This window comes from Sus scrofa, chromosome 2 (genome assembly GCF_054392235.1).
Source record: "Sus scrofa isolate SSC_HxYL_T2T_F1_AM1 chromosome 2, Sscrofa_HxYL_maternal_Yorkshire_Landrace_v2.0, whole genome shotgun sequence".
Taxonomy (NCBI): domain Eukaryota; kingdom Metazoa; phylum Chordata; class Mammalia; order Artiodactyla; family Suidae; genus Sus; species Sus scrofa.
In genome coordinates, this window is record NC_139384.1 from 153,032,603 (window position 1) to 153,176,781 (window position 144,179).

The 144,179-nt window shown below is 41.5% G+C and overlaps 1 protein-coding gene and 1 pseudogene across 7 annotated transcripts; both read left to right on the plus strand.

The window, feature by feature from the left end:
* The first annotated feature begins 7,291 nt into the window (after nt 1–7,291).
* On the plus strand, nt 7,292–116,534 carry LOC100621701 (protocadherin alpha-C2). 7 transcript variants are annotated; one of them, XM_085014793.1, is made up of 5 exons: nt 7,292–12,352; nt 82,727–82,785; nt 86,364–86,452; nt 114,585–114,686; nt 115,125–116,534. In XM_085014793.1, the coding sequence occupies exons 1-5, from the start codon at nt 9,920–9,922 to the stop codon at nt 115,193–115,195; spliced, it is 2,754 nt and encodes a 917-aa protein (XP_084870919.1). In that variant the 5' UTR covers nt 7,292–9,919; the 3' UTR covers nt 115,196–116,534. The 7 variants fall into 7 exon arrangements, 6 of the variants coding, with proteins under 6 accessions (XP_084870919.1, XP_020940556.2, XP_020940557.1 ...); XM_021084898.2 differs by lacking the exon at nt 7,292–12,352 and adding an exon at nt 70,409–73,420; XM_085014791.1 differs by lacking the exon at nt 7,292–12,352 and adding an exon at nt 70,604–73,495.
* LOC146405794 (small nucleolar RNA SNORA70) lies at nt 103,953–104,077 on the plus strand (annotated as a pseudogene).
* Nucleotides 116,535–144,179: the final 27,645 nt, after the last annotated feature.

Below are 144,179 nucleotides of genomic sequence, written 5' to 3' on the forward strand. Positions count from 1 at the left end.
TGCTTATCTATTTTATACATAGTGGCGTATATCTGTTAATTCCATATTCCTAATTTATCCCTTCTCCTCCCTTTCCCTTTGGTAATCATAAATTTGTTTTCTGTGTTTGTGAGTCTCTTTCTGTTTTGGGACTAGGCTCATTTGAATTATTTTTTAGATTCCGTGTATAAGTGATATCATATAATATTTTTCTCTCTCTGCCTGATTTACCTCACTTGGTATGATAATCTCTAGGTCCATTCATGTTGTTGCAAGTGGCAAAATTTTATTCTTTTTTATGGCTGAGTATAATGTTCCATTGAGTGCATGTACGTGCATGTATATATGTTTATAATTAGAATTTATCACTCCTTTCCTTGTACTAACAAGAGAAGCTGGCCACATGACTTCTCCCGAACCTGTAAATATATTGGGCACATCTTTATCCATTAATCTGTTGACGGTCACTTAGGTTGCTTCCATATGTTGGCTGTTGTAAATAGAGCATCGGGGTGTATTGCATTTGTTCTTAATGGAGAAGGAAGAAGGTCTCGTGCAAGAGGAGTGCTTGTAGGCAAACTGGCCTGCGGTGGCCTCTTGGAGGGACTCACCGCCATCCACTGTTGAAGCTGATCTTGCTGTGTCTCTTCTGCATATAAGTAAAGTTTTCCATCCAGTGCTTGACTGCATTGTCTTCTTCTTGATGACTTCAACGCCAAGATGCAATGGCAAAAAGACAAAAAAAAAAAAAAATATTAGTAGAAATAAAGAGGGACTTTTTTTTTGGTCTTTTTTTTTTTGCCATTTCTTGGGCCACTCCTGCGGCATATGCAGGTTCCCAGGCTAGGGCTCGAACCGGCCTACACCACAGCCACAGCAACGCAGGATCCGAGCTGCATCTGCGACCTACACCACAGCTCATGGCAACGCCGGATCCTTAACCCACTGAGCAAGGCCAGGAATTGAACCCGTAACCTCATGGCTCCTAGTCGGATTCGTTAACCACTGAGCCACGACGGGAACTCCAAATTTTTTTTTTTTTTTTTATCTTTTCTAGGGTCACATCCATGGCATATGGAAGTTCCCAGGCTAGGGGTCTAATCGAAGTTGTAGCTGCCAGCCTACACCACAGCCACTGCAACGTGGGATCTGAACCACGTCTGTGACCTACACCACAGCTCCCGGCAACGCTGGATCTTTAACCCACTGAGCAAGGCCAGGGATGGAACCGCAACGTCGTGGTTCCTAGTTGGATTCGTTAACCATTGAGCCATGATGGAAACTCCTATTTCTACTAATATTTTTATGATAATAGTATAGCCACTCCAGTTCTCTTATGGTTACTATTTTCATAATACATGTTTTTCATTTCTTTTACTTTCAAACTGTTTGTATCTTTGAATCTAACCTGTAGAGAATGTACAGTTGGATCTCGTTATTTTTAAATCTAATCTTATAATTATGTCTTTTGATTGGATTATTTAATTCATTAACATTTAATGTTATTATTTATATAGTTGGAGTCATGTCTGCCATTTTACTTTTTGTTTCCTTTATGTCTTAATCTTGTTTTTCTATTCCTCCTGTACTGATTTATTTTTATTAAGTAAATATTTTTGAATATAACAATTCCTTCAGTGAGTTATAAACTGTATCTTTGATTTATTTTCTCAGTGGTTTCTCTAGAGTTTACTATATGCATTTTCACTTATTAGTAACTTCACATTTAAATTAACTTAATTCTATTGAGATATTTTATTATATAAATAATAGTCCTATATAGCTCATTTTATTTCTCCCTTTTTGTCCTATTATTTTTATACATATTACATCTTGTAGTGGGTTGAATTGAGGCCTCCAAAAGGATACGTTGACATCCGAACCCCGGACCTATGAATGTGACCTATTTGGAAAAAAAGGACTTTGAAAATGTAGTTAAGATCTTGAGATGAGTTCATCCTAGATTTTCCAGGTTGGCATTAATTCCAATGACAGGTGTTTTATAAGAGATAGAACAAGGAGATACACAGACACAGAGGAGAGGAGAGATGCATGTGAGGATAGAGGCAGAGGTTGGAGTAATGCCAATAGCCACCAAAAGCTGGATGAGACAAGGAATGGCCTCTCCACTGGGGCCTCCAGAGGGAGTACAGCTGCCAACACCTTGAGCTTGGACTTCTTGCCCCTAGAACTGTGAGAAGAATTGTCTTAAGCCACCCAGTGTGTGGTAATTTTTTACAGCAGGTGCAGGAAATCAATACACTTCTCTATGTATTACAAACTCAACATTACATTGTTATAATTATTACATTATGTAATTTTTATATCATTTTTTTTTTTGCCTTTTCTAGGGCTGCTCCCGCTGTATATGGAGGTTCCCAGGCTAGGGGTCTCATTGGAAATGTAGCCTCTGGCCTACACCAGAGCCACAGCAACTTGAGATCCAAGCCGCCTCTGTGACCTACACCACAGCTCATGGCAATGCCGGATCCTTAACCCACTGAGCAAGGCCAGGGATCAAACCCGCAACCTCATGGTTTCTAGTTGGATTCATTAACCACTGCATCATGACGGGAACTCCCAATAATTTTTATATCTTTTAAAGAGATTGGGAGAAAAGAGGAAAGCAATGCTATATTCATAGTGTTTCCTTTAAAAAATTTTTTATTATTATTTTTTAATTTCCCCAGTACATTATTTTTTTCTCTTGTACAGCATGGCAACCCAGTTACACATACATGTATATGTTATTTTTTCTCACATTATCATGCTCCATCATAAGTGACCAGACATAGTTCCCAGTGCTACATAGCAGGATCACATTGCTAATCCATTCCAAAGGCAATAATTTGCATCTATGAACCCCAAGCTCCATCCCACTCCCTCCCCCTTGGCAACCACAAGTCTATTCTCCAAGTCCATGATTTTCTTTTCTGTGGAAAGATTCCTTTGTGCCTTATATTAGATTCCAGATATAAGTGATATCATGTGGTATTTGTCTTTTTCTTTCTGACATACTTCACTCAGGATGAGAGTCTCTGGTTCGATCCATGTTGCTGCAAATGGTATTATTTTGTTCTTTTTTATGGCTGAGTAGTATTCCATTGTGTATATATACCACCTCTTCCTAATCCAATCATTTCTTGATGGACATTTGGGTTGTTTCCATGTCTTGGCTATTGTGAATAGTGCTGCAATGAACATGCGGGTGCATGTGTCTTTTTTAAGGAGAGTTTTGTCCGGATATATGCCCAAGAGTGGGATGGCTGGGTCATATGGTAGTTCTCTGTGTAGATTTCTAAGGTACCTCCATACTGTTCTCCATAGGGGTTGTACCAGCTTACATTCCCACCACCAGTGCAGGAGGGTTCCCTTTTCTCCACACCCCCTCCAGCATTTGTTATTTGTGGACTTATGAATGATGGCCATTCTGACTGGTGTGAGGTGGTATCTCATGGTAGTTTTGCTTTGCATTTCTCTAATAACAGGGATGTTGAGCATTTTTTCATGTGCTTGTTGGCCATCTGTACATCTTCCTTGGAGAAGTGTCTATTCAGGTCTTTTGCCCATTTTTCAGTTGGGTTGTTGGCTTTTTTGCTGTTGAGTTGTATAAGTTGCTTGTATATTTTAGAGATTAAGCCCTTGTCAGTTGCATCATTTGAAACTATTTTCTCCCATTTTGTGAGCTGTCTTTTTGTTTTCCTTTTGGTTTCCTTTGCTGTGCAAAAGCTTGTCAGTTTGATTAGGTCCCATTGGTTTATTTTTGCTTTTATTTCTGTTGCTTTGCGTATTTATAGTGTTTCTTATTTGCCATGTCTGGTTCTGTTCATTTGTTGCTGTGGATCATTTCCTTATCCGATACAGCCGTCCTCCCATCCATCTCCTTTGTACTGTAATTGGCAAAGCTGTTTCCTTTCTATATATTATAGCCCAATAGTACATATTGTTGCACAAATTTGCTTTTTTTTTTTTTCCTTTTTAGGGCTGCATCTGCATCATACAGAGGTTCCCAGGCTAGGGGTCACATTGGAGCTGCAGCTGCTGGCCCACCCCACAGCCACAGCAATGCGGGATCTGAGCCATGTCTGCTACCTATGCAACACTGGATCCTTAACCCACTGAGGGAAGCCAGGGATTGAACCTGCATCCTCATGGATACTAGTTGGGTGTGTAACCCACTGAGCCACAATGGAAACTCCCATATTTACCTTTTTTTGGTCTTTTTTTGGGGTTGCACCCACGGCCTATGGAGGTTCCCAGGCTAGGGGTCGAATCAGAGCTACACCTGCCAGCCTACATCACAGCCACAGCAACACGGGATTCGAGCTGCGTCTGCGATCTACACTGCAGGTCGCGGCAATGCCAGATCCTTAACCCACTGAGTGAGGCCAGGGATCACACCCGCAACCTCGTGGTTCCTAGCTGTAGTTGCTTCTGCTGCACGACAACAGAAACTGCTCCCATATTTACTTTTTTTAAGAAGAGAAAAGAGAAGCCTCAGGGCCAGTCTCAGAAGGGTTACTCCTCACTCCCTGCTGGAGCCACCAGGGGGTCTTTCTTGGGTGTTCACTTTAAGAACCTAGGGGGATTCCTTGAAAGTAAAGCCTATAAGAGTGGGCACGAGGGGCCCATGACTATGACCTTGAGGAGTTTCTCATCCTCAAGATGGTCCACAACCAGCCTCCAGATATTTGCCTGTCAGTTTCTGGCTCTAGTGGTTTTTTTGTTTTGTTTTGTTTTTGCTTTTTTTTTTTTTTTTTTTTTTTTAGGGCCGCACCTGTGGCACATGGAGGTTCCCAGGCTGGGTGTCTACACCTGTCGGCTTATACCACAGCTACAGCAACACCAGATCCTTGACGCACTGAGTGAGGCCAGGGATCGAACCTGCCACCTCACGGTTCCTAGTCAGATTCGTTTCCGCTGGGCCACAATGGGAACTCTTCTAGTAGCTTTTGCTCCACAAGCACACCTTGGCTGTGCCTCTCTGGATTTGCTTGTCTTTCCAGATTTCAGGGTGGAGACTGTAAACTCAGTTCTCTGATGGGTTCAGAAAGTCGGCTATCCAGGTTTTCTTCTTGTTATTGTAAGGAAAGGAGTGATACATTCTAAGCCCTTTATAAGTTGGAGCTGAAGCTGGAAGTGTGTGTTTTCTGTTTATTTTTCTCAGGCTTTTCAAGTGTTCTTCTTGTTCTTGACTGTGTATCAAGCAGAGCCTGTTCACTTTTTTATTATTCCCAGTGTGGCTTTAATTTATTTCATTACATTCTGTTATTTCTGATTGCATTTCTCTTTTATTTCATGAATCACCTCAGCTCAGTTTTCATGGTGTTTTGTGGTCTTTTCATTTTCCCCTTGAAATTCTGTATTTCTGTTTTGAGTTCTTGGTCTCTGAGACCCTTTAACATTGTTTGGTGAATCTTTTGACCAGAGACTTCTAGTCAAAAATTGTATGTTTTGGAGTTCCTGTCATGGCTCAGCGGTAATGAACCTGACTAATATCCATGAGGACATGGGTTCGATCTCTGGCCTCACTCAGAGGGTTAAGGATCTCGAGTTGCCACGAGCTCTGGTATAGGTTGCAGACCTGGCTCAGATCCTTCCTTGCTATGGCTGTGGTGTAGGCTGGCAGCTGTAGCTCTGATTCGACCCCTAGCCTTGGAACTTCCACATGCCATGGGTGCTGCTCTAAAAAGGCCAAAAAAAAAAAAAATCATATCTGTTTGGTAGTAAAAATTTTCAGGTGTGTATTCTTAAGTGTTATTTTTCATATTTATTGTCTTATTCCTTCTTGTAATATTTATGTAGATCCTATGTTGGGTCCTTAAAAGTTTTTTTTTTAAATTTTATGGCCACACCCATGGCGTTTGGATTTTTCCGGGCCAGGAATTGAATCCATGCCTCCACCAGTTGGATTCTTAACCCACTGCACCACAGCTGGAACTCCTGTGTTGGCCCTTTTTGGATTACTGCTTATCCTGGCGAGGAGTTCCTTTAGGGCCAGCTATCTGCAGATGGAGTGTAAATGGATGGGCCAGCGGTGCTGGGGACGGAGGGAACAGTTCCTTGTTTACTGTTTGTTAGAGTGGTTCGTGTGTGCCTTCGCTTTTACGTATCTCCTGGCAGCTACAGGGCAATTTGTCACCCAGGTTTTCTCTTAACCTTACCACATCCTCTTTTTTTTTTTTTTTTTTTTTGGTCTTTAAAAAATAGATATATAGGTGATTTACAATGCTATGCCAATTTCCTCCTTTCCAATACACCCAGACACTTCCTTATCTTGTGTGGTCTAGAATCTCCAAGTCAGTATTGAATAGTAACAATGACATGAAGTGTGCTGTTATGCCCACAGTTTTTCATGGGGATAATTCTGGCATTTTTACTGTTTAAATTGAAGAGTTCCCATCGTGGCTCAATGGTAATGAACCGGACTAGTGTCCATGAAGATGTGGATTTGATCCCTGGCCTTGCTCAGTGAGTTAAGGATCCGGCGTCGCCGTGAGCTGTGGTGTAGGTTGCAGATTTGGCTTGGATCTGGCGTTGCTGTGGCTGTGGCGTAGGCCAGCACATAGCACGGGAACCTCCCTATGCTGCAAGTGCAGCCCTAAAATTAAAAAAAAAAAAAGAAAAGAAAATGAAGATGGCCAATTTTTTGTGATAGCTGTCAAATTTTTATCACCTTTGCTTTAAATATATATCATAATGATCTGGTAATGTTTTGTTCTGAAACTATCATGTCATGTGACATTTGTATGGATTCTTCTTTGGAGCATATCGATAGTATCCTTGTCAGATCTTCATTTTAGCTTAGGCACTCCTAACAAACGGATGTCAGCGGTACGGTGGCTGGTCGTGGTTGCAGACCTTCCTTTTCAGCCACACTTGATGAAAATTTCCAGTTCAGAGGAAGATCTGGTGTGACTACTTGCCACATATGTAGGAATATGATTTTTTTTTTTTTTTTGTCTTTGTGCCTTTTCTAGGGCCGCTCCTGCGGCATATGGAGGTTCCCAGGCTAGGGATCCATTCGGAGCTGTAGCCACCGGCCTACGCCAGAGCCACAGCAACGCGGGATCCGAGCCGCATCTTCGACCTACACCACAGCTCACGGCAACACCAGATCCTTAGCCCACTGAGCAGGCCAGAGATCGAGCCCGCAACCTCATGGTTCTTTGTCGGATTCGTTAACCACTGAGCCATGATGGGAACTCCAGGAATATGAAATTTGATATGGGTAAAATATGTAATTGAACCAGATTGGCTAGCTCTTAACCCAATGACATTCAGCAAATTTGAGGGGTTTTTTTTTAAATTAAGTATAAAAAATCAAGTATAAAAGTCTAGGATTTTTTGACTTCTGTGGCTTAATGACATCTAGAAAAAAAGAAGTGAATTTTAGTTTTTAGCATCATAAAAAGTTATGTGGGAGTTTCTGCTGTGATGCAGTGAGTTGGGAATTCAACTGTAGTGGCTCGAGTTGCTGTGGAGGTTTGGGTTCAATTCCCAGCCTGGGCACTGTGGGTTAAGGGATCCGGTGTTGCTGCAGCATAAAAAAGTTATGTGATGCAGCTGTTAAAGAATCAGATGCAATTTTAGATTCTCTTGCTTGATATGTAGTATTTGGAATGGAAGGGCTAGATCTCTTCTTGGATATGATTTAACCAGTCTGGAGTATGACTTTAAGTTCCGAGTGCTACACTTTGAAGATGAAATTGAATCAGATTTTATAAAAAGGTAATTTTAAGAGCTCACGGCGTTGCTGTGAGCTGTGGTGTAGGTCGCAGACGCGGCTCAGATCTGGCGTTGCTGTGGCTCTGGCGTGGGCTGGCAGCAACAGCTCAGATTAGACCTCTAGCCTGGATACCTCCATATGCCGCAGGTGCGGTCCTATTCAGACAAAAGAAAAAAAAAAATTCCTAGTCTCTCACACAGAAGTAGATAAGCAGTTTTGGTTCTGAAATTTGGTGAGGAATAATTTTAATTTTTATGAGTTATTTCACCTCCTAATGAGGACTCCCCAGGGATGGCTACACTTATGGCATTACCTAACAACCCTGAATGGGCTGACGGGTTTCTTGCCTTAATTTTAATCCAAGACAGTATCATTTTTTGGGTTCCCTAATTCGCAAAAACAAACTAAGTCTCGTTCCTTTGCCTTATATGGCAGCCTGCCCTGCTTCTTTGGAAGAAGTAAGGGATGGGTTTGTGTGATGTTCGGAGGACGTGACTGGTTCTTAGTGGCACACCCAAGTTACCAATTTCACTTTTAGTCCTAACACCAGAAAGCTGGAGCCGTCTCCCTAGCCCTGCCCCCACCTCCATTTTAACTGCCAGTCAAAAAAGTATGAGAGAAATATTCAAGCATACATGAAGGTTGAGAGAAGTGTAATTAACCCCACGTATCCAGTACTCAGCTTTAATAATCACCAGTACTTTTAGGCAATTTTCCGACCAGAATGTATAATGCCCTGAAAGCGTCAATTCTTGATCTGTATTCAGCTTTTGTCTTTCAGATTTTGGTTTTGGGGGTTTTGGGCACTGCAATTATATTAAAAGCAGGAATTTAGGGTTAAATGGTAATTTGAGTCAGTCTCTTTCTCAGCTCTCCTTACTCTCGGGAAACGTCACTAGGTGTAGGGTGTTAGGCGGGATTTGGAGGTGTTTTTTGTGGCTAAGAGGTGTTTTTCACAGAACCGATCGTTCTCGCAATTTCTGTGCAGAAGACCGGCGAAAAACAAAGTGCGGCCATCGAGCCTGTTCTTACCCCATCTCATTGCTGTTTTCCAAATATTTACAGAGCAAATTTACAGAATAGTTTCCTGGTCACTCTCTGGAGAGTATCTCAGTGCTTTCTCTCCCCTTCACCTTGCACCTCCTGTTTGGGGATGAGCTGTCAATCTTCCTAAGTTTCTGGCAGCTGAGACCGATTTCTAACCTTATCTCTCGCCCAGAGCGTCAAGGGCCGCTTGCAACGCACTCCCAGTAGGACTTTCTGGGGAAAGGGCAACTTCTGACCCGCAAAAAGCGGAACTTAGAACCGGAGTGGCACTCGCCCACTTTGGTGCCCCGGGAAGCTGGAGGAGGATCCTTCTTCCCAGTCTGCCCCTCGCTGGTCCCCTCTGTTGAAATCTTGGAGGCTCCTGGGTTAGAAGGTGCATGAGAGGCTTTAACCCGCCGCAGAGAGACTGAGTATGCAGCAGGGCACGCATCACAGCACTAGGTTTGGGGGGCTCCTGTTTCCTTAAGCCTCGAAGGCGTGGTAGTTCACAGACGCGGTTCCGCCTTCAGCGCCTCCCCCTCCCCACCCCCATCCCCACCCCCACCCCGCGGATCCTTTCGAAGTTCCACCCTCTCCGCGGGCGGTGCAGGGAGTCTGAGGGTCCAAGCGCCTGGCACCCACGCTCCGCTCTCAGACAGCCGCCGAGCGATGCCCAGGCGAGCTCAGCCCCAGTTAGAAGCCGTCTTCAGGCAGCAGCAGTTGTAGGCGTTAAGGCCACGGTGGTCTCAGGGCGTTGTCCCGGGAAAGGCCGTTTAGAGGAAGGTGTGTTCGTTTCTCGCCGCATCTTCCCTGCCCCTCCCCGCTCTGGGTGCCGGGCCTCCGGGGGGCGAACCCTGCGGGCGGAGAAGCGAGAGCGCACGTCCCCGAGCCGGCCGTTTACCTCGTCTCTGCTCCCCTAGGCGGCGCTGCGCTCCTCCGCACGGTCCGGCTCCGCTTTCCCAGACGGCGGCCAAGCCTCCAGTGGAGCCAGCCTTGCTCCCAGCCGGCCGGCCCGGGGCAGTACCGGCTTTCAGAAGGCGAACGTCGGCGGGTCTCTGCACCTCCCGCCGGCAGCGGCGGCCGGCCGGCCCTCGCTCTGTACCACGGCCCGTGCTCCCCGGGAGTCCAGAGCATGGTCCTGGGTCGTCACTGTTGGTGCAGCGAGGACGCCGAGAGGGAGGGAGGATGGTGGGCTGGAGGGTGGCGCTTCTATGTTTGTGGGTCTTCTGCGGCTCGGCAGCGGGACAGCTCGACTACTCAGTGTCAGAGGAGACCGAGCGGGGCGTAGTCGTAGGCAATGTTGCTCAGGACCTGAAGCTGAAAGCGGCCGCTCTGTCCTTGCGGAACTTTCGCTTCCTTTCTAGCCACAGCGAGCCCTACTTCGGGGTTGATCTGGCCAGCGGTAGCTTGGTGGTCCGAGAGCCCCCGGACCGCGAACGGCTGTGCGGGGCCAAAGCTGCCTGCGTCCTCACCTACGAGCTGGTGCTCCAGGACCCGCTGGAGCTGCACAAGATGCGCGTTCACATCCTAGACACCAATGACAACTCTCCTCACTTCCCTGCTGGGGATGTGCAGCTGCACATTCCAGAGTTCCTGATGCCCGGAGCCCGCTTTACTCTCCCTAATGCCCAAGATGCCGACGAGGGAAGCAACGCGATGCTAAGCTACAGCCTGAGCCCCAGCCAGCACTTTCGCCTGGACATGGGCTCGAGGGTGGACGGCAGCGAATACCCGGAACTGGTTTTGGAGAGGGCCTTGGATCGGGAACGGCGTGCCACCCACCTGCTAGTGCTCACCGCTAGGGACGGCGGGCTGCCCGCGCGCTCTGGAGACGCACAAGTTACCATCACCGTGGTGGACAGTAACGACAATGCGCCTGTATTCGAGCGCACAGTATACCGCACCAGAGTGTCAGAGACGGCACCCAATGGGACTGTGTTATTCCGAGTTCAAGCCTCGGACCCAGATGAAGGCTCCAATGGGAAAATCCGGTACTCCTTAAGCAATAGCACGCAAGGCAAGCTGCGACGCCACTTTCACGTGCATCCCAGAAGTGGGGAGGTGCGGGTAGCTGCCTCCCTGGGTCCGCCTGAAACGGTATTGGAGGCATACGTCGAGGCGAGGGATGAAGGCGCCTTCAGTCTAGCCAGCACCGCCAAACTGCTGGTGGAAGTGGCTGATGTGAACGATCACGCCCCCGAGGTGAACCTCCTCACTCTCTCCAGTCCCGTGTCTGAGGACGCTGCCGCTGGCACAGTGATTGCTCTCCTTAGCGTAAGGGATGCGGACCTGGGTCCCAATGGCAAAGTCGTTTGTAGCATGTCCAGTGGAGGCCCCTTTAAGCTGAAGGCTTCCTTTGACAACTACTACAGCTTGTTGACTGATGGGCCACTGGACCGGGAGCAGGTCAGTGAATACCAGGTCCTGATCACCGCCTCAGATGGTGGCTCGCCCCCACTTAGCACCCTCAGGACCCTGGCTGTGTCGGTGGCTGATGTGAATGACAATACACCAAGCTTCTCTCAATCGAAACAGGAACTTTTTGTGGCTGAAAACAATGGCCCAGGGGCCTCTCTAGGACGTGTGTTTGCCCAGGACCCAGACCTGGGGGAGAATGGCCTTGTCGTCTATGAGCTGTTGGATGTTATCGCTGAAGGGCAGGCCACCTCTGGCTTGGTGGCAGTAGATGCATCCAGTGGAGCTATCACTGCCAGAATTTCCTTTGACTACGAGCAGCTCAGGGGGTTTCACTTCCAAGTGGAAGCCCGGGATGGTGGCATTCCTCCCAGAAGTGCAACAGTGACCGTGAACTTGTCTGTGGTAGATAGGAATGACAATGCTCCAGTCATCTTATTCCCCTTGCCTCGAGATGGCTCTGTCCCCGTGGAAATTGTGCCCCGCTCTGCCAGAACAGGACACTTGGTCACAAAAGTGGTAGCAGAGGATGCAGACAGTGGCTCCAATGCTTGGCTGTCTTACCACATCTCGCAGGCTTCTGACTCCAGCCTGTTTAGAATCTCAGCCAATATGGGAGCGCTTCGGACCGCTCGCTTAGTTCTTCCCACTGATGCAGTTAAACAGAGGGTGGTGATAGTGGTTCGGGACCATGGGGACCCATCACTCTCTACTTCTGTCACACTGGGGGTGCTGTTGAGCAACTCTGCCCCTCAGGTCCTTCCAGACTTTGAAGATGGCTGGGAAACGGGAGGGCACCTTTCTGCCCTGAACCTGTGTTTAGTCGTTGCCCTCGCCTGTATCTCCTTTTTATTTCTGGCGTGCTTGTTTTTCTTTGTGTGCAGCAAGTGGAGCCAGAGCCTTGGTCGGTGCTCTCAGAGCTGTGGTCGCTCTCCACAGGAGTTGAGGTGTGGAAGCAAGAGGGCTTCGAATCCCTGCGTGATGTCAACCACAATAGATGTCACTACAATCGAGAGACGTTCTCAGACCTACCTCTATCGGGCGTCTCTGGGTCTTGGTTCTGATAACAGCAGTTTGCTCTTGCGTGGGGAGTTCAGTGCTGCTGACCTGAGAAATCTGGCCTCTGGGGTAGGACTGAATGTGCCAATATCCTGTATTCAGATTCGGAATAGGAAAGGGGATCATGCCAGTGTCAATGCCATGGTAAGCACCTTTTATTGGAATTGATTCCCGTGACCAGGAAGTGGCCACTAGCCATTTTCTGAAATGTGTCTTAGATGAGCTCTTGGCAGCATTTAATCCATTGACTCGAACACTCCTGCTTAGCATCCCCTGGGCTAAGAATTCTGGGAGTCTACACGTATTTTTTTAAAAAAAGACTATCCTTGGCTTCAAAGAGATTATAGTTTATTTTTGAGAAACCAAGGTAAGAAATGCAAATCTCATACAGAACAGTTAAAGTAATACAGCATAAAGGTCTAAAGTTAAAAATAATAAAGTGCCAGGTTTTTTGGTACAGATAATAAATGACCTGGGGTGTCTACATAATTCCTTGTAGGGGGAGTTCCCTTCGTGGCTCAGTGGTTAAGGAGTCCGACTAGAAACCATGAGGTTGTGGGTTCGATCCCTGGCCTTGCTCAGTGGGTTAGGGATCCGGCATTGCCATGAGCTGTGGTGTAGGTTCCAGACGCGGCTCGGATCCCATGTTGCTGTGGCTGTGGTGTAGGCCAGCGGCTGCAGCTCTGACTCAACACCTAGCCTGGGAACCTCCATATGCTGCGGCAGCGGCCCAAGAAATGGAAAAAAAAAATTCCTTGTAGGAAATTCTTTAAGGAATAACTTAGAGCACGTATCCCTCCATTAGGAAAAATATTTTGAGCAACAGATATGTGTGAGGCATTCTGATATCTGAGGTGAGGATGAAAATTATGTAAGAGTCTTTGCATAGCACAAACTCAGTGTCCTGGATGATGAGACATTTACTCACAGCATTACAATACATAATTTCCAGGTGATAATAACCTAAAACATTTAGAAATAAATTGCAGGGGATGTTCAAAGAAGGGAGGGAGACCATGTAGACAGGGAGGAGGAAATCAGAGCAGGCTTGGTGGTAGAGATGGCATTTGAATTGGCTCTTGAATGCTATACCATTTAATAAAACACAGCGTATTCTCTAGGCTCTACTCTGTAATGAACACCGTTTTGACAAAGTAGTCTTTTTTGAGAATGATACTCCAAAACATAGCTAATAGTTCCACACACTGTTTGTAAGTACAGAGAAATTATAGGCATGTCTCAAAACACCTATTTGTACTGACAGAAGGAAGGTAGCATGCTCGGGTATAGGACTTGACAGCCTTTTATTTTGTGTTCATAATTGATTTATTTCACAAAGAAGGCAGATGAGTAATTGTTATGTCAGAAACACTTGTGTGGTCAAAGGTGCCTTTACCATTCTAAGTTCATTCACCCTGGATGTAATGTTATTGTTCCAGAAGCTGGTATGCTTGGAAATAAGTAAATACCATATTTGAGAGTAATGCATCTAATAAAAATTAAATTATTCAAATACTCCACTTTATCTGTGGTGGTCCTTGGCGTTTCAAACCCTTCTGAGTGGAGCAGAAGTTGGGTTAACCATTTTGCAATATTGCTTTCTGACTTCTCCCAGAGATCACAGATGTAAGGTGCAGAAATTAGGGAAGGGGATGAAGGGAATGTTTTGTTTTTCCAAGCAATAAGGGGGAACATTGGGTTATCCGTTATTCTCTTTCAAATGATGATGTTAACTGCAAATAAAATAGATTTGCATACATTGTAATTTTATATAGTTAGTATTCATACATGATACAATAGAATTCAGTATATGCTCTATGGTTAGTAAGTACTTGATGAATGGGGGCATACATTTGTGAATATGCTAATTGAACAGTCACATTGTTCAACAGGGAAAAACTTTAATTTACTTTTCTACTGTATGTGCCTTGTACAGTCTAAAAGCAATTTTTTTTTTGGTCTTTTTAGGGCCGTACCCGCGGCACATGGAGGTTCCCAGGCTAGGGGTCCAATTGGAGCTGCAGCTGCCAGCCTACACCACAGCCACAGCAACACCAGATCCGAGCCGTGCCTGTGACCTACACCACAGCTCATGGCAACGCTGGATCCTTAACCCACTGAACGAGGCCAGGGATTGAACCTGCAACCTCGTGGTTCCTAGTTAGATTTGTTTCCGCTGTGCCACGACGGGAACTCCCTAAAGGCCATTTTTAAATATACTATTTCATTGATTATTTTCTTCCTATTGCTATATAATCCTGAAACAACACAGCAGGGATTTTGGGTTCCTATAGCTAGCATGAAAACCCTGATGCTGTACGCTGGGCTAAATACGAGTCTGGTTCGTGTCAGCGCAGAGTGGTTAGAAGGGACGTATGTCTTCACATTGTGAAATGTGCAGTGAGTGAAATTAAAATGCAGCTAATCTTAAGGGAGAAAATTGGTGCACAAAATATCAACATTTCGGGTATCCAAACACAATGTGTAAACTCATTAAGAAAATGAACTCTTTCTTTTATTTCATTGCTTTCAGTAACATGGAGAGATAAGAACACGAGTAACGTGTATGAAGTTTGGGAGTCAGGAATTGTCTAAGAGACACATGCAACATATGGAAGTTTCCAGGCTAGAGGTTGAACTGTAGCTGCAGCTGAGGCAGCATGCGATCCGAGCGGCATCTGCTACCTATACTGCAGCTTGCGGCAACGCAGGATCCTTAACCCACTGAGCAGGGCCAGGGATCGAACCCACATCTTCATGGAGACTACATTGGGTCCTTAACCCGCTGAGCCACAATGGGAACTCCAGAGAGACATGCTTTGACTAGACTACAAAGGAAATGTAAGTGACAGGAAGAGGAGTGGATCTGAAGGTTAGAAGGAAAATTACCCATTTAAAAGGAAAAAATATCATAACAGAGGAAAATGTCCCCTGCCACAGAATTTTTAAACTTATCTGTGAGTGGTAAAGGAACAGAGATGTGCTGTTCTGATATGCAGGATTATTGTGCCATCTCATTCATCCAGTTGAGGAATCTTTCCCCATCATCGCTGATATTTCACTTTGTAGGTAGCTCATTATCTGTTAATTTTTGTGGGCTGTATATTTCCCAGAAATATAAAGAAAATTTGATGTATAAAAACATGGATAAAGGAATTCCTGTTGTGGCTTATTGGGTTAAGAACTTGGAGTTCCCGTCGTGGCACAGTGGTTAACGAATCTGATTAGGAACAATGAGGTTGTGGGTTCAATCCCTGGCCTTGCTCGGTGGGTTGAGGATCCGGCGTTGCCATGAGCTGTGGTGTAGGTCACAGATGCGGCTCAGATCCTGTGTTGCTGTGGCTCTGGTGTAGGCCGGCGGCTACAGCTCTGACTCGACACCTAGCCTGGGAACCTCCATATGTCACGGGAGAGGCCCTAGAAATGGCAAAAAGACAAACAAAAAACAAAACTTGACATAGTGTCCATTAGTGTCCATGAGGAAGTGGGGTTGATCCCTGGCCTTGCTCAACAGGTTAAGAATCCAGCATTGCCACAAGCTGGGGTGTAGGTCACAGATGCAGCTTTGATTTGGTGTTGCTGTGGCTGTGGCATAGGCCTGTAGCTGCAGTTCCGATTTGATCTCTAACCCAGGAACTTCCATATGCCACAGGTGTGGCCCTAAAAAGAAAAAAAAATGGTTAAAATAACTTCTATAAAGCTGGACTATTTGTAATTCAGCACAGAGATTTATTATTTTCTTGTTCCTATCCAAGCGCGTGCTGATCCAGTCTTGATTGTTTAGAAAGGATGCTTGTCATGGTGTTCATTTTTATGCTTTAAGAACAACCGCAAAATTCTAGAAATAAGGTGTTTGTTGCTTCAGTTTTATAAAACACATATCCTTTGAAAAACTTGCCATTTCTTAATTTTAACACTCTGCCCAAGTCACATAGAACCATGTTGATGCATATATGTTTGTATTTTGTTCACATTTCAAGCTCTTATGTCTTAGTTTACGGTGTAGGTGAGCATAGTTTATAGTACTAAAAATAATCACCTTAAGAAATTCAGGAAAATATTTTATTTATGTCTCTTCTTTGATAGTATTTAACAGATATAAACAAAATTTGTCCACTATGCAGCAAGTAGACAACCTGAGTCTTATGCCAGTTTTTTTTCCGTTAAGATTCTTGATGGACAATTTAACTTTTTAGATTATCCGAGATGGCACCTCTGAGACGTAAACTTCTACTTACTGTTTTTCTTTCACTCTTTTTAAATTTTATTTTGTATTTTTAAAATTGAAGTATAGTTGATTTATAATGTTTTGTTAGTTTCAGGTGTACAACAAAGTGACTCGGTGTGTGTGTGTGTGTGTGTGTGTAATTTAATATATATGTAATTTTTCAGATTCTTTTTCCATATAGCTTATTACAAAATGTTAAGTATAGGTCCTTGTTGTTTATTTTATATGTAGTAGTGTGTATATGTTACTTCCAGATTCCTAATTTATCCTTCCCTTGAACCTTTCCCCTTTGGTAAACAAGTTTGTTTTCTATGTCTGTCAATCTGCTTCTGTTTTGTAAATAAGTTCATTTTAGATTCCATATATAAGTGATATCATTCCATATATAAGGGATATTTGCTTTTCTCTGTCTGACTTACTTCACACAGTATGATAATCTCTGGGTCCATCCATGTTGCTACAAGTGGCATGATTTCATTCTTTTTTTATGGCTGAGTAATATTCCATTGTATATATGTACCATATCTTCTTTATCCTTTCATCTGTTGATGGACATGTAGGTTTCCAAGTTGGCTATTGTGAATAGTGCTGCTGTGAACCTAGGGGTGTGTGTATCTTTTCAAATTTGTTTTGTTCTGATCTAATTACTAGTTAAAATTATTTGCCCTGGCAATTTTTAAAATAATAAGTGTTAATGTAGCAAAATGCACAACAGCATGCAACTGAATTCATTAAAAATTCCACATAAAATTACAGTTTGAGCATATTAATGTAATATTAGTGTATTTTCCTTCTGGGATTAAGACAGTTTCTCTTTGGCCGGTATATATAGGGTAGAAGATATTTTCCCTTTGCAGTGTCATTTGTTAACAGAATGGTAGAATGTTTTTGGCATTCTAGGTGTTTTTATTTTCTAACATATATTCCCTAAGTAGACTTTCCCATAGGTTAATTGGTGCTTTCTTAAGTCTATTTTGACTTCGAAGCTGATAATCACATTTTGAAAAACTTTAGAGTGCAGTGAGTAAGGAAGCATGCATTGCATATGAAATATATTCAGATTTAAAAACATGTAGACAGGACAGTAGTATTTATTCCATAATACAGAAACTTCAAGCCAGTGATAAGGAAAGAAAAAGAGTGGAGTTCCTATTGTGGCTCAGCGGTTATCGAATCTGACTAGCAAACATGAGGATGTGGGTTTGATCTCTGGCTTCTCTCAATGGGTTAGGGATCCAGCATTGCAGTGAGCTGTAGTGTCATCATCACAGATGTGGCTTGGATCCTGTGTTGTGGGCTCTGGCTCAGGCCAGTGGCTACAGCTCCAATTGCACCCCTTGCCTGGGAACCTGCATATGCTGCAGGTGTGGCCCTAAAAAGAGAGAAAAAAAAAGCATAAGAAGTTGAGTAGAAAAGAGAAAATCAATGCTTTTGGGAAATGTATGAATGGGAAAGTTTTGACAACATGTCTGCTGATATTAATGACCTATTGATTTTTCTTGCCTTCAATATTTGCAGTTAGAGGGAAACAATAATATTCCAGAAACTAAACACACTTAGCTGGGGTGGGATGAAAGTAATCGCAATTGCTAAGAGGTTTTTATATTACTCAAATGCATGTAATGTGAATATCAGAAATAGCATTTGGCAGAACATCAAGTGAATATAGATCACAATCTAGGATTCTAACTAAAGTATGGAAAGTAAGGAATTTATTAGTAAGGATTACTCTTTAAAACCAAAACTAAAGGTAGTTACTCACCTTGTTCCCAATTTTAATTGATGAGATGAGGATGGTTCAGGATATGAATAAATTTCATGTCTCTTTTGTACTTCATTTATGAAAAAGAATTAGGACAAGAATTTCCTCCTCAAGCTATAAAAACACAGAAGGTCATTATATATTCCTCTGGAACTTGTCTTGGAATTTAGAAATGAATATGCAATCACATAGTCTCCTATGCTGCAGAGAAAGAAAAACCTTTCGGTCCCAACCCGAATTGTTGGCTGTTCTTAGAGCCATCTGGTTGTCGTGTACACATACACTATTTTCATAGCTGAGCTCTGTTGACATACCTCAAAAATGTGCTCTCTGCATAAAGGCATATTATGCTCATTCTTTAGAATTTTTAAGCAAAGATTACAGGTCTTTAGAATCAAAATGATTTTTATACAAAATGAAAATAATTAAGACATCTTAATAGTGGGTTTTTGCATCTATGTTCATCGCTTGAGATTGGCATGTCATTTTCCTTTTTTTTTATAAGGGTTTGGATTCAAGTTATGCCTGTATAACCAAAGTATAAGTGTTTTTTGTTTTAAAACAAAGTGTGGGGTTTTTTTGTTTGTTTTAAAACAAAGTATAAGTGTATCAAGGTTATGCTTGTATAACCAAAGTATAAGTGGGTTTTTTTTTGTTATAAAACGAAGTATAAGTGGTTTTTTCCCTCTTCTTTTTTCTATTCTCTGGTTGTGTCTGTTAAGATTGGTGATATTTTGGAGTTCCCATTATGGCAGCAAATGAACCCGACTAGTATCCATGAGACCTTGGCTTTGATCTCTGGCCTCGCTCATTGGGTTAAGGATCTGGCATTGACATGAGCTGTGGTGGAGGTCACAGACACATCTTGGATCTGGCGTTGCTGTGGCTGTGGCATAGGCCAGCAGCCATAGCTCTGAGTCAACCCTTAGCCTGGGAACTTCCATATGCTACAGGTGTGGCCTTAAAAAAAAAAAGGAAAGAAAAGATTGGTGATGTTTTTCCTAAATATTCACTACTAAATCCACTAGGATGTCATCTCTTCCTTAAGTTTTCTTCGTAGGAAAATTTTTAAATCATGAGATCACCTTTCCTCATTAGTAATGGGAGTACTCATTTTTGTTCTTATTTTATTTCTAGAAATTCTTCTTCTAGAAATACATTAATTTCTACTAAATTTTCAAATATTTTGGCATAATGCAAATATTTGGCATTTGTGAACTGTAGTGGTGTTCCTCTTTCCAATCCTGATGTTATTGTCAGTTCTTGTTTTTCCTGATTATACTTGGAAGTAGCTTATTAAATTAGTCTTTGGAATGACCAACTCCTGGCTTTGGGGATTCTCTTTCTTGTATATTTGCTTTCTATATCATTGATTTTTGCTCTTAACATTATTTACTTCCTCATAGATTTTTGGTATTCAATTTATTATTTGATTTCAGGTTTTCTTGTTTCTAATGTATGGCTTTAAAGCTGAAAAATTTCCACTAAGTATGGTACTGGCTGCTCCACACAGATCTCATTTTTTAAAATTTTAACTGAAGTATGACATACATGAAAGTTCATATATTATACACACACAGCTTGATGAATAATCCAAAGCCCACACATGAAATCACCACAGAGGTAAGGAATTAGAAAGCCCGCTATCATTACACAGTTCTGAAATATAACCCTTATCTTGAGCTCCAGCATCGTAAAAGTAGAATCATATAGTATGATTATGTTTTTTGTCTGGCTAATTTCACTCAGTGTTATGCATGTGACATTCATCTGGTCAGCTGTAGATAGTGATAATCCATCCATTATATTGCTATGCATCCCATTGTATTAATATACTATAATTTATTTATCCATTTTTCTCTTGATGGACTTTTTCAAGTTTATTTATTGCTATTATGAACAATTCTGCCAGAAACATTTTTCTCATGTCATTTGGTGCACATGTATTTGCATTTCTGTTGATTTTGTACCTAGTAGTAGGAACTGCTTGGTTATGAGGTATGTAGGTGCAGCTTTAATAGATACTGCCAACAGTTTCTGAAATTAGTTGTTCCAATTTAGTCTGCCACCATCAGCACTTGAGAGTTCCAGTCACTCTACATCCTTGAATAATTAGCTTTACCAGCCTTTGAAATTTTCGTCATTATAGTGGTGTGTACTAGTATTTAATTTTAAACATTTAAATTCTAGCTTTGTGGGTTTTTTCATGTAATAATTGAATATTGGACAGTCTACAAAGGGACTATTAAAATGCTTAGGCAATTCATCCCTCCCGTCCATTATATACTTTTTTAAAGTCAGGTTTATTTGTTGTTTTGAAAATACTGGATCACTGAGCTAGACAGATCTTCCAAATGTGAGCACATTTTATGATAACAGAAAAAGTCACATCTGTCAATATAAGCACTGATCTCATCAGACAGGCTTTTATTTTTTCTCAATGAATTTTATTACACTTACCGTTGTACAATGATCATCATAACCCAATTTTATAGCATTTACATTCCAAGTCCCCAGCCCATCCCGCACCCCCCAACCTGTTTCCTTTGGAAACCGTAAGTTTTTCTAAGTCTGTGAGTCAGTATCTATTCTGCAAAGAAGTTCATTGTGTCCTTTTTTTTAGATTCCACATGTAAATGATAGCATACGATGTTGGTGTCTCACTGTCTGACTAACTTCACTTAGCATGATAATTTCCAGGTCCATCCATGTTGCTGCAAATGCCATTGTTTATTTCTTTTTAATGGCTAAGTAATATTCCGTCATGTAGATGTACCACAGCTTCTTTATCGACTCCTCTGTCGATGGACATTTAGGTTGTTTTCATGTCTTGGGTATTGTAAATAGTGCTGCAATGAACACTGGAGTACATGTCAAGTCATGGTTTTCTCTGGATAGATGTCCAGGAGTGAAATTGCTGGATCAAATGGTAATTCTATTTTTAGTTTTCTTAGGAAATGCCATACTGTTTTCCACAGTGGTTGCACCAGTTTACATTCCCACCAACAGTATAATAGGGTTCCCTTTTCTCCATATCCTTTCCAGCATTTATTGTTTATAGACTTTTTGTTGATGGCCATTCTGTCCAGTGTAAGGTGGTACCTCATAGTAGTTTTGATTTGCATTTCTCTAATAGTTATTGACATTGAGCATCTTTTCATGTGTTTTTTGGCCGTTTGTGTGTCTTCTTTCAAGAATTGTCTGTTTAGATCTTCTGACCATTTTTCAATGGGTTCATTTTTTTTTTGGTATTGAGCTGCAGGAGGTGTTTATAAATTTTGGAGATTAATCCCTTGTCAGTCACTTCATTTGCAAATATTTTCTCCCACTCCATGGTTGTCTTTTCATTTCATGTAGGGTTTCCTTTGCTGTGTAGAAACTTTTAAGTTAAATTAGATCCCATTTGTTTATTTTTGTTTTCATTTTCATTACTCTAGGAGGTGTTTCTGAGGAGATACTGCTGTGGTTTATGTTGGAGAGAGTTTGGCCTATGTTTATGTTTTCCTCTAAGAGTTTTATAGTATATAGTCTTATGTTTAGGTCTTTAATTCATTTTGAGTTTATTTTTGTGTATTGTGTTAGGAAGTGTTCTAATTTTATCCTTTTACATGAGGCTGTCCAGTTTTCCCAGCACCACTTATTGAAGGGACTGTCTTTTCTCCATTGTATATTCTTGCCTCCTTTGTCATAGATCAGTTGACTGTAGGTGCATGAGTTTAATTCTGGGCTTTCTATCCTGTTCCACTGATCTATATTTCTGTCTTTATGCCAGTACAATACAGATTTAATTACTATAGCTTTGTAGTATAGTCTGAAGTCAGGGAGCCTGATTCTTCCAGCTCCATTTTTCTTTTTCAGCATGGCTTTGACTATTCTGGGTCCTTTGTGCTTCCAAACAAACTTTAAAATATTCTGTTCTAGTTCTGTGAAAAATGTCCTTGGCAATTTGATAGGGATTGCATTGATTCTGTAGATTGCCTTAGGTAGTACAGTCACTTCGATAATATTGATTCTTCCAATCCAAGAGCATGGTATGTCTTTCCATCTGTTTGTGTCATCTTTGATTTCTTTCATCAGTATCTTATAGTTTTCAGAGTACAGGTCTTTTGTCTCTTCAGGTAGGTTTATTCCCAAGTATTTTATTCTTTTTGATGCAATGGTAAATGGAATTGTTTCCCTAATTTCTCTTTCTGATCTTTTGTTGTTAGTATATAGAGTGCAGTTGATTTCTTTGTATTAATTTTGCATCCTGCAACTTTGCCAAATTCATTGATGAACTCTAATAGTTTTCTGGTAGCATCTTTAGGATTTTCTAGGTATAGTATCATGTCGTCTGCAAACAGTGATAATTTTACTTCTTCCTTTCCAATTTGGATTCCTCTTATTTCTTTTTCTTCTCTGATTGCCATGGCTAGGACTTCCCAAGCCATGTTGAATAGTAGTGGTGAGAGCAGATATCCTTGTCTTGTTCCTCATCTCAGTGGGAATTCTTTCAGCTTTTCACCATTGAGAATAATGTTAGCTGTGGTTTTGTCATACATAGCGGGTTCCTTTTGTGCCCACTTTCTGAAGGTTTTTTTTTTATCAGAAATGGGTGTCAGATTTTGCTAAAGGCTTTTTCTGCATCTATTGAGAGAATCATTTGGTTTTTATTCTTCCATTTGTTAATGTGGTGTATCACACTGATTGATTTGTGGATATTGAAGACTCCTCGCATCCCTGGGATAAGTCCCACTTGATCATGAAGTACAGTCCTTTTAATGTATTGTTGGATTTGGTTTGCTAATGTTTTGGTGAAGATTTTTGCTTCTATGTTCATCAGGGATATTGGCCTGTAATTTTCTTTTTTGTGTGGCATCTTTGGTTTTAGTATGAGGGTGATGATGGCCTCATAGAGTGAGTTTGGGAGTATTCTTCCTTTGCAGTTTTTTGGAATATTTTCAGAAGGATAGGTGTTAGCAGTTCTATAAATGTTTGATAGAATTCTCCTGTGAAGCCATCTGGTCCTGGAGTTTTGTTTGTTGGAAGTTTTTTAATCACAGTTTCAATTTCAGTATTTGTAACTGGTTTGTTCATCTTTTCTATTTCATCCTGGTTTGATCTTGGAAGATTGTACTTTTCTAAGAATTTGTCCATTTCTTCTAGGTTGTCCATTTTATTGGCATGTAGTTGCATGTAATAGTCTCTTATGATCCTTTGTATTTCTGTGATGCCCATTGTAACTTCTCCTTTTTCATTTCTAATTTTATTAATTTGAGTCCTCTCTTTTTTTCTTGATAAGTCTGACTAAGGGTTTATCAATTTTGTTGATCTTTCCAAAGACCCAGCTTTTAGTTTCATTGATCTTTTATATGGTTTTATTCATTTCTATTTCATTGATTTCTGCTCTGATCTTTTTGATTTCTTTCCTTTTACTAACTTTAGGTCTTATCTGTTCTCTCTCTGGCTGCCTTAGATGTAAAGTTAGGTTGTTTATTTGAGATTTTTCTTGTTTCCTGACGTAGGCTTGTATTACTCTAAACTTCCCTCATCCCATAGGTTTTGGAGTGTTTTTGCTGCATCCCATAGGTTTTGGAGTATCATATCTTTGTTGTCATTTTCTTCTAGGTAGTTTTTAATTTCCTCTTTGATTTCTTCAGTGATACGTTGGTTGTTTAGTAGCATGTTGTTTAGTTTCCATGTGTTTGTGTTTTTTCACAGTTTTTTCTTGTTATTGATTTCTAGTTATATAGCGTTGTGTTTGGAAAAGATGCTTGATATGATTTCCATTTTCTTAAAGTTACTGAGGCTTGATTTGTGGCCAGCCTGTGATCAATCCTAGAGAATGTTCTGTGTGCCCTTGAGAAGAATGTGTATTCTGCTGCTCTTGGATGGAATGTCCTATAAATATCTATTAAGTCCATCTGGTTTGATGCTTCATTCAGGGCCTGTGTTTCCTTGTTGATTTTCTGTATGGATAATCTGTCTATTGCTGTAAGTGGGGTGTTAAAGTACCCTGCTGTTATTGTGTTATTGTCAATTTCTTCTTTTAAGGTTGTTAGCAGTTGCCTTATGCATTGAGGTGATCCTATGTTGGGTACATATATAATTGTTATATCTTCTTCTTGGATTGAGCCTGTGATCATTTTGTAACATCCTTCTTTGTCTCTTATAATATTCTTTATTTTAAGGTCCATTTTGTGATATGAATATTGCTACTTCAGCTTTCTTTTGATTTCTGTTTGCATGGAATACTTTCTTCCATCCTCTCACTTTCATTTGTTTGTGTCCCTAGAAGTGAAGTGGGTTCCTTGAAGATAACATATATATGGGTCTTGTTTCTGTATCCATTCAGCCAGTCTATGTCTTTTGGCTAGGGCATTTAAGTCTATTAACATTTAAGGTAATTATGGATATGTATGTTCTTATTGCAATTTTATTAACTGTTGCGGATTGGTTTTATTGGTCTTTTTTATTCCCTTCTCTTGTTCTCTCCTCTGTGGTTTGACGACTATCTTTATTTATTTTTATTTTTTTGGTCTTTTTGCCATTTCTTGGGCTGCTCCTGCAGCATATGGAGGTTCCCAGGCTAGGGGTTGAATCAGAGCTGCAGCCACTGGCCTATGCCAGAGCCACAGCAATGCAGGATCTGAGCTGCATCTGCAACCCACACCACAGCTCACGGCAATGCCAGATCCTCAACCCACTGAGCAAGGCCAGGGACCGAACCCACAACCCCATGTTTCCTAGTCAGACTTGCTAACGACTGCACCACGACGGGAACTCCTGATGACTGTCTTTAGTGTTGGATTTGAGTAGATTTTTCTTATTTGTGTGTATATCTATTGTAGATTTTTGGCTTACAGTTACCCTGAAATTTTGATATAGGAGTCTCTCTCTCTCTCTCTCTCTATATATATATATATATATACACAAGATTGTTTTAAGTTGTTGGTTCCTTAATTACAAGTGCATCTCCAATGTCCTGCATTGGTACCCTCCTCTTCTCATGGGTGTTCTGATTTTGGTAGCATATTTGTGTGTGGATGATTTTCTACCTTTGCTGTATATATGCCTTTATGGGTGATCTTTGTCATTTGTAGTATTTTTGTTTCTAGTTGTGGCTTTTCTTTTCTGCCTAGAGAAGTTCTTTTAGTATTTGTTGTAAAGCTGGTTTAGTGTTGCTGAATTCTCTTAGCTTTTGCTTATCTGTAAAGCTTTTGATTTCTCCTTCAAATCTGAATGAGAGCCTTTCTGGGTAGAGTAATCTTGGTTGGAAGTTTTTTCCTTTCATCACGTTAAGTATATCATGCCACTCCCTTCTGGCCTGCAGGGTTTCTGCTGAAAAATCTGCCAGTAACCTTATTGGGGTTTTCTTGTATGTTATTTGTTTCTTTTCCCTAGCTGCTTTCAATATTTTCTCTTTGTCTTTAATTTTGGTCAGTTTGATTAATGTGTGTCTTGGAGTGTTCCTCCTTGGTACTCATTGTGCTTCCTGGATTTGAGTGAGTGATTCCTTTCATATGTTGGGGAAATTTTCAGCTATTATCTCTTCAAATATTTTTTTTCTGTCCCTTTCTCTCGCTCTTCTCCTTCTGGCACCCCCATAATATGGATATTGGCGCATTTAACATTGTCTCAGAGTTCTGTTAGACTGTCTTCATTTCTTTTCGATCTTTTTTCTCTTTTCTGTTCTGCATCAGTGATTTCCACTAGCCTGTCCTCCACCTCGTTTATTTGTTCTTCTGCCTCCTGTATTCTGCTGTTTGTTGCTTCTAATGAACTTTATAAAATTTCAGTTATTGTATTTTGCATCTCTGCATGCTTTTTTTTTTTTTTTTTTTTTGCTTTTTAGGGCCATATTCATGGTATATGGAGGTTCCCAAGCTAGGGGTCCAATTGCAGCTATAGCTGCCGGCCTATGCCACAGCAATGCCAGATCTGAACTGCGTCTGTGACCTACACCACAGCTCATGGCAACACCAGATCCTTAACCCACTGAGCGAGGCCAGGGATCAAACCTGCAACCTCATGGTTCCTAGTAGGATTTGTTCCCACTGCACCATGATGGGAACTCCCTTTGTATGCTTAAGTTTTAAATCTTGTATTTCTTTGCTCGATGTTTGCTGTAAATTATCAGTCTTTGCCTTCAGTTTATTTCCAATGTCTTGCATCATCTTCAGTATCATCAGTCTAAAGTCTTTTTCCTGGAGGTTGATAATCTCTGGATCACTTAGCTATTTTTCTGGGGTTTTTTTATTTCTCCCTTACCTAAGTTATAGTTCTCTGCCTTTTCATTTTTATGTTTTTGGTGTGGTATCCATTTTGCAGACAAAAGAGTTGTAGCCTCTCTTACTCTTACTTCTGTCCCCCTTGTGGTTGAAGTTGGTAGGGGGCTTGCTGTAGGCTTCCTGATGGGAGGGACTGGTGCCTGCCCACTGGTAGGTGGGCCTGATTCTTATCCCTCTGGTGGGTGAGATTAGAGGTGGTTGAGTGCCTGGAGGTCTTTAGGCAGGCTGTTTACTGATGGGTGGGGCTGTGATCCCACCTGGATTATTGTTTTGCCTGGGGCTTCTCAGTGCTGATGGGTGGGGCCAGATTTTCCCAAAATAGCCACCTCCAGAAGAGCACATGCTGATGAATATTCCAGAGATCTTTGCCTCCAATGTCATTCCCCCGCAATAAGACACAATCACCCTGTTTTCATAGAAGATCCTCCAAGGACTGCAGTCAAGTCTGACCCAGATTCCTTTGGAGTCTCTGCTTTGCCCTGGGACCCAGCACACATGAAAGCCTGTGTGTGCCTTTCAAGAATGGAGTCTCTGTTTCCCCCAGTCCCATGGAGCTCCTGTGCACAAGCCCCACTGGCCTTCAATGCCAGATGCTCTGAGGGCTCTTTCTTCCAGTGCCAGATCCCCAGGTGTGGGGATCTGACATGGGTCTCAGAACTCTCACTCCTGTAGGTGAGTCTCTGTGATATACTTACTTTTCAGGCTGCGGGCTACCCACTGGGCTGGTATGGGGTTACTCATATTGCATAATTGCCCCTCCTACCATCTTGATGTGGCTTCCTCTTTGTCTCCTGGAGTAGGATATCTTTTTGGAAAGTTTCCAGTCCATTTGGTTGAAGGTTGTTCAATATTTGGTTGTAATTTTGTTGGTTTTTGTGGGAGACGTTATTTTAGAAATACAGCCTAAACAACAGATGTGCATATTCCCACAGGTTGAGTTGGTATTTCTAGGTGTTTTCAGTTACTAAATTAAGCGGTATGCATTTTTTAAAGGTAAAATACATCACAAGTTCATGCTCATCTTTGCAATTTAAGTTCAGCACTATAAGGTTTTTACTTAATTTAATCAATTTTACATTTATATCTCCTTTCTCCCGCAACAGAAACCTCAGTGTTCATTTATATCAACATAATTACTAACTAATTATCTCATACTACTCAAAGAACAGACTTTGAAAACAATACCAGCACTACACCAACAGTATGATTACAGTAACAGTTTAGTATTTTTGCTATTCTTTTCATTTGCTGGGTATATTTTACTAGGCTTGTACAAATTACTGTGTTTTAAAGTATTTTGGAATAGTTCATCTCTATGTAGTTAAATTAGCAACTTAACATAGAGTTAGGTTCATTTGTTTCGAGTTGATTTCAAAATTAGGTCTTGTGTTTTAAACTTTAATGTTTTTTAAACCACCTTCATCTAATTCTCCCTCTCCCCCATCCCCACCTCTGGTAATCATAACCCTATGTCCTTTTCTATGAGTTCGTTTTGAAGTATAAATTGACCTACAACACTGTGTTAGTTCCTGATATACAACATAGCGATTTGATATTCCTATATATTACAAAATGATCACTACAATAAGTCTAGTTGCTCTTTGCCATCATACAAAGATATTACATTATTATTGACCATATTCCCACTATACCTCTCATTTTGTGACTCATTTATTCTGTAACTGGAAGTCTGTACCTCTTAACTTCCCTCATCTAGTTCATTCATCCCCCATCCCCACCCTCTGGCAGGAGTTTTGTTCTCTGTATATATGACTCTGTTTTTGTTTGTTATGTTTGTCCATTTTTCTTTCTTTCTTTCTTTCTTTTTCCTTTTAGGGCCACACATGGCATATAGAAGTTCCCAGGCTAGGGGTTGATACACAGCAACAGCAAAACATATCCTAGCTGTGTCTGCAGTCTACACCATGGCTCATGGCAATGCTGGGTACTTAACCCACTGAGCAAGGCCAGGGTTCGAACCTGCATCGTCATGGATACTAGTCAGGTTTGTTTCTGCTGAGCCACAACGAGAACTCCCATTTGTCTTTTAGATTACATATATAAGTGAAATCATACAGTATTTGTATTTGTCTGGCTTGTTACACTTAGCCTAATACCCTCAGTGTCCATCCATGGTGTCACAAATGGCAAGATTTCATTCTTTTTTTATGACTGAGTAATATCCCATTATAAATATGTAGGTATGTGTATATGTATCTATATATCATATCTTCTTATTCATTTATTTATTGGTGGGCACTTAGGTTGCTTCCATATCTTGGCTATTAATAGTGCTTAATTCTGCAATGAACATAGGGGTGCATATATATTTTCAAATTAGTGTTTTCATTTCATTTGGAAAAATACCTAGAAATGGAATTGTTTGTATAGTAATTCTATTTTTAATTTTTTGAGGAAACTTCATATTGTTTTCCGTAGTAATTATACCAACTTACATTCCTACAAATAGTGCACAAAGGTTATTTTTCTCCACATCCTTACCAGCAATTATTTGTTGTCTTTTTGATTATAGCCATTCTGACAGATGTGAGGTGATGTCTTATTTTTTTTCCCCCACACCTGTGGCATATGGAAGTTCCTGAGTCAGGGATCGAATCTGAGCCATAGCTGCAAATAAGGCTGCAGCTGTGGCAATGCCAGATCTTAAACCCCTGCACTGGGGCCAGGGATCAAACCAGAGCTGCCACAGAGGACAACACTGGATCCTTATCCTGTGTCACAGCCGGAACTCCGTCGTGGTTTTGATTTGCATTTCCTTGATGATTACAGATGTTGAACATCTTTTCATGTGTGTGTTGGCCATCTGTGTGTCTTCTTTCGAAAATGTCTATTCAGATTTTTTGCCCATCTTTTAATTAGGTTGGTTTTTTTGATGTTGAGTTATATTTTGTATAATTTTCGTGTTAACCCCTTATCAGATATAGCATTTGAAAATAAATATCTTCTACTCAGTAGGTAGCTTTTTCATTTTGTTGTTAGGTTTCTTTGCTGTGTAAGACTTCTTTAGTTTGATGTAGTCTCGTTTGTTTATTTTTACTTTACCCATTTCTTCTAGATTGTCCATTTTATTTGTATATGATTGTTTAGAGTAATCGCTTATGTTTCTTTGTATTTCTGTGGTGTCAGTTATAATTTCTACTTTTCACTTCTGATTTTATTTATTTGGGTCCTCTCTCTTTTTTTATTGATGAGTCTGACTAAAGTTTTTTCAGTTTTTGTTTATTTTTTTCAAAGAACCAGCCCTTGTTTTCCTTGATCTTTTCTATTTTGTGAGTCTCTATTTCATTTATTTCTTCTCTGATCTTTATGATTTCTTTCCTTCTGCTAACTCTGAATTTTGTTTGTTAATTCATTTTCTAGTTCATTACGTGTACGATTAGGTTGTTTACTTGAGATTTTTCCTTTTTCCCGAAGTAGGCTTGTATTGTTGTAAACTTCCTTTTTAGACTTGCTTTTGCTCTATTCCATAGATTTTGGATTGTTGTGTTTTCTATTTTTATTTTGTCAGATAAAAATATTGTTACTTCAGCTTTCTGTTGCCATTTACATGGAATAGCTTTTTCTACCCTCTCACTTTCAGTCAGTGCACAACTTTCATTAGATTTTTGATATTTTTATGCTATTCTAAATGATACTTAAAATTTTTCATTTTGTAGTTTTTATTGCAACTGTATAAATATAAAACTGATTTTTATATTAATTGTGTTTTCAGTATCCTTGCTAAATTTATTTAAAAACCTTATGTTTTATATTATTTTATATTTTCTACATATATTGTCATGCTGTCTAAAATAAATTAATTTTACTTATTTATTTTTATTATCTAATCATATAATTTTCTTGTTTCATGGCATTGTTGAGTTGAAGTGATGAAAATAGATAGTCTGGTTTTATACTTGATCTCAGAAAATTTTAAAATATTTAATGTGAATTATGTTGTTTGACTTTTTCAGAGACTTTTTTTTATCAGGTTAATATTCTTTCCCTTTCTAAATTACTGAGAGGTTGTTTTTTTCTTTTTTAAATTGTGCGTGGATGTTAAATTTATCACTTATTTTTTGATTTATCGTGGTGATCATATGATTTTCATCCTTTGTCATATTCAAATCATGAATGATATTTGTTGATTTAATAGTAGTAAACCAATCTTGCATTCTTAGAATAAATCTGGGTTCACTGTAGTGTATTATTATATTATTTGCTTTTTAGGGCCACACTCACAGCATATGGAAGTTCCCAGGCTAGAAGTCAAATTGGAGCTACAGCTGCAGGCCTGTACTACAGCTACACCAATGCCAGATCCAAGCCCCATCTGTGACCTACATCTCAGCTCATGGCAATGCTGGATCCTTAATGCACTGAGTGAGGCCAGGGATCAAACCCATGTCCTCATAGATACTAGTTGGATTCATTTCCACTGCACCACAGTGGGAACTCCCTATTATCCTTCTTTATATCAAGGATTTAGTTTCTTACCATTTCACTTAGAATTTTAAAAATCTGTGCTTATTATAGAAATTGACTTGTAGTTTTCCATTTTCATGATGTTTTTGTCAGGGTTTTGTATCAAGACTATGCTGGCCTCCTATGGTAAATTTAGAAGTATTACCTATTTTTTAATTTTTTGGAAAGCTTGTATAAATAAATGTTTTTTCTCTCTATAAACATTTGAAAGAATTCATAATGAAGCCTTATTTGACTAGAGTTCTCCTCGTGAAAACACTTTTAATTATACATCAGTGTCTATAATTGACATAGAACTAGGCAGATCTTCTGATTCGAGTCATAGTTGGTTAATTGTGTTTTCCAATAAATTTGTGCATTTAATCTAAATTTTATAATTATGGGCTTAAAGGTGTTCATAATATTTCTTCTTATTATTTTAATGTTGTAGGAACATTTAATGTTTTTCTTTTTGCATCCCTTGTGTTGATATTTTTATTTCTCTATTTTTGATAAGTTTTCCCATAGATTTATTGCTTTTACTAGTTTTTTCAATGAGCTATCTTTTGACTGACAGAAAATAAAACATGTATTACCTTTAAATGAGCAATAGGAAGACTGACAACTGTGATCTGAAGAAAAAAAATGGAAAACAGAAAACAATGAAGTGATATCTTCAGGACTTAAAGAAAACTTCTGAGAACTTAGAATTTTATACCCAGCAAAAATATGCTTAAAAAAGAAATATTTTCAGAGTTCCCACTGTGGTGCAGTGAGTTAAGAATCTGACTGCACAGGTATGAGTTCAGTCCCTGGTGCAGTGCAGTGGGCTAAGGGATCCAGTGTTGACACAGATGCAGACATAGAAAGTTTTTTTTTTGCCTTTTTATGGCCACATGGATGTCCCCAGGCTAGGGGTCGAATTGGAGCTGTAGCCACTGGCCACAGCCACAGCCACAGCAACACTAGATCCAAGCCACGTCTGAGACCTACACCACAGCCCGTGGCAATGCTGGATCCTTAACCCACTGAATGAGGCCAGGGATCAAACCTCTGACCTCATGAATGCTAGTCAGATCCATTTCTTCTGAGCCAAGACAGGAATTCCAAGACATAAAAGTTTTTAATAATTTTTTTTTCAAAAAAAATTGAGGAAATACATCCCAATCAGATCTTCCCTGAGGGAAATAGTAAGTGATTTCTTTAGTTATATGGAAAATATTCCCAAGTAGAAACATGAAAATATAGGAAGGAAGGGAAAAAGGAAGAGGCAGAGGAAGTAAATATTCACTGAGTAAAACAACAACAATAATGCATAGTAGAATTTAAAATACAAAAAATGAAATATGTGGGGACAATAACAAAAATATGTAGAGAGGTAAACAGAGTTAAAAGGTTCTCAGGCCAGGAGTTCCCACTGTGGCTCAGTGGGTTAAGAACTTGACATAGTGTCCATAAGGATGCGGGTTTGAACCCTAGCCTCACTTAGTGGGTTAAGGATCTGGCATTGCTGCAAGCTGCAGCATAGGTCACAGATCTGGATCCGGTGCTGCAGTGGCTGTGGTGTAGGCCTCAATTGTAGCTCGGACTTCACCACCACCCTGGGAACTTCCAGATGCCATAAGTGCAGCTGTTAAAAAAAAGGAAATTAAAATATAACTAGTAAGTTAATAATGGGAAGAAAATAGGATAAAAATATACTTAATTCATCTAAAAGAAGGCAAGAAAGGGAAAAAGTGGCAAGTTAGAAGATAAGTGAGTATAAATAGTAAGTGAATATTTTAAAATCCAAGTATGTTAGTAGTTACATCAAATGTAAACAGACTAAACACTCCAATTAACAAAAATGGTCAGACTGGCTAGAAATTAAATACCCATATGTTAATTATTAGAGGCACACCTTTATTAAAAGGATAAAGACATGTTGGAAGTAAAAGGATGAAAAGGAACATACCATGTAAACACTTATCAAAGGGAACCTGTATAGCTAGCTGTGCAAATATCACTTATAGTAGACCTTAAGGAAAGAAGTCTTATTGATATAAAAAGGGACATTACACAATTATATAAAGGTGAATCCACTAGGAAGATAAAGCAGTCATAAATATTAATGCATTAATAATGTCATCTTTAAGTACTTTAAGCAAAAATGGTTAAACTCCAAGAAGAAAATAGAGAAATCCATAAGCAGGATGGGAAATTTTAATGTACTTTGTGCAGAAACAGAATAAGGAGACAAAGGAAAATCAATAGGATATAAAGAATTGAATAACAGGAATAACAGATGTGTGTGTGTGTGTTTGTGTGTGTGCATGCATGAATAAAATCACCCAACAACTGCAGAATGAAAAAAGTTTAAAACCTTTAAAATGCACATGAGCACATGGTGTATTTACCAAAATTAAACATAGTCTGGGCCATAAAGGAAATCTCAATAAATCCATGACAAGCTTTCATATATAATATTTGTTATCAAATATTTGATGTACTTCTAAGTTTCTTCGTGATTTCTTCTTTGACCTGTATTTAGAAGTACTTTTTCACTCTCCAAACACATAGAGATAATCTATTATCTTTTGATTATAGATTTCTAGTTATGTCTCACTGTCGTCAAATCACATCCAGTGTGATTTTAATTATTTGATATTTGTTGAAGTTTGCTTTGCAGCCCATTATATGTCAATTTTTGAAAACCTTTTTGTTTGTTGAAATATGGCATAAATATATGAAAGTGCGCATTCATAAATGTACAGCTTGTGAGTTCCCTTTTGGCGCAGGAGGTTAAGGATCCCACATTGTCACTGAAGCAGCTTGAGTTGCTGCTGTGGCACAGGTTTGATCCCTAGCCCAGGAATTTTCATATGCAGTGGGCACAGTCAAAGAAAAATGTGCAGCTGGATAAATGTACACAAACTCATCTATGTAACTAGCACACAGATCTAGATGCAAAACGTTGTCAGCTCCAATCACAACTCCCCTAGGGTAACTACTGTTCTAACTTCTAATAACTTTGATTTGTTTTGCTGTTTTATATTTATATAGATGAATGCACATAGCATATACTCTTTTGTCTTACCATCTTTGGCTAAATATGGTTATCTGTGAGATTCATCCATCTTGTTCTACATAGCTGCATATTATTAATTCTCATTGTGTGGTATTTCAGTGTGTGAATGGTTATTTTTTGTAAATGTTCTTGAACGTGCGTGTTAATGGAGAGGTAGTATTCTGAAATTGCCTATGGTAGCGTTCTGTATGTCTGTTATTTGCTAATTGTGTTCAAATATTCTGTATTCTTTTTTATTTTCTTTCTTTTATTTTAAGTGACTAAGGAAGTTATGTTAAAGTGTGCCACTGTGAATGATGAATTTTTAAAATTCTCCTTGGATTTTTGTCTTTTTTTTTTTTTCTTTTTGGCTGCCCTTTGGCTTAGGGAGTTCTTAGGCAGGGATCAGATCCAAGTCGCAGTTTCCACCTATGCCACAGCTGTGGCAGTGCTGGATTCTTTAACCCACAGCACCAGGCTGGAGATGGAGCCTGCGTGCTGGCGCTGTAGAGACACTGCTGATCCCATTGTGCCAAGAATTCCTGTCAGTGTTTTGCTTGATATATGTTGAGGCTCTTTATTTCACTTAGATACTTAACTAAATTCAGCTTGTAATATTTTCCTGTTAAATTGAAACTTTTAACATCATGAAATAACTCTATCTCTCCTTCTGCTGGTGATGAACTTTTAGTTGTTTGCTTATAATGTCATTCCTTCCCCCACCCCCACCTGCAGAAATTTCCCCCAGCCAGGGATCAAACTTGCTGTGTCACAAGGGAACTTCCTGTAATGTCATTCTTCCTAGATATTTTCCACTGGGTGTAGAATTCTAGGTTGGCATTTATTTCATTTTGGCACATTGCAGTTAGCGCCTATTTTGAGAGTTTTGCCATTGTCTCATTGTGCTATTTTATGAGTAATTTCATGTTACCTTTTTCAGTTTTACTAATTTTGTCTTCTTGTGTGTCTGATATGCTGTTAGAAATGTCCCTTGGGATTTTTTATATTGGTTATTATGCTTTTCATTTAAAAATTCAAATTATTATTGTTCAAATTTGCTAGGAGATTTTATATTTATTTTTGTTCTCTGAAAATATTTTCGAGCTTGTTTTTTATTTCTTTAAATACATTTAATCTTTGATAATTCTAGAGTCTGAAGTCTGAAAATATGTTTCTGCTGGGTGCTGTTTCAGCTGGTTTTTGATCACAGCTCTAAATTTCCATGTGTGCCAGATTTTCTCTGACTTATAATGGTCATTACCCTGAAAGTAATATTTGTCAGCCTATCCTGAGATCTTGGATGAAAGTACCTTCAAGATACATTTTTATTTACATCTGCCAGTGTCTGAATACTGCTAGTTGTAAACTACTTTAATCTAAGTTCAAGACTTAAGAGTCTTGGAAGACAGAATATGTATACCCTGCTAAAAATCTACAGGATGTCCAATATCCAACCACGACTTCCTTTTTTTTTAGGGCCCTCACGGCATATGGAAGTTCCCAGGCTAGGGGGTCGAACTGGAGCTGGAGCTGCTGGCCTGCACCACAGCCACAGCAATGCTGGATGCTTAACCCACTGAGTGAGGCTGGGGATCGAAACTACATCCTCATGGATACCATTCAGGTACGTTACTGCTGAGCCACAACAGGAACTCTGCCAATCACAACTTTATAAGACTTTTTTTCCTTTTCTGTTTTCCTTCTGTTCTGGAAAGTCAGACTCCCCAGCAATTCTCTGGACTGGAGGGTGGGTAGGTTTAGTTTTGTTACACCATCACTTGGAGAGTATAGTCCTTGGGGTTCCAGGTTACTGAATTTTGGAGATCCTATGACTTCTCATCTTAGGTACATTCTGGTCCTTAATTTCTGCCTTCCTCACCCCACAAGTTATCTGAATTTATGTTCAAGTTTGTGTTGGCACATGCTTCCAGAACAAAAAGCAAGTTCAAAATTCTGCTCACCTCTCTGGGTTTAAGTTTGCTCTAGAATTTGTCTTAACACTTCCCCATTATCTTGTCAGATTTTCAGTGTTTTTAAGATAGTTGTTTTAATATTTTATCCAGAATATTTACCTGATTTCTGTATAAGATAGCTGCTCTGAATAATTTAGGCTGCTATTTCCTGAGATTCCCTACTGTACAGTTTTATTACCTGCAGCCTAGCATCTAAGTAGTATTAAAATGCTTTATAGAGGGATTTAAATCTTCTATTATTAATTTTGCAAAGAAAGTAATTCAGATGTTAGTCCTACTATGAAATACTTAGTAACTGAACCAAGAGAGCCTACGGTTTCACTTAAAGCATTCCGATAATTGAACTTTATTAAAGGTGCTAACAATGTCTATATTTCTTTATTCTAGTCATTCCATTCAATATATGTTTTTGAGCATTAGACACTCAAAATGTGGAGACAGATAATTTATAATCTGTAACCTTAAAAGATATCTTAACAAAAATAGATAAAAACTGTCAATTATAATACACATTCACACTACAGTGAAACAAATACATGGTATCTAGGAAGCAGAGAGAGAAAGCAATTAACTCAGTGTGGTATTTGATAGAGGGTAGAGGCAGGCAGAGAAATCTTCCCGTGTAGGGGAAGATGTCTCTATAGCAGAAGATTAATGGATGGTTTGGGAAGCAAGTAGGTAGAGTGGAGAATGAGTATTTCAGGCAGAGCAAAAACCATAAAGGCCTGGAGGAATGAGAAACCTTAAGAGAGCTGAAAATAGTTTGATTTGACCAGAGTATACTGTATATGTATAAGCAAGGAAGAAGTTGAATCTAGAAAGGTAAGAATCAGATTAACATCTTTCAATGCAGTGTTTAGAATTTTAGATTTTATCATGAGGAAGTAGGTAGGCAGCAAGGATAAATAAGATTTAAAATAATTTTTCCATTAAGTAGTACCACACGGCTGTTGCAGATGTTTCGGAAAAAGAAATCAGATATAGTTCCCAAACCTAAGTACAGACACAATTATATGTGTTTATAGCTCACTTTGAAAAACATGTTCCATGCATATTTTTAAAAGCTGGTTGAAATTTGGGTGTGTCCATTGTGGCTCAGTGGTCATGAACCTGACTAGTATCTATGACCATGTGGGTTAAGGATCAAGTGTTGCCACGAGCTGCAGTATAGGTTGCAGACACAGTTTGGATCTGGCATTGCTGTGGCATAGGCCAGCAGCTGCGGCTCCAAATTGGTCTCTAGCCTGGGAGCTTCTGTATGTCACAGGTATGGCCCTTTAGAAAAGAAATAAATAAATTACGTATAAATATATGATGTTTTATTATATGACTAATTTATTATAGAATTATCTTTGTTATAGTGAGATATAGGAAGGTATATACATTTTTATTATTTTTTATTGAGGTACAGTTGATGTACAATATTATGTAAGTTTCAGGTATGCAGTAGTGATTCACAATTTTTAAAGGTTGTATTTCCTTTATAGTTATACAATATTGGCTATGTTCCCTGTGTTGTACATATCCTTGTAGCTTATCTATTTTATACATGTAATTTGTACCTCTTAATCCCTACCATATCTTCCCCTACCCCCTTCCCTCTTCACACTGGTGACTACTAGTTTGTTCTCTATACCTGTGAATCTGCTTCGTTTTTGTCATAGAGGGTATTATTTTAGATGGCAGTATAATAGCTCATCACAGATAGAGATTCTTCTGTGCCGAACGTTTGATTCTAGTGTTTATCATAAATATCACATCAATGAACAAGTTTGTACATTGATCTTTGCTTGAGTTTCAGATAAATTCCTTAGGGAAGATGCTTAGAAGACATCTTGCTACTAGCTTGTGTTTTTTAAACTTTAAAATTTTTCTTTATTATCATTTATTATCTTAGGTTTTACAACATAATCCTTGACTTCTCAAAGCCTAATTACTGATTGGTACTTTGAGCTCTTCTTTGATAAAACAAGGAAAGTATATGCATTTTTAGTTCTCGCTCTTTCCTTAGTTAATAATGTTATATAAGGCCTTAGGTTATTATAAACTATCAGAATAATTTCAATGACTATATATATTCTACTAACAGTATTATTATAATTTGGGTTATTTCCAGATTTTAAAAACATGACTGTATAAATTACATTTACACTAATCTTTCTGTGCATTAAGAATGAAAAAATGTGTACTTAGGAAACCAAAGTACGTTGATTGAAAAAAAATTATTTGAATTATCTTGCCTCAAATCATATAAAGGTACCTAGGTAGATTATGCACCTCCAAATAATTATAATGTTTATATTTATCAGTAATAAAAAATAGACTATCAAAGATCTCATTCAGAAGAGCAATAAATGTAAACTAGAAATGACTTTAGTGAGAAATGTGAAGGGAAAGTGTGAAATTTTGTTGAAAAATATTTTAAAATTTGATATAAATGCAGTGGTATAATTAATGTATTCTTAGAATATTAGAAAAGTGTGTTTCCCCCAATTTAGTTGTCTTTGGCCATATGTCAATAAAAATTCTAATGGGATTATTATTTTATTTTAACATAGCAAAATTTTTTCTAAAATTAAGAAAAGCATGCAGCAAAAATATTTTTAAAAATTAAAAAAGTTTAAGATGTAAAAGTTCCATTATCAAAAATATCCAGGTTGGCCAAAAAAACACATAAAAAGATGTTCAACATCACTCATTATTAGAGAAATGCAAATCAAAACCACTCTGAGGTACCACCTTACACCAGCTAGAATGGCCATCATCAAAAAATCTACAAACAATAAGTGCTAGAGAGGGTGTGGAGAAAAAGGAACCCTATTACACTGTTGGTGGGAATGTAAATTGGTGCTACCACTGTGGAAAGCAATATGGAGAGTCCTCAGAAAACTAAAAGTAGAACTAGCATTTCATCTAGCAATTCTACTCCTGGGCATCTATCCAGAGAAAACCATGACTTGAAAAGACACATATACTCCAATGTTCATTGCAGCACTATGTGCAATAGCCAAGACATGGAAACAACCTAAATGTCCATAGACAGAGGAGTGGATAAAGAAGATGTGGTACATGTACACAATGGAATATTACTTAGCCATTAAAAAGAAAGAAATAATGGCATTTGTAGCAACATGGATGGACCTAGAAATTGTCATGGTAAGTGAAATCGGTTAGACAGTGAAACTCCAACATCAAATGCTATCTCTTACACGTGGAATCTTAAGAAAAGGACAGTGAACTTCTTTGCAGAACAGATACTGACTCACAGACTTAGAAAAACTTATGGTTTCCAAATGAGACAGGTTGAGGTGTGAGGGGATGCACTGAGGGTCTGGGATGGAAATGCTGTAAAATTTGATTGTGATGATTGTTGTACACCTATAAATGTAATAAAATTCATTAATAAAAAAATCCAGGGAAGAAATTATGAAGATTTAAATAGAGGAAATTAATTTAATATCTTAAGGGTAGACTTGATAGGACTTATTAATGCATGTTAGAAATACAGTAAAATAATAGATAATATCAAAGTTCATGGAAATGAGTGCGGTTTGGAAATGTCATTTAGGTAGAGGCAGACAGTAGTAAGTTGAATTTGTTTATCTGTGAGAGGTCTGAATTCTAAATATAAACTTTTAGTCATCTGCATAAAGGTGATCATTGAAGCCTAGAGTGTGGATGAAATTATCTATGGAAAGTATACAAAGTGGAGGGAGAAAAATAGGGACAAGGTCAAACTCTGTGGATCACATTTATAGGTCTTAGAGAATTGCAGTCTCTTAGTGACTTTATTCGGAAGGCCAGAAGATGGGGCAGATGGTGGACTAGTGTCCCAAAGCGCCATCTTACCCAATTTAGAATCAGGCTTATTTCCTACTAAAGGGGGAGAGGATGTGGCTGGTAGTTGCATGTTTCTTGGTGCAGGAATCCTTTGTTCTTGCAGCTGTCCATATATATCTGGTCACGATGTTCCTATAAACCTTCAACAGTTGTTATTTTCTTTTCTGCAACTTTTTTTAAAATTGTTATTTCCCCAATACAGTTTTTTTTCTACTGTACAGCATGGTGACCCAGTTACACATACATGTACACATTCTATTCTCTCACATTATCATGCTCCATCATAAGTGACTAGACATAGTTCCAAGCACTACACAGCAGGATCTTATTGCTAATCCATTCCAAAGGCAATAGTTTGCATCTATTAACCCCAAGCTCCCAATCCACCCCACTTCCTCTCCCTCCCCCTTGGCAGCCACAAGTCTATTCTCCAAGTCCATGATTTTCTTTTCTGTGGAAATGTTCATTTGTGCCATATATTAGATTCCAGATATAAATGATATCATATGGTATTTGTCTTTCTCTTTCTGACTTACTTCACTCAGTGTGAGAGTCTCTAGTTCCATCCATGTTCGGCAACTTTTTATTTCTATGTGAATGGAAAAGTATTTTATCTTTAAAGTCAGAGAATTGAGAATGTAGTATCATGTATATTCCAGGCTATAGGCAACATTCTTTTACAAAGATGAAGAACCAGCTTGGCTAAGTACTGCCACAGAGCACTAGGGGTAGAGCTAAAGGAACAAATCCAATATGGAATCAGGTTTGTTCTTCTCTGTTACAAGTCCACTATCTGATGGAGAAGAACCAGTAGGAGATGTAGAGGGCAGAAATGGCAAGAGATGCTTTACCCAAATCAAAACAGGAAAAATTCAAGAAAAAAAGCCTGGTTGCAGTAATTGTCAGAGGTCACAGGAAAGTCAAGATGAGGTTGTTAAACTGTTTGTTGGTCTGGTCATTATGATGTCATTGAACACTTTGGGAGAAGTAGTTTCAGAAGTGTGATTCTTTTAAAGGAGAAGCAGTGAATTAAAGAATGAAGGGAGTTAAGAAAACAGAGATGGGAGTTCCCATTGTGGCTCAGTGGTTAACAAATCCGACTAGGAACCATGACGTTGCGGGTTCAATTCCTGGCCTTGCTCAGTGGGTTAGGGATCTGGCATTGCTGTGGCTGTGGTGTAGGCTGGTGGCTACAGCTCTGATTAGACCTCTAGCCTGGGAACCTCCATATGCCGCGGGAGCGGACCTAGAAAAGGCAAAAAGACAAAAAAAAAAAAAAAAAAAAAAAAAAAAAAGACAACAGAGATGGAACTCTTGAGTTCCCTTAAAAGCAATTACCTTCAAAAGAGAGGATATCAGATTGTGATATAGAAGGACTTAGAAGGACTTCTTGTTAAAGGTGAAGAAGGTCACGAGAGACAAAGAAGGGCATTACATAATGGTCAAAGGATCAATACAAGAACAAGAAATAACAATTTTAAATATATATGCCCCCAACATAGGAAGAGCACAATATATAGTGCAAGTACTAACAGCCATAAAAGGGTAAATTGACAGTAACACAATAATAGTGGAGGACTTTAGCAGCTCACGTACCACAACGGACAGATCATCCAGACAGAAAATCAGGAAACACAGGTCTTAAATAATACACTAGACCAAATAGACTTAACTGATATCTATAGAACTTTTCACCCCAAAGCAGCAGAATATACTTTCTTTTCAAGTGCACGCAGAACATTCTCCAGGATAGGTCACATCTTGGGCCACAGATCAAGCCTTGATAAATTTTAAAAAATTGAAATTATTTCAAGCATTTTCTCCAATCACAATGCTATGAGACTAGAAATAAACTACAAGAAAAAAAAACCCAGCAAAAAACCACACACTCTTGGAAGCTAAACAATATGCTACTAATCAATCAGTGGATTATTGAAGAAATCAAAGAGGAAATTAAAAGATACATAGAGACAAATGACAATGAAGATACAACAATCCAAAACCTATGGGACACAGCAAAAGCAGTTCTGAGAGGGAAGTTTATAGCAATACAGTCTTTTCTGAGGAAAGAAGAAAAAATGCAAATAAACAACCTAACCTTACCCCTTAAACATCTAGAGAAGGAAGAACAGACAAAGCCCAAAATTAGTAGGAGGAAAGAAATCATGAAGATTGGAGCAGAAATTAATAACATAGAGACAAAAAAGCAATTGAGAAGATCAATGAAACCAAAAGTTGGTTCTTTGAAAAGATCAACAAAATTGATAAATGTTCAACCAGACTCATCAAGAAAAAAAGGGAGAGGGTTCAAATCAATAAAATTAGAAATGAAAAAGAAGTTATAGCTGACACTGCAGAAATGCAAAGGATCATGGGAGACTACTATTAGCAACTGTATGCCAATAAAATGGGCAACCTAGAAGATTCTAAATGGAAAGATTCTTACAAAGGTACAACCTACCAAGACTGAACCAGGAAGAAACAGAAAATAGAACTAGACCAATCATAAGTGCTAAAATTGAAAATGTGGTTTAAAAACTTCAAAAAAACAAAAATCCAGGACCAGATGGCTTCACAGCTGAGTTCTACCAAACATTCAGAGAAGAGCTAACACCTATCCTTCTGAAACTATTCCAGAAAATGGCAGAGGAAGCAACACCCCAAAGCTCATTCTATGAAGCCACTATTACCATGTTACCAAAACCAAAGATACCACACACACACAAAAGAAAATTACAGGCCAATATCCCTGATGAACATAGATGCAAAAATCCTCAACAAAATATTAGCAAATCTCATACAAATATATGTTAAAAATATCATACACCAGGAGTTCCCATCATGGTTCAATGGTTAACGAACCCTACTAGTATCCATGAGGATGTGGGTTTGATCCCTGGCCTTGCTCAGTGTGTTAAAGATCTCACATTGCCATGGAGCTGTGGGTAGGTTGCAGACATGGCTCAGATCCTGAGTTGCTGTGGCTGTGGTGTAGGCCGGCACCTACAGCTCTGATTTGACTCCCAGCCTGGGAATCTTCATATGCCTCAGGTGCAACTCTAAAAACACAAAAGACAAAAAAACAAAAAACAAAAAACAAAACCAATGTATAACATGCACCATGATCAAATAGGACTTATCCTAGGGATGCAAAGATTCTTTAGTATCCACAAATCTATCAATATGATACACCACACCCACAAACTGAAAAATAAAAACCGTATGATCATCTCAATAGATGCACAAAAAGCTTTTGACAAAATTCCACATCCATTCCTGATAAAAAAAAAAAAACAACAACAACTCTCCAGAGAGTGAGCATAGAGTGGAATTACCTCAATATAATAAAAGCCATTTATGACAAACCCACAGCTAACATCATTCTCAATGGTGAAAAACTGAAAGCATTTCCACCAAGATCAGGAACAAGACAAGGATGTCCCCTTTCACCAATGTTATTCAACATCATCTTGGAAGTCCTAGACATGGCAATCAGAGAAGAAAAAGAAATAAAAGGAATCCAAATTAAAAAAGAAGTAAAACTATCACTGTTTGCAGATAACATGATTCTATACCTAGAGAATCCTAACAACACTACCAAAAAACTAATAGAGCTCATCAATGAATTTGGTAAAGTCACAGGATACATAAAATCATATGCAGAAATCAGTTGCATTTCTGTACTAACAATGAAAGATGAGAAAGAGAAATTAGGGAAACAACCCCATTTACAGATGAACCTTTCCACAGAAAAGAAAATCATGGACTTGGAGAATAGACTTGTGGTTGCCAAGGGGGAGGGGGAGGGAGTGGGATGGATGGGGTGCTTGGGGTTAATAGATGCAAACTATTGCCTTTGGAATGGATGAGCAGTGAGGCCCTGCTGTGTAGCCCTGGGAACTATGTCTAGTCACTTGTGATGGAGCATGATAATGTGAGAAAAAAGAATGCATACATGTATGTGTAACTGGGTCACCATGCTGTACAGTAGAAAATTGACAGAACACTGTAAACCAGCTATGATGGAAAAAATAAAAATCATTATATATATGAAAAAATCCCATTTACCATTTGCATCAAAAAGAATAAATACGTAGGAATAAACCTACCTAAAGAGACAAAAGACTTGTTCTGTGAAAACCATAAGACACTGATGAAAGAAATCAAAGAAGACACAAATAGATGGAAAAATATACCATGTTCTTGGATTGGAAGAATCAATATAGTCAAAATGACAATACTGACATTCCCATCATGGCTCAGTGATTAATGAACGCAACTAGTGTCCATGAGGATGTGGGTTTGATCCCTGGCCTTGCTCAGGGGTTAAGGATTTGGCATTGCCTTGAGCTGTGGTGTAGGTTGCAGAGGTGGCTTGGATCCCACATTACTGTGACTATGCTGTAGGCCAGCAGCTGCAGCTCTGATTAGATCCCTAGCCTGGGGACCTCCATTTGCTGTGGGCGCAGCCCCAATAATACAAAAAGACAAAAAAAAATGACAGTACTACCTAAGGCATCTACAGATTCAATGCAGTCCCTATCAAATTACCAATGACATTGTTTACAGAACTACAACAAAATATATTTTAAAATTTGTATGGAAACACAAAAGACCTTGAATAACCAAAGCAATATTGAAAAGAAAAAATGGAACTGGGGGAATGAGACTCCCTGACTTCAGACTCTACTACAAAGCTACAGTCATCTAGATGGTATGGTACTGGCACAAAATAGAAATATAGATCAATGGAATAGGATAGAAATTCCAGAAATAAGCCCAAACACCAATGATCAATTAATCTATGACAAAGGAAGCGAGAACATGCAGTGGAGGAAAGAGAGTCTCTTCAATAAATGGTGCTGGGAAAACTGGACAACTGCATGTAAGAGAATGAAATTAGAACATTTTCTAATGCCATACACAAAAATAAACTCAAACTGGATTAAAGACCTAAATGTAAGTCCAGACACTATAAAACTCCTAGAGGAAAACAGGCAGAACACTCTTTGACATAAATCACAGCAACATCTTGTTTGATCCACCTCCTAGAATAAAGACAAGGAAGACACAGATAAACCCCTGGGACCTAATTAAACTCAAAAGCTTCTGCACAGCAAAGGAAACCATTAAAAATAACCAAAAAGACAACCTATAGAATGGGAGAAAAATTTTGCAAATGACTCAACTGACAAAACTTTAATCTCCAAAATATACAAACAACTCATACAACTCAACAACAACAACAAAACAAACAACCTAATTGAAAAATGGGCAGAAGATGTAAATAGACATTTCACCAAAGAAGACATACAGATGCCCAGCAGGCACATGATAAAATGCTCAACATCACTAATTGTTAGATAAATGCAAATCAAAACTACAATGAAGTACCACCTCACACCAGTAGAATGGCCATCATTAACAAGCCAACAAATAAATGCTGGAGAGGATGTGGAGAAAAGGGAACCCTCCTACACTGTTGGTGGGAATGTAAGTTGGTACAACCACTATGGAAAACAATATGGAGGAGTTCCTGTCATGGCTCAGTGGTTAATGAATCCAACTAGCAACTATGAGGATGTGGGTTCAATCCCTGGTCTCACTAAGTGGGTTAAGGATCCAGTATTGCCGTGAGCTGTGGTGTAGGTTGCAGACATGGCTTGGATCCTGCATTGCTATGGCTGTGGAGTAGGCTGGTGGCTATGGCTCTGATTGGACCCCTAGCTTGGGAACCTCCATATGCCATGGGTGTGGCCCTAAAAGACAAAAGACAAAAAAAAAAAAAAAAAGAGAGAAAACAATATGGAAATACCTCAGAAAAATAGGCATAGAACTACCATATATCCAGCAATCCCACTCCTGGGCATACATCCACACACAACTTTTACTGAGAAGGATACATCCACCGCTATGTTTATCGCAGCACTATTCACAATAGTCAAGACATGGAAACAACCTAAATGCCAATCAACAGATGAATGGATTAGGAAAATGTGGTAGATACATACAATGGAATACTATTCCACCATAAAAAAGGACAAAATGATGCCATTTGCAGCAACATGGATGGAACTAGAGACTCTCATACTGCCTAAGTAAATCAGAAAGAGAAAGACAGCGTATGATATCACACATGTGTGGAGTATAAAATAGGGCACAAATGATCTATCTGCAAAACAGAAAAGATCATGGACCTGTAGGACAGACTCATGTTTGCCAGGGGGGAGGGGGAGGGAGTGGGAAGGATTGGGAATCTGGGTTAGTAGATGAAAACTTGCATTTGGAGTGTACAGGCAATGAAATCCTGCTGTACAGCACAGGGAAAGGGACTATATAACTAATCACTTGTAATGGAACATGATGGAGGATAATGTGAGAAAAAGAATACACACACACACACACACATATATGACTGGGTCACTTTGCTGTACAACAGATATTGACAGAACATTGTAAATCAATCACAATAAGAAATTTTTTAGAAATTAAAAAAAAAGTAGACGAGTGAGTTTATATGTAGTAGACAGAGGGCCAATAGAGAAGAAAAGGTCAAAGGTTAGAAGAGTGCCTAATTGAGGGACTGATGTTGCTTAGGTGGTGGGAAGGAACAAATTTAAATTATTTAAATTATTCAATCAATTGTTTGGATATTTCTGTAGATGTTACTTCAGAATTTTCCTAGGTACTTCGGGTGTGGCAGAAGTGCTGTGTTGTAATTAAGCATTGCTTTGGGGTCCATCGGATTTGAGGACTGAGCATGAATTTGATGCCCATCCTCCTTACTTATATGTTCTGTATATTCTAACAGTAATTATCAAATTTTGTTGCCTTAGACCACCTGAGTAAGTTGAGCAAAGGAAAAATGCCAGTTTTCTCTCCAAGTATTTTTTTGTTTTTGTAAGTGTATCAAGGCTCTGTAGTGTCCTTTGCCTGTTTCCTCGTAGTTGTGAAATGATTCATTAGAACTGTCTCTTATTTCTCTTAACCATCTACTCTATTAACCATAGGTCCTACCACTCCGGAAACTTCTCTCTGTGCTCTCCGCTTCTAACATTGGCTGATTCCTTTTGTAGGCGATTATGATTAAGAGTTATTATCTCAATCTCTCTCTGCTGGATCTACTTTTGAACTAGTTAGGGATCATGAATTGTTCTTACTCAGACATAACTATTTTTGGTCCCTATTTCTAGCTACATTTGGGACTATTTTGGACAATACTATTCAATAAGGTCCAGTAATTAATTACAAGTTAATTAATTGAGCCAGATTGTCTCTAGTCCCCAACTTAGTACCCAGAAGTAGCATAAACAAGCAGGATGTTGATAACATAACTAGCTTCCCATTCCTGATCTTTTGACTTGGAGAATGTTGTGTAATAGATAAAAGGCTTTATATTTGGCTGCTTCTCTTAAAAAGAAGGGTGTATTCTATATCTGCATCAAAGCCTTGAAAGGATATCTTCCTCATGTTAATGATAGCCTGAGCAAGACAGTCCATTATTATTGCGTTTAAGATTAAATGCACCGCCAGCCCCTGTCTTCTACCATGAAGGATTATTTTAAAGACTGGGAAGGTTATAGCCATGCTGTATGCATTCCGGTTCACTGCGAACCACGATTGGTGACTTTTAATACCTCCCCAGCCTTCATTCAACTGAAAATCAAATAGGTCTGAATTGTCATGGTGCTCTTTGTAGATCTGTGGAGCACAAAGAGCCTTATAGTTTTGATTGTATGAGCATTAGCATTTGCTTCTTTTATGGTGTCCTTTATCACGTATGATCCTTAGGCTCACATTTTGTTCATATATGAGATTTTAGCACCAAGCAAGATTTACCTAAGTCTGTATAATAAGTGAGGAGTTGAAAGTATTTCATGCTAATATTTGATAAGCAGAGGAATAAATTGTGACAATTTAATCTGCGGTTTAGGCATATTTCAGTGGTCATCTGCCTCTCCTCTCAAGTCCACTGTTTATTCCTTCTGTGATTTATTTACAAATTAATACTTTATAGTTCTCTTAAAATGCCCTATTGAAGGTTATATCCTAGAGTGGTTTGATGGAATTTACCTTAATAGCAGTATGATGGCTATTTTATTTAACAGCTTATTTGGGGTTTTTTGGAAATCCAAGACTAGAAGAAACTTAAATCACTTTTTGTGTTTGAAGATTTTATTAGTTGTTTATAGCATCAGTAGAGTTGGTTTTATAGCTAAAACAATATAAAATATTACATCGAAACTCAAAATCACCAGAATTCCCCGATATTAAATAATCAAAATTTATATAAGCAAGTATATGTAATTAAGGAAAGGTAGTAATTTCCTTTTTTTTGTTTAACCATTGTGTTGCCAAAGTTATCAGCTGCCTCTGTACACCTATATCAAATAGAAACATGGAGGCAGAGTTGGAGGAAACAGAAAAAGTAGCTCTAATTGCCACACAGAGGGAAACACAGAAGGCTGGTGCCTCAAGGACTGCGCCCCCCTTGGAGGGGATACTGAGGAGTCTTAAAGTGTTCCAGGAGCAGGGCGTGATCAGCTTGGGGACATTTTCCTGACTGGTTGGTGGTGGGGTAATTGGGAGTCAGCGTCATCAACTTCCTGCTTCCGGTGTGGCCCGGACGGAACACAGTTGACGTCTTCCACCTGTGGGGACGTCAGCAGCTGCAAAACAGCTCCAAGGACACGGCTCTTTAGTCCTTGAGGAAGATGAAGATCCTTGACTTTGTTGAATGGCTAAACTATTGTTATTCTGTCTTGCTTGACTCTGTTTCCTTTTCTCTGTACTTTCTCACGTCTCTGATTAAATCGATTCTTTGACTACAGTTTTTCTATAGATAAAAGGTGGAGGGTATGAGTGGGGTCCACTCTGGGAAGACCTCACAGGATCCTGCTCGGTTACACTTGTCATCAAGTACTTCCAGATAGTTCGGTCAGGATAAAACAAACAGAAGGCCAGTTTCCACATTGGTTTAAGAGTCTTAAATTATTATAGAGATATTCATAGTGTGTCTTTTATCAATGTATATAGTTAACCTAATAGAGATTACATCCATTTAAAGTATTTGATTCAATGAATTTTTTTTTACTAAAAAATCTTTATTATAGTTGACTTACAAGGTTCTGTTGATTTCTGCTGTACAGCAGAGTAACCCATTCACACACATACACATATACACACACACACATATACACAATCTTCTTTTCACATTATCTTCATCATGTTCTATCACAAGTGATTGGATGTAGTTTCCTGTTCTGTACAGAGGACCTCATTGCTTCTATTTTAAATGTAATAGTATGCTCCCCCCCACCCACGGCAATCACAGGTTTGCTCTCCATGTCCGTGAGTCTGTTTCTGTTCTATAGATAGGTTCATCTGATTCAATGAATTTTTTAAATTGAGGTACAGTAGAGGTATAATGTATAATACATATGCAATACAATATAGTGATTTTAAAGGTTATATTCTATTTATAATTATAAAATATTGGCTATATTCTCTGTGTTGTGGTATATATCCTTGTAGCTTATTTGTTTTATACATAGTCATTTCTATCTCTTAGTCCTCTCCCCCACCCTCCTTCTTCTCTCCACTGGTTACTACTAGTTTGTTTTCTATATCTGTGCGTCTGTTTCTTTTTGTTATAGTCACTCTTTTATATTATTTTTTAATGAGTTTTGATGATTGTGGTCACTCTTGAAATCACCACTACCCTGAAGATGCAGATTTCCATCACTCCTAAAAGTTTTCTGTTGTCCTTTTGCCGTCATTCTTCCCTCCATCCCAGGCCTCAGAGAACCGCTGCTCTGCTTTCTGTCACTATAGATTAATTGCATTTTCTAGAATGATATATAAATGGAATTGTTCAATATGAACTTTTTGTGTCTCCCTTCTTTAAGTCAGCATAATGACTTTGAGATTCATTTATATTGTTGTGTATATTCAGTAGTTTACTCCTTTTCATTCCTGAGTAGTATTCCATTGTGCGGCTCTATCACATTTTTATTATCCGATCACCTGTTGATGGACCTTTGTTTCCAATTTCTAGCTACTGTGAATAAGACTTTTGTGTACATTCATGTGTGAGTTCTTATTGGGATATATGTTATTTCTCCTGTTTCTCTAATACACACGAGTAGACCCTTGGTTTCTACAGTGAGTGGGTGTATGTTTTAAGAGCTGACACACTGTTTCTCAAAGTGAGCACCCTTTCATACTTTGCACCATTTCACATGTTCTTTAGGAACGTATGGTAGTTTCAGTTGCTTGCTCCACATCCTCACAGACATTTGGTATTGTCATTCTTTCTTTTAAAAAGATCCATTATTACAACCATTTTAATAGGTGTGAACTGTTATCCCATTGTGGTTTTAATTTGCACGTCCCTGATGACTAATTATGTTGAGCCTTTTTAAAAAATGTGCTTCCATTTGTATGTTATCTTTTGTGGAGTGTGGTAAAGTTGTTTGCCCTTTTTTATTCATTTGCATGTCTCATTATTGTGAGTTGTAAAAATCTGTGTACCTGTCCTGTATCAGGTATATGTATTACAGGTATTTTCTCCTGTTTTGTGGCTTGCCCATTCATTTTAATAGTGTCTTTTGAACCACAGTTTTAAATTTTGATGAGGGTAAATTACTTTTGTTTTATAATTTACGTCTTTTGTGTTCTACCTGAGAAAGTTTTGCTTATCAAGTTGTCAAAGAATTTTCTCTATGTTTTCTTCTAGAAGTCTTATAGTTTCAGCTTCTAGATTTAGCTCTGTGATCCATTCAAGCTGATTTTTGTGAATGACATGAGGTAGCGTAGGTTTACTTTTCTTTAGTCAAAGACCATTTATTGAGAAGACCTTGGCATCTTTATCAAAAATCAGTGGACCATGTATGTGTGGACCTTATTCTGGACTATGTTTCATCATTTTGATGTATATGTTTATCCTTTTCCCAGTGGTAAGTTGTTTTGACACTGTATCTATATGTTTGAAAATTGGCCAAGATTCCTTAGGATTTTCTATGTAAACCTCATTTTGTTTGGAAATAGAGACTCTACTTCTTTCTTCCAGTTTTTATACTTAATATTTCTTTTTATTGCTTAATTGTAGTGGCTAGGACCTTTAGTGCGATATTGAATAGAAGTGATGAGAGGAGTTCCCTGCTGGCTCAGTGGGTTAAAGATCTGGCATTGTCACTGCTGTGGTTTGGTTACTGCTGTGGTGTGGGTTTGATCCCTGGCCCAGGAACTTCTACATGTCTCAGCCTGGGCCAAAAATAGCTAACTAACTATATAACTACCTAAATAAATACGAGTTCCCATTGTGGCTCAGCGGCAATGAACCAGACTAGTAGCCATGAGGATGCAGGTTTGATTCCTGGCCTTGCTCAGTGGGTTAAGGATCCAGTGTTCCTGTGAGCTGTGGTGCAGGTTGAAGATGCAGCTTGGCTCTTGAGTTGCTGTGGCTGTAGTGTAGGCCAGCAGCTACAGCTCTGATTTGACCCCTAGCCTGAGAACCTCTATATGCCATGGGTACAGACCTGAAAAGACTAAAATAAATAAATAAATAAATAAATAAGTGGTGAGAGCAGACATCCTTGCCTTATTTCCAATTTAGGTAACAAGTGTTCAGTATTTCACCATTAAATATTAAGGTAGCCGTAGATTTTTCATAAATGCTTTATCAATTTGAGGAGATTCCTTTCTCTTTCTTGTTTGCTCAGAATTTTATCATGCATAGTTGTTGATTTTTGTCAATGCTTTTTTTTCACCAGTTGAAATGAAAATAGTTTTCTTCTTTATCCTACTAATATAGTAAATTACATTGATTTTTTTGAATATTGAAACAGCCTTTCATTCCTGGAATAAACCCCACATAGACATCATTATTGTCTTTTTATATACCGTTGGATTAGATTTGTTAATATTTTGTCATTTTACCATCTGTGTTCATACAAGGTAGGTGTATGTAATTTTCTCCTGTTTTTTCTTTCTTTTCCTTTTTTGTAATATTTTTGTCAGGCTTTGGTATTATCTGATCCAATAAAATGTGTTAGGAGGTCTTCTTTCCTCTATTTTTTGAAAGGTTGTATAATACTGATGTTATTTCTTTCCTAAATGAAACCTTCTGTAGTTTCTTGTGTTTTTGTTTTTGCTTTTTGACAGGTTTTTGATAATGAATTTACTCTCTTTAATAGATTTTTATTTATTTTTATTTTGTTTTTTCTCTTTTTGCCATTTCTTGGGCCACTCCCGTGGCATATGGAGGTTCTCAGGCTAGGGGTCTAATCAGAGCTATTGCTGCTGGCCTATGCCAGAGCCACAGCAATGGGGGATCCGAGCTGCGTCTGCGACCTAAACCCAGCTCAGGGCAACGCTGGATCCTTAACCCACTGAGCAAGGCCAGGGATCAAACCCACAACCTCATGGTTCCCAGTTGGATTCTTTAACCACTGAGCCATGACGGGAACTCCTTTAGTAGATTTTTAAATTAAAAATGGAAACAATTCATATTTTTCCTTCTTCTTGTGTCAATCTTAAGTTGTATTTTTCAAAGAATTTTTTCATTTCAGAGTTCCCTTTGTGGCTCAGTGGTTAATGAACTTGGCTCCATGAGGATGCAGGTTCGATCCCTGGCCCTGCTCAGTGGGTTAAGGATCCAGTGTTGCCATGAGCTATGGTACAGGTCACAGGTGTGGCTTGGATCACATGTTCTACAGCCTACACACAGCCTACATGGTGTGATGTAGGCTGGCAGCTGCAGCTCCTATTCGACCCCTAGCCTGGGAACTTCCATATGCCACGGGTGTGGCCCTAAAAGGACAAAAAAAAAAAAAAAAAAAGAATTTGTCCATTTCTTCCAATTTGTCATATTTGTTGCTACCAAATTGTTTTCCCAGGGCATGTGGAAGTTCCTGTGCCAGGGTTTGAACCTGCGCCACAGCAGTGACTCAGGCCACTGCAGTGACTGCTCAGAATCCTTAACCTGCTGTGCTACAGGAGGTCTCTCATCTTGTAATATCTGTGTAACCTAGAGTGAAAACATCTCTTTCATTCCTTTTTGGTGATTTGTGTTCTACTTTTCTTGATTAGTCTGTCTAGGAATTTATCAATTTTGTTTATCTTTTCAAAGATTCATCTTTTGACTTTGTTGGTAGATTTTCTATAGTTTTTCTGTCCTAGTTCATTGATTTCTGCTGTTATCTTCATTATTTGTATTCTTCTATGACTTTGGGTTTGCTTTGCTCTTTTTTATATTTGTCAGTGCTTTTTTACACTCTTTAGGTGTATTATTATATAACTAATTTTAAATGTTTTTTCTAATATTAAAAAAGCTATAAATTCCCCTCTAAAAACTGTCTATCTGGATTTCCTGCTGTGGCACAGTGGGTCAATGATCCAGCTTGTCTCTGTGGCATTGTGTCAGTCAGATCCCTGGCCCCACACAGTAGGGAAAGGATCCAGCACTGCTGCAGCTGTAGCTGTGGTGTAGATCACAGCTCTGGCTCAGATTCAATCTGGGGCCCAGGAACTTGCTAATGTCATAGGAGCGCCAAAAAAGAAATATAAATAAAAGAATAAGTTTAAAAAAACTGTCTGTCTGCATTCAACAATTTTTAAAAATTTTTATTTCCCTAATACAATTTTTTTCCTACTGTATAGCATGGTGACCCAGTTACATATACATGTATGCATTCTTTTTTCTCACATTATCATGCTCCATCATAAGTGACTAGACATAGTTCCCAGTGCTACACAGCAGGATCTCATTACCAATCCATTCCAAAGGCAATGTCTGCATCTATTAACCCCAAGTTCCCAGTCCATTCCACTCCCTCCCCGTCTCCCTTGGCAACCACAAGTGTATTCTCCAAGTCCATGATTTTCTTTTCTGTGGAAAGGTTCATTTGTGCCTTATATTAGATTCCAGATATAAGTGATATCATATGGTATTTGTCTTTCTCTTTCTGACTTCCTTCACTCAGGATGAGAGTCTCTGGTTCCATCCATGTTGCTGCAAATGGCATTATTTCGTTCTTTTTTATGGCTGAGTAGTATTCCATTGTGTGTATATACCACATCTTCCTAATCCAATGATCTGTTGATGGACATTTGGGTTGTTTCCATGTCTTGGCTATTGTGAATAGAGCTGCAATGAACATGCGAGTGCATGTGTCTTTTTCAAGGCAAGTTTTGTCTGGATATATGCCCAAGAGTGGGATGGCTGGGTCATATGGTAGTTCTAGGTAGAGATTTCTAAGGTACCTCCATACTGTTCTCCATAGGGGTTGTACCAGCTTACATTCCCACCACCAGCGCAGGAGGGTTCCCTTTTCTCCACACCCCCTCCAGCATTTGTTATTTGTGGACTTATGAATGATGGCCATTCTGACTGGTGTGAGGTGGTATCTCATGGTAGTTTTGCTTTGCATCTCTCTAATAATCAAGGATGTTGAGCATTTTTTCATGTGCTTGTTGGCCATCTGTACATCTTCCTTGGAGAAATGTCTATTCAGGTCTTTTGCCCATTTTTCAGTTGGGTTGTTGGCTTTTTTGCTGTTGAGTTGTATAAATTGCTTGTATATTTTAGAGATTAAGTCCTTGTCAATTGCATCATTTGAAACTATTTTCTCCCATTTTGTAAGTTGTCTTTTTGTTTTCCTTTTGGTTTCCTTTGCTGTGCAAAAGCTTGTCAGTTTGATTAGGTCCCATTGGTTTCTCAGGTCAGTCTCCCAAAGCAACAGAAATAAAAGCATTCAACAAATGTTAATATGTTGCATTATTATTTTTTTCATTTAAAGTATGTTCTAATATCCCTGATTTATTCTTTGGCCCATTGACTCCTTAGGAATGTGTTTCAATTTATAAACATTTGCGGTTTTCCTAGCTATCTTTTTGCTTTTGATTTCTGTTTAATTCTTTTTTAGTCAGAGAGAATACCTGATTTCAACCCTTTCAATTTTATTGAGATTTGTTTTATGGCTCAGCCTACAGTCTCTCTTGATGAATGTACCAAGTGCACTTGAAAAGAATACCGTATTCTGCAGTTGTCAGGCGTAGTGATATATAAGTGATTATTCATATCATCTATGGCTTTGCTTATTTTTTGGTCTAGTTGTATCAGTTGCTCAGAGAGCAGTTTTAAACTATTATTTTTATTCTATTTCTCCCTTTAATTGTGTCCATTTTGCTTCATGCATTTCGAGGCTCTACTCCTAGGCATGCACACACACTTATGATTATTACCATCTTCCTGATTTAGTCAACCTTCTTTTATTATGAAATACTTCATAATACCCTTTTTTGTGAAGTATATTTTATCTGATAATAAAGTGACCACTCTGGTTTCATGTTTACTGTTTGCATGGCATATCTCTTTTCATCTGTTTACTTTGTTTCCAAGTGCACCCTTGTACAAAGAATACTTTTGGATCTTGTTCTTTTATCCCTTTTGATAATTGCTGTCTTTTAATTGAAGTTAATTCATGTGATTCTTTTTTTTTTAATTTTTTTATTTTCCCACTGTACAGCAAGGGGGTCAGATTATCCTTACATGTATACATTATAATTACATTTTTCCCCCCACCCTTTGTTCTGTTGCAACATGAGTATCTAGACAAAGTTCTCAATGCTATTCAGCAGAATCTCCTTGTATATTTATTCTAAGTTGTGTCTGATAAATCCAAGCTCTCAATCCCTCCCACTCCCTCCCCCTCCCATCAGGCAGCCACAAGTCTTTTCTCCAAGTCCATGATTTTCTTTTCTGAGGAGATGTTCATTTGTGCTGGATATTAGATTCCAGTTATAAGTGATATCATATGGTATTTGTCTTTGTCTTTCTGGCTCATTTCACTCAGGATGAGATTCTCTAGTTCCATCCATGTTGCTACAAATGGCATGATGTCATTCTTTTTTATGGCTGAGTAGTATTCCATTGTGTATATATACCACCTCTTCTGAATCCAATCATCTGTCGATGGACATTTGGGTTGTTTCCACGTCCTGGCTATTGTGAATAGTGCTGCAATGAACATGCGGGTGCATGTGTCTCTTTTAAGTAGAGTTTCGTCCGGATAGATGCCCAAGAGTGGGATTGCGGGGTCATATGGAAGTTCTATGTATAGATTTCTAAGGTATCTCCAAACTGTTCTCCATAGTGGCTGTACCAGTTTACATTCCCACCACCAGCGCAGGAGGGTTCCCTTTTCTCCACAGCCCCTCCAGCACTTGTTATTGGTGGACTTATGAATGATGGCCATTCTGACTGGTGTGAGGTGGTATCTCATAATTCATGTGATCCTTGATGTGTTTGAATTTGTGTCCTCCAGCGTATTACCTTCTCATCGTCCCCTCTGAATTTTTCTCCTGGTCCCCTTTATCATGTGTCTTTGTATTACTTGAATATTCTCCAGGCTTCTTTTTAATTTTTGGATTATATCTGTTTTTAGATATAGCTATTTGCATTTTTTGATGGTCGCTCTAAAAAGTATAGTACATATCTTAACTTTTATTGGTCTATATAAAGTTACTTGTGTAACACTTCCATAAAACGGAGTAACCTTGCAACCACAAAGAACCATTTAGCTCCTCTTATACCAATGCTTACACTACTCATTTATATTAAATTTCATACAATATTAACCCCAGAAGATAAGGCTATAATTTTTGTTTAAATAGTCATTGTTTACTTTAGAGAAGTTAAGAAGGAAAAAAGCCATTTCTTGCATCCAGACATTTACCATTTTCAGTGCTATGAATCTGTTCCTAAAGTATTGAATTTTCCTGTAGAGCCTTTTTATTTCAGCCTGAGCAACTATATTTAGTACATCTTTTAATGCATATCTACTGCAGTGATTTCTCTTAGTTTTACTTTATCAGAAAATCTATTTATTTCTGTTGTATTTTTAACTGACTTTGAATTCTGGATTGATGTAATTTTTTTTCTTTCAGTATTTTAAAGTTTTTATTCAACTGTCTCTTAATCTCTGTGCTTTCTGATGAGAAGTCTACAGTTATTTGAATCATTGTTCCCTTTCTGTTGTATGGTTGTTTTTGTTGCTCTTTTTTTTAAGGAGAGGGACACTGGTTTAAAGATTTTCTACTGATATTTGGTTCAGAATTTTGAGTTGATGTGTTTCTTTGTGGGGTTTTTTTCATATTTATCCTGCTTGAGATTGGCTGAGTTTATTGAATCTGTAAAATTATGCCTTTTACCAAACTTGGAAAAATTTTAGTCTTTATGTCCTCAAATATTTTTTGGTTCTATTCTCTCTTTATTTCCTCTCTTTCTGGACTCTCCTACTGCATATGAAACTTTTGAATATTTTCTGGTTTTATCAGAGTAGCATTGACGTTTGGACTTTTAAGAATAGTCGTATATATACATATCTCCTTCATTCTATTCTGTAATATTCCCACCTTGTCCCATAGGTCTGTGGAGCTCTGTTTATTTGATTTCAGTTCGTTTTCTCTCTCTTCTTTAGAGTTGATCATTTCTTTTGCTCTAATTTCAAGTTCACTGTCTTTTGCTTCTGTCTCCCCTCTTCTATTAAGCTTACTCTGTGAATTTTTATTTCAGATATTATATTTTTTAGTACGAGTATTACTGTTTGGCTCTTTTTCGTTTTTTCTGTTTCTATGCTCGGATTTTCTTTATTTTCATTCAGTACCAACATGCTTTCCTTTTTGTTAGTACATGTTATAGTGGCTATTTTATCTTATTTTTATTTATTATTATTATTTTTTTTTTGCTTTTTAGGGCCTCACCCGAGGCATATGGAGTTTCCCAGGCTAGGGGTCAAATCGGAGCTGTAGCTGCCGGCCTACACCACAGCCACAGCAACACAGCATCTGAGCCGCATCTGCGACCTACACCACAGCTCACGGCAATGCCGGATCCTTAACCCACTGAGCAAGGCCAGGGATCAAACCCAAAACTTCATGGTTCTTAGTCGGGTTTGTTAACCACGGAGCCACAATGGAACTCCCATAGTAGCTATTTTGAAGACATTGTCTTCTAATTCCAGCACCTGCATCATCTTGATGGTCTTTACCCTTGAGGATGCATCACATTTTCCTGGCCCCTTACATGCTAAGTGACAATGAATTGTAATCCTGGATATTATAAATGTTATGTTGTGGAGACTCTGTGCTGTGTTATATGCCTCTAAAGTGTGTTTTTGTTTTGGTAGAGAATAAACTTGATTAGACTAAAAATGCAAACCCTTTCTGGCTTGTGATGGGCAATATTTCAAATTTAATTTAGTTCTTTTAGCTCTAGCCTTAGCTTTCTAGATGTTATTCAGGGGTCTGCAGAGATGGGGGAAGAATTTGAATACAGCATTTAGAGATAACTTGCCCTGGCTCTCTTCGTTCATGCAGCTCCCTCTCCCTCAGTAGTTGTAGTTGCTGCTGGCTCCTCCTCTTGTTCCTCATGTCTAAGAAACTGAGGCCTACCTGTCAGAGCTTTAGCTTTCTGGTGTTGTACCACAAGCATGGCCTGTCCTCAGGGCAGAGCAGCACTTGCCAGAAAACTCACTCTGTGCTAATCCCTTTCTCCAACTTTTGGCTCTTCCCCCTACCCACCCCAGATCTGCCTGCTTTTGTTTACTCTTAAAAACACTCAGAAAGTTGCTTTATGCATTTTTTTTTTTTTTTTGGTCTGCAGTTACTACCTCTGGAAAGACCTGTTATGAGCTTACTTAGATATACTGGATTCAGCTTCAGACCTTTTGGTTAAAATTTTTGCTTAAATGTCACTTTTGGTAATTTATTTATCTCTGGCTAAAGATTTGAATGAATGCTTGGAGAGTTAGATATCAAGAAATGTATATCTTGGGAGTTCCCACTGTGGCTCAGTGAGTTACAAACCTGACTAGTCTTCATGAGGATGTGGGTTTGATTCCTGGCCTCTCAGTGGATTAAGGATCTGGTGTTGCCCTAAGCTGTGGTGTAGGTCACAGACACTGCTCGGATCTGATATTGCTGTGGCTGTAGCGTAGGCCGGCAGCTGTAGCTCGATTCAACCCCTAGCCTGGGAACTTCCATGTGCCACAGGTGCAGCCCTAAAAAAGCAAAAAAGAAAAGAAAGAAATGTATTTTTTTTTTTTTTGTCTTTTTGCTATTTCTTGGGCCGCTCCCGCGGCATATGGAGATTCCCAGGCTAGGGGTCCAATCGGAGCTGTAGCCACTAGCCTACACCACAGCTACAGCAACGCAGGATCCAAGCCGCATCTGCGACCTACACCACAGCTCACGGCAACGCCGGATCGTTAACCCACTGAGCAAGGGCAGGGACCGAACCCGAAACCTTATGGTTCTTAGTTGGATTCGTTAACCACTGCGCCACGACGGAAACTCCAGAAATGTATATTCTTAAAGGAACAAACTTTAACCCTGCCAGTAATCAGGTAAATATAATATAAAAGCACTGTGATGAAGCCACTCCATTTAAGTAAAATAAATTCAAAGAAGTGGGCTGACTTGCTCAGTGAGAATTTACGTATTTATAGGAGTAATGTGAAATAATTGAGACCTTTTTATTAAGGAAGACAAAATATTGCTGTGAACAGGATTCTGTGTTTCTTCACTACATTATGAACTAAGACTTTTAAAGACAAATCAGAAGTAAATGAATTGGCTCATTTACCGTTGATTGAGAGTATAAATTGGCACAAAAATTTGGGGAAGCACTTTGGCATGTATTTAAAATTTAAATGTGCATACTTTTAACCTCTTCGAATAAACACATAGGCACATACATGCACATGTTTTCAGAAATGCACCTAGATATTCAATCACAGAGTAAAAATAAATTACAAAGTATCTATATAACGAATACCCTACAGCTATTACTAAGAATAAAACAGAGTTAAGTTCCTGTATGGTGCAACAGGTTAAGGATCCAGTGTTACCACAGCTGTGGCTCAGGTTGCAGCTGTGGTGCAAGTTTGATTCCTGGCCAGGGAACTTCCACATTCAACAAGCGTGGCCAAAAAACCCCCTAAAAACCCAATGGGATTATATGTAGTGACGTAGAGGGATGCTGATTATATATGCTAAGTAAAAATAAAGCAAAATTGCAGAATAATGTGTAGATTGTGGTTATATTTTGGTAAAATAGATCCATGTACATAGTTATGTATGCATAAGTAAAATTCTGAAGGGATATACTGCTAATGGTATGGTCCACAGGAAAAAAGCATTTGATAGGACTTTCACTTTTGTAGCTTTTTCTGGATCAAATTTTGCACAAGCAGCATATATATCTCTAATGTTACTGAACCTAAATAAAATAAATAGAAGACCAAGAAAAAAATAAATCATGCATGACGTATATCCAAGATTTATATCTTTTAAAAGCCTGAAATATATGGACATGCTGTATTCACTTTTTTACAAAGCACATATGTGCACAATAAAGGCTTTTTACAGCAGTGTAAACATATATACTCTTCCTAGCTAACAGTCCTCAGATGTTTTTTCCTTCATTAGCTACTTGTAATATAATTCTTTTGTAATATATAAATTAAAACGATGTGTAGGAGGTACCGGGAAATTGCTACAGAGGTTTAGTGTTCTTGTCACAAAGCAAATATTCAGTCAGTGTTGAATGAATGAAAAGTTTCCCAGCATCAGAAAGTGGATTTGTTTTCCTTTCAGCAAGAATGAGTGAGATTGTTTGGTTCTGACTTATCTTTGCAAATAAGAGTCTGACACTGTCATGTAAGGCAGTATTTTTTTCTGTATGAATTCTGATATTTAAAAGTAAAAATGGCATAAAGTAAAAGTAAATGAATACATACATTACAATGCAATCATATATTACTCCAGGGCTAGACTCCAAAGTAAATGTGTGTGGCGAATATTAAGTTTAAACAATATTAAGCTTGAAAATCACATCCACCTTTCCAAGTACAGTTTTCCTAGTTGTATTGGTCCTGCCTTAAAGAGACAGTCTCATGTACACTAAAGCTTAAGAACCACTAACTCTTCTTAATCAGGGGACAAAAGACTTTTCTATACCTGGATGTTCAAACGTTTCTCCTTTAAGATAAATGATGAGTAAGGAATTATTGGAGGATTATGAAGTGCTCCCTCCTGAATCCATTCACTTTTAATGTTGACTCAATAACCTTGAGGCATATTCAAATATTTCTTTAATGAGAATTAAATTTGATAGTACATGTGAAAGCTCTCAGCTCTGTGGCTGGTATATACTAGATACTCAGTGAATTTGAATTTAAACCTTGCCCTGTTGTCCAACATACAAGAGTTAAAATAGTTATGGAGAAGAATGTGATTGCCTGCGTCTTGTATTCCAAGTTGGCATTTTGGGGTTGTAACACCGTCGAATCTCTCCATGATTTTTTTCAAAATAAACTGGGGACAAACTAAGAATAGGGAACAGTTCATAATAATTTAACTTCCTGTGCCTATCCCCAAAGTAAAATTGCCATGTTCTCAGAATCTTTTTTTCATCCGCGGATGCAGTATTCATTCTCGTACCCAGAAAACTCAGTCTGACTTTTTTAGGGTTGCTGCTATTTTCTTAACACAACACTGTTGACACTCGGAAGGAAAGACTTCTTCTTTATTCTTTTCTTTTTTTTTTTTTTTTTTTTTTTTTTTTTGGTCTTTTTAGGGCTGCAACTGCGGCATATGGAGGTTCCCAGTCTAGGAGTCAAATTGGAGCTGTAGCTGCCGGTCTACACCACAGCCACAGCAACGCCAAATCAGAGCCGTGTCTGCGACCTGCACCACCGCTCACAGTGAGGCCAGGGATCAAAGCTGTGTCCTCATGGATACTAGTCAGATTTGTTTCCACTGAGCCATGGCAGGAACTCCAAGACTTTTTGTAATTTGAAAATCCCCTTTATTCTTCAATTCCTGCTAGCTTAAGGAGCCCTAAATCCGCATATCTTAGGAGTCAGAGCTGTCCAGTATATCCTATGTATATACTGATTTATGAACCAATAAATGTTTCATATACAGTTGAGATTTTAAATGAGCTTATGATAATTGGATCAGAGGAATACTAGTCTAGCTTGAGAGTAGGCAGAACACCCATCATGGGAGGCTATGATGAAATTTTAATTATAAAGGATATTGAATATCCAAAGGTGACAACTCTGTTATAATAGATGTAACACTGAACTGGAAAGAGGGAAAGTTGGGGGTGGTTTTTTTTTTCTTTTACCCAGTTCTGCTTGAAATCAACTCTGTATTTCTAGTACATTATTGAACTATTCTGTACTTCTGTTTTATATCTCATTAAAGTGACCGCCCCATTTTGGTTCACTGGGTTTATTGGAAAATTCCTAGTAGATTCAGATAAAGAAATGTCTCAAGTTAAAATGTTGATTGATTGAGTTGTTTTTGTGTATATATATTTTCCTATTTAGGCCTGAAAAGCTGAAGTTGGCATAACCAACTTCAAGTTGTAGATGCATAAGTTAAATGATATTAAGATCTTTGAGACCCGAAGTGCAGAGATGCTGTGTAAATAGGACCTGTACTAGATTTTTCTTCTCATTTCTGTTGACTGTGCCAAAAAAGAATGCAGAAATTTTGGTTTTCTCTTTCTTTTGACTCATCCCTCCTTCTCCTTGGGTTATTTGGATAACTTTATGAAACTTATATCCTCATACTGCACCCCTCTTGTTTCTGGCTAATAATCACTGAGGACTTATAAAATGAAACTTTTGCATGTTTCATCTCAATAAATGTCTAGCAGCAATGGTTTGTAGTAAGTACTATTTTTTTCTTATTTTACCAAGCTGAAATTGAAAGGAAAAACAACTTTCCTAAGGACACAATAAACAGTAGAGTCAGATCTTGAACCTTAGAGTCTGCTTTTACAACCAGTGAAACTATTATTATTATTTTTAACTGTGCCTACAGCATGCAGTAATTCCCAGACCAGGGATGGAACAAACCTATGCCACAGCAGTGACCTGGACTACTGTAGTTATAATGCTGGATCTGTAACCCGCTGCACCACAAGGGAACTCCTCAAGCAAGATTACTATTAAGAGGGTCCGTAGCTCCAGGGTGGCTCAGTGGGTTAAGGATCTGGTTTTGTAATTGCTGTGGTGCGGGTTCAACCCCTGGCCTAGGAACTTCTGTATGCCATGGGCATACAGCGGCAAACAAACAAACAAACAAACAAACAAAAAACAAAAAAAAGAAAAACAAAACAAACCCCCCCCAAAAACCCTAACTAGGTGCTTGATCTATAATTGCTAGTAGAATTTAATCCTGGATTTTACTACCTAAAAGATGCTTTGTAAAAAGTTCTGAGGATATCAGAAAATTGAAGAAACTATAATAAGTCTTCTCTAACTTTAATAAAAGGAGTTTTGATAGAGGTTTTAGATAGCATTAATTCTTCATCAAAATGCCCTAAAGGAACTTTTACTATCACAGAAAATATAGTAGATCTTAACTTGGCTAATTTAGAGAATTTATATCTCACCTACCTTCTGATGTGTTTTACACATAACTGCTAAGGGATTTATATAACAAAATCTATCACAAGGAATACTTTTCTAATATGAATGAAATTTATATTAGAAAAGTCCAATTCATTAATAAAACCTCATTTTTTAGGCAGAATGTTGTAGGTGGGAAGATGGTACTAAAAGAAGAGGCTGGGATATGAAATACAAATGTGATTTGTATCATAGTTTTGCTAAGGCCGGTCATTTTAGATGGTAGGATGGTGCAGTGGGTTAAGAATCCCGCATTATCACTGCAGGGGCTTGGGTTGCTGCGCTCTGGTGTGGGTTGGATCTCTGTCCTGGAAACTTCTACATGCCTGTGAGTGTTGCCAACATGTATATATATATATATATATATATATATATATATTCCAACTGCAGTCTCTAAAAGACAAAAAAAAATTGTAGTTGTGAAAACAATTGAATAGTATCTCATAAAATACTTGGAAATTGCTTGAGGCCAATAGCATGATTCTTAATTAGGATATTAAGATAATAGCATATGTAGTGGTCAGATGTCGTATGACTATCTCAAGAAACAGGGGCGTGGAAAAAGAGCCTCCTGAAGATTCTGATAAATTCCGTCAACTTTTGGGGATCCAGTTTCCTCATCAGTACCAATCTCATTGGGCTCTGGTGAGGATTAAATGAGGTAACATGAATAGGAATAATATTTAAACAGTCCTAAAGCATCAGCATGAGAAGAATGACTCAAAAAGTCAACAATTACTGGATACTCTGAATATATGAACAGATACTTTGGAGAATTGACCCTTTCGAGGTAGAGGTGTAAGCTTGCTTTTTTTTTTTTTTTTTTTTCCTCCAAGCAGCAAACACAGTAGATACAGAAAAGAGAAACTATGGCCTTCGTTTGGACTAAGCTTAGCTCATATTCTGGAAAACAGTTCAGATTCGAGGTACCGTAATAACACATGCTTTTTTTGAAATTGAAAAAAAAGGTATACAAATCAATGAATGCTTTGGCTAAAACCCACTTGGGACAAGGATGTTCTTTGGTGCCAAATCACCATCTTTTATTCTATGGCTAAAATCCCAAGAATTGCAGAGGAGAAACAGAGCCAAACAAGTTTTTCTATTAAAATAAAAGAGCTCAAGTGATGAATGGAAACTTGGAACAGGTTTTAATGGCGATACCAGAAGCCAGAAATTCACTTAAATACAAACTCACCAACTTCTGGCATGTATTGTGCCTCAAACAGAGTACTGGTACTAATTTTAGTGAATTAGAAACACGGCTTAGCCTAGGCAGCTCTCCTTCCAGAGAGCTCGACTTGCTGCTGAATTGGCCTGGACACCTGATATTTCCTTGTCTTGAGTCATGCATACATACATACATACACACATACATACATACATACATACAAGAAATCCAGCTGAAGTCTCTAAAAGACAAAGAAAAATTGTAGTTGTGAAAACAATGGAATAGGATCCTATGTAAAATACTTGGGTAGGACCAATGGTGAATCTCTGCCTTCACCCCCTAGAATTCTCCTTCCAGGCTGGAGCATTCCACTAATAAACACTTTTTGGCCTTGTTATTCCAACAGTTGTGCAACTATACTGTCTTGCAGCCTTTCTTTCTTCCTTTTTGTCATCTTATGGGGAGACTTTGTTTAATGTCTCCGTATATTCCAGCTGGACTCTGCCTATAGAATTTCCCTTATCAACGATTCTAGCAATTGAAAATCTAAAATGCCCATGTGAAATTTTTTTCAAGTCTTTGTGGTCAGTTTGATGTTCCCAGTTTTCAGTGAAGCCCAAATAATCCCTAGTATGAATGCCTTCATTTCTAAGTACTCACAAACAATTACTTTAGTAATAGTAGAGTTTTGAAGGAATTTATATCGAGCTCAGTGGCACTTTTTTAGAAATAGGAAATTTGATTCTCTAGTCACATCTGTAAGTTCTTCCAGGACTCTGGAAGATCATTTATCTTGTCACGGATGCTTGGCTTAATTGCAACATTTTTATGCCTCCTATCTCCTCACTGATCTTGAGCTTCGAGTTCCACTTAAACATTTTGCTCAATGAAAAATAAAGAATTTGGGTGAGGTATTTTCTAAATATCTCTCAACCTTTAATGTTCTATGATTCTCAGTAGGCCGCTTCAGCTGAAAATACAGATAGAGAAGCAAAGCCCTCAAATAATTACTAGTTTGATTTTATCTGTTAACATTACACAATCTGCCCCAAGCCTTTAATGGTTCTCCCTTTTTATTATTCCTTGTCCAAAGATAGTTTGAGTTCCTTTGTTTATTCTAAGCAATTTTTCAGATGCCTCAATCAAGAATCAACAGTATATTAATTTCTCAGAACGGAAAACTTAGAGGATCTTTTTTCCTCAAAGCTAATTTTTGCAGGGATTGGAAAAAAATTCAGCCATCATGTCATATGAAAAACCTTTTTTTAAAAAATCTCTTCATCCACTGGATGCTGTACCTGTAAAAAAAATGCTGAAACCATATTGGTAAGCACTTTTCTTCTGAAGATGCATAAAGATCAGAGGTGCCGTTCATTTATGACAAGATGAAATTTTCAAACTATTTTGGACCACACTAAACATTGGGATGTTCATTAGTCTCTGTTTTAAATTTATATGTCATGTGCCCAGTTTGTGGGACAACAGAAATATCACAACTCAAACTGAGAATTAGAACCTTCCCTGTTTGGCTGATTCTCGCGCAATGGTCAGCCCAGAGCCCGATCACACTGAAGAGCAAGGCCCTTGCCCTGGGGCCGAAAGGCTCAGATTGTGTCGTTTCCCCAGAGTAAAATTTCTAATGGCACTCATAAGAGAGAACGGAAAATACGAGCTAGGAGAGTTCACTGAGTACCAGTATGTTTCTTATAGGCTGATTTGGTTGTATTCTGGTTGTTTTGCTCTTGTGTCCAGTGACCTCATGATAGATGCCTTTTACAGATACTGGGTATACTGTTTCAAAGTTCTTGTCTAATGAGGGGTTCAACAAAATCATGTCTTTTTGTGGTACTTTTCATATCATGTCACTTCCCTTGTTAGTTATGAACAAAGAGTACCTCTATTTTATAATAGTAGAAAGTAGAAAGAATGATAAGATAACACAATACTTTGGAGCAGAGCCCTTCTTAGTGACCAGCAACATTAGTAGAATTCAGTTTTCCAGGTTTGAAATATTTTGTATTTCATGTTTTAAAGGGAAACTCATTGCAGGCTCTTGAGCCCTCTCACCCACCTCCTCTCACATGGGGGAAAAGGGGGAAGTAGCAGCTCTTGAATTTGCTAAAAAGGGATCTGAAGAAAATGAAACAATCGCCATTTATTGAGATTTTTTATAAGGTTTCCCACACTGTGGAGGATACACAGACGTATCTTACATGGCTTCTGCTTGCAGGCTGCTTATAATTAAGGCAAAGAAATAATATTAAAGCATTTGGATGAATAAAAGAATGATACATGCCAGTGTTTCTAAAGATGTGGAGGGTGGGGAAAAAAAAAGACCATTATGTTTGGAATAGACAGGGGTACATGAATTAAGTGGGTTTTGACATGGACCTCATTATATAGAGAAGATTTAGAAAGAGAGGAAAGAAGCGAGCTTTCCTTTCTTTTCTTTTTTGCCACAGCACACAGCAGCTTGATGTGGGACGTCAGTTGCCAGACCAGGGACTGAACCCAGGCCACGTCAATGAAAGCAATAAGTCTTAACCACTACACCGCCAGGGAACTCCCCGAGGAAAGCTATATTGATTTGAGAGAACTGCACAAATACAGTTGTATATTTAGTTCATAGAGGATAAGCTCTAGAAATAATTGGGAAAGCTTAACTTTGGCACGTTCTCATCTCCCCCATCATCTCTGACCTCCTGTCTGGCATAGTTACAGGTTATCTGTGATACCTTAAAGGGCCATGCTGTATATAGACTGTCAACTAAGGTGTAATCTGAGGATAATAAATCATTGCATTTTAATAACAATAATAACGATGTACTTGTCAGCTACCCTGCAGGTTGGTTTTTTTTACTTTCAGTTTCATTGGGTAAAAAACTTCTAGTTTTATTGCGTATAATTGACATAAGCACTGTGTAAGTTTAAGGCGGATAGTATGATGCTGTAACTTACATGCGTCATGAACTGACTGCCATAAGAAGTTTAATGGACAGCCATCATCTCATGTAGATACAAAACAAAAGAAAAAGAAAAACGCTTTCTTTGTGATGAGAGCTCTCAGGATTTATTTTTTTTAACACCTTTCCTATATAACATTCAGCAGTGTTAATGTATTTATCATGTTGTGTATTATACCCTAGTGCTTCTTTACCCCATAACTAGAAGTCTGTAACTTTTGATGACCTTCATGCACCTGCCTCTCTCCTCCCCACCCCCCACACCTCTGGTAACCACAAATCTGATCTCTTTTTCTATGAGCTGATTTGTGTGTGAAGTATCATGGACCTACAGCACTATGTTAGTTCCTAGGTCACAGCACAGTCATTCCATCTTACTATGTGTTACAAAATGATCGCCACAGTAAGTGTGGCTACCATTTGTCACCACACAAAGATGTCGCATTATTATTGACCACATTCCCCATACTGTACACTTCATACCCGAGACTCATTTATTTTGTTAAGTGCAAGTTCGTACTTCTTAAATTCTCTCAGAGTGTATTATATATCATCTCATGTAACCATTACAATCCTATGGGTTTGCTTAAAATTGTCTTCCCCAGATGAGTAAACGGAGGCCTGGGTTAAGTAACATAACCAGGGCCACACAGTCAGTCATTGGCGGGGGGTGTGACCGACTTCAAAATCTGTGTTCTAACCACTGTGCTATTTTGCTTTGCAGTAGGGGCTTCTTGAAGGTCCAAGGAAAAGAAGGGATGCATAGTGATGTGGTTGAGGCATTAGCACTAATATCTGTAGACACTTGCCAGCAATCTAAGCAGTCCCATTTCACCAGCTAGTAAGGCTGGCAAGAGACAGGTGCAGTAGTCTGGGGAACTGAATCATGGTGGTGGCACGTGCAGAGGACACCGTCTCTTTTGTATGTCTTTGAAGAGGTGGCTGATTTGTGTTGGCTCTAAGTTTGCCTTCTCAATCACTGAGGGAGTAAGTCCGAGTTGAAGCTTATGACCCTGGCACATCCAAGTGGACAACTTGGCAGGTGCCCTTGCTGGAAGATGACAGTATTGCTAAAAGAGGAGCCCGGGGTTTTCTCCTGAGATACACCACTTGGGGGCTTCCATTAAAAACATTACCAAGCCTCTGTCATTTTAATCTCTTCCTTAAGTGCTGGGATCTTTTCAGGGGCACAGGTCCACTCATGGTCACTACCCCAGTGACCAGGTTTCTGAACTATGAGCAAAGGTGGCAGCCACTGTGAAAGCCTGGGAGGAGGTGAGAGAAGAAAAGGTCATTCTTCTTGACAGCTTTTAACTTGATTCCACTTATAAGCCATTTATTTTCAGAACTAAGGAATGGGTGAAGACATAGGCCATGCCTACAATTCATGCACTTGGGAGTTGAAGGCTTTCTGAGATCAAATTACCACAGCAAACAGAGACAGAGTTACTGCAGGGACATTTTGGGAGAAAGCAGACAGTGGGAGAAGCCAGAGGCCTAAGAAGGGAGACAGGAATAGCATTTGATGATAATTGCTTTCCACTCTGCACCCTTGAGGGAACAAAGAGGACAAATAAATAAGATGCAGCAGGCACAGGAGGATGCTGGGAGCTTCTCTGGAGTCAAATGGGTTAGGTTGTGGCGTGGACAGCGAGTGCATTAGGTGGGTGGGAAGAAGAGATGCGCTGCTCTAGGCCTTTGGAACCGGGCTGCCTTGGCTCCTTCATCTATGGCCAAATGTCGGGTTTCATTCTGCCTTTGGTCCAGTTCATAGCTAGAAAATGACCCACAGAGGAAGATCTAGGGGTGAGAGGATGCTGAGAGAAGGGGATGAGAGAGGACATTTTAGTGAGTGCTTTTTGCACGTGGAGTCATGAACTTTAAACTCCTGTGGAAGAGACAAGAGAGCCTGGGAAGAGTGGATATTCAGAATGGAGAAGGAGAGGCAATGACACAGCATGGAAAGGCTTCCTCTGCTCCTGCTGCCTTCGTGTTCCCTGAAGACAAGTGGTTATCATTTTGCTGCTTCTGCAGCAATACAAGGCAGGGGAGTCTTAGGGGAGCAGAGACCCAGAGGTGTAAAGGAGCCTTATGTTTATGGAAAATGAGCTGCAGCCATTGAAATTGCTGGCTGGTGTAAGATTGATCTCAGCCTCCCACATGTGCTGAAGAACAGCAGACTTTTCCTGCAAAGCCTTTATGGAGTCCGGATTCTAGCCAGGCCTGGGAAATCAAGAGTAACTCTTTCGATGTAATGGTTTTGCAGGCTCTCGAAGACACTGTCATTCATTAAAGAAAAAAAAAATTAAATCACTTTTGAAAGAATAAAGAAAACGTCTTGGGTGATAAATGAAAAAGATTTGAAGTAAAACGAGGAAAAGCTAGATGGAAGAATCTCTTTAAAATTTTACCAGGTTCTCCCCTCTATGATCAAAAGGGGTCCAATAAGAGCTTAGCCTGCACCTTCATGGAGCCTTTATTATTATTATTTTTTAAGAGAGAATTTTGAAGCCTTAAATATTGGTTATTTGCCAAGGCACACACTGGAAAGTAAGGGCCACTTGGCTAGAGCAGAATTGAGTGTTGGATCCAAAGATGCTAGTTGTAGGCTTTCTTTGTGAAAGAGGGCAGCTCCTGCCATCCCCCTCCCCTCTGCCCTAGGGGTTGAACACCTTCTGCAGTATTTAAGACTATTGGGGGAAATGTTGGGGTCCGGGAAAGAATCCCCATCATCGGGGACCTCAGAGTGCCTCTCTGGCGTTTGTTTCCTTTGAGCACCGAGCCGCCGCCCAGATACCCGTCCTAAGCCAAGGCCCCCGGTGCATTTTCTTGAATTGCGCTTGGAAATCTTTTCCTGGGAGCTGACAGTCCGAGTCCTAGAGACTTCAGTGCTTTTCCTGGAACAGTCTCCTTACGAGACCGGCTATGCAGCCGGGGAACGGTGGCGACCGGAGGACCAGGACAGTGGGGGCAGGGAGAAAGGGAGTGGCCGTGTTCCCGTGGTCTCCTGGGATCCGGCGGGTCGCGGGTGAAGGAGCTGGGGGTGGAGTAGCCGGAGCGACTGGGCAGGCCAGGTCGCCGTCTGCCACCTCGGTGCGGCATCGGAGCTGGACTTGCTGAGCCCTCCTCCCCCTCCCCTTCTGCTTCCTCTCCCCTCCCCCTGGACCAGCAGCAGCGGCAGGAAGCGGAGCCCGGCTGAGCGACTCCGAGGCGAGCGGAGGAGCTGGGACATGGGGAGTCGGAGCGGACCGCGGGGCCAGGCGCCCTCCCGGCGGCCCACGAGGGGAGCGGTCCCCGGTGTTTGCTAGCGCGTGAGGCTTGGGGGAGCGGGCGCAGGGCGGCACGAGCGGAGGCGGAGGCGCGGCGCGGGCGTGGAGCACCGCTGGGGAAGCTGCGGTCTCCGGCCCTGCCCGGCTGCCTCCGCCGCGGCCGGTGGCTATGGAGCTGGCGGGCACCAGACCTGCGGCGACAGAGCATCCACGGCTCCGGCCGCCCATGTCCTGGCTGCTTCTGTTGCTGCTGCTTCTCCTGCTGTTCCTGCTGCTGCCGGGCCCAGCGGCCTCCCAGCTGCGATACTCGGTCCCGGAGGAGCAGACCCCCGGCACGCTCGTGGGCAACGTGGCTCGCGCGCTGGGGCTGGAGCTGCAGCGCTTGGGGCCCGGCTGCCTGCGCATCAACCACCTGGGTGCGCCCAGCCCGCGCTACCTGGAGCTGGACCTGTCCAGCGGGGAGCTCTTCGTCAACGAGCGCATTGACCGGGAGGCGCTGTGCGAGCAGCGGCCTCGCTGCCTGCTCAGCTTGGAAGTGTTGGCGCACAGCCCGGTGGCGGTGAGCGCCGTGGGGGTGGAGGTCCTGGACATCAACGACAACTCGCCGCGCTTCCCGCGGCCCGACTACCAGCTTCAGGTAAGCGAATCAGTGGCGCCTGGAGCGCGCTTTCACATAGAGAGCGCACAGGACCCCGACGTGGGCACCAACTCGGTGCAGACCTACGAGCTCAGCCCCAGCGAGCACTTCGAGCTGGACCTGAAACCCCTGCAGGAGAACAGTAAGGTGCTGGAGCTGGTGCTGCGGAAGGGCCTCGACCGCGAGCAGGCAGCCTTGCACCACCTGGTTCTCACGGCCGTGGACGGAGGCAGACCCGCCCGCTCGGGCACCGCGCAGATCTCTGTCCGGGTCCTGGACACGAACGACAATTCTCCCGCCTTCGACCAGTCCACCTACCGCGTCCAGCTTCGGGAGGACGCGCCCCCAGGCACCCTGGTGGTGAAGCTGAATGCCTCAGATCCCGATGAGGGCTCCAACGGGGAGCTCACGTACTCCTTGAGCAGCTACACGTCAGACCGGGAGCGGCAGCTCTTCAGCATCGACGCCCGCACGGGGGAAGTGCGGGTGAGTGGAGCGCTGGATTACGAGGAGGCCTCTTCCTACCAGATCTATGTGCAGGCAACCGACCGGGGCCCGGTGCCCATGGTGGGTCACTGCAAGGTGTTGGTGGACATCATGGACGTGAATGATAACGCCCCAGAGGTGGTGCTCACGGACCTGTACAGCCCGGTGCCGGAGGACGCGGCGCTCAACACCGTTGTGGCCCTTCTTAGTGTCAATGACCAAGACTCGGGGCCCAACCGCAAAGTGAGCCTGGGCCTGGAGGCCGCCCTGCCCTTCCGGCTGAATGGCTTCGGAAACTCCTACACGCTGGTGGTGAGTGGCCCCCTGGACAGGGAGCGGGTGGCCGCCTACAACATCACAGTGACAGCCACTGATGGGGGAGTACCAGCGCTCAGGTCCCAGCGGACACTGCAGGTTGAGATCTCCGACGTCAATGACAATCCGCCCAGCTTCCTGCAGGACTCCTACGCCATCTACATCCAGGAGAACAATTTGCCAGGGGTGTTGCTGTGCACTGTGCAGGCCACAGACCCAGATGAGAAGGAGAACGCCGAGGTGACCTACTCCCTCCTGGACAGGGAGGTTCAAGGGCTGCCCGTCACCTCTTATGTCTCCATTAACAGCGCCAGCGGCAGCCTTTATGCTGTCAACTCCTTTGATTATGAGAAGTTTCGGGAGTTCTTGGTGACCGTGGAGGCCCAGGACAAGGGGAGCCCACCCCTGAGCAGCACTGTGACCGCCAGCGTGTACGTGGTGGACGTGAACGACCATGCCCCTTACATCCTGTACCCTACCTCAACCAATTCCTCAGCAGCCATCGAAATGGTGCCTCGGACCGCTCCTGCGGGCTACCTGGTCACCAAAGTCATAGCCATGGACTCAGACTCTGGGCAAAACGCTTGGCTCTTTTACCATCTGGTCCAGACTTCTGACCTGGACCTCTTTAAAGTAGAGCTCCACACCGGAGAAATTAGGACTACCAGGAAGATGGGAGACGAGAGCGGAACCACCTTCAACCTGACCGTGGTGGTGCGAGACAATGGAGAGCCGTCCCTGTCCGCCTCGGTGGCCATTACGGTAGCCGTGGTGGACAGGGTTTCCAGAATCCTCCCTGATACTCAGAGGCATGTGAGGAGTCCTCGGACCTACTCTGAAATTACCCTTTATCTGATAATAGCATTAAGCACAGTGTCTTTTATATTTCTTTTGACAATCATAGTTTTGAGCATCATCAAGTGCTACCGCTACACCGCATACGGCACCGCGTGCTGTGGAGGCTTCTGTGGAGTGCGGGAGAGGTGCCCTGCAGAGCTGTACAAACAGGCCAATAACAATATTGATGCCAGGTTCCCGCACGGCCTCAAAGTGCAGCCTCACTTCATTGAAGTGCGAGGGAACGGCTCCCTCACCAAGACCTACTGCTACAAGGCCTGTCTGACAGCGGGCTCAGGGAGTGACACTTTCATGTTTTACAACACAGGGGCGCAGACGGGCCCGGGGCCTGGGGGAGCCCATGCAGCGGCAGGTGACAGCAGGCACCTCACAGGCCAAAGTGGGCAGAGTGCCGGGAACCTGATTATTCTAAAAAATGAGGCCGTTTCTCAAAACGAGGTGAGAGAGTCGTCACGGGGTCTTCCGCAAAGTCATGCATTTTCCATCCAATGTCACGTGGTTGGCTTTATGGAGGTATGACCAATGACAAGGGTGGAGTTCCTGGCGTGGTGCCGTGGTTAACGAATCCGACTAGGAACCATGAGGTTGCGGCTTCGGTCCCTACCCTTGCTCAGTGGGTTAAGGATCCAGTGTTGCTGTGAGCTGTGGTGTAGGTCTCAGACGCGGCTTGGATCCCGCGTTGCTGTGACTCTGGCATAGGCCGGTGGCTACAGCTCCGCTTCGACCCCTAGCCTGGGAACCTCCATGTGCCCTGGGAGTGGCTCAAGAAAAGGCAAAAAGACAAAAAAAAAAAAAAAAAAAAAAACCTCAAAAAACAAAAAAAAACCCAAAAACAAAACCATGACAAGGGTTATCTGGTAAACTGAGTGTATATAGCACCTGTGATTCTGGTCTGCTGTTTCCTCTCTAGAAGAAGAGTGCTAGAGGACTGTTTTGTTTCCTTTTTGGATGTATGAAGACCTGACCATAGAGTTGTTTGAGAAATGAGCCTTCATCTTAAATTAAATATGTGCTATTAAAGCACAGCTCTGCAGAGAACTCTCTGTAGAGAAACATGGGCTGAGAATAAGATGAAATCCTTGCGGAGTGTTGTGTTTTTAGAAGCAGCTGTGGTGGTCACCCCTGTATGCTTGCCCTGTTCATTCCTTGGGCTAGCTGCAGTGCCAAGTATCCAGTTAACACTGCTGGTAACTGCACTGAACTAATGCGAGAGGATCTTCTAGGAACTCGTGTCAGAGGTGATGAAGCCACAGAATGTGGGTCTCACCCTGAAGACAGCGTTTGCTTTGGCCGTTGGCTGTGGGAACGCCTCTGGAGGGGCAGGCAGAGAACCAAGAGCCAATTTGTCTGGTTGGGCCAGGTAGATGTCAGAACAAGTGGATTCGGGGTGTAGGGGGAGGGCGGAGGCCAGGACAAGGGACTGGCGAGAAGGAAAAGGGGGTGCGAACTCTCTCACTAGGCTCCTTTCTTGCCGTAGGGTGAATGCGCGGTAAGAGGATTTCCTTGCATTTAGCTTGAATGTAATCTTCTGACTTCCGGCTGACCATTCCTAAGGTGTCGCTGAGATGGGACGCAGCCCCTTCAAACCCCTCGTGTCTTTAAGTTAAATGACAGCACTTTAAATAACACTTCAGCATAGTCCAAAGCACATGTTCATTTTCTGGCTCTCGCTACAAAAGCCTCAGGAAGCGGATGGCTTACTGTACTCGTGTTAAGACAGGTGTTAGTAAATACACTGGTTTTAAGTTCTAAGTAGGCCTAAGGCTTGCTGGCTCATTATATAAGGATGTATAGAAATTGTCCGACGGTGCATGTGTTTGTGTAGTGTGTTTGTCTGCACATGCAGGCTTGAAATCATAGAGTTCTGCTTTGTGCTACCTGAAACTTGGACTTCAGAAGCCAAAACTTTGTCCCATCACTAGTGATGAATTGTTTCTTCCCAAACAACTACCTTGTAGCCAGGACTTTTAGAGGTGCTATAACACGAATGGGTGATATTTGTCCCTCCTATGTTTTTGTAACATATTTTCATTGACATATTGCTGTCTTTTTACTAATGTGCACAGTTTCATATTCTAAACTCAGGCTCATCTTTAGGAAATTAATGGATAGGCACAAGAAAAAAACAAAGATGGACTGGGAGAATTTCCCATGTCCATGGCAGGTAGATTTATCAGAAGAGCCTGATGTTAGTTAATGCTGAACAGCCATAGGAGACAGATTGCAGATTAAGACAATCAAGGAGTTTTCAGAATTCTTTAGATCATAGCTTTTGAAAGCATGTACAAGAGCTTAATTTTGAATAGAGCTGCTGCGGACATTTGCTGAACAAATTCCTGTAAAGTTCTTTTGGAGTCTGGGGTGGGCTGCAGGTGCTGAAGAGGCACAGAGAGCAGGCCAGGCAAGCTGGGCCACCAGCTGTGAGCCGGAAGCTCAGGGGGAGGACACTCTGACCCTTCCTCTCCTGGCTCAAAGCTTGGGGCTGTTTGATCCATGAACTATTTCTGTCTTACACCGACCCTGTGTGTTAATATGTGCTTCGGTTTGCAAACCTTTAATCTAGGGAGAAATTTTGCAGAAAAGTACTTGCTCTTGTAGGATTTTGCCAGGAGACTACATGATTTTAATAAAGGCAAATTTTTGCCGGTCGCTTTTGGAAAACCAGGAAAGAGTCCTAAGATCTACTGCTCCTGGAATTATTGAGGTGATGGGGGCGGGGGAGAGAGAGAGAGAGAGAAAGAGAGAGAGAGAGAGAGAGGGAGTCGTGTTGTCATAGCATGGAAAAATGGGGACAAAAGTCACTCAACGCTGAAAGTCATTAAAGTTGGATCAACCTGGTAAATTCTCGTGTTAGGCTTTCTCTCCTCCCTACCCAGTTACTGCAGATGGCAGGAGAGTCCTGGGGTGCGATTAATTACATGTGCCTACCTTAAAAATTAGATGGGGATCCAAAAAGGATGAGTAAGGGAACCTGCACTCACTGAGCACCCTGCTGTATCAGAATGCTCTGCCCTGCAATATATGTGTGGTTTTATCACCTGCAAGTCATAAACCTTAAATAAATATCTGTCCACATCCAGCATATGAGAAAAACAAGCTCAGAGAGGCTAAGTAACATACACAGTCACTCTAACTGCAAAGGCTGTGCTTTTTGAAATAGTGCCAGTAGACAGAAAGCCCTGGGTTTACATTTCTTTTGACATGGGATGCTCAAGCATTTAGGCTACCCCTGGTTCACCTAGTAGCATCACTTAACTGCTCCGGAAAGAGAGGCATTCTTGGCAGAGAAGCAGGTCACCAATGGAAGGATCCAGGAGTACAAACATTACTCCCAAGCTAGCATAGTTTTGTTTATTTGTTTCACCATTGGAAAGAGCTGTTCAGATCTTTTATCTTTGTCCTTTCTCTCATTTCTCTCTTGCTGCTTATTCTGCATCAGCATTTAACACCAGACGCATCTTCTGGTGGGTTTTACCCCCAGCGCGTTTATTTCATGAGCCACTTGTGTGGTGAGATTTTGAAGCAATTCTTTAGCAGTGGGGCAGAATTTCTCCTTGGAGAGCTCTGCAAACCTAGCTTTGAATGTGGTTGGCACCCTCTTCAGAATTTCCAAGAAAAAGAACCAATTGGTTCCAAGAAAAGGAACCAGTTCTGTGCATTTGTGGTCCTGTGACTGCTGGCGCATCCCTCGGAGGCTGATTTGTCCAGCTGTGCCTCAGTGGGACCAGCTGACACAAGGTGTGGAAATCCCAAAAGAAGAGCAGAAATGAGTTGTTTAATTCACTTTCATTTATTTTAAAGCAATTCGTAGTTACCAAATCTTCTGTTATTTTTGTAACCACGTGTACATACTCACTCTAATTCTTGATGTAGTCACCTGGGAGGGTTTGTCCTTCTTTCAGCGGCACCTCATTTATGTCCCCCAGGTCTGACTTTTCTGGCTGCTAACTGACTCTGTCCAGGATCAGAATTTATGCTTAAAGTGCCATTGTAGAATTTATTTAAAAGAAAACTGCACTGGAGTGCCCATCATGGCACATCGGGAATGAAATGAACCACACACACACACCAAAAAAAAAACCCCAAAAAACCCAAAACAAAAAAAAAAAACCCCAAACAAAACAAAACAAAGACAAAAAAAACTGCACAGTGGTCAGAATAGACAAAGAAATTGTATCTGAACTTCTCTTTCAGTGTGACATCCTCTGATGGTCACTTTTGAATGGGTGGGGTGGTTTTGTGTTTCCATTTCCACATTGGCTATAGGCCTGTTCGGAGAAAAGGTTTGTTTTATTTGCTCTGAGAATACCGTAATTTCTTCAAATTACCCCCTTCGTCTCCTCTTCTAAGATCTGCTGAGCCAGATGGAATTATGGCTGAGCTGCCCTCTCTCTCTTTGTCTTGCACATATTCTGACTCATGAAGAAATCTGTTTTTCGTAGCTTGAATGTCATTGGCTTACCCTTTCGTCTGACCCAGGAGTGAGCCCTCACATGGGCATCTGGTCTAACTCAGAACACTCCGCAGGGACACAGCCTGGCATGTTATAAATTGTCTCTTGGCATGCTGTCTGCTCGACACAATAGCAGGCTCTCTTCTGGATACTTGCCTTGGTTGGCCACCATTTTTTGCTCTCATTGAGAGGTCAGGAGGATGTCAGTTTGCAGGTGTCTGAGGAAGCTTTACAGGTGTCTTCAAATGTGACGTTTGCAGGACTTCACTGGGCCCCACGTTCCGTGCGTGTTACAGTATGAATATAAATTGAGCTTATCCAGGTGATAATACTTTGAGTATTATAATCTGTAATCAGAATTCCCCAAATCAAAGGGCAAAAGGATTCCATAGCAGCATTTTAAATCTGCCTGCCTGGAGTTCCCTTGTACCACAGCAGAAACGAATCCGACTAGGAACCATGAGGTTTCGGGTTGTGGGTTCCATCCCTGGCCTTGCTCAGTGGATTAAGGATCCAGTGTTGCTGTAAGTTGTGGTGTAGGTTGCACACAGGGCTTGGATCTGGCATTGCTGTGGCTGTGGTATAGGCTGGCGGCTACAGCTCAGATTGGACCCCTAGCCTGGGAACTTCCATATGCTGCTGGTACAGCCCTAAAAAGCAACAAACAAACAAACAAATAAATAAATAAATCTGCTTGCCTAAAAATTACGTTTTTTTCCATTCAAGGATTCGAACTTAACAAATGCAAAATCTCCAGCATTGCAAAATTGAAGAAAAAATATTAATTCCTTGATACATAAGCAACATCAGTTCCTTTCTGGCCTTGCAGAGTGAGAGCTCTGGGCTCCAGGGAAGTGAAACTATGGGCATGGAAGTAACTGCTGCGCTAGCAGCCTGTGCCTCCCGAATTAAGCAAAGCTAGCATTTTCTGTTGTACTGGAACCCATTAGGTCTGTTTTAAAGTTCTGTGTATTTTATTTTCCTGCTCTGTGGGTTGGGTTTTAAGTGACTGTTTTTAGAAGTAGGTAATCACCTAGAATTCTCATATTTATCATCTTTCATTTTGATTTACTAGAGGACAAATATGTAACATAATAATGATTTTTTTTTTTTTTTTTTTTGGCTGCGCCCACAGCATGTGAAATTCCCAGCCCAGGGACCAAACCAATGCCAGAGCAGCAACCCAAGCTACGACGGTGACACCACCAGGTCCTCCACCTGCTGCTCCACAAGGGAATCCAACAATGATTATTTTCAATGCTTTGGTCCTTTGCCTTCGAGATCAACAGTTTATGCATTCATTCTTTATTGCTTTGTAACAAACCAACCACAAAGCAGTGGTTTAAAAACAACTCTCTTTTATCACCTGCATGATGGGACAGGCTTCTCTGCCTAGGTTTTTGCAAGGCTGAAATCAACATGTCAGCCAGGCTGAGGTCTGTTCTGGAGGTTCTGGAGAAGAATCTGCTGTCAAGTTCCTTCAGGTTGTTGGCAGAATCCAGTTCCTTGAGGGCTGAGCTCCCCATTTTCTCACTTACTGCTGGCAGGAGGTCACTCTCAGCTCCTAGAGAAGGTCCTTGCCCCCCGGCCCCCTCCATCTTCAAAGCCGGGGAGTGGTTTAAGTGTGGAAAATATTTTCTCACATGGAATCTGTGTCCTGCTTCACCTCTCCTTGATTTCTGTCTCTGACCTCTAGACCCAGATTTAAAAGACTCAGATGATTAGGTCATTCCCACCCAGATAATCTTCCTTTTTCAAAACCAGCTGTGCCATGTAATGTCATGTCACCACGGAGTAAGACCCATCCTAGCCAGTCTTGGAGGTTACACAGGGCGTTTATACCGCGGTGTGGGGATCTGGGGGGCCATGTTAGGATTTTTGCCTATTTTAATTTATGTCGGTGTTCACAAAAGAGCGTGGAAAAATTTGCAGTGGATACAACTTTAATAGATTCCCACTAGGAAGGAAAAGATGTTACAGGTAGTCTTGCTCCTCAGAGGACCATTTATTGAGGGCATCGTGGAGTCCCATGATAAGAAGAGAGCAGATTATCTCACTGAGTAGCCCTATGATTTTATGAATGACATAGAGTGTTTTTTTTTTTTTTTTTTTCTGGCATTGCTCACAGCATACAGAAGTTCCCAGGCCAGGGACTGAACTCATGCCACAGCCGTGACAACCCCAGATCCTTAATCACTAGGCCCCCAGGGAACTCTGACACTGGGTACTTTTAACCTACTTTCAAATCTGTCTTGGAAGAGGTGATTCACCCTTCTGTAGCCCAGATATTCTACAGTATAAATAATACCATTACAGGATAAATTAAATCTTTGCTATAATTTTGATAGAAACATAAATGGATTCTTGTTTTTCAATGATACTACATTAGGAGTTCCCTTCGTGGCTCAGTGGTTAACAATCCCAACTAGGATCCATGAGGATTTGGGTTCAATCCCTGGCCTCGCTCAGTGGGGTAAGAATCCGGCATTGCCGTGAGCTGTGGTGTAGGTTGCAGATGCCGTTTGGATCCTGCGTTGCTGTGGCAAAGGCCGGTGGCTTCAGCTCCAATTCAATCCCTAGCCTGGGACTCTCCATATGCCGTGGGTATGGCCCCAAAAAGACAGCTCCCCCAAAAGAAAGCCCCTAAAATTTTTTTTAAAAACCCACTGAATACCCGATCCTGCTAGCTGCTGCTGCTGCTGCTTTTTTTTTTTTTTTTTTTTTTTGGTCTTTTTAGGGCTGCACTTTCGGCATATGGAGGTTCCTAGGCTAGGGTTTGAATCCTAGCTGTAGGTGCTGACCGATGCCACAACCACAGTAACTCCAGATCCAAGCCACATCTGTGACCTCCACCACGGCTCACGGCAACGCTGGATCCTTAACCCACTGAGTGAGACCAGGGATTGAACCTGCATCCTCATGGATACTAATCAGATTCATTCCTGCTGAGCCAAGATAGGAACTCCCTGCTCTTGCTAGCTTCTGAGGCTATAGCTAAATATTATGAATATCTGAGGATGTTAATATGTGTCGTGAACAAAGAGATGATTCCTTTCATAGAGTTCGTGATCTAAGAGAGGAAGTGTTAGGATAAATGCAGTAACGTATATAAAGCACTTATCCCACTGCCTTGTAGTCTGTGGATACGTAAGACTTGTTATTTTCTTCTGTACATTTTCCCTACCTCATCTTACTGTCATAAGATGTCTCTTAACTGTGATTGTGGCAAATGAATCTCCGAAGCATCTTGTTGCTGAGCAGCATATGACAAATCAAATGTGGTGTTGAGGAAGTGAGGCTATGTCATGAACTGAGTTTCCTGGTCAGTCCTGTGAAAACTGTGCCTTTCAGCAAAATAAGGTTGGTGATTTCATTCCAAAGTTGCAGTAATTTTCATCATGAATGTTACCGGGTCATAGAAAAATTGGCAGCATTTGCTCAGCAGATGTCAGAGTCTTTCTCGAAGGAAGGTTCACGGCTGATAAGCTGACACTAGTCAGGGGAAAGCTGGTGACGCGACAGTTAATAAAAGATATTTCAGTCATATGTTCAGGTGTACCCCCTCTACCACTGCCGATAGAAGATGGGAACCCCTTCATTTCATCTGTAGATTGTTTTATGCTACGTTATAAGGAACAGCAGTAGCATTTTGTGAACTGGAAAACCAAGGATGAAACAGTTTGTATGTTCATATCTTGCCAACAGAATGGAAAGACCAGAGAGTTAGCGTGGAAGGACATTTAGGATAAAGTATCCTAGAGATGTAGCTTTTCCTGGGCCTTGACTTTGGCCAAATCTTCGAATGTCATGTAACAATCCCAAAGTCTCTCTGCAAGGTGAGATGCCCTTCCCTTCTTCTCTGGATATTGGAAAGAAATAGGCTCATGAAATACTGTGCATCCATTGAAAGAACTATAAGAATGATAGGAGCAAGACAGTGACTTTTTTTGGAAAAGCTTATTGGCATTTCTATGGCATTGTGTCTTCCAGATATAATTACAAGCCAGAAGAAAATACAGAATACAACCTCCATCTCTTCATCTTTTCACTCAAAGAGACCTCAGCATTCAGTGACAGGGCAGCTTTAATCTCTGCCCATGAAAACACATTGAAAGGAACATCTGTCCCAGATTTTTCATAACAATTTCTTTGCTAATTGATACACGATAGTGACGGTGATTGATTTTGGTCCCCAGTGATTCCCGAGTAGCTTCTACTCAGCATATCATTTCCAGAAAGGTCTTGAGGTGCCCCCATTGTCCTCGGCGCCCCCCTCCACTTTGAATTGACAGTGTGTAGACACAGGGCAATGCATCTTTGCCCACACACAGGTGGTGCAGAGTGAGTCAGGTTCTCCTTAGGTTTCAGCTGCTCCCTGTTCAGCAGAGCTTAGCAAACAGTAATTGAATGAGAAGGCGAAGCACTCAGAGGAGCCGGAAACAAGTACAATTTGATGAAAGGGATTATGTAGCAAAACAAGGTCAGACTCCATCCACCGTGGTTTGTTTTCCTCTCCCTTGTATATTCCTCTTCAGTCAGCAGAAGAGGCGGTTATCAGTGGCTGGCATTGTGACTGGCCACATCCATCCCGGGTCGAACATGCTGCAGTCTGCACAGCCAGCCTCGGATTGCAGTGCTCTGCAGTCGGGCCAGGGCAGCAGAACTTGTGTAGTCGTGGACCCTGTCATAGGTAGATTATCACTTGGGGATATTTTCTAACGGGGCATCTGAGGGCAAAAACAGCGAACGTTTTCTTGTTTCAGAACAGACTGTCCTTCCCCTAGTGCTGCTTTAGGATCGTAGACCTGGTTTGGCCCTTTTAAAATTGAAGTATAGTTGACTTACACTCTGTGTTAGTTTCAGGTATACAGTGATTCAGTTATAGATACACATGTGTATTCTTTTTTTCCGGTAAAGGTTATTACAAGGTATTGAATTTAGTTTCCTGTGCCAAATGGTAGGTCCTTGTGTATTAGTTGTATGTATAGGAGTGTGTGCATGTTAATACATAGACCTGTTTGAGTCAGGCAAAGCCACACCTGGTCCTCACAGCATCAGTAAGTCTGATTTTCCATGATATTTGATCTGTACACGGACCCTGAGGAGCTCGCTTAATTTTCTCCTAAGCTGCTGTATGTGTGGATATCATCTTAGGCTTGCACATGAAATGGCTTCTTTGATGCTTTTAATAGATGCATAGAGATATTTAAGAACCAGCTCATCACCGCACAGCATCACTGGGAGAGCATGGTTTTGCCTTATTAACGAAAACTCCCTTTGTGATTTTGCAGCCACGGCAGCCCAACCCTGACTGGCGTTACTCTGCCTCCCTGAGAGCAGGAATGCACAGGTATGTCTTTCCTTCCTCCTTTCGCTCAGAAGTAACTGTATGACTCAGATAAACTCTGTCTTCATAGCGGAAGCAGCTGTCAAAACCGAGCAGCTTAGCTACTTTGCCAGGGGAATGCAATTATTTTTGTCTCGGTGTCTGTTCCTTGAAACATTGGAAGTGGTCAGTGCCAAATGCTTATCTAGTGCTGGCGAGTAAGAGTCCCCTGTAAAATCAGAGTCGGACTGCTGTGTACTCTTTCCCATTAAAATTTCTATAAGGAAATAGTTTCAAGTTCTTTCATCCCTTCTCATCTATACTTTCTGTCCTTTCCTTAAAATTACAATTAATACTGATGCTTTGGGACTTGAGTACATTGTGTAATATACCTTGGTTTTCCATCAGACATTGATGGTTATATCCTATTAACCACAATCATTGTTATTCTCGTTCCCGTTTGCCCCTAGTAAGTCTTATCTTTCCCATCTTGTTGCTACCTTATTGCCCTTGATGGCATGGGCTTTTCAGAGGATGAGCCATGTGAAGGGCCTTTCTTGACTATCTGGAGACCAAATCTAGCTTACTTTTAAACTAACCTAGAGTAATAGCATTACTCCAAGACTCAGATTAAATATAATTTTGCTTTCTCTGCTTTGTCTCTTTGACAGTAATTGATTACCGTTGTTCCCAAAGCTGCTATATAGTATTCATGCTAGGGGGCCAAGTAAAAGATTCATTATTTGAGTGTCTCTGGGAAACCAAATGGAGAGAGCCAAGAAACTAATGAACACTACCACCCAAAGAATTTAGTCTTGCTGAAGAAGTAAACTTCAGACTTAAGCCCCTCAAAGTATCTGGGCAGCTCTTGAGTAGATCGTCACCAAACCTAGATTAGTTTCTTTTAAAAATTTTTTTTTATGCAAGTGTAGTTGATTCACAGCGATGTGTTAATTTCTGCTGTACGGCAAAGTGACTCAGTTATACATACATATGTGTGTATATATAGATATGTGTGTGTATATATATATATATTCTTTTGCATATTCTTTTCTGCTATGGTTTATCATAGGATACTGACTAGTTCTCTGTGCTAAACAATGGGGCTTTGTTGCTTATCCATCCTATATTCAATAGTTCACCACTGCTAATCTCAAACTCCCAATTTTGCCCCCCCCCACTCCCTTCCGCCTTTGCAACCACCTAGATCAGTTTCTAAAGAGAGTTTACAAAGTATGTGTTGAGTTAATGCAAAACTAGTTCTTGTCCAGTAAGTGCATTAAATTAAAATAAGTCAACACATTCCCAAGCATTACATTACAGACGGAGCAGAAATCATTATAATGGGTCCTCTTTCTGAACAAGATGCAATCAGTAAAGACTAAAGATCGGTATTTGGCTTTGGTGACACATCACACTGGAATCTGGTCATAACTTTAGGCCAGAAACATTCATGCAGATGTCAGAATACTAGGTATCAGAAAGATTCTTTCTGTTTGTTAGAAACCAGCTTATGCTTTTGCCTGCATCTGAGCTGTTGCAGTGAACATATAAGAGGAAAGAATACAGTTCGAGATAGCAACTCTTTATCTCTCAATTGAATTAATATTTTACTTGAAAAATACCAAAGCGGTAAGATGCACCTTTAAAACTGCATAAAAATAAAATGCTAAAATTGGAGTTCCCTCGTGGCACAGTGGGTTATGGATCCAGTGTTGTCACTGCTGTGGCTCTGGTTATAGCGGTGGTGTGGGTTCGATCCCTGGCACAGGAACTTCTGCATGCCATGGGTGCAGCCAAAAAATATTTTAAAAAAATGATAAAATATGTCACTTCCTTATTCCATTTTCAATGAAAAAAAACCCACATGGTTTAATTCAGGTGTCAATTACGATGTTATGAGATTCAAGTAGGGTAAGAAATGAAATAAGAATTGAGCTAAATGTGATTTATTCCTCATAATGTAGTACATTGAGCATACGTTAAAGCTAGGAATTAAATACTGCTCATCTTTTTTTTTCACACACACATATGCTTGACTTCTTGGCCTTTCCAGCCTGAGGCATCATGTGCCTATTTCTTTGAAAATTTTACTTTGAGCAGAGCTAGTCCCAGAGTCGTTTTTTCTTCAGAGTGAATCTTATTGAACCCACACAATGTTCTGGTAGGATCCAGAAACACTTGAAGGATATTAATATTTGGAAAAAGGAGAAGATTCTAGGATGTAGATAAAGGGAGGAATAGCAACAGAGCAGAGCTTAATGAGAGACTTTCCACTCGATATCTTATTTGAAGTCAGGGAGTAAGAGAATATTGAATTGAGAGCTGGCCTGCCCCACAGTATCTCCAGCTCACCTGCTCTGTTGCCTCCCATGGCCCCGTTAGGCGATGATACTCTTAAGTTTTCTTTGGGTAACTTAATTTGCAAGATGAGCCAGCGTCTCGTTTCAAAGAGTCCTCCAACTTTGGTGAGGGTTTTCTTTAATGCTGTTTCTTCTGAGGGTCGCACCTGTTCCTTTCTTCATTCACTCATCCAGCAATTATTTGAGGGTCTAACGGGAGCTAATGTCACACATACATGAATGGGAAGAAACTGATGAAATGAACACGATGTTCTCTGTGCCCTTGAGCGGTTTATGTTCTATCTCCACCTGCCTCTGAGGATCCCACAGTTTACGTCTCTCTCTCCCTGCAGTATTTCATGCTGCGTGAATCTGTTCTGACCTGGGGTCTAGGAGTGGTGGTGATACCCTTCCTCTGTCTCAGGAAATGTAGGGCGGGTCAGCCATGAGGAAAAGATGCAGAAAGAATAAAAAAGACAATTAAGAAGTAACTGAGCCAGGGGGTTCCCGTCATGGCTCAATGGTTAACGAATCCGATTAGGAACCGTGAGGTTGCGGGTTCGATCCCTGGCCTCGCTCAGTGGGTTAAGGATCCCGCATTGCCGTGAGCAGTGGTGTAGGTCGCAGATGTGGCTCGGATCCCATGTTGCTGTGGCTTGTGGTGTAGGCCAGCAGCTGTAGCTCCAGTTGGACCCCTAGCCTAGGAACCTCCATATGCCATGGGTGTGGCCCTAAGAAGAGAGAAGACAAAAAAAAAAAAAAAAAAAAAAAAAAAAAGAGTGCTTAAAAAAAAAGTAACTGAGCCGGACTGGAATGATATTACCATTATTAGCAAATAATGTTCATGTTTCCCTCTTTCCTGTAGAGAACCCAGAAATAAGAGAAGCATCAAGAGAGGCCTGGGGCTTTTGAGAACAAACGCTCCTCATCTGCTTCAGCATTAAGTTGATAAAATGGTGTTAGCCCTCTGACGGGCTTCCTGTCAGATTTAGTGACCACCACATGGCATTAATGAAAACCAGAATTGCTGTAAAGATAAAACATGTTTCTTGCCTGCATGGCATGGCAGGCAGTAAGTCAGCAATGCTTTTGCAGCTTATGCAGGGTGACTGCTCAGCAGTAATTGCTGCAGTTCAAGCATGAGCAGAAAGCATTAGCTGCGGCCCCACCTCCAGAGATGAAAGCACTTTCTGAGAGTGGATGGGGCGCTGGAAAGGCGTGCATGGCCTAACCATTGCTTGGGTCTCTGTGTTTACTCAGCTCTGTGCACCTGGAGGAGGCTGGCATTCTACGGGCTGGTCCAGGAGGGCCTGATCAGCAGTGGCCGACGGTATCCAGTGCGACACCAGGTAAAGACACTAGAGCCTCTCCTTTCTTGCTTGGGTTCTGGAAAGCCATCAGATCATCTCTTTTCCAAGACCAGGAATGTTAATGGCTCTCTTTTCATTCTTTCTTCTTTTCTTTACACGTGTGACTTGCATGCATCCGTGATTATTTTGTTTTCTACTTAGTGTTACTTCAAGAATGGAAAGCAGATAATGTGTGTGTGTGTGTGTGTGTGTCAAGTTCTTTTCTAAAATAACTGGGGACTTTTCAAATGCTTAGGCTCTCCAAGCCACACAGAGAAGATCTGGTGGCCTCAGGCACAGAGACCTTTTGGTTAAAGACAATGGAAACCCACTCAAAGTAGTAAGCAAAAGGGAGATGGATAGATTGACTAATAGAACAGTGGGATGGAGCTTCTCATGGAAGCGGAAAGTTGGCAGAACCGGCGTCCCACGCTCTTTGATTTCAAGTCACAGTCAGGCCTCCTTCTTCCCCCACACCCACATCATTCTGCAGGCTGACACTGCTTTAGTGACTGGGCGTGAATAAGCAAAGGAAGAAACAATGAGTTTTAACAAGACTCCCCCAGCCACTGGCCTCTTGATTCAACCTGGCAGATTCTCTTTCCTGCACGTCTGAATTAGGAATCAGTTCCCATTGGTCCTCTGAGCTAAGACACCGTGAGCCTGGTCGCATTTGACATGCATGTTGCCTAAGCTCCTCGTTTTCCTTATTCTCGCCCAGTCACTCCAGCGGTGTCATGTACTACAAGCATGGCTTTGGAGGCCCATTCCTGTGGCAGTTTTCAGAAAGGAAGGATTGTAGAGACTGCAAACGTTGTCTCTGTTAATAGAACATCATAATGATGCTCATAGTTATGAATTATCGAGCCTTAATGTACCCCGATGCTGTGCCCTGCGTGGTCTCATTTATTCCTCTTGACAGTCTTGCAAGGGATTTATTATGTCTGTTTTATCTGTGAGAAACTCGGTACACAGAGAGATTAAGAAACATATCAAAGTTCACCTAGTTTTAAGTGGTAGGGGTATCTAGCTCCAAACCCATGTCTAGCTCCAAATCCGAGTGTCTCTAGCTCTTATGTTCATAGAATGACTGGTTTGCAAAAATTCCACCCCAACTCATATGCATACAGATATCCATATAGAACAGATTACATAAGTGTATGTGTAAAAAGTTCTTCCCCAAAATAATCTGCTGCCTTTCAAACGATGAGGCTGTGCAAGTTACGGGTGCAGCTAAGGGCCCATTTTTACTGGCAGCTCTCAGGGTTTTCGTTGATTCTAATCAGCCAGCATTTGCTATTTATGAATGTTGTCTAATTTAACTAAAAGTCACATTTGTCAAAAAAACAAAAAAACAAAAAAACGAAACAAATGCACAAGTTAAAGCAATTCATTAGAGAGCTAATATTGCCAGATGGCAAAGAGAGGAACGTAAAATAGTTCATTGCCAAATCTTCAACCCAAGTGCCAGTGATGGAGTGAAGAAGTGGTGGAGATGGTGGCTTTAGGCCGCCAAGGGTTGCGGGGTGGGGAGCCCTCTGAAAGCTGGGAACTGCTCAATCAAAGCAGCCGTGTGAAACACGCCCGACTCTTCTGCCTCCATTTCAGGGTTTGTCCTCTTTTTCGGAAAGACGTCGTAGGTCAGGCTGGGGAGCCCAGACCTAACCTTGAGCGCGTTGGTGTCTGTTCCCAGGCAAGTGGGTGAGAGGAGCTGTCTGCTGAGTTTCATCTGCATCTGGCCAGGGCTCTCCTTCAGTTTCAAAAGAATGTTCGGAATCCATCTTCTGGACAGGAGACAGGGAAGGAGTTGCCATGGCTCTCCTTCCCTAGGTCCTAACTCCTCTTACACAAACCCTTCCCTCCAGGACTCTGCCAGGCTGTTACTCCGCCACTTACTCCCCGGGTGACCCGACCACAGTTTTCAGCATACCTCTGCCCCCTCATGGGACGTTCGAGAGATGCTTTTCTGTGTTCTCTGTCCTTTGGGCACTTTTAAGGCTTGGGACTCCAAATGTGTTCTGCACTGTTTGGAGGGAATGTGGCCTGAAGATGAAGATCCTGGTTTAGAGGCAGGTCTGAATTAAATTCCGATTCCAAACTTACTTGCTGGGTGAGCATAAACAAATGGCTTAAACTCATGTTTTCTTCATTTCCCCATCTGTGAGTTGAGTGTCATAACACCTACCTCATCTAGTTGCCATAATAACTAAAGAAGAAAGAAATAGCTGAATATAGGGGCTCCACGTAGACTATTCATAAATGTCGAACCTTCTTATTCCTTTTTGCTGGGATGCGTTTGCCTCGTGCGGTCTGTGTTGCGGCCTCAGCTGACAGCTCAGGTGGCCAGAATTCAGTAGTTCTCATTTCTGAGCCCAGGTGCAGACCCTCTGAGATGAGCTGGATCATCCTGACATCTGTATGGTCCCATCACTCCCCGGCTGCCCTCCTGAAGGTGGCACGAGGAGGATGTATCAGTTCTGCCTGAGGAAAAGGAAAAGGCTTCAGAAAACTTGGTTGTTTTCAGTCCCGAGTCGAGTCTGCCCTTCACCGATCCTGTTGCCCTTAGTGTTTCCTGACGAGGGTGCAGTTGCTTCCAAAAGGCTTCCTCCTGGTGCCTGAGTCTCCCTACACTTAACGTCTGCGACCTTCTCAGGAACCAGCGTCTTCTCACCCCAACACCTGCAGCAGCGACAGCCATGGGCATAGGGAGGGGCCTGCTGTGACGCATTCCTCCTCTGCATGTGTTCTTTGCACTTGTTTGTCCTTCACTGATGGATTCTTTTGCTTTGTCACTGAGCTGTTCATTTATTTTCATGGTCCGCAAAAGCCTAGGCTAAGACGCCGCGCTCTGCAGGGATCGGTGGGGACATCACCAGGCGACGGTTCCTGCGGGAGAGACGAGTCAGGCATTCAGTCTGTTCGGCCTGATTCCTGGCCCCTTTCTGCAGCCTCGCCTCTGGGTGAGCAGACCTGGACCACAGGCTTCTCCGTTTCCTCAATAGCTTCCTGGGAGACGGAGCCGGGAAAGAAAAGGAGCTGACAAGGGCGCTCTCAGCACACACTTCATCAGAGGAGTGTGTCTGGAGGGAGGGGCGTTAAAGGGCCAGCCATTCGGGCTTACAGCTCCCAATGCTCTCAGGGCGCAAGCTCTCCAGAGGTTTGAATGAGTGGCCTCTTGTGACAGTTCCTAGAGGGAACCCCAGGAGGTTATAAAAAGACGGTCCCTGCCTTGGAGAGAGCTAGTCTGGCTTCGGGGCCCCTGGCTGCCCTGCTATCGTACACTGGTTCTTTCCAGCCCCTCTTTCTACATTTTGTGGCATCTCAGGACTTACTTAAGGCAACAGTAAATTAGTTTTGGAGTGGGACATAGTCAGACCATTTTCAAAAGAGCTCAGGGAATTCCCAAACACACAGCACTGCCAAAGATGACATTCTAGCTTGCCAAGCAACACCCCAGGGGTTCTGGGGCGAAACAGTGAAAGGTTAATGAGCTGGGCGAGGCAGCTCAGCAATGAGGCTTTGTTAGAGAACCTTAGTTTCCAGTGACTAGACAGGGGTCCTTGAAGTATGGTTCCCAGAGGCACACTGACCAAACCTACCGAATCAGAAATTCTCAGCCGGGGGGGCCCCGCCTTCTGTGTTTTAACAAGGCCTCCAGGTGAAAGGATGGACCCTGAGATTAGGGACTGGTCTAGAGTTGAGAGTAAATATGCCTGAAGTTGGTCTGATATCTTTGGAGGCTCAGAAACCATGCAAGGAAGCCATCTGTTTATGAATCTTGCAAGAAGCAGGAAGCCTTTTCCCGACTCAGAGAGGTGATAACTGAGAGCTCGGGTTCTGGATGGTCACAGTGACCCTTATTTGAATTCTAGCTCTGTCACCCAGCCCTCGTGTGTCCCTGAGGCCATTACTTAACTTTTCCGAGTCCCAGTTTCTTTCTCTGTAAAATAGAGATAATTGTAGTGCCTACCCTATGGAGTTGTTGCAAGAATTAAATGAGACACTACACACATCTTACAGAGCCTAGAAAACGACGTTAGTAAATGGTAAATTTTTGTGATTTTTTCAAGGTATGAGTCTACCTTTCAACTTCAGAATTTAGGTCTTTGTTCTGAGCAGTCTGTGGGAAGGCTTTATTCTGGAGATTTTTTTTTTTTTTTTTAAAGAGCCTTTTTGTGTCCCTGGAGGATTGTTTTTGCCCTGGTTTGCTGCATCTCCTTACTCTGTGGAAAATAGACACAGTGTACGTGCCCTAGTTTTCTAGGGAGAGTCATGCTCTTATTTGTCTTAGGGATTCCTGCTTCCCTGGCAAAAATCAACTCCCTACGGAGAGGCTCCATGGAGACTCCCTCTCTGACTCTTCCCCAGAAAGAAGCCATGATCCTTAAATTTAGGGGAATCCATTTGGGAGCGCTGCCAAGATGAATTTTTCCACTTCGTGAGTGACTGCGGCCTCAGGCCTTGTCGGAGAATTTAGAAAGCGTGCTGTTCCACTAACCTGCTCACCCTCAACTTCTGCTGTTGTCATGGCAACGGGCCGTCCTGGGTGATGGGTGCATGTCTTCATCAGGACACAAATGAGACCAGCAGTCTCTGTGCATGGGGCAGCTCCCTCTCATCAGATCCCTCCACTCTCACCTTGCATCTCAGAGCCCGGGGGTGCCAGCTTGGCGTGGCCGTCTTCAGCCGAGGAAAGTCGGGTCCTTGTGTAAGATGCACTTGTACTTTCTGAGGGTGTGGGGCTCACCCCGTCTGTTGGAGTTCTCTATGGAGCTTATGCTGTGTGCTCTGACCTGGCCTGGAGGGAGGGCGGGAGGTGCCACGGGAAGGGGAATTAGAATCCTCTACGCAGGAGAAGCCAGGAAGTGTAAGCTCTGGCTGGTTCCATCCCCCTATGGCTTTCTTCAGCTCCCTCTTAGAAGAATACTCCGCACCTGCTGTTTTGAACGATCAGATACATAAAACACTAGAAGAAAGACTCCCTGGTTTTTCCGAAATCGAACACTTCTGTTGAATAGAGTCTGAGATTCTATCTCCCTCCCTCCACCCTCTATTCCCTGAACCCCTGTCATTTTTTTCTGCATCAAGTCTTCTGAGCTCAGTAGCCGGGGGCAGCATCCCGCCAGGGCTAGGGCCATGAGAAAAGAATTTCTTCTGTAACAGCAGCCCACAGCAGATCCTGTGCCTCCTGAAAATCCAGTCCCAAGTGCACTCAGATGTGTGCCCCTGGGCCTGCGTTTTGGAGAGTCTAGCCAGGGGAGAGGAGCAGCAGGAACTGTTGCCTTAGGCTGCAGTTTCCATCATATCCATTCCACGGATGCAGATGCGGGGTCAGGAAATGCAGACTCATTAGAGTCCCTTTGGTTATCACTGATCGATCTAATGAGCCACCAGAGCATGCAGTCTGGCCTCTGAAAACTTCATCATGAGAAAGATGATGTGTCTTAGGAAAATGCGCTTCATTCTTCTTTTGTCAAAGTGTCGCAGAGGCCAGTAACTCAGCTACTCTCCCTTCTAGCTTTCTCTACACTCCATCCTCTGTAGCTGAATTTTTAAGCCCCTTATCAAAAGGGAAATTCATGATTCTACTGAGGCGATCCTAGGGTCTCAAAGGACCCAGGGAGGGGCAGGGGTGGGCACGTCACAGCTCTGCTACCTGACTGGGCTCAAAGATGATGGGCTACCTGTGTGTTTGGGAGCTTTGTGGGGAAGCGCAAGTGGAGGGTGTGAGTCCCCACTTGACTCTCTGGGAAAGATTGCCTGGATGGTATGGAATTGGTGGGCTTGGAGCGCCTTCCTGGGAGGCGATTGGACAAAAAAGACCTGCCTTTGGCCTGGGTTGAGGACCCAGGAGTAGTGGTAGCTTGTAATTCCTTTAAGCTTTGTTTGCAGTGCCAGCAAGCATCACCCTCAGCTTGGCGGAGGCTAGTAAACTAGAAATGCAGGTTGGTCCCCAGCAACATGAAGAGTCTTTAATGACGGATATCTTCAGAGAAATTCAGTCCAGATTCCAAAAGAACTTGAAAAGCTCACTTTCTCAGAGGCAGTCAGCTTTGCCGTTGAGAAGGTCATTGCCTAATCTGGAGACACATATTTGGGTCAAGCTCTGGCTGGAGACTAGGGGCCTCCAGGGAAGGGTCCTAAGAGATCCCACTGCCAGGAGGTCTGGAAGTGAGCCTCTGGGGGGGAGAGCAGCCTTTCTCTGACTTGGAGCATGTTCCCCTCGGTCGGAGAAAGGACAGGGAGCAGAGATGGATGCTGCTGCCCTCTGATCTCAGTGAGACCGAGAGCTTCCTCAGCAGCACCCTGCCTGGAAGGGTCTAACTCCAGGGAAGTGGGCTCGGTGAAGGACGGGAGAAGGCACTCCTGAGAAGGGCAGTGCCAAAGGAAATAAAGGGAAGAAAGGACGTTTGTGCTTAGTATTATAATAGGAAAGGGAGGGAGTTCCCATCGTGGCGCAGTGGTTAACGAATCCGACTAAGAACCATGAGGTTGCGGGTTCGATCCCTGCCCTTGCTCAGTGGGTTAATGATCTGGCGTTGCCGTGAGTCACAGATGCGGCTTGGATCCCATGCTGCTGTGGCTCTGGCGTAGGCTGGCAGCTACAGCTCCGATTAGACCCCTAGCCTGGGAACCTCCATATGTCGCGGGAGCAGCCCAAGAAATGGCAAAAAGACAAAAAAAAAAAAAAATAGGAAAGGGAGAGCTTTGTAGAAGTCAGGCTCAAGAGGAGAACCCCATAGGCGGGGTGGGAAAAGGCCACCTTCAGGAACCAGATTTGGATCCACAAAACAACAGGAATGAAGAGAAGCTGTGTTTTTTGACGGCTGAATCCCAGAGTAGGCTAGGCCTCCAGATTATAGCTGCTATTGCGGGTCAAAGACAACCAAACAAACTTTAAAAATAAGCCTGTTCTTACAGAAAGTCTGAAAAACAAGTCTGTTGTCCATGGGCCAAGAAAGCCCGCCAAGTTGAGTTTACTTCCAGCTTTGGCCCAATCCCGTGTCCAGAGCTGTTGCTCTAGGTGACATCAGGGATCAAGCTGAATAGTGAGGTGACATTCCCCAAGTCTCCCCCCCTCCGCTTTTTTTTGTTTTGGTTTGGTTTTTGTTTTTTTTTGGGGGGGGGGTTGCAACAGAATAGTTTTTATAATCATATCGTCATCTGTTCCCACATGGTTCATTACAACTTGCCTTTTAAATGAGTTGGATTTGGGTGGCAAATCTGGGAGTATCTTTTCTATTTTACTTTTGGTTATGGTTCCTTTTGTTTTTGTTTTTGTTTGTTTGTTTGGGCCGTGCCCACCGCATATAGAAGTTCCTAGGTGAGGGTCACATGCCACAGCATGGCAGTGACCTGAGCCACAGCAGGGACAATGCCAGATCTTTAACCTGCTGCACCACAAGCAAACTCCCCCAGGTCTCCTCTCTTATCTTCTTTGATTCCTATCACAGATACTGTCTAACCCAAGCACACATATGTCACATCTCTGTTCCCATAATCGCCCGGTATTACCTGAAGATCTGTGACAAGACTAGAAGCTTCAGCCTGTGTCAATGACTTACATTAGCTGCACACCAAACGCCACGTCAGAGACTTTTAGGGGGAAAAGAGCATCACCAGTGATGTATACAGGCCCGAGATGGATGCCCTTGAGCCTGTGAGTTTGGCTCAGTGTTTGATGATGAGCCATGGAATCTAGAAGTCCCTTTCTCTCAGCTAACGCCCACTAGCAGGGAGGCATGTGGGCCATTGGGAGGGTCTTTGCTGTTGAAGTTTTAACGTCTTTAAATCCTATGATGTTGCCCCTGGGTTGTAAAAATAGAACATCAGAAAGGAAGATGTAATAGTAGTTGCTAATTATTGAGACCCGTGGTAGGCACTTTATAGGCGCTGCATTCTCTCTCTCTCTCTTTTTTTTTACTACTCAAATGAATTTATCACATCTGGAGTTGTATAATGATCATAACAATCTGATTTCACAGGATTTCCATCCCACAGCCCAAGCACATCCCCCCACCCCCCAAACTGTCTCCTCCTGAGACCATAAGTTTTCCAATGTCTGTGAGTCAGCATCTGTTCTGCAAAGAAGTTCCGTCTGTCCTTTTTTCAGATTCTACATGTCAGTGAAAGCATTTGATGTTGGTGTCTCATTGTATGGCTGACTTCACTTAGCATGATAATTTCTAGGTCCATCCATGTTGCTAAGAATGCCAGTATTTCGTTCTTTTTAATGGCTGAGTAATATTCCATTGTGTATATGGACCACATCTTCTGGATCCACTCCTCTGTCGATGGATATTTAGGTTGTTTCCGTGTCTTGGCTATTGTAAATAGTACTGCAATGAACATCGAAGTACATGTGTCTTTGCCCGTCATGGTTTTCTCTGGATAGATGCCCAGGAATGGGATTGCTGGATCAAATGGTAGTTCTATGTTTAGTTTTCTGAGGAATCTCCATACTGCTTTCCACAGTGGGTGCACCAGTTTACAATCCCACCAACAGTGTGATAGGGTTCCTTTTTCTCCACACCCTCTCCAGCACTATTGTTTGCAGACTTTTGGATGATGGCCGTTCTAGCTGGTGTAAGGTGGTACCTCAGAGTGGTTTTGATTTGCATTTCTCTAATCATGAGTGATATTGAACATGTTTTCATGTGTTTTTTGGCCATCTGTATGTCTTCTTTGGAGAACTGTCTGTTTAGGTCTTCTGCCCATTTTTTGATGGCATTGTTTGGTTTTTTTTGGTATGGAGCTGCAGAAGTTGTTTGTAAATTTTGGAGATTAATCCCTTGTCAGTTGATTGACTTGTAAAGATTTTCTCCCATTCTGTGGGTTGTTTTTTCGTTTTGTTTAGAGTTTCCCTTGCTGTGCAGAAACTCTGAAGTTTGATTAGGTCCCATTTGTTTATTTTTGTTTTTATTGTCAATACTCTAAGAGGTGGGTCTGAGAAGATGTTGCTGTCGCTTATGTCAGAGAGTGTTTGACCTATGTTTTCCTCTAAGAGGTTTATAGTGTCTGGTCTTATATCTAGGTCTTTAATCCAAGGGCGCTGCATTCTCAAACAAGTGAGATTACTATGCCCGTGTTTCAGGGGAGGAAAATTGAGGTTTAGCGGAGTTAAATAACTTCCTTAGATCCCTCCTTCCTTACTTCTAACAAGTGTGTTTTGCTCGGCTCTCTGGTACATGATGGCGCTGAGTAAATATTTGTTGACTTTATTAGTGAAAGCCGTGGCTAAGGCAGTGTTTGAACCCATGTCTGCCTGCTGCTGGACCCTATGCATTTAAATAACACGCTGCTCGTGCTGTGTCCCACTTGCTAGATGAAAGGAATTGTTTGGTGACCTGGAGAAGACTCTTCACTGAGTTCCAGGCAGATGGGGTCTGTATTACTTTCCCGTTCCTGCTGTAAGACGGTCCCACAAACTGTGTGGCTTAAACCACATGGATTGATTACGTGACAGCACTGGGGTCAGAAGTACCCAATGAGTTTTTCTGGGCTAAAATCAAGGTGGGTTCCTGCCACCATATAACAAGGATCCATTTTCCTTCAGTTTCCAATAAGATGCTCCGCATTTCCATCTGAGCCCTCACCGGGAACCCCTTTCCTGTCCTTGTTTTTACAGTCGTCTGTTGATGACAAATTAGGTATTCCCTCAGGTGATGTTTTCTCTGCCGTGCCCTTCACTCCGAATTCCTTCTAGCAGAGTCATTAAAATCCATATTTCTTTTTTCTTTTTGGCACATGGAGGTCCCGGGCCAGGGATCAGATCTGAGTCGCAGTTGTGACCTAAGCCACAGCTACAGCAATGCCAGATCCTTAACCCACTGTGCTGGGCCAGGGATCGAACCTGCATCCCAGCGCTCCCAAGATGCCTCTGATCCCATTGCACCACAGCAGGAACTCCTAATATCCATATTTTTGCTAACAGTCTTTTTAAGGTCCTCTGGGCCCTTTCTCCCATTCTCCTCAAAATTCTCCTGTCTCTGCCCATTGTCCAATTCCAAAGCACCTTTCACATTTTTATTTATTTGTAACAGCAACACCCCGCTTCCAGATTCCAACGCCTGTCTTAGTTTCTAGGACTGCCATCACACCTGGCCACAAACTAGGTGACTTCATACAATTGAGTACCTGATAGTTCTGGAAAGCAGAAGTCCAAAATGGATCTTACGGGGTTGAAATCCAGCTATTGGCAGGGCTGCCTTCTTTCTGGAGGCTCTAGGGGAAGAGCTGTTTCCTTAGCTTTTATGACTTTCAGAGGCAGCCTTCATCCCTGAGCTCAGTGGCTGCTTCCTCCATCTTCACAACCAGCTGCGTAGCATCTGCACACCTCACTCTCACTCTCCTGCCTCCCTCTTAGGGACCCTTGTGAGTCCACTGGCTCCACCTGGACAATCACTCTAGCTCAAGATCCGTAATTTAATCACATCTGCAAAGTCCTTTTACCATGTAACATAACATATTCACAGGTTCCAGGAGTTGGGATGTGAGCGTCTTTGGGGCATAGTCGACCTATTTTAGGGTCTTTCATGTGCTGGCAGAGGTGGCTGTGTGTGTGTGTGTGAGTGAGTGTATGTGTGTGTGTATGTGTGTAACTTTCAGTAGAGCTGAAAGTAAAATAAGGTGCATGTTAGGACCCCGAGGAGGGTGTAGTCGGTGTGGACTAGACTTGAAGGGCCTTTTGAAAGCTTTTAATTGTCGGAAGTTTGCTGGAGACGTATTCATCCCCTCCTTTCCCCTCCAAGCCTTAGCTCATAAGGACAGATGCATGGGAGTTCCCTGGGGGGCTCAGTGGGTTAAGGACCTGGTGGTGTTACTGCTGTGTCTCAGGTTGCGGCTGTGGTGTGTGGTCCACCCCTGGCCCAGGAACTTCCGCATGCTGTGGGCGTGGCCAAAAAACCCAAGACTGGATGGGTGGGAGCAACTGAGGGATCAGAGTTCGGAATCAGGCTTATGACTAGTAATGAGGGTCTGGGGAATTCAACAGGGCTTCCAACCTCCCAGATGCAAGGGTAGAAAAGCAGGAATGGCGGGCCTCTCCTTTGATGAGGAGGGCGGACTGTCCTGGTTTGATTACCAGAGGCTGAGCCCGAGCAGAGAAAGAGAAAAGGATTAGGTGAGAGATGTGTCACGAAAGAAAGTAACCGTTGACTCTCGCTTGGCCCGATTGGGAAGCACAATCCATTTAAAGCTGCGCTTGTGATAATTTCCTCCACAGACAGATAACTTTTCTGGGCAGAGTCAGGAAGGAAGTGGAGCTACAGGTGAGGTCTCTATTCCTAGGACACCCCCTGAGGACAGAAAGGTGGTGGGTGGGGGTTCCATTCTCTGCGAGCAGAGATGGAAATATGAAAATGGTTCCCACTGTGTTACTACATTGACGGATAAGAGATGGTGTTTTGTCCCGGGCTTAAGAGTATTTCTTCCAGAGTTTGGGAGCAGTCAGGAGAGGTCAATACTCTTTGGGTCATCCTGGAAGAAGTCAATTACAGGGTAGGGTAGCTGGCAGAAAAGTCACTGTCCCCATGCTGATGTCAGGAGACAGGGGCACTGCTTATCGCCTGTCCTGTTTGGATCTAGCATCTGTGTCTAGGTGAAGGCAGATTGAAATGTATACCCAGGACTTTCCCAAGGAAGAAAGTGTGGGGTCTGATTGGTGTGTCTGTGTGTGTTGGGGGTTGTGGGCAGTAGGGGGAGGGGGAACGGTGGGCCGTATTCCTGAGTCTCGACTTTCCTCACAGATGCCTCCTGTGTCAGGGGCAGCGCTCAGGGTGCTTTCAGGCCCATTTGGTGGATACACGTGCACTGAGGATTTGTTTGCTTGTTTGTTTGTTCAAAGCATTTTACATAACAAACCTATTCTCACACTAGCTACCCCCTTAAGATCCCAACAGGCCAGGCACTTCCAAAGCCTCGCGGTACCCTCAGCAGCTCTGATTGGAGGCTAAATCGCCCTCTTGCTTCTGACAGACCCAGGGAAGAGCCCCCGCTGGAAGCCAACATCCTCGGGAGGCTCCTTGTGTCACCCAGAGGTCCGTCTGACTGCTGTCCCTGTGATCTGCCGCCCGTGGGTCGTGTTCAGTCAATGAGCAGTGTCAGTTCCCCTCTGTTGGGCCAAGTGGACATTGAGTGTAAAATTTCTGTAGGGAAGATGAGCCCTTCGGCCCGCTCTCTCTAATTCTAGGCATTTAGAGAGAGATCAGCTTCTTTGGTCTTTTCTCCTCAGGGTCACAACCTTGCCTCCTGGGTACTAGCCTCATAGTTGGCTGTGATTTGAAGAGCACCAGGAAGAATCACAAAACCCACCTACCAGGCAGGTCCCTAGCAGTTCACCATTAACCACCGCCACTAGCAACATTTTCTCTTAAAATACCCCTTCATTCACTCATTCATTCATTCATTCATTCATTCATTCATATTCTCTCTCTTCCTCTCTCGGGCTCTCACACATACACAGATAAAGAAGTATTAGACTATCCTGTCCAAGCATCCTGCGTACTTTCCCTGGCTCGGCTTCAATATAGAATTTGGTTGGGGCGTTCCCTGGTGGCCTAGTCGATGTGGCATTGTCCCTGCTGTGGCTCGGGTTCAGTCCCTGGCCTGGAAACTTCCATGTGCTGTGGGCATGGCCAAAAAAAAAAAAAAAAACAAAACCCACAAAAAAGGATGTGGTTAGAACCTTCTATACAGTTATTAAACAAACATTTATTGAGTACCTGCTTAAAGCCAGTCTCTGTTCTAGATGATGCACATACACTATTAAATATAACACAGTCCTGTCCTCATAATCTAGTGGGGGGAGACAGAAATGTAAAAATATACGATGGAAATATTACAGTGTCAGGTGCCGAGGTCCAGCCCCAGCAGCCAGGGAGCGCCGAAGGAGAGGATGGGCTACAAACGGCGCGGAAAGAATTGGAGGCAACTCCTCAGCTGCATGCTGCAGGTGACCCAATTTATTAAATGAAAAGCATCAGTTTTTATACCATATCACGATCAGGTTTTGTGTAAGATTTGACATTAACATTTGATTTAAAGCCCTTTCTGTTCCCTCCACCTGAGATACAAAAAAAAAAAAAAAAAAAAGGTTAGTTAAAACATGTTCCTTTCAACTTTAGATTTTCCTTCAAGATTACAAACTTAAAGTTTCACACTATTTTTCTTAAAAGGTCAACAACAGTAGCTATTCTATTCTATATTAAGAACAAAGCTTTAATAAGTAATAAACTATGATACCTAACATTCTTTAACTAAAGGTGTATGTAGTTAACAAAACGCATGAAAGCCTTGGGCTCATGGCATTCTTAAAACTATGATTTATTTGGCGCCAGCAAGCTAAGCATTTAACCTATTGTGCTGATTTACGTAAGTTCCAAACCACCAATTTCAATAGAAAGGAGTATTATACCCAAAATTATCAAATGCCCCCACAAGGGATGAAAGTTACAGGTGACACTGTTATTTGATAAAAAATATATCTATTATAGAAAATAGCAATTTATAGGCCAAACAACATTTTTCCCAGCCCCAAACTTCTTTTTAAGTAAAGGGACTAAAATCATAAGTTTCCCCTGTATACTCTCACAAAATAGGTGCCATAATTGTTACTCCAAAACAAAGGCTTTTTCCATTACATTGTTTAAATAACTTCACTCTGTTTTGGTTCAAGTGTTTTACGTACCCAGGGCAAATCTTTAGCTGTAAGAAAGTTGTGAATAGGAGACAGAAAAAGAAGGATAAACACAGAAAAATAGATTAACCTATTTTTTAGGGGATATCATTTTTATTTTCCTGGAGCCGATGTTTTTCAAGGGATTGCTCTGCAATCCTTCTTCTTTCTTCTGCTTGTCTGTAGCTCTGCTAACCAGACAAGCCTCATGCAGGTGCCGACTGTGGCTTTGCTTTCTTTACTGGAGCAGCCTTATGGCTCCCGACAGTCAGGACTGCCGTGTACAGGCGGGTCCGATGAGGGGAAGGAAGCTGGGACCGACCACCAAGGCCTGTCAGTCCAGAGAAGGTTCCAGAGACTAACTATGCTGTATTCCATAAAAATCCCATGTAAATATAGCCAGCTGGTTCATCTCTTCCAAGAGGACCCCCAAATTGTTTTCTCGGGGCCCAGACTCTCCTGTGGCAGCCATCAACACTGGATGTTATGGCAGAAGATGGAGTCGGGAATTCAGGGGACCAGGTCAGAGCGTATGTGACATCTAATACCGGGTGTTAAAGAATGGTACATACGTGGGGAGGAAGAGTCTCCTTTCCAGACAAAGGGACACACACACACACACACAGACACACCACACACACACACACACACACCCCAATCCAGAAATGCATAATCCATGTGAACAGAATGAGTGCGTTTGCTGGGCAGGGTGGGGTGGAGGACTGTTGGGAAATGAGATCAGAAAGGCAGACTGGAGGCAGATGCTGTACCGTTTCACCATCCCGCTAAAGAATGAGAACTTTCATGCAGTTGCTGGCAGCAGAGAGCCTCTTGGTTGGTTTTTAAGAAAGGAGCCTCTGTTGAGCCCCCTTAGCTCCACTGTATCTTCAAAATCGTCCTGTACTATGTCGAGACAAGCTCCTGAGCTTTTGACTTAGTATTTTTCTTAGGGAACTTTGGGTGGATTTTTTTCTACACTAGAAATGTGGGCCCCAAAGGGAACAATTTTGCAAAGCAGGCTTTTTGTCCAAAGGACTGGCCTTGAAAATGCTCTTAGGTGATCCTGTAGACCTGGTCTGGTCATGTCAGGGTAGGCGTGGAGAGTGAGGGCAGGTTCGTTTACGTTTTGCCGGGTGTCAGCTTCGTAAGGGAGGGAGGGTGGCATTGCACAGTGCCTCCGTCCCTGGGGTCCCACTTCGTCATTGTGCCTCCGGCATGTGTGAGAAAGGAAAGACTGCAAGCTTTCCTGAATCCTGCTGGAAGCATTCAATAAGATGGTGCATGCGAAGTGCTTCGGGCGGGGCCGAGCTCAAGAGAGGCACTCAAACGTGTTAGTGACCATTTTAAGTGGGATGCTCCTGGCACGTAGCACAGTACCTGGCACACAGGAAAAAGGATCCACAGGCATTGCTAGATGAAGTGGAACAGTCTTGGAGTGCTGAGTCTGGGGATGGTGGTGGGGGGGGTCCCCATGACCCCTTACCCCCGCCCTCCTCCCTGCCGTGCCTGACAGCACCTCCGCGGTACACCCTCAATGCAGAGACATTGCTGCTTGTCTAGAAATGGTTGCTCAAGGCTGCAAAGTGACACAGCAACACGGGGCCTGGGATGGCTGCCACATTTTAAGCACAGATTGCAGCCAAGTAAGGCGGGAAGGTAGAGAAGAAAAATGTGACAACCCAACCCAAGGCAGAGGCGGTTTTCTCACTGGGTGACATGATGCCTCAGGGTTTCTGGTGGGACACATGGTGTGAACCCACTGCGAAGAGTCCCTGTCAGGCTGTGGGGCTGGAGGAGGAATCGGGCGGTGGGCTTGGGGTCTGGGCAGGGCTGCTATATGGGGCCTTGTGCTTGGAAAGGCCCTGTTTGGTTTAATACCATGTCTCGCCGTCTTAAAGTTTTTAATTCTTTAAGAAGCCCCCTCACCCCGTTTTTCATTTTGCAATGGGCAAATTATGGGGCAGTGCCTGGGTTCAGGCGATCTGGGGCAGAGGGATTTTGTCTCAGCTAGTTTTTGAATTTGTAGCTGATTAAGCATACCTAGGACTAGTGGCTGGGCTAGTATTCTTTCTCATCGCCCTCTTTAATTATAAAAGGACAAAAGCCATAACAAATTAAATCCTTAAAAACGAAAATAAAATGGAGTTCCCACTGTGGCACAGTGGGTGAAGGACCTGGCATTGCTGCAGCTATCGCTTGAATTCGATCCCTGACGTGGGAACTTCCATGTGCTGTGGGAGTGGCTGAAAAAAAATTGAAAAACAAATGCCAAAACCAAACTAAGCAACTCACTCCTTCTGTCTGGAAGTAACTACTACCAAGAGTTTGGTGTGGATCCCCCAGATTTTTTTCGAACAATAAAGTTTAAAGTACTATATTATAGAATAATCTTCAGCTACCTTGTGGACGTAACTCTTAAACAAGACAACATAATGAAGTTTCCCTCAATCCCACCCTCACTGCTAACAGTTTTGGCTGTATCCAAAGATATTCTTTAATTAACAAACTTGATGCCTTTAGAGCAATTTTCAGTTCACAGCAACCGTGAGCAGAAAATATAAAGAGTCCCCATCTGACCCCTGCCCCCACACCTGCACAGCCTCCCCACTATTGCTGTCCAGCACCAGAGGATATCAATAGTGGCACATTTGTCCCGATCAATGAACCTCTGCTGACACACCACTGTCACCCAGAGTCTAGCGCTTACACTAGGCTTCCCTCCTCTAAATATCTTTCAGATTAATTTTTAACTACATAAATGATGTATGATTTGTTCTATCTTTACTAAAAAGTATGTAGGCTCTCAAAAAAGCAAAACTGGGGTAATTTTCTGTATATTAGTATATAGCTTTTTTTAATTTCTTGACAGGCACCTTTCCACGTCCGTATACCTAGACCTGCCTCATTCTTCTCGAATAAGGGCACCCTGGGTTGTTTGTCTATATTATACTTTATCTAGTTTCCTGTTAGTATAATTTTTTTTGACAATGCAGTGCACAGGCTGATACATATATCTTTCGCACTCCTAGTATTGTGTAGGGTACATTTTCAGAAGTGGGATCATTGGATTACAGGGTATGAACATATCCAGGTGGCACTCTCTTATCCGGGGTGACTGTGCTTGTTATATCCTCCCTCTGACCCCCATCTCTATGTCACTTAACTCAGTGACACCATCATTGAGACTTAGCCCTCAGGGTTGAGACTACTAAGAGGAGAAAAAGGAGAACATTTACTTGGGAATAATAATAGCAAGCGCTAACCTGGACCTTCAATCATGTTTTGTGCATTTAAGCCAAGTAATGTTCTAAACACTTTCCCTGCAGTGACGCCTTTCATCTGTATACCCACCCCCAGCGATGAGCCTATCATTATACTCACTTTAATTTTAGGAAACGGAGACCCCAAGAGTTAAGTAAGGTCACATATCTGTCTAGTAAATGGTGGGGGGCCAGGATCTGAAGCAAGGCCACTGACTTCCGAGCCCAGGCTCTTAACCTCTGCGTGTGTTCGCTCTAGAACGTCTAATGCCATAAAGATATCAGAGTTTCTCTACCTTGTTTATTCCTTAAAACAACATTGTATTTATTCATTTACTTATCTTTTTCTACATTGTAACTCTTTGAGGGCAGGGCACCTGTCCTGATATTATTCATAAGCCTATATCCTAATCCCTCACACCATGTGTAATGTATTATACATAATCAATAAATTTAGTTGAATGGATAACTGACTCTGGGCAGTAGCTACTATATCCATTTTACAGATGAAGAAACTACCAATCAATGTCACCTAAGTAGCATAGGAGGAAAGAGTAGAAGGCGTTTGCAACCAGCTAAGCTGAACATGCGCTTTTCAGGGCTTGGTGTGCCATGGCTGGAACGGCCGTCTCCTCGGTTGCCTGTGTGCGTTGCCTGTGTGTGTCGCTCTAAGGGACCTGGGAGGCAGCCCTTTCCAGTTCATGACTGGCATGCTGTCCCCCATCTAGGCTCCAGACAGGTGTGTGGAGTGCCTTTGAAAAGCCCCAAGGCACAGTGGCCAGGGTCCACACTGGCCAAGTCAGAACGTCCATGCTGCACCAAGCTGCAGAACAAAGAGGATGCAATCGAAGCCCTATGCAGGGCCAAGTTCAAGTCCCTGACCACCAGAAGATCCGTATCTCCTAGCCGTGGGGATTTACTAAGTTCAATGCAGATGAATTTGGAAACATAGTGGCAGAAACATCAGCTCATCACAGGTGGCTGAGGGGTGGCCCCCTGCCCAATGGCTCTCCTGAGAGCTTGGCACGGGCCTCTCCTTACATCCGCCAACACATCCTACTTTCCTAGTGAAAAAAAAAAGAAGGGAACGGTGGAGCTGCAGTTTGAACCTAAGGCTTCTGATACCTCATCCAGCGTGCAGTCCACCTTGTCTTGTCTAAAGGCCTCCTTCCTGCCTGTTTCAGAGGGCTCTGGAGAATGGCTCCCTACCTAGCAACCGTTTCTAAGCTGGAAGACTTGGCAGCTCGATGCCTTTTAATGATCCCTGGGGGGGGGGGGGGCAGAGCTTGATGGGAGGAGGATCCCTGGAAAAGAGTTTCTGAAAGTACCACAGCTGCACATTGGGTGTTGGAGGGGTCAGGTTCCTTAGAGGACCTCCAGGTAGCAATAGTACCTGCCCTGTGCTTCAGTTTCTGCATCCCAGACATTGTTCGGGGTGATTTATGAGCCCTGTCTCTTTTTAAAGATCACAGCCCCATTAGATGGATACTGTTATCTTTGTTTTACAAGTGAAAGAGCACTGAGAGGCCAAGTGACTTGCTCACGGTTACGCAGCAAATACCTGCTCAGGCTGAGCTTCTAACGCAAATCTATGGGACCCTCAAACATTCATTGTAAGCATTCTGCTACCCCAGGTTATAACACGCGCTGCGGCCGGCCGGGACATTGTAAGAGGAAATTGCCCTCCCAAGTTCCTGGAGGACTTTAACGAGGAGGAAGGAAGGTAGAGAAAAGCCTGCAGGCTGAGCGTTCCTTAGGTTAGGGGGGTATTTTATTTTTTTTTAGCTGACTGTGGAGAGTCGGAAGATTTGAGACCAGCCATTCCAATTTTTGAATCTGGGTTCTCAGCACGTGATGTCTTTATAGTCTTAACCTAGAAATGGCAGAGTTATTTTGGGCACAAAGCAAGAGCTGTGGCTTTAAAAATATGCCACTGTATTTATCTCTTCCGCTCCAAGATTACTGAAAATTAGCCCAGCTGTGGCCTGAAGCACCAAACAGCCACGCAGTCTTGTGCCCAATCACTCAGCCCACCCAAAGCGGGTGAAACACCCACGAGGGGCAGCCTGGGGAGTGGTTATCAGATTACTTCCCCACCACCAAGCCTGCCCTGTGATCTCTCTCTCTCTCTCTCACACACACACACACACACACACACACTCCCCATCCCTTCCCCAGCTACTCTAGGCATCAGGCGCTAGGCCTATGAATCAGCTCCGTCTTCTCCCCCATCCCCAAGTCTTCAATAGAAATTAGAAAAAAAAAAAAAAATTCTATCACTGAGCTGAGGAGTCAGTGCAAGAATAAGTTTTCAGCTTTATTGCAAATCCCTGTTTGATTCAGGGCAGGTAATCTTGCTGTCATTTAAGCCTTCAGTTTCCTTATTTATAAAATGGAAATCTTAAATATATATGTATATATTTCCTTATTCAATCAATACGTGTATGCAAACTGCTTAATAAGGTGCCTGGCCTCTATTCAGCAAGTGATTGATATTCCTTAAATGAATGAATCTGCCATTCCTCTGATCTCACTAAGAGGGAAAATGTGATGAGCTTTTACTTTGTGCTGGGCTCTGTATCCTGCACGCTATAAGGATAATTACATTTAATCCTATAACTGCTCTGTGTGGTGGGTGCTCCTACTCCCTCGAACATGAAAACGGAGGCCCAGAGAGCATTCATTTGCTAAAGATCACATCATTTCCATGATGTCGCCAGATTTAAACCCAGTATTCTGATTATAGAGCCTCACATCTTAAAGAGGGGAGGGAGTATATTTTTACATCCCCCTGTTTCCATGGAAAATTCTCTCCACTGTCAACGGAAGGACTAAGAAGCAGTGGGAAATGCTGTGAAGACCAGCCCAGATGGTGTTAGCCTTCTTCGCCTCTCTCTGATCCTGGACAGGATTTGGGTTTCCGACCACGGTTCTCCTGGGTTTTGTGGGCTGTAATTACTCAGATTACCTTCCGCCAATTCATGGCTAGGGTTGACTGAAGGAGAGGAGGCGGAGCTTGTGCGAGCAGGCCACAGGCCCCTAAGATGGTGGGATGGAGGGGGAGCTCCTGATGCTCTCTCTCCATCCTGGTCTTTCTGCAGGTTTCGTGGAAGATGCTTTTTTTGCCTTTCGGTCTGGACATGCATGCAGGCTGAGCATGTATAATTCTGCAGTCTGCCAAGTTCAGGCAGCAAGAAAGAAGACACAGGGAGACAGAGAACACACACATGCGCGGACACACACAAACAATGTTTGGGCAAAGCCAAAAAAGGCTCAAATGAAACTGGAGTGGCTTAAAAAGCCGCAGTGGCTGGCTGCGTGCGGAAGGGAGTCAAGGCGAAGGGAGGTGTCCCTGGGCAGAAAGCCTGGATGCTCACTTGCAATCCCTGAATCTGCGCGGCCTTCCGGGCCCTGACCCTCCCCCGGGCAGCCCGTGGCAGCAGCAGCAGCCCGCGCTGGAGAGCAAGCGGTCCAGGGGAGCTGTGCGGCGGGGCCAGAAACGGCTGTAATCATTTAATAGCCTTTGCTGGCTGCACAGACCTCGCGGAGAGGGCGGGAGGCAGGCTCCAGAGTGCTGTCTGGCAAGATAGTCCCCGGCTTTAATCAAAATGATGGGTTTTCTGGAAGCTCTTTATTAACCTCAGCACCAGAATCGCAGAGATGGTGACAAAGGGATGAATGGGGAGTGCGGGGGGAGGGGCGGAAAGCTGCGGGCTGGGCTCGGATTTTCCGGAGCTGAGCACGCCTCCCTCTCGCAGGCACCCCTTCCCCCACCTCCACACCTCTTTCCAACCGATTCTCACTTAGAGGCTCCTGCCGCATCGCGGCTCGCAGATGGCGACTCAACAGATACAGTCCTAGTGACGGCTGCATTTGCAGGATGCTTCAGGGTGTGCAAAGGGCTCAGGATAGGGGTCTCCTAACTGGAGTGAGACCACCTTGATTCCCTTCCCAGGCTTCACCTCAGCCTCTCAATTTATAAAGCCAACCTATCTATAAAGCAGACATGGACACTGGCAATATCTGCTTCCTATGGCTCTTGTGAAGAGTAAAAATTATATCGCGTGCCAATCTGCTTAGCCCAGTGCCCCGCACCTAGGAAGGCAGGGAAAATGTTAACTCATTCATTGTCCTGATGTAGACACAAAAGCCATCACTGCCATTTTACACCCGAGGAAACCGCGGCTCAGAGTTATTTATGTCAATTGCCCAGGACCCGGTACCATTAAGTGATAGCACCAGGGCAAACCCTCAAGTTCAGAAGAGCGAAGTGAGACGAAGAGAGAAAGCAGGGTTAAACCTCCTCCCATGTTCTCCAGCCTGGGCCCCTCTGAGAACATCCCCAGCAGTGACGTCTCTGATCAAAAGGGCTGTAGGCTGTGCGGTCAGGAGAAGTCTGTGTGAAGCAGATTAACCTCTCCTGGCCTGAGCCGATTGTTCAGAGCAGCCTGGAACAGGGGTGGGGTGGGGGGGATTTTACCTACAAGTCTGGCATCATCACCTTCAGAAGCTTCCCTGGTAGAACCTTCTGCATGAGCCAAGCCTCCAGCGCAGCCATTCCCAGGCACTGACGCTAACATCCTGCCAGAGTTGGTTCAGCAGGAAAGAAGGAATTTGGGAAGGTTGCCGAAAAGACCCTGAGCAGGGCCCGAGGGAAGTGTCTAAAGTGACTTCATAGGATGAAGTGAAATGGTCAGTTACTCCCAGAGGGCGGTTTTGCAAGTTGCAGATCTTTTGGTCTTTGTTGTTTTGTTTTGTTTTTTAAAAAAAGAGGAGAGTGTTCTGATTTTTAAATGTATCGCAATATATTGTGAAAAAATCAACCAATTTTGAAAAAAAGGCAAAACCTGATACTACGATTATGATCACATTCTATTAAACTTTCAAATCCCATTGGGTTGTACCCTGAACGGCAGGGAAGCGCTGAGGCAGACCTCCGCCTGCTTGAACTGTGCCCGACAGAAGTCCTCTTTCTAGGCTCTCATAGATCCATGCATTGGGGGTCTCGGCTGCCTCTGTCTTGTCCTTGTCAGCCAGGGAGCTGGGTCCCGGAGCAGAAGGGAGGGGGCCTGTGGGACTTTGCAGGATGGGGGAAGGGAGGCAGCCGTGAAAGAAGAAACATTCCTTTAACTGAGCTGGAACTGGCCCCGGGCTGGGCTTAGGAGCAGAAAAGGTGCATCTGTCTTTCTGATCTGCTTCAGAAGGGAGTATCTCCTTGATTCTGCCCCAGAGTTCACAGCCTTGTATAAGCCAAGCCGGCTAAGGGTCTCAGATTAGGTGGTCAGTAAACATTTGTCAGATTCGTAAGCTGTTGCTCATTTCACCCACATGAGCGCTCCGTGAAGTTTGCTCACACAGCACCCAGAACTGGTTGGGCACGGAGGTCTGCAGAGACCCTGGAGAAACCAGGTCTGTTCTGCTCGGCAGAAGCTGGAGATGAGGAGAGTGCCCCTGAAGGGTTTTCTGATTGCTTCTTGGAGTGGAGGCTGAGTCAGACCCAACCTAGGCTCTCAGCAAAGGTGGCAGAAACTCAGTGGCATGTACAAGAGGCTCATTAACTCTTAGGGGCCCTGCTGTGGGGGTCTCCCTTGGCCAATAGGCAGGGCCATTAAGGTCCTTTAACTCTGCCAGATGAAAATATCTCTGAGCACTGCATCTCCACATGACTGTCCCAAAGGCCTCGTGCAGAGTCCTGGCTGTGGTCAGAAAACAGTTTCCATCCTGGTCTCCATGAGAACAACCAAAGGACCGTGGAGCGGTGTTGAAATCCACTTCTCCTAGACGCCAAGTCAGAGGCTTTTAAATACATTGCTCACTTTTGTCTCAGTCTTTCAGGGCCCGGGCTTGTATTTGAAAGGTCAACAGGCAGATTCTGGCTGAGCTTCATTACAGATCTGATTGTCTTAGATGAATCAAAGAAGTCAGTCTCAGAGAAAAAATCTCTCTTGCCCTGTGTCCCAAGAGCTCTCATGTCAGCTCTGCCAGGGGAAGCTGAGGGGTCCAGGGAAGAGAGAAGACTTTTCTCCTCCCTTCCCCTGCTGTCTCCTGGCACGTGGACTACATTAGCCGTATGCTTGTCCTGCCCTCCTAGCCCTGAGAGCTGCCCCAGGTATGGTTGCTTATGTCTGATTCCATTTATTGAGCTTTTACATGTGCTGGAGTCGGGCTTAGCACTTCATGCATTCCTGACTGTCTTTAGGGACTCAGTGGAAAATCGTTTGATCTGCTAAAGGGTAGGTAGCACTTCCATTTCTCACGTCCGTCCTTTCATTCATCCATCCAGCAAGCATTTATTAAACACCTGTCATGGGCCTGGAGTTATGCCAGACACTGGTTACAGATCAGGGACTAAAACAGATATAGTTTCTGCTTCTCTGGACCTTGCAGTGATAGAGATAAAGGTGAGGGGGTGCTGCTTTGCTAGGTGGTCACCGAATGCCTCTCTGAGGAGGTTCCAGTTAAGCACAGACTTGAAATGAGGAGTCAGGATTAACACAGAAGGGAGATCATTCTAGGCAAAAGGGAACTGTGCGCAAAAACAGTCTCAAGGCAGAGTCCCCATTATGGCTCCTTAGGTTAAGAATCTGACGTCGTGTTCACGAGGATGCAGGTTCGATCCCTGGCCTCACTCAGTTGATTAAGGAGCCGGCATTGCTGCACGCTGACGCATAGGTCGCAGATGCAGCTTGGATCTGGTGTGGCTGTGGCAGAGGCCAACAGCTGCAGCTCAGATTTGACCCCTAGCCTGGGAAATTCCATTTTGCTGTGAGTGAAAAGAAAAAAAAAAAAAGTCTCAAGGGGTATTGAGAAACCGAAAGAGAGCCTGTGTAGCTGGAGAATAGCGCTAAGAGGGAGACTTGTAGATGAAATTGGAAACTAAAAAATAAGAGATCATTGAAAGGCCTTATCATACCATGTTAAAGAGTTTGACTTTTTTTTCTTTTAAGGCAATAGGAAAGCTTCAAGTCATTTTAAGCATAATTAGCATGACATCATCTTATTTCTACTTTTTAAAGGATTTTACTGTATGGCAGTATTTTTAAAAGAGAGAAAGACTTTAAGGAACCGGATGACTCTGGCTGCTGTGTGGAAGGTTAGAGAAAGGCGAAAGTAGAAGCAGGTTGAACAAGGAAGAGGCTATTGCTCTAATTCACATGCAAGATAATTGTGTCCTGAGAAAAGCTAACAGCAGTGAAAACGGGGAGAAGAGGACAAAGTCTAGATATATTTAGGAGGCAGAAATGACCATTCTTGGTATATTATAAATGAAGAATGAAGAAGAGAGAAAAATGGGAGTTCCCGTCATGGCTCAGTGGAAACAAATCTGACTAGCATCCATGAGTCCCCAGGTTCGATCCCTGGCCCTGCTCAGTGGGTTAAGGATCTGGCATTGCTGTGAGCTGTGGGATGGGTCACAGATGTAGCTTGAATCCTGCATTGCTGTGGCTCTGGCATAGGCCAGCAGCCTCAGCAGCTCCGATTCAACCCCTAGCCTGGGGACCTCCATATGCCTTGGGTGTGGCCCTAAAAAGCCAAAGAAAAAAAAAGATAGAGGAAAATGAATAATGGCTCTGAAGTTTCTGGCTTGAGCATTGGCGGGAATGGAGAATCATCGATTGAGATGAGAGATTTAGAAGGGAATGGGGGAGCGGAATCCCGGGTTGGATTTCAGGTTCCTCACTTCGAGATGCCTGTGAGACTGCCAAGAGAAGATGCCAGAGAGGTAGCCGGATACATGAGATTGGAGCTCAGAGACCTATGGCCTTAAATTTAAATGTGTGTCTCATCCGTGTATTTAGATGGTATGTGTACCCATGGACAGGCCGAGATCCCAAAAGGAGAGCGTGAAGAGAAAGAAGAGGAAACGGTTTTGAGCCCAACCCAGGGAAGCTCCAACACATAAACGAGGAGGGTCTTGCAAGGCAACTAGCAGAGAACAGCCAGGGAGAATGGTCTGGAGAATGGATTGACGGGGAACTCCTAAAACATGAGTGTTTCAGGAAGGGGATTCCTAAGGCTGCTGACAGGTGCAATAAGCTGAAAACTAAACTGTGACCACCGGCTTCGGAAATAATTTAATTAGCGAGCTTGCCATGAGCAGTGTTAGGAAGTAGTGCTCATAGATGTCACGTTAGAGGAGACTGAGAAGTGACGAGAGGTAAGGAGCTGGAAATGGGATGTGGAGAATCTCAGACTGCAGTGGAGCGCAAGCAGGTTGTCTGGTGAAGCTTTTCACGGCTCCACCAGAGGAGCAGTGTCAGGTACATGAACGCAGTTGATGCCAAAGGTTTCCGGTGTCATGGCCACTGGGGGTCACTTCGCCCTGACAGACCGTTACCCTTCCTCTCTAGCTCTGACCTCTACTCTTCTAGAAGTCATTGCTCTCCTTTATGGTGTGTCTGCCAACTAGACCCTTGGGAAAGTCTTGCATCGGAAAGCGCTGTGGATGCGTAATCATTTTCTCCAGTCTCAGTGCAAACCTCACCTCCCTCCTGGAATCTCCTTTTGACTTTCTCAGGTATCATTAGTCACTTTTACCTCCAAGTCCTATATATATCTTTTCTTTTTTGTTGAGGTATATTTGACCCAGAACATGTTAGTTTCAGGTGTACAACATGATTTGATACTTCTATGCATTGCAAAAGGATCACAGAAAGTCTAGTTAGCATCTGTCACTATATAGTTACGAAACAATCTTTTATCATGATGAAAACTTTAAGATTTATTCTCTTAGCAGCTTTCAAATATGCAATAACATTATTATGAACTGCACTTACCATGCTGTACGTTGTATCTGCGTGACATTTATTTCTTTTAAAACTGTAAGTTTGTACATTTCAACCCCCCTTCACCACTGCCAGCACCACCACCGCTCCACCTCTAGCAGCCACCAATCTGTGCTCTCAATCTATGAGCTTGGTTTTGTTTTTTTTATTATTTTTTCCTTTTTTCGGCTGCACCTGCAGCATATGGAAACTCCCCAGCTAGGGATCCAATCCAAGCCACCGAAGCAACCTGTGCCATAGCTGTGGCAACACTAGATCCTTAACTGCTGCACCATGGTGGGAACTCCAGTTTTTGGTTTTTTTTTAGATTCTGCATCTAAGCGAGGTCGTATGGTATTTGTCTTTCTCTGTGGTATTTTGTCAAATCTTTAAATATTGACTTATTTCATTTAGCATCATGCCCTTGAGGTCCATTCATGTTGTCACAAATGTCATTGTTTATTGTGGCTAAATTATATATATTTATATCACATTTTCTTTATCCATTCATCCATCAGTGGACACTTTGCTTCCCTATCTTGGCTATTGTAAATAACGCTGCCATGAACATGAGGGTGTACATATCTTTTCAAGATAGTGTTTTTATTTTCTTCAGATATATACCCAGAAGTGGAATTGCTGGATCATATACTAGCTCTGTTTTGAATTTTTTTTTTTTTTGAGGAACCTCCATAGTGGCTGCCCCAGTTTCCCCTCAACAGCACACAAGGGATCTCTTTTCTCCACACCGTCACCAACACTTGGGATTTCTAGTCTTTTTGGTAACAGCCATTCTAACAGGTGTGAGGTGATAGCTCCTTGTGGTTTCGATTTGTATTTCGCTGATGATTAATGACACTGAGCACCTTTTCATGTACCTGTTGGCCATCTGTCTGTCTTTGGAAAAATGTTTATTCAGATCTTCTGTTCATTTTTTAATCCAATCATTTGACTTTTTGATGTTGAATACAACGGGCTCTTTATATATTTTGGATACTAACCCCTTACAGACATAGGGGTTACAAATATTTTCTTCCATTCTATAGCTGCCTTTTCATTTTGTTGGTTTGCTTTTTTTGTGCAGAAGCTTTTTAGTTTGATGTAGTCCCATTTGTTTATTTTTTAATTTTCTTTTATTTTTTCTTCTTTTTTTTAGGGCTGCACCTGTGACATATGGAGGTTCCCAGGCTAGGGGTTGAATCAGAGCTATAGCTGCCAGCCTACACCACAGCCGTAGTAGTGCCAGATTCAAGCTGTGGTCGTGACCTACATCACAGCTCATGGCAATGCTGGATCCTTAACCCACTGAACAAGGCCAGGGATGGAACCTGCATCCTCATGGATGCTAGTCAGATTTTTTAACCACTGAGCCACGATAGGAATTCCCCATTTGTTTAATTTTGCTTTTGTTACATTTGCTTTTAGTATCAGATTTTTAAAAAATCATTGCTACGATTGATGGTAAAGAGCTTATTATGTTTTCTTCCAGGAATTTTGTGGTTTCAGATCTTATGTTCAAGTCTGTAACCCATTTTGAGTTAATTTTTGTATATGGTGTAAGATACAGACCCAGTTTCATTTTTTTATGTGACTATCCATTTTTCCCAATACCACTGATTGAAAAAACTATCATTTCTCCATTGTATATTCTTGGCTTGTTTGTCATAAATTAATTAACCATTTTTGCATGAGTTTATTTCTGGGCTCTGTACTCTCCTCCACTGATCCACTGACCTGTGTATCTTTTATGCCATACTGTTTTGGATACTATAGCTTTGTGATATCATTTGAAAACTTGATGCCTCTAGCCTTGTTCTTCTTTCTCAAGAATGCTTTGGCTATTTGGAGTCTTTTGTAGTTCCACACAAATTTTAGGATTGTTTGTTCTATTTCTATAAAAAATGCCATTGGAATTTTGACAGGGATTGCATTGAATCTGTAGATTGCTTTGGGTAGTGTGGCTTGTTAACAATATTAATTCTTCTCATCCATGAGCATAGAATAGCTTTCCGTTTCTTTCTATCTTCTTCAATTTCTTTTACAAATGGAAAATTTCCAGTAGAGGTCTTTTATCTCCTTGGTTAAATTTATTTCTAGGTATTTTATTGCATACTCTGCTTTAATCCAGTACATTTCCTGCCCTGTTCCCAGGCAAGGTAACCACCACCATATATTCTTTAGGAAATTTTTCACAACAAACTAAAAGTATGTTACTAGAAAGTTAGATTTCTGGACCCTCTGGTGAAAAAAAAAAAAATCTACCTTCCAGCTTGTTTGCAAGCACTGGCCTTGCCCTAGGCTTGAGGAACTAACCCCCACGTTCTTGGGGGCCAGGCCTGTCTGTGCAGCCTCTCCTGTGTGCAGCCCAACAGTGTGGCACGTGGGAAGTAAGTATGGACTCTGCGGCTGACATGCCATGTTTTGTCTTTCAGAACCAGAGGCAGGAGAGGTGTCCCCTCCAGTCGGTGCTGGTGTCAACAGCAACAGCTGGACCTTTAAATACGGACCAGGCAACCCCAAACAATCTGGTCCCGGTGAGTTGCCAGACAAATTCATTATCCCAGGATCTCCTGCAATCATCTCCATCCGGCAGGAGCCTACTAACAGCCAAATTGACAAAAGTGACTTCATAACCTTCGGCAAAAAGGAGGAGACCAAGAAGAAGAAGAAAAAGAAGAAGGGTAACAAGACCCAGGAGAAAAAAGAGAAAGGGAACAGCACGACCGACACCAGTGACCAGTGAGGTCACCTAATGGAAACAAGCCACTTAGCCAGTTTTTGTAACAATGGCAGACCTCTCCCATGTAGCAACTCCTTCTCCTTTCTCCTGTCCACACGAGCCCTCTCTTAGAGACCTCAGAAATCTGCAGAAAGTTCCCTGTGTCTGTCTAGCTCGCATTTAACAGGTTTTGTCTTAAAAGCTTTACTAAGTCTGGTGTTAACTCTTTCTCTCCACTCTGGCTTGTTTTCAGAACCCAAAAAGCAGACCCAAGTTTCCTTTCTCCTCCGCCGCAAAGGAGAGGCTTCCCAGCCCCGCCCGTGAGAGGTTGGACTCTCTGCCCTGTGCTCCGGGGATCCTGTCTTGATGACACTTGCAGGGCAGGCTGAAAGGTTTTGAGATTGAGCAGCTTGAGTGTCTCTGGACACTGGGTATGTGTGGCCACTGAGGGTCTGTGAGTGCCAGGTCGTGGTCGGGATGGGCCAGGTTAGACTAGAAGGGCTGGGAAACAAAGGCCAATGAACCGTGGGACGTGTGAAGTGCAAAGGGACCAGACTTTCTCAATCTTACAACTCAAGAGGTGGTGGCCACCCTCTAGCAGACAAAACTCCCCCCCACTGACAAGGCTTTGGGAATCCCTAGTCTCTGGGCTGTGGAGTCCCATTGTACCTAAAAACTGCATTTTACCTACAAGCCAATAGTTCAGTGTTGAACAGGGGCCACCAGCCAGGGCAACAGAAGCAGATCTGATGTGTTTCCTCTATTTGTCCTTGTGCTCACTTTATTAAAAATTCTTTTGCACACAATGTTTATGAAAAGGTCAGATCCTTTTCCAGCGACACTTATGCAAAAGCAAAAGAAAACCCCGACACCTCACTTTATGCTGTTTGTTGTTTGATAGATTTATTTAAAAAAGAGGAACATCTATAAACTATAAACCTTTAAAGAGAAATATGATGAATACATTTCCCCTAAATGATCCTCGAAAGAGAAGTCCGTCTACAGCCATTGAAATGACCATTGCTGCTACAGAAGTGCTTTAAGAGAATTGCCTGAAACATCTGTATTATACTGGCCACCTGCCAATCACAGCTTTACTCTTGCAGATCACTCTGGGGCTGCCTCTTGCATGTATTAATGACTAAATAAAAGGATCTTTCTCTCTCTCTTTTCTAAGAAACAATTATGTGCACTTTGAACACACAACCCTCTCTAGCCAACCATATCAAGACCCAGAAATCGAAGAAAAACATTGTTTTCTCATACATACAGTGAGCAGACTTTTCAGTCCTCTAATTCTGTGATTTGTCTTGGTGTGCTAGCCAACACCTCTTTGGTTTAGTTTTCTATTTCTGTAACGCTCTGAATTGCTAATCTTGCTAACACCTATGATGTTATCTGAACTCAATCTCCCATATGTATGCTGTATGCTAGTATAAGACTCCTGAAATATATTTACTCTGTGCTTGTGTATGTGGATGTTAATGCAACTATTACCTAGAGTGAACTTTAAGCTTTATTGTTGAATGTAATTCCATTATATTTCCTTTTGTACACCTGTGGAAAAGTGGAGTAGTGTTTTGTTTTGTTTTGTTTTGTTTTAAACCATTGTTAATCAGCTTTTGTGTATGAAAGACACAGTAAAATTTCTTTCTTAAATCAAGAGACTGGTGATTCAAGGAATTTTATTTATGGTCAGCCAAGAGCCCTCTCTTGCCAACACTCCTGCTGGCAAGGGAATGGATAAAGCTGTTTTTTTCTAGTAACAATTCTGGAATGAATACCGAAGATATTCCCCAAGGGCGTGCAAGCGCAAAATTGACCAATCTGACCTCTTGGAAGTCACAGGAATGCTTTGAAATTCTAACAATAGCTGGAATATCAGCTCATAGAGAACAGGAAAATTTACTGTCACCTTGAATAAGAAATTTTGATTTTGTTGAAATGTGCAATTTAGAAGTTTGATTATTATTATCTTTTAAAAGTTAACATAAAAGAGGTAGGAGTCTGTTGTTAAAACAAAACATTCAATCTCAAAAAAAAAAAAAAAAAAACAACAAAAAAAACAAACCTGCACCTGTTTTGTCTACTCTTAGCTTCATTCTCCCATATTTTGAAGGGTGTGTAACTTCAGCTCTGCAGGATTGCATGGGGTAAAACTTACTGCTAACACATGTAAACCATTTGCTACATTGTAGGTTGTGATCATTTTGCCCCACTGAAACCCATGTATCTGACCTTACGTGCCTTTTGGATACTAGGAGAATCGGGCTAATTTATTAATGACGATAATTATAATGTCTCTGTACAGCACTTTTTACATTTGCAAAGTGCTTTCAATCCATGTTAGTTACTAGTTATTACAGCTGTAAGGATAAATCACATCGTGTGGATTCATTTTTGATTGGTGCTATTGGTATTTCCTCTGTTATTGCTAATAAATGGAAAATGGTGGTATGAAAGAAATGGTGGTCATTTCTAAGCGCAAGAGTAGGAGGAAGTAGACCGGTGATTATCTTTAGCTGTTATTGTGGCAGAAGGTCACAGTGTGAAACTTGCTGTCTCACTCGCTGGCTATATCCCTGGCTCTTACATTCATGACGAAGGCATGACACCCAATGGAAACAAGAATCACATGTCACAGTATTACCGGCAAAGGCAGCCTGGAGGTTTCTTTGTCACTTCCCAGCACCCGATTTCAATCTTCTCTAATAAGAATTGCAACCAACCAATTTTAATCACTGGAGTCCTCCAGTCATCTTGTTCATTGTTTGCTTAGCCCTTGTCCTTCTCGACGATCGGGAAATCAAATAATGCCCCCAAGAAATTCACTTTGATTGAGGACAGAGTGTGTTCCAGCCAGGGTAATAGGTAGGCTCATGGTACATGTTCTATAACAAATCGATTGTATTTTCCTTCTGTAGTTCAATGTGCAGTGATTCTCAAGGAGGAACAATTTTTGCTCCAGAACATCTGGAGACAATTTTTTGTTTTTTCGTTATGTGAGTGGGCGTGCTAATGGCATCTAGTGGGTAGAGGCCAGCAATGCTGCTAAACACCCCGTCGCACACAGAATAGCCCCTCACAGCAACCAATTTTCCAGCCCCAAATGGCAAGAGGACCAAGATGGAGAAATCTTGAGACGGAGCGGCCATATAATTTGTTGTTAAGTCCATCTGTGAGCTGGAAAGGGGACACCACTAATAATTACTTCAGGATATAGAACATAAACTGGGGCTGTTCCAGGCAAACTGGGGTGTGTGGTGACTCTACTTATAAAAAGGAATAAGTGACTATTAAGTCTGTCGCTTACTGGCTGGCAAGCCACTACATTTCTCAGTTTTTCAGCCTCAATTTTGTCATCTGTAAAATAGGAATAGTTATAGCACAGACCTTCTAGATTTGCGGGGACGATTTAGCGAGATAATCTCAAAAAGCTTTTAGCACAGTGTCCTGCACACCATCCTGCTCAATAAATAGTTATTACTAATAATCCTTTTTTCTATCTCCTTGTCGCTCTTTTCAAAGCTTTAGCTCTTACCTTCAGGACACTTTTCCTACTGATAAAAACGTAGGCGGGGATGATGAGTCAACATACTTGGCAATAAAAATATTTTTACTCCACTTTTTTGCTCAACCCTGAAGGGAAAGAAGTTAAGTCAGTTCTATAACGCTGTACCTATTTCCATCATGGATAATGATCACGTCTCCTGAGTGGTCAAGTGACCGGTCTGTTTGTAGCTGTTCTATGTCAATGGTCAGTGAGCTGAAAGCTGGGGACCAAAGGGCTTGAAGTCACATTGCCTAGTCAAAGGAATAACTTGGAATGTGAGCCTGAGTTCAGCAGCTTGAGAGAAAGGGGCCCCCTCCAACAGCTTCTTTTGGCAGATAGACAAAACACCAAAGAAGCCACAAACTTAGCTGGTGTCCTATAGCTAATCAGGAACAGCCTGTCTCTTAAAGGCCCAGCTCCTTGATTCTGGTTTCCCATATACAGAGTACAGGATTCACCCTTTAGAAGAATTACAATTCAACTCATTTTAAAGGATGAGGTTCAGGGCGTTGGCTGTTGGCTTTCAGGCTTCTAGGTCAGATTCTGAATCCCAGACTCTCCTATTAATGTATTTTATGTTTTATACATTCACAACTCAGTTCTGAAGTACAAACATAATTGACCAAACACTAATGCAATTCTAGCATTAAGTCTAGATTTTAAAACCACCAAAACATTGAGAGGTATGCAAAAACAAACACAAAACTCAGATATACTTCCTCAGGACTTGAAAACCTCAAGAGCTTCCCTAAGAAACAGCAAGTTGGTTACTCCTTGACCTATTTCATCTTTTTTTTCCCCCATGTGTTTCCTGTCCTTGTAGAAGAAACTGATCACATAATTTCTCTTAGAATGAGCTTGGCTATAGGCTCTCAGGACATCTAACTTTCAACACACACACACACACACACACACACACACACACACACACACACACACGCTCTATGCTAGTCAGGAATGGAGTTTCAGAAAATGAGCATGGTGCTACTTTCTCTTTGAAGTTGTGCCTAAGAGTGCTATACAGCATCCTTATTGTCTAAGCCAATTACATAAAATGTTTATTGGTTTCCATTTTCTCCTAGGCTTGATCCGTGGGGAAATGCCTGCTGAAACATTAAATCTTAAAGGCTTTTTTGCCTCAAAAACGTCTCTGAGCATAAGCTCCTATGAGACAGACACTGGTAGATTTGCTTCCATAAAATGAAGTCCAGTCTACACCTAGTCTACATAAAAAAAATGAGGGAGATTGGGTAGTGAAAAACATAAAGCCCAGCAATATGTTACGTTATGCAATTATCACGTGACTTGGGCATCATCAGTCCACAAAAACATCAACCATTCAGAGGACCACTCAGCCAGTAGTTGGTCTTAGAGCAGAACTAAAAAAAATTGACCACTGATACTTAAATGTTACTGAGGGCTGATTAAGCAGTTCCCATTTCCACCAGCTTAACTTTAATTTTGGACAGCATTCATTTCATTTGTATTAAAGAGAATGTCTGGGGACTTCCCTGGTGGTGTCGTAGTTAAGGATCCAGCATTGTCACCGCAGTGGCTCAGATCACTGCTATGATGCAGGTTCAATCCCTGGCCTGGGAACTTCCACGTACCATGGGCGCGGCCACAAAAAATCAGATAGAAATTGAGTTTCTTTGCATAGAGTTGGAATGAGAGGGCCAAGGGACTAAGGAACTGGTCCATTTCTGCTATAGCTGAGATGACACCGTAGAAAAGATGGTATGGTTGCATGTTAAAGAGACCAACTCCACCTGGCTTAAGTTATAAAAGGGCAAAGCTTTATCAGGACACTGGGTTGTCCCTTTGAAACAAAGAATAGGAACGTAGCTGGGCCTCCAGAAGGGACCAGAAACTAGAAAGCCAGAAGAATTTTTTTTTTTTTTTACTTTATCTTCTCTGTTTATTTTCCTTAATCTGCTTTATTCTTCCCTATCTCTACAGACCAGTGTTTTTTTTTCTTTTCCTTTCCACAACTTCTAAATTTATTTACCCTTGGGTCTAGTGATCCATAAGAATGTGTCTTCTCTCTCTAAATCCCCATTCTAAATTCTTCATGGAGAGAAAAGTGATTGGATCCCCTTCAGGCAGGTGGCCACCTGTGGTCCCCTTAGTCCTAGGCCAGTGGGTTATGGATCGGAAGGAGAATTCTCCGAAAAGGGGACATCAGACACTTAGAGACAACTTTAATAGCATGCTGCAAGCTGATATTATTTACCCAAATGTATATTAAACATCTGTGTGTAGAATCTTGGAAATTTAGGGCCTAAAGGAAATTAATTTAACAAATGAGCAAATTGAAGAAGCGAAATGACTCATTCAAAGTCACGCAGCTGGTCAATGACAAAGCAGAGTCGTTATTCTATTACCATGGACTGCAAGGCCAGAGGCTACAAGGAGTGAGTGACAATATCCATTTTATTACATTTTTTTTTTTTTTTGTCTTTTTGCTATTACATTCTTGACTGCCATAAGCAGTATAATTTAAGGAGCCCACATTTATTGTATGTAGAGACTAGTATATCATTGTTATACATATTTTATTCCTCTTTTCAATCAAAATGAAAGTATCAATATTGATTTTTCATTATTGGTTCTGACAGTAACACATAATTATATATACATATATTTTAAAAATAAAATACATAGAAGCCCAGAATTTAGAAAAGTAGCAAGTCATGTATCTACAGAGAGCACCATTAAAGAGTTTGGAATCTATGTCTTTTTTTTTTTTTCGGTTTTATTCAAGTATAATTAACTTACGATGCGGTATAATTTCTGCTGGACAACAAAGCGATTCAGTTATACATACACATATCTATTCTTTTTCGGAGTCTTTTCCCATATAGATTATCACAGAATATTTGGTAGAGTTCCCTGTACTACACAGCAGGTCCCTGTTGGCCAATCATTCTGTGTACCACAGTGTGCCTGTGCCAGTCCCAAACCTCTAATCTATTCCCCCCCCCCCCGTCTCCTTTGATAATCATAAGTTTGTTTTCAAAGTCTGTGGGTCTATTTTTTTTCTTCAAATGCATTCATTTGTATCTTTTTTTGGATTCCACATATAAACGATACCATATGATGTTTGTTTTTCTCGGTCTGATTTACTTCACTTAGTATGATAATCTCTAGGTCCATCCACGTTGCTGCAAATGGCATTATTTCATTCTTTTTTATGGCTGAGTAGCTTTCATATTCCTCACACCTTCTTTATCCATTCCTCCAGTGGTGGACATTCAGGTTGCTTCAATGTCTTGGCTATTGTAAATAGTGCTGCAATGAACTTTGGGATGCACGTGTCTTTTCGAATTATGGTTTTCCCTGGATAGATGCCCATGAGTGGGATTGCTGGATCCCACGGTGGTTCTATTTTTGTTTTTTGAGGAACGTGCGTACTGTTTTCCACAGTGGTGGTGCCAATTTACATTTCCACCAACTGTGTAGGAGGGTTCCCTTTTCTCTACACCCTCTCCAGCCTTTCTTATTTGTGGACTTTTCAATGATGACCATTATGACTGGTGTGAGATGGTATCTCAATCTAGTTTTGATCTGCAATTTTCTGATCATTAGTGATGTTGAATATCTATTTATGTGCCTTTTGGCCATCTGTGTATCGTCTTTGGAGAAATATCTGTTTAGATCTTCTGCCCGTTTTTTGATTGTGTGTTTTTTTGTGTGTGTGTGTTTTTTTTTAATACTGAGCTGCATGACTTGTTTTATATTTTGGAGATTAATCCCTTGTCAGTTGCCACATTTACAAGTATTTTCTCCCTTTCTGTGAGTTGACTTTTTGTTCTACTCTTCCATGTCTTTTTCAATGCATATTGATGTTTGAAAGTACCCAATAAATAGCAGCCTTCTTCCTTGTCCAGAGTAGTGAATAAATTGATAAGAAATAAATGGTATAAGAAGGATAAAATGTTACTTTTATTAATGCTAAAGATGATTTAGAGGACCTGATTAGTATGAGTGCCAAAGGAGGGACTGCTAAATGAACTCCAGAATTATTCAGGGTTTCCCTCCCAGTGTATGGCAGGAAACCTACTTCGGAGGAGCAGAAAAGAGCTCTTATTCCCAACAGGCAATTCAATTCCAAGAAAAGGGGCAGAGTTGAGTCAAATATAACTGAGCAGGACATTATGGGGCCTTCCCAGGACAGACCCACCATGTCCCCCACCTGCCTCTTGTTTGTAGAAAAGCTTATGTCTCCTAGTTACAAAAGCATGGCTCAGGAGTTAATGATTGAAAGAAAGTGACCATATCACAACAACAAAAAGTAGCAATTCAGTCAAGAGACCTGGTGAGAATTTAAACAGTAAATCAGCCATAGAGCAGTCACAGAATCTTTAGTTCCTCCCTGAAGGGCAGTATCTGATGCACATTACTAAGTTGTTTTACAGATACTAAAACCCCACCAGATGGAAGAAATTAACTAAATAATGACCATAAACCCACAGTTCCTCGACTGGCTGGAGGCAGAAGATTGATTACTATTAACACCTTTTACCACACCATCAACCAATCAGAGAACTGTGTATCAGCTGATCACACACCCTGCAACGCCCTTCCCTCACCTTGCCTTTAAAAACTCTTCCCAGAAAGCCATGTGGGAGTTTGATCTTTTGAGCATTTGCCCCTGGGTCTCTGCTACACACTGCATTTTTTTCACCACAACCTGGTATCAGTAGATTGGCTTTACTGCGTGTGGGCCAGTGGACCTAGGTTTGGTTCAGTAATGGTATTAAATGTTGTTCTCCATATTGCCAATCAAATGAATCTCTGCACTCCTGTGAGGCAGCAAGCATAAAGGTATATAAGGTAAGAGTGTACGTCCCTTTGCCTAGAAGGGACCATCAAGGGTAAGAGATGCATTTTTCTCTGTAAATGCATTCCTATATTGTAAAGGATTGTACTAGTCTTACTCCCTGTAACTTACTTTTCCCCACATAAGTATAAATATTTAAAATTATTTGCCTATATTCCATGATATGGCTATGCTATAATTTATTTAACCAGTCCTCGTTAATAGATATTAAAAGTTTTCCAAAGTTATGCTGCTGTGAACAGTGCTGTAATGAACATTCTTTGACCGCATTTGGAATATTTTCCAATATTCCTTCAGGATAAGTTCCCAAACATGGAATTATTAAGTAAAAAAGATACACATTAAGTTTGGTATACATAATACAAAATTGGCCCTTTAAATGCAGTGTATTCCTACCAACAGTTCAGGAGAATTTCTACACCTTGGCTAACCTTGAAGAGTATCAGTCATTTTCATCTTAGAGAATAATGCAAATAAGCAAATGAGAAAGTAAAGAAGAAATTATTTAATTAAATGATTTAATTTGTGGCTTAATTTGTATTTCTTTGGTCACTGTAAAGTTACACAATTTTTTTCATCTCTTCTATCAGATTTTGATTTGACTGGTCTGATGTATTGCAGTATCCACATTGACAGTTGGCTTTTCCTTTTGCAGTGCAAATATCTGACTTCAACTTTGTTTGCTGAGGCATCACTTTAAAGAGGCATCCATTTCAAAGATGGCAATCCCCAATAAACACAGTGCCAGCCACTTGACTAGATAAAGAGCCAGGCTGCCCCCACCCCTTTTGTTTCAGAGATCTTGGTTCAAGTCCCATAACTGACCATTTGGCGCTCTTCCCTCACCCCCCTCCACGCTTTAAATGTCCTCCTTTATGTTTTAAATTCACCAATAAAGAGTGAGCTCAGGAACCCTAGGCTGCCACCCTCTGCTGCAATAAAAGCAGAACCCTAGGGCGCAGGCATGCTTTCTCTCTTTGTTCCCTCATCTTCACTCTGTGGCACCAGGTATGCCTTGTAATTTCCAGGTGCCTTAAGATTTAAGGCTTTCCTCACCCCCCCTCCCCCAGCCACCTTGCCCCAGGCTTCCTGATGGTTATTGCTCAGGGTGTTCTGCAGTCATAATAAGAGCCATAAGGACTGGTCCAGCCACAACATTGATTATTGATAGGCTGAGACTGGCACAAAACAGAGGTCAATTATTAACCAGAATACAAGATGCCTCTAAGTATCTGAGCAGCAAATTTGGCTTTAAAACAGTGTGAAAAATTGATGGCGTTATTTGGCCCAGTGGATGTATTAGGTAGATTACAACTTGTGATCTCAGAATCGATGTTCAGTCCCTTCTCTTCGCGAGATGGATAATTACTGTAAGAAATGCAGACTTGACATTCCAGTAGAAGGAACATAGTGCATTAGGCCCGAGTCCCAGGTGGCTTGCTGGACCAGGTTCTTAGAAACCATCCAGCAGAGCGGGCCAATAGCCTTGCTTCCAGAACTCTACCATTCAGGCCTCACAGTTTGGTCTCCTGGTGCCTGGAGACAAAACCAGAGCGTACACGACTTTTGTCTTCCATGTTTCTGAAAAGGAGTCCACTTATCATTGTTCCTGGGTCTCTGGGCATATTGATAGAAGTTTGACTGACTCCCCAAGTAGCAGGCCTGGAGCCTGTTGGGTGTGGGTCGTATTGTAACCAGGTGAGGCTGGTACCCAACCCAAGTTTGACAGCTCACGGCTAAAAAAGCCAATGAGAGTTAAGAGTTAGTGAAAAAGGGAAAGCTGCTGTATTCAGGAGGCCAGTAACTCGGGCAGATGGTGGACTAATGTCCTAAGGTCATCTCCCAGTTGCCAGTTTAGAGAAGAAAGGTTTTAAAGGGTGGGGTTTCAGGGGTGTATGGGGGGGTTGTGGGTGCTTCTGCAGAACAGCACAGTGAGCCCCGACACTGGTTGTGTGGTATTCCGGTCGGAATGATCTTGCTGGTTTTATGAACAATTCATCTTCTAGGCAATTAATCTTCTGCTTCCCACCTCCTTAGAGCCAGTCCCTAGAATTTTTTTTAAATGGTCACAGCCACAGCATGTGGCAGTTCCTGGACCACAGATGGAATCTGAGCTGCAGCTGCAACCTATGCCGAAGCTTGCCAGATCTTTCAACCCATTTCCCTGGGCTGAGGATCAGACCCATGAGTCAGCAGACCTGAGCTGCTGCAGTCAGATTCTTAACCCACTGCACCACAGTGGGAACTCCCCTAGCATTCTGAGGCAAACAAGATTAATTCTCTACGAGTGTTCTACTAGTTTTCTAGTCATTATCTATAACTCTCAGACATGCCAGTGTCAGTAGGAAAGGAAAATGCAGGTAAGTGTGAAAATCTGTGGTGGTCAAGATGCAGCAGCTTATGCTATGGTTGCATTAGATTTAACAATACTAATAAAAGCGACTTTAGACACTAAGGTTGATTCATACATTCGGAGATAAAAGTGAGTTAAAAGAAATGGGCAAAGATCCTAAAACAAGGTCAGGCACCCAGGAAACACTTCCTAAATGTGATTCTTTTTTAAAGAAGTTGACAACATGGCACCTCAACTCATTTTGAAGAACAGAGAGCAGTTTGTTCTCTTTCCCCTGCTCTTTCTCTTCCTCTTTGATTTTTTTTTCCTACTCCTCCCCACCACTTTTTCTCTCATCCATACCTTTCCTCTCCTCTTCTCCCTCCTTCTTCCCTTACGACCTTAATTAATCTGCCTTTTTCTCACCGTCTCATTTACAGTGAGAGTCAGGTCATGGTTGAAACGCTGAATGACTCAGAAAGCCAGCAAACTACAAAATAGCCATTCTTACTGAATTCACCTAATGTTTAATTGAGTTAAAACGTAATTTTTCTAATATGACGCATTTCATATAGGACATAGTCTCTGTCTCTATCTCTTTTTTTTTTTTTTTTTTTTTTTTTTTGCTTTTTAGGGCTGCACCCACCGTGTATGGAGGTTCCCAGGCTAGGGGTCCAACAGAGCTACAGCTGCTGGCCTCCACCACAGCCATAGCAATGCAGGATCCAAGCTGCATCTTCGACCTACACCCCAGCTCATGGCAACAACAGATCCATAACCCACTGAACAAGGCCAGGGATTGAACCTGCAACCTCATGGTTCCTAGACGGATCTGCTTCTGCTGCACCACAACGGGAACTCCAGGGCGTAGACTTTTCTGCTATTTGCATGCTTTGTAGGTTAGTTAAGTTGTCCTCCCCCTCCTGACATTTCATGTGTTTCTACTGGATATTTTCAGTCACTTTTATTTTAATTTCAAGAAAACTGCATTTTAGACCATAGTCAACAGGGAAAGTGTCCGGAAGGGATTGGCCACTTGCAGAAACAATTATTTCCATCTAATTAAGAGAACAAAAATCCTGTGATTTTACATTTTTCACTTCTTTCCCTCTTTGCTTGCGTATGGAATGAGAACGCAGAGGGCTAAAAGGAGGTAACTTGGAGGTGTAGGTAGGGTGAAGGCAAGCAAAAGGGATTCACCCACACTCTATGAGGAAACATAAATACTATTGATAAAGAGTTAAATGTAACTTAAACCATAGATGAACTAGAGTAAATCAAAAGCAGGTGTCTATTAAAGACAATAAATTAAAAACATACAAAATATAATTAATGATATACATTTATTTTATATCCTTAAAGCAGATGGATTAGCCAAAGTATTAACAGAAAATATAATAAAGAATCATTTTTCCTATAGAAGCAAATGATACAAATTGCTAAGAAAAATGCTCAGGTGCCAAGAGAAAAGAACAGGCTAGGGAATTTAAAACTATTTTGGAGGATGTTCAACTGTTCAACCTCATTAATAATCAAAGGCAAAAAATTGAAACAATTAGATGCCATTTGTCACATATTGAATTATTAACTTTAAAAAAATCCATACATTCCAGTCCTTACAAAGATGTGAGATGATACTTTTTCTCCGTTCCTCCCTTCATTCTGGGGCTGCTCTAATGATTTGTTCTTTACCTTCTCTATCCGTTCCCTCACTCTCTTTTTTTTTTTTTCCTTTAAATTTTATGACCACACCCATGGCATATGCAAGTCCCCAGGCCAGAGATCGAATCCAAGCCACAGCTACAAACTATGCTGCAGCTGTGGCAATGCTGGGATCCATTAACCCACTGTACAGGGCTGGAATGTTGAATCCGAGTCTCTGCAGCAACCTGAACTGCTGCAGTTGTGTTCTTAACCCACTGTGCCACAGCAGGAACTCCTCACTCCATCTTAAGGGACAAGACCTACCTTACAGAGTTTGAAAGAGTAACCTGACATGCAGAGACCATTGCTATTAGTTTTTCTTTCTTGAGGATCAAACTCCACCTGGAGCCTGTGTTCTACTCCAATTGTACTGGTGGAGGGAGAGGACTGCCAGCTGGGTTTAGTCCTAGAGATCAGAATAAGAAGTATATTTTCCTGAAGATTTAAGCATGTACCCTAATATCAATCTAACAGTGATAAAGGAGATATATTAATCTCCACCTATCTTGTTGTCTATCTCTAGCTTTAGATACTGGCCACAAAGAGGTATATTGCTTACTGGGATCTGTCAAAATTTGACACTTCATGGCTGTGCACCCAAAGCTTTTATTTATTTATTTATTTATTTTTTCGGCTGGGCCTGAGGCATGTGGAAATTCCTGGGCCAGGGGTTGAACCTGTGTCACAGCCGTGACAACACAGGGTCCTTAACCAGGAGGCCACCAGGGAACTCCTGCCCAAAGCTTTAAAAATGTTCAAAGCCTTTATCTATTTCTGGAAATTACATTTAGATAAAGCTTTATGCCCTAAGATTGTCACTATGCTTTTATTATTAATGATGCAGTAATTAACCCGTGTAGCCACTAACAAAATTGTAACTAAGAGACGCAAAATCAAGATGCAAAAGAAGGTACACACTGCATTCAAGCAGCCAACAGTTTTTAGCTTGGACAATGAGCTGAGAACTTGGCTATATAAAGTAAATTACAAAGAGAAAGGTCTAGAAGGAAATACACCAAAAATCTTAACAATGTTTATTTTTAAGTAGTAAGATAAAGGCTGATAATCTTTTTCTGATTGTATGCTTCTTTGTGTCTTTTTAAATTGATATGTACTACTTTTATGAGTTTATAAAAATAGGTACACCAAAATAAATTCAAGATGGAAAGAAAGAGAGAGAAACAATACTGTTAAAAGAAATACGATGCATAGGATTAATTTAATACATTTCTAAAAGACTCAAAATAAAATTTACCCCTTTCATAAAAAGATGCCTGGAGGCATTTTACTTTTTACTCAACTTTGAGAATCTGTATGATGAAATCATTTAGATTTTAAATAAATTCTTTTAGTAACTATTATGAAAAAAAAAAAAAAAAAGATGCCTGGAGGTAGAGTGTCAAAGCTGATAGGGCAGTTTTACTGTGTCATTAGGGACCCAGGGTCATAGCTTCTGCTCTGCCATCCTCAGCACGAGACTCCCTCATTGTCAAGGTCTCCCACATAATTCAATATGACTGCTAGATTCCCAGCCATTTCAGGAACAAGAGGAAAGGAAGTCTTCGAAGAAGATTTTCCAAACGTCCCACCTAACATTTCTGTTTACATCTCACTTGCAAACAAACAAAAAATAACATAGTCAAAACTCGATGCAAGGATGTGACCAATTAAAAGCATGGCTCTCTGCCTAAAAATAAGATAATTTGTGGGCTATAGCCTCTGTCACAAAATGGATGATTTTTTTAAATCTCAAAATGAAAGATTTTATAAGTATGACAGAATACTAAGATGACATAAAAGAGAAAATATTTTGTATAGACGATTTTTAAAAGAATGCATTGTGAAATCACTGTGAACAAAATAGATTTTATCTTCCATTAATGCTATAGAAAAGGGATAGGAGTTCTGTTGTGGCTTCTTGGGTTAAGAACCCAACACAGGATTGTTGATGATGCGGGTTCAATCCCTGGCCTCGATCAGTGGGTTAAGGTCCTAGCGTTGCTGCAAGCTGTGGCATAGGTCAAAGTTGTGGCTTGGATCTGGTGTCACTGTGGCTGTGGCATAGGCCTGCAGCTGCAGCTCCAATTGGACCCATAGACTGGTAACTTCCAAATGCTGCAGGTGTGGCCCTAAAAAGGAAAAAAAGGGGGGTCCTAATTCTTTAATATATAAATAACTCCTACAAATTGATAAAAGCCCTAAATGGCAATAGAAAAATGTGTAAAGGACATTTCACAGAAAAGGAATATATAGATGCCTTGAACCTATGAGTCAATCGAGTCAAAATAAAACTCCAGTGAGATATAATTTTTCAACTAGTGATTAGAAATGGTCAAGAAATTTAATGACACATTGTTGGTAAGCATGCAAGTCAACAGGTGCCCTCCTATGCATGTGTCAGGTGCTTCTTGTGCCTCACCTCATAGCCTCTAAACTTCACTTTTGATTCCAGCTGTTGCTACAGTAGGAAAAAACAAAAACAAAAAAACAAAAACAAACCTATAGGCTTAGACTCATTTCTAGCTGAAAACGTCTTGGCTCAAGCATGCATCCAAGTCTTTTGCTTTCTTTCTAGAGCTTTTCTGATGGCTCATCATTGGTTGAAGAAACAGGTTTACTCTAGAAATATGGGACTTAATACCTATGGACAAATGTTTCTCTGTGTTGCCCATGTGAACAATTACAAGACACCTGGAACCCCAGTCCCTGCAGTGGGGATCTTGATAAGGCATCCTTGCATTGGCTCTTCCCTATTCCACTTTTCATTGTGCTGCACTTCTGCTCCTTTAGGTCACCTCTGAATGGTCAGGCCACTCAAGATGGCGGTTCTCTTGCTCTTTGTACATCCGCTACTCACCAGACCCTGCTTCACCTGGACTCTATCGCAAGACTGACCTTCCCTTTTAATCATAGAGCCTAATCAGTAAATGCCTACCCGTCCGTCCCCTGCCCCAGCTGGAGACTGTTCTACTCCTTGAATCAGAACAGGTCCACCACGCTAGGTCATCAAAGGGTAACATAATGCCGGCCGTGATGATCGTTAACCCGAGGGGCTGTAACGGCTGTGCTCCTCCACAGGCCCTGCTGGTAACTGATGAGCCAACCTGACGTCAGTTCCCCCATAAATGGGAACTTCCATTCTTTCCCCAGTAGCTGTCTTTGCTGCCTGCCATGTCCTGCCTGCCTGCCTGCCTGCTTGCTTGCTTGCTTGCCTGCCATCTCCTGTTTGCAGTGGGTGTCGGTGACTCCAAGACTTGGCTTTTGGCTTGTAAGTTTTCCTCTCCAACAAAGTGCTGATGACTCTGTCACTGTCTCCTGGCACTTTCGCTGGGCTCATAGTTGGGCAAGTACAAGGCTGGGCATACCCCCCAAATCTCCCAAACTAGTTACCTAGACACAAGCCTGACTTAGGCTTTGCTTTTGAAAGTAAGTTGAGCTCAGGCATAAGTAAATATCCCTTTTTAAAAAAAGTAAAGACAAATTCTACAAAGGAATGGTATATAAATGTAATAAGGAACAAAGGAAATAAAATATTTACATAGCAAGCATACACAAAAGTTATCAAGAAGATTCCTTATGTTATAAACTAGCATTGAAGGATCAAAAGCACCTTCTAAGAGTACTTATCACATGAGGAAGATTTTTTTAGGAGTTTCGATCTACAATTCAAAGACATGTTGCCAAAGGGATATAAATTAGTAAAAGTAATTGACAGTATGTACCATAATTTTTGCAGAGAGTAATTTGACAGTATTTACTAAAACTTAAAAAACACTGACCTAATGACTCCACCGTAGGATTTTATTTTAAAGATGTATCTTAATATTTCATCGTGGGTGAAATATTGTTGCAAGAAAAAAAAAAAAGCCTCACAGCATTGAATATCAGCCAGGAATTTGTTTTAAAAAACACTAATGTAGGCTTGGTTAAGTAAATGCCAGTGTATCTACACAATGGAAAAGTATGCAGGCAGAAAGTGAGGTACCTGAATGTGGAAAGGTCTTTAAAAATTGGTGTAGAGCAGTAAATATAATCTTTACTAATTGTAAAGATAATTGTAAAATAATTGTAATATATGTGCATGCATTGCATGTATGCTAGAATATGTATAGAACTTCCCTGGAAAGACACATGAGGACTTCACATTAGTGGGTTTTCTCTGAAGAGAACTTGGGAGTATGGGTGAATGTGAGAGGGACTTATCTTTATATAATTTTGTAGTTTTAAAATATTACGCCATGGGAATGTACCATTAATTCAATTTTGTCAGGCAATTGTTTTTCTTATGGTTATTAATATGAGATGATTTAGTATTACTTCCCTCTGTAGAAGACTGAACCCTGAATGCCTGTCTGATATGGTTATTACTTTAATATTTTAAAAAATTTCCCAGATCGGAACCATCTAATTCACCTAATTCACAGCTAGGGTTAAGAACAACTGCTCAAGGGGTTCCTGCTCTGATGCAGTGCGTTAAGGCTCTGGCATTGCTGCAGCTGTGGTGTAGGTCACAGCTGCAGCTCCAATTCAGTCCCTGGCCTGGGAAATTCCATACGCTGCAGGTGTGGCCCAAAAAGAACAACTGCTCTAGAAAATGCTAATTTTAGATGAGTTAATTAGGCAAATTGGCATCAGGAGATTTGACTTGAGGTGAAATGGCACCAGATGAACTAAATCCCATCATCACACGTGCATGCTACTTAGAAAAAGACTGTCCGACGTCCTTGGCATTGTGTCCGTCTGAAAACCTAATTCACTTTGCAGACGTTGCAGAGAGGGTCCCACTTTGAACTTGGCATCGACCCCTGACTCTGCTCTTTGCTTAGGTGGAGTCTCTTCTGAGAAGAGCAGTTTGTAGTTCTTGCCCATTAGCTGAGGTCTGGAACGGAAAACCGGAAGCTTCTCTACAAGTGGGAGCTTGCAACACCTGCTCTCAGGCCAACAATGGCTCAGAAATGTACCCTCTGACACATTGGGGCAGTTTTACGTTTCACTTGCAGATGGAGAAATAGTAAGAGTAAGCTTGTGACTTGGGAAGTGTCAGGGCCATAACCAGAGGCAAACCCTGGGGTCCCAACTCCCGCTTAAGCTGATGCGAGGAAAGATGGCACGGGAGGGTCTCAGTGTTGCTGAACGTTGCTCAGAAAAACAGGCCAGACTTTCACATTTCCAGGCTTTTTCCACTGCAAACTATCACCTGAAAGCCCTTCTTTCCTTGTCTCTGTAGCTCGGGTGCTCTCTGTCTCCCTCCTCAGCTCCCAGTGACCCCTGTGGCAGAGAAGAATGGGCTGTTATTTGATGTCAAATTGAATCTGCAGAGATTCAGTGAACGAAGGCAGGAGAATTATTACTGGGACTCAGTGTGGCCTGCCTATTTGTGATTTTTAACATTGATAGCGAGCAAGCCTTACTTTTAATTTCCTCTTAAATATTAGGAGGTTTCAGAATGTCCACGGTTCCTGATGAGGCCTTTGTGTCTCTGATACTGGTGATAGAAAGTAGCCGACTTTTAAACTTAAAAAAAAAAAAGCCACTGTCTGGGCGGCTTCCACTGAAGCTGCCGCATTTCAAGAGTCTCCACCCCGGCCACTGGGGAACATGCCTCCTCAGCTTCGTGCTGCTTTGTCGCCAGCCTTGCTGCCCTTTGGTTCTCACGGGCCACTGTCCCACGTGCGAGGCATGGGCAGCGTGGCAGCACGGCTGTCGTCCCAGAGTTGGGCCCTCCTGAGAAGCCTGGGCTGCAGGCGCAGCTTCGTCTTCACAAAGGGCGGGAGGCGGGTACCTCGAGTCCACCTGCTGTGGCTCATGTCAAGGCAGCAGGAGGAACCTCTCAGGCCAGAGGAATCTGCCCCTGGTCTCCGGCCTCCAAGCCTGCGCTGGCGAGGGGCAGAGCGGGTCTCTCTGTGGCCCTGGGCTTTAGCTAAGGGAGAGCCCCAGAGCGCTGACCGCTTTTGACAAGACCCCCCCATTCTCAAGCCCTAACCTTGCCAACATCGGCTGCCACCGGGACCGTCCATTAACGTCAGGGTTCCAAGCAGCCTCCCCAGGTTGAGAGCTCCCCCATCAGCTCTTTCCCCCAGAGAGCAACTCCCCTGCTCTGGGTTTTCTGTCTCCATGCTCCTCACCTCCTGAAGCCCTTGCACTGCCCTGCGGTCGCTCAGCCCACTTGCCCGTATCCTCCGCCTCTTGTCTGGATGTTCAGCTCCTTCCCAAGTGACGCTTGGTTCTCGCTGAGACAGTCTCTCCGTTTGATTTCCTCAAAGTGTAGCTGTGGGTGTCTGCTTAGCCCTAGGACCACTGGGCCCAGGAAAAACTCTCTTCCTTGCTGCCCAGTGCCGCTTCCAGGTCATCCTGTCCTCTGCCTGACAACCTTCAGCGTAGACGCTCAGGTCATCGGATGACCCCAGTCCCTGTCCTTGTGGCCGGCACCTTCGGACCCTTGTCCCTCAGCCTCCTTTCGTGACGATCGTAGCTGCCGGCTCTTCGTCATCCTCTCCAGGGCTCCTCCAGTCGGGATTCTGGGTGATTCCAGCATCCAGTGGGGTTTCCCTCGTTGCCTTTGTTATTACTGACATTCACTCTCGTTCAGGTTAGAGTGATGCCCCGATATTATTTTTCATACAATTGACTTTTTAAAAAAGGTCCTGGCTGGTGATCATGTCATTCCAGTGTTCCACATTCTGAACTTGCGTGAGCCTTCCTTCCACGGTTAGCCTGAGGTTAAAGGCTGTGTGGCCAGAATACCGTAAATGCTTAGATGTAGGACCCCTGCAGGTGCATGAAATCTTACGGAGAGGTATGGTATCAGGTTGTCCCCCCAGCCATGTGTGGAGTTATGTTCTTACTTTAAAATTAATTGGTAATTTGTGGGGTGATGCTTGGAAAACCCGTCATTATCATGCTCCCCTAAATGATTTCACCCAGTGATTTTAAAATCCTCTTATATTGCTCCTTGATAATACCATTTTTTTTTTCTGGGTAGAAGAGTTTCCCCTATTCTCCTTTCTCTTTGACTTCCATGTGGAAAATGGATTTATTTTGATCCAAGGTGTTGGAATATACTACCATCATTATTATTTTGGGTGTGAAACATCTTTTTTGTTTGGCCAGTGATAGCCCTTTCAAGTAAGCTCTGGATCCTACTGACATAACTTCCACATTTTTTGAATATTCCTTGCTTTCTAGAAATAAGTGATGCTTCAGATTGATTTTATATGTTCCTTGCTCCAGACATGGAAGCAGGTCTTTCTCTAAGAAGATCTGGTTCCCTTTAGTGGGGGATAATATTTAGAAACCAAAATCTAAGTGATAGGGTTCATTGCTATTAGGTGACTGTGTTCCTGGGCTCTTCTAGAGAACTTGTATTCATGAGTTATTCAAATACTTCCAATTAAAATCCATGACGTAGGGTTTCTCCTTGTATTTCCCTTCTCCTTCATTCTAGCCTTTGAGGAGATACTCTCAAATCTTCAGTTAAAGATTTCTTGTTGATAGCATATTTGTTAATAAATGTCTACTGAAGAGTTCTGTGGTTAATAAAGTAGCTGAATGGCTTTTCATCCGTTGTGAAATAAAATCCAGCATGTTTAGAAAAGACAATTGATTAAGCAAAGATTATGGTGGCAAGTCCTCTCCAAAGAACTAGAATAATAGACCACTGAAACTATACCATCCATGATCGAATCTCTCTGAAATGATTCAGAAGGCAATGTAACACATAATCAGTTATCCAGGTTCATCTCTATGCAAATAATGATTATTTTATGTAGTTGTGCATGGGATGCGGCTGATGAAGAGGTAAGAGAATGAATGTCGAGATAGCCTCACGGATTATTTATTTAGAAATGAGGACATTTTAAAGGAAAAAGGATATAATGGTATGACAGGGTTTTTCATTTACATACACTGTATTGAAATGTGTTAAGAAAATGCTTCTTTTTTTCCTCTTACTGATCGGCTCTGCTCCATTATGCTCGACTTCTGCTGGTAGATGGGAAACTCTTTCTTCAAGTATATCAGTGTGATCCAGTTTAAACCTTCTCTTTGTTTTTGTTTTATCTTATAATATTTGGGTTTACCTGAAGCATTTAGTTCATTGATATTTCTTAGAATTGCATTTTTATTTAGTTATTTCGATTTAAGCCTCTATTATAGTTTATGCTATTTTTTCCTTCTGTTTTTGTCTTCTTGCCTTTTTGGGGGCGAATGACTATTTTTTCTCATTTAAATTTTCCTAGTTTGGGGTAGATAGTCTCCATTATTTTAGTTGTTACTCTAGCAATTAAAACATGTATATGTAACTTACCAGTATTTAATGTTGGTTACTGTAGTAATTACAACATGTATATCTAACTTACTAGTGTTTAAAATCAGTGTTTTCCCCTCCTGAACAAGATATTAGACACTTAAAACCTTCATAACTGTTTATACCTATAGTTTTATTGTCTTAATTTTATCTTTATATTTTTTTTAAAAACCTCAAAATATTATTTGTTAATATTGTAATATTAGATTTATTCATGATTTTCTTTTTTCTAGTTTCTTTATTCCTTCTTGCATCTCCTGTCCCCTGTACAAGGTATTACTTTTTTTTTTTTTTTTTTTTGACTGCACCTGGAGCATCAGAAATTTCCTGGCCGGGATTGAACCCACCAGAGCAGTGACCCATGCCACAGTAGTGATAATGCTGGGTCCTTAACCACTAGGCCACCAGGGAACTCCAAGATGGAATTACTTTGCCTAAAGTACAATCTTTAGAATTGCTTTAATGTTTGGTCTGTTGGTGACAAACTTAGATTTGCGGTGTCTAAAAGTGTCTTTATTTACTGTATGCTTTTTTAGATTGACATGTCGTTGATTTGTGATATTAGGTTAGTTTTAGGTATATGGCATAGTTATTCAGTAATTTTTTTCTATATTCCATTACTGGTTATTACAAGATATTGAATATAATTCCAGTCTATACAGTAAATCTTTGTTGCTTACATATTTTATGTATAGTAGTTTCTATCTCTTAATCCCAAACTTCTAACCTGTCCCGCTTTCCTTTAACCTTAAGTTTGTTTTCTATGCCTGTGAGTCTGTTTATTTCTTGTATGTAGATTTATTTGTATTATTTTTTAGGTTCCACATATAAATGATATGATATAGTATTTGACTTTCTCTGATTTACTTCACTTAGTGTAATATTCTCTGGGTCCATCCATGTTGCTGCATATGACAAAATTTCATTCTTTTTTTTTTTTGTCTTTTTGTCTTTTTGCCATTTCTTGGGCCGCTCCCGTGGGATATGGAGGTTCCCAGGCGAGGGGTCGAATCAGAGCTGTAGCCCCCAGCCTACGCCAGAGCCACAGCAACACGGGATCCAAGCTGCATCTGCCACCTACACCACAGCTCACGGCAATGTTGGATCGTTAACCCACTGAGCAAGGGCAGGGACCAAACCCACCTAGTCGGATTCGTTAACCACTGTGCCACGACGGGAACTCCAAAATTTCATTCTTTTTTATGGCTGAGTAATACTCCATTGTGTATACATGTGTCCGTGTGTTTGTGTGTTTATATGAAATCCCATCTTCTTAAGCTAATCATCTGTTGCTGGGCACCTGAGTTGTTTTCCATGTCTTGGCTATTGTGTATAATGTTGTTATGAACATTGGGGTGCAGTTATCTTTTTGAATTAGCTTTCAGCTTTTCAGGATATATGCCCAGGAGTAGAATTTCTGGATCATATAATAGCTCTATTTTTAGCTTTTTAAGGAACTTCCACACTGTTCTCCGCAGTGGCTGCACCAATATACATTCCTACCAACAGTGTGTGGGAGTTTCCTTTTCTCCACACTCTCTCTAATATTTATTATTTGTAGACATTCTTAATGCTTTGAGCTTATATCTCATTGTGGTTTTGACTTGCATTTCTTTAATAATTAGCAATGTTGAGCATCTTTTCATGCGCCTGTTGGCTATCTGTATGTCTTCTTTGAAAAAATGTCTTCTTGGGTCTTCTGCTCATTTTTTAATTGGGTTGTTTTATACTAAGTTGCATGAGCTGATTGTATAATTTGAATGTTAACCCCTTGCCAGTCTCATCATTTGCAAATACTTTCTTCCATTTCATGGGTTATTTTCATTTTTTTGGTATTTTTCTTTGCTGTGCAAAAGTTTTTAAGTTTATTTATTTTTGCTTTTCTTTCTTTTCCTTAGGAGACTGATTTAAGAAAATATTGCTACAATTTATGTCAGACAATGTTTTACTTATGTTCTCTTTTAGAAGTTTTATGGTGTCATGTCTTTAAGTCTTTAAGCCATTTTGATTTTATTTCTGTGTATGGTGTGAGGGGGTGTCCTAGTTTCATTGACCTACATGTAGCTGTCTAGCTTCACTAACACTGCTGTTGAAGAGACTGTGTTTTCTCCATTGTATATCCTTGCCTTCTTTGTCATAGATCAGAGCTGCATCAGTAGTGGGTTTGGTTTTGGGCTCTTTATTCTGTTACATTGATCTACATGTCTGATTTTGTGCCATTACCACACTGTTTTGATTACATTAGCTTTGTAGTATAGTCTGAACTCTGGAAGGGTTATACCTCCAGCTGTGTTCTGTTCTTTTCCTTCAGGATTGCTTTGGCAATTCTGGTTCTTTTGTAGTTCCATAAAACTTTTAAAATGATGAATTCTAGTTCCGTTAAAAATGTCCTGGGTTTTCATAGGGATTGCAGTAAATCTGTAGGTTTCTTTGGAGAGTATGGCTATCTTCACAATATTAATTCTTCTAATCCAAGAGCATGGGATATCTTTCTTAGAATCACCTTCAATTTCCTTTATCAGTGTTTTGTAGTTCACAGTATATAGGTCTTTGATATCCTTGGTTAGGTTTATTCTTGGGTATTTTATGGTTTGGGATGTGATTTTGAACAGGATTTTTTTTTTTTTACTTTCTGATATTTCATTGTTAGTTTAAAAGAATGCAACAGATTCTTGTATCCTACCTTCCAGAATTCATATATTAGTTCCAATAATTTTTGAGTAGAGACTTTAAAATTCTTTATGTATATTACATCATCTGCAAATAATGATGATTTTACCTTTTTCTTTCTGACTTAGATATATGTTATTTCTTTTTCTTGTCTGATTTCTCTGGCTATACTGTCAGTACTACGTTGAGTAGAAGTGGTGAGAGTAGGCGTCCTTGTCTTGTTCCTGAATTTATTTATTTATCTATTTATTTTTGTCTTTTTGGGGTCGAACCTGCGGCATATGGAAGTTCCCAGGCTAGGGGTCAAATTGGAGTAGTAGCTGCTGGCTTACGCCACAGCAATGCAGGATCTGAGCAACGTCTGCCACCTATACCACAGTTCATGGCAGTGCCAGATCCTTAACCCACTGAATGAGGCCAGGGATCAAATCCACATCCTCATGGATACTAGTTGGGTTCATTAATTGCTGAGCCACAACAGGAATACCTTGTTCCCGAATTTAATGAGAAGACTTTCAGCGCTTCACCCTTGAGTATTAGGTTAACTGTGAGTTTGTTGTAAATGGCTTTTATTGTGCTATGTACCCTCTATACCCACTTTAGTGAGAGTTTTTTTTCTTTAATCATGAATGGATGTTATATTTTGTGAAATGTTTTCTCTGCATCTATTGAGATAATCTTGTGGCTTTTGTTTTTCCTTCTGTTGATGTGATATATCACACTGAATAATTTGCTTATGTAGAACCATTGTTGTGACCCTGGAATGAACCTATCTTAATCATGGAGTATGATTCTTGTTATGTATTGTTGGATTCAGTTTGCTAATATTTTTTTGAGGATTTCTACATCTGTATTTACCAAAGATGTTGGCCTGTAATTTTCTTTTTTTGTAGTATCTTTATCTACAGTATCAGGGTGATGGTGGCATCATATAAGGAATTTTGGAGTTTTCCCTCTTCACTTTTTAGAACAGTTTGAGAAAGATAGGTACATGTTCTTTTTGGTATATTTGGTAGGATTTCCCAGTGAAGTCCTCTGGTCCTAGACTTATCTTGGCCAGAAATCTTTTTTTTTTTTTTTTTTTTTTTTTTTTTTTGCTCTGCTTGTGGTATTTGAAAGTTTCTGGGCCAGGGATTGAACCCAAGCCATGGCAGTGACAAGGCTCCGTCCTTAACTGATAAGCCACTAGGGAACTCGAGGTTTTTTGTTTGTTTGTTTTTTAAATTAAAGATTGTATTCCACTTCAAATTATCTGTTTCTTCTCAACTCAGTTTTAGCAGGCTGTGTGTTTGTAGAAGCTGGTGCATTTCTTCTAGATCGTCCAATTTGTTGGCATATAACTGTTTATATATTCTCATGATTTTTTTGTATATCTGTGGTATTGGTTGTTAGCTCTTTTTCATATCTTATTTTGTTTAATTGTGTCCTCTCTTTTCTTCTTAGTGAGCCTGGCTATAGGTTTGTCAATTTTTATCTTAAAAAAAATCAGTTGTTGGAGTTCCCTGGTGGCCTAGCTGTTAAAGGATCTGGTATTGTCACTGCTGTGGCTCAGGTCACTGCTATGGCCTGGGTTCAGTCCCTGGCTTGGAAACTTCTGCATGCTATGGGCATGACAAAAAAAAAAAAAAAAAAAAAAAAAAAAAAGCTCTTTGTTTTATTGATCTCTTCCATTTTTTTAATCTCTATTTTATTTTCTCTCTGATCTTTTATTATTTCCTTCCTCCTGATGACTTTGGGTTTTGTTTGTGCTCTTTTTCTAATTCTTGCAGATGGGAGGTTGGTATATTTGAGATTTTTCTTATTTCTTGAGGAAAGCCTGTATCGCTATCAACATCAGTCTTAGAACTGCTTTTGCTGCATCCTATAGATTTTGTAAACTTGTGTTTTTCACTTTCATTTGTCTTGAGATATTTTGTTTTTCTTTGATTTCATCATTGATCCACTGCTTTTTTAGTAGCATGTTGTTGAGTCTTGTGTTTGTTCTTTGCCTATTTTTCTTTCTGTGGTTGATTTCTACTTTCATACTGCTGTGCTCAGAGAAAATGCATGAAATAATTTTTACCATCTTAAATTTTTTGAGGCCTGTTTTGTGATCTAGTATGTGGTCTACCCCAGAGAACATTCCACGTGTATTGAAAATAATGTGTATTCTGATTTTTTTGGATGTGGTATCCTATAGATATCAATTAAGTTTGACTAATCTATTGTTTCTTTTAGGACCTCTGTTGCTTTATTGATTTTTCTGACTAATGATCTGTCCATTGATGTTACTGGGGTGTTAAAATCTACTCTTAATGTATCATTAATTTCTTCCATTATGTCTGGTAGTCTTTATATTTTAGGTGCTCTCATATCAAGCATGAGATACATGTATGTTAATGAGTAAAATATCCTCTTCTTGTATTGATCCCTTATTTTCTTTTTTTAAATTAAATATAGTTGATTTACAATATTGTGTCAATTTCTTCTGTACAGCAAAGTGACCCAGTCATACATAGATATATACATTCCCTTTCTTACATTATCTTCCATCATGGTCTATCCCAATAGACTGGATATAGTTCCCTGTGGTATACAATATGACTTCATTGCTTATCCTTTCTAAATGTAATAGTTTGCATCTACTTAGCCCAAACTCCCAGTCCATCCCACTCGTTCTCCCCTCCCCCTTGGCAACTACAAGTCTATCCTCTATGTCTGTGAGTCTGTTTCTCTTTTGTAGATAGGTTCATTTGTGCCATATTTTAGATTCCACATATAAGTGGAATATAAGTGATATCATATGCTATTTGTCTTTCTTTTTTTTTTGTCTTTTTGTCTTTTTAGGGCTGCCCCTGTGGCAAATGAATGTTCCCAGGCTAGGGGTCAAATCAGAGCTGTAGCTGCCAGCCTACACCACAGCCACAGCAACACGGGATCTGAGCCACATCTGTGACCTACACCATCACTTATGGCAATGTCAAATCTTTAACCCACAGAGCAAGGCCAGGGATTGAACCTGCATTATCATGGATGCTAGCCAGATATGTTTCCACTGAGCCATGATGGAAAGTCCCTGTCTTTGTCTTTTTCCGACTTCACTTAGTATGAGAATCTTTAGTTACATCCATATTGCTGCAAATGGTATTACTTTGTTCTTCTTTATGGCTAAGTAGTATTCCATTGTGTATATGTACCAAGTCTTCTTAAACCATTATCTGCTGATGGACATTTAGGTTGTTTCCATGTCTTGGCTATTGTGAATAGTGCTTCAATGAACATAGGGTGTATGTATCTTTTTGAAATGTAGTTTTGTCCAGATATATGCCCAGGAATAGGTTTGCTGAATCATCATATGCTAGTTCTATTTTTAGTTTTTTGAGGACCCTCCATAATGTTTTCCATAGTGGTTGTACCAATTTACATTTCCACCAACATGTAGAAGTGTTTGCTTTTCTCCACACCCTCTCCAACATTTGTTATTTGTAGACTTATTGCGGATAGCCATTCTGACTGATAAGTGATAGCTCACTGTAGTTTTGATTTGCAATTCTCTAGTAATTACTGATGTTGAGCATTTCTTCATGTGCCCTGGCCACCTGTATGTCTTTTTTAGAGAAATGTCTATTTAGGTCTTCTGTCCATTTTCCAGTTGGATTGTTTGGTTTATTTTGTTGTTGTTGAGTTGTATGAGTTGTTTGTATATTTTGGAGATTAAACCCTTGACAGTTGCATCATTTGCAACTATTTTCTCCCATTCCATAGGTTGACTTCTGATTTTATTTATGGTTTCCTTTGCTGTGCAAAAGCTTGTAAGTTTGATTATGTCCCATTTGTTTATTTCGTTTTTATTTGTATTGCCTTGAGAGACTGACCTAAGAAAACATTTGTATGGTTCATGTCAAAGAATGTTTTTCCTGTGTTCTCTTCTGGGAGCTTTATGCTGTCATGTCTTAAGTTTAAGTGTTGAAGCCAGTTTATTTTTGTGCATGGTGTGAGAGTGTGTTCTAGTTTTATTGCTTTACATGCAGCTCTCCAGTTTCCCCAGCACCACTTACTGAAGAGACTGTCTTCTTCCCATTTTATATTCTTACCTTCTTTGCAAAATTTAATTGACCATATATGTCCTGGTTATTTCTGAGCTCTCTATTGTGTTCCATTTGTCTGTATGTCTGTTTTTGTACCAGTACCACACTGCCTTGATTATTGTAGTTTTGTAATACTGTCTGAAGTCTGGGAGAATTATACTTCTTTTTTTCCCCCTCAGGATTGCTTTGGCAATTTTGGGTCTTTTATGGTGCCATATAAATTTTTGGATTATTTGTTTTAGTTCTGTGAAAAATGTCCTGGGTAATTTGACAGGGATCACATTAAATCTGTAGATTTCTTTGGGTATTATGGCCATTTTAACAACATTAATTCTTCTAATGCAGGAGCATGGATTTCTTTCCATTTCTTTGAATCTTCTTTAATTTCCTTTATTAATATTTTACTGTTCTCAGCATATAATTCCTTCATCTCTTTGGTCAGGTTTATTCCTAGGTATTCAATTTTTTGAGAGCACTTTTAAGTGGTAATGTTTTTTGTATTCCTTTTCTAATATTTCATTGTTAGTATACAGAAATGCAACTGATTTCAAAAATTCAAATCAGAGCTGTAGCTGCCAGCCTATACCACAGCCACAGAAATATGGGATCTGAGCCACATCTGTGACCTACACCATCGCTTATGGCAATACTAAATGTAACCTAAAAGAAACATTGAAGGTTGTTCCCTAAGTAGAAAAGAAGCAAAGCTCTATAGGTTTAATCTCCAAAATATACAAACAACTCATACAACTCAACAACAACAAAATAAACCAAACAATCCAACTGGAAAATGGACAGAAGACCTAAATAGACATTTCTCCAAAAAAGACATACAGGTGGCCAGGGCACATGAAAAAATGCTTACAGCTCTGATTTTGGAATTTCAATAACATGTTGAATAAAAGTGGTGAGAGTAGGCATCCTTATCTTGTTCCAGATTTTAGCAGGAAGGCTTTGAGCTTTTCTCCATTGAGTATTATATTTGCTGTGGGTTTGTTATAAACGGCTTTTATTATGTCGAGGTATGTTCCCTCTATACCAACTTTGTTATGAGTCTTTATCATGAATGAATGTTGGATATTGTCAAATGTTTTTTCTGCATCTATTGAAATAATCATGTGTTTTTTTACTTTCCTTTTGTTAATGTGAAGTATTACATTAATTTGCATATGTTGAACCATCCTTGTGAATTTGGGATGAATCCCATTTGGTTATGGCGTATGATCTTCTTAAAGTGGATCCCTGTATTATTATATAATGCTCTTTTTGTCTATCTTTATGGCCTTTCTTTTAAAGTCTATTTTGTCAAATACGAATATTGCTACCCCTGCTTTCTTTTCCATTTGCATGAAATAAATTTCCCATACCCTCACTTTCAGTCTGTTCATGTCTTTCACCCTGAAGTGAGTCTCTTGTAGGCAGCATATTATAGGATCTTGGTGTTGTATTTAACCTGCCACTGAATATCTTTTGATTGGAGCATTAGTCAATTGACCTTTAAAGTAATTAAAGATGTGTACTTATTGTCATTTTAATCCAGTTGTCCAGTGATTGCTGGTTTGTTTTTGTTTTTGTTTTTCTGGTAGTTCTTTGTTATGTCTTCTTTTTGTTTTTTGCTTTTTTTTCTTTTGTGGTTTGATTTTCTTTTGTAGTAATTTTGAGTTGCTTCCTTTTTGCTTTTGGGGATTGACTTTGTTTTTGATTTGTGGTTTTGATGGAGTTCAAGTATGTTGCCCACTAACTCTATCTACTTGCTTTAAACTGATAATAATTGAAGTTCAAACACATTCTAACAGATCTATATTTTATACTCCACTCCCCCATATTTTGTGAT

Excerpts from the sequence above, each read along its gene's own strand:
- LOC100621701 (XM_085014790.1), top strand. The coding sequence starts at position 70,856 with ATGGAGCTGGCGGGCACCAGACCTGCGGCGACAGAGCATCCACGGCTC. Across the intron at positions 73,496-82,726 it reads ACGTGGTTGGCTTTATGGAG|CCACGGCAGCCCAACCCTGA; the intron begins GTATGACCAATG and ends GTGATTTTGCAG. Across the intron at positions 86,453-114,584 it reads GGTATCCAGTGCGACACCAG|AACCAGAGGCAGGAGAGGTG; the intron begins GTAAAGACACTA and ends TTTGTCTTTCAG.